The sequence below is a fragment of the Ailuropoda melanoleuca genome, chromosome 6 (genome assembly GCF_002007445.2).
Source record: "Ailuropoda melanoleuca isolate Jingjing chromosome 6, ASM200744v2, whole genome shotgun sequence".
In the NCBI taxonomy this organism is placed as follows: Eukaryota; Metazoa; Chordata; class Mammalia; order Carnivora; family Ursidae; genus Ailuropoda; species Ailuropoda melanoleuca.
Genome location: NC_048223.1, coordinates 119,820,344 through 119,962,044, shown reverse-complemented (window position 1 = coordinate 119,962,044; position 141,701 = coordinate 119,820,344). Strand labels below are relative to the sequence as shown.

The following is a 141,701-nucleotide window of genomic DNA, read 5'->3' as shown; positions in this document are numbered from 1 at the left end:
CAGCGATTCTCCAGCATTTAGGAGAGAGATGGACGTGTGTGTGAGGGGGGACCCGGCTGAGGAGACTCCCTGGCTGAGATCTAGGCTCAGTTATTTAGGGGAGGGCTGGCACCCGTCGCTTTTCACTAGAGGTAGGACATGTCAGCAGGGATGCTTGGGGCCCATTCCTGAGAGTTTTCATGTCTCGACTGGGGAAAGTTGGATCACTGCACGTGCGTATCAGATTGTCGGCAACGAGACTGATAGAAGAGCAATGACATTCAGCAAACTTCTAAGCGAGAGGCAGCAAGACCACCGTTGTGCCAGGCGTAGCCTCTCCCTCTGCAGAGTTCAGACTCCAGAAAGAGATGTATAGTTATACTAACTATGCTATGCTATGGATAGGTATGGCAGCAAGGGGAAGGAGCGGGGACTTCTGACCAATGTCTGCACCGTGCACCAACGATCATGACAAATCTGTAAGCTCTGAAACACGCACGCCGAAAGATGCAAGAAGTTCTTGGAATTGCAACCGACATCAGCATGCCAACCACCCTTTGAGCTGTTAGAAGCCACGCAGTGACATCCCATACTTCAGTGGAAGGGAGTCCGGGAGACTGCCTGCCCTTACTGCTGTGTGGCCTTAGGTAAGTTTCTTAACTTCTCTGAGGTTCACGGTCATGCTTTGCAGAATGGGACCTTGCAGAACCGCAGGGACAGAGACCACCTCCTCAGAGTGGCGCTCAGCTGTGCTCATGTTCTTGAGGGCAAGGAGCTTAGCACCTGCAGCGTGACCCTGAACCCTCATTCTGCTAATAGGCATTGCGGCTTCAGTTCACTCTTTACCTCCCCCAGAATCACTAACTTTATGTGTTAAATAAATTGGTTAGATCTAATCATCTCTAAGGACCTCTTGTATGAAACAGTGACAGCTGGGGTAACCACATGCCCTCACTTACTTGGGACAGTCCTGGTTGACACCTGCTGTTCTGGCATAATTATTAAATTGCCCTATTTGCTACCCAAAGTGTCCCTGTTTGACCAATAGCGTATATGGTCACCTTTGACAGCTGACATTTTGCAGGTACTTACTACTTGCCAGATAATGTGCTTAATAAATTTGATTTCATTTAATGATTTCACTTTCATTTAATCATCTTTTAAAAAGATTTTATTTATTTGACAGAGACACAGCAAGAGAGGGAACACAAGCAGGGGGAGTGGGAGAGGGAGAAGCAGGCTCCCCGCTGAGCAGGGAGCCCGATGCGGGGCCCGATCCCAGGACCCTGGGACCATGACCTGAGCTGAAGGCAGACGCTGAATGACTGAGCCACTCAGGTGCCCCTTTCATTTAATCATTTAAATTTATGAATACATAAGCTTAGAGGATGTAAGTTCACTCAAATAGTGACAAGCATCACTGAGATGCACACCCAGATCCTTCCGTCTGAAGCCAACATCTCAATCCCTTTCAGCCATTGTGCTTCATGCCTCAATGTTGTTCAGTCACTCGACAAATATTTATAGAATGCCTGTTATTCTATTCTAGTCCTGTGGTTCAGAAGAGGTTTCCAGAGGGGCGCCTGGGTGGCGCAGTCGTTAAGCATCTGCCTCCGGCTCAGGGCGTGATCCCGGCGTTATGGGATGGAGCCCCACATCAGGCTCCTCCGCTGGGAGCCTGCTTCTTCCTCTCCCACTCCCCTTGCTTGTGTTCCCTCTCCCGCTGGCTGTCTCTATCTCTGTCAAATAAATAAATAAAATCTTAAAAAAAAAAAAGAGGTTTCCAGAAACAAGTTCAAAAGGCTGTGCATGTGAAGTTGGTTATTGCTAATAAGTGAAAGCATCATTCGTTAGCCTGTGCCCACAGCACGTGCTGGAGGCTTTCGTGCATGTGTGGTGCATACACGCAGCACATCTAGGCTTCAAGGAATCTTGCAGGAAACGAGCTTTGCCTTTTCAACCTGATGCTTGGGGAGGCCAAAATAATGTGAAACATTAGCTAAAGTAAAGCATCAATTAAGTAGGTGTGTTTGGTGCAAGGCGTGTTTCTGCTTGATAATTGTTCTTTATCATACGCAGATGTGGGTCAGATTCCCAGAGATGCCCAACCCCGATGCCAAAGAAAATCGGGGAGACCTAGCAGGGGCTTAAAGAGACAGTATAGCCTTTTCAGGTACGACTGGTTTTGGGTGATGTTTTTACAAGGCTTCTCTGTGACTCCCGATGGCTGTCTTTTTCTCTAACGACCGCCGATCCGTTTATGCTGTGCTGAATCCCTACAGCCATATGCCCAGGCTGACTCTCACCTGCTTCCTTCCATCCCCAACTAAGGAGCCCCATCTGTTTGTTTCAAGGCTGGGTAAACTCCAGGCTTCGAGATCTGACTTCTCGTTATATTAATGTCTGTTTCCTCTGATCACACCATATACTGCAAGGAAAGCAGGGCTGCATTATTGGCCCCGTGCACAGATGGGCCTCCAGGGCCAGGAGGTTAAATGCTTATTAGTGATGTCACTGGGGTTTGAGTGCCATCAAGCCCAACCCGCTGCTCTTTTCACAGCACTCAGGGCACCTTAGGACCCAGGATAGCTCTCAGAGGCTCAGTAATGAAAAGAGGCAGGTCTAAGCAGAGTTCAATGGCTGGGTGCTGAGACGCGTGTTAGAGAGGATGCGAAGGGCAAGCCACTTGGTCTGGGTTTGCAGTGTGTCCCGTGGTCTGCGGTCCCTGGACCAACAGCGTCGGCATCATCTGAAGGCCGGTGAGACAGGAAGCATCTCCAGCCCCAGCCCAGAAGCAGGGCGTGAGACTGCATTTTTTTAGTAGGATCTGCGGCTACTTCCCGTGCACACTGAAGTTTGAGACCCTCTTTAGACAGAGGCTGCCCACCTGCGGGGGGGAGGGGGGTTTCCAAACACAAGGATGAGGCCCCTCGGGTGCTCTGGACTTTCATTTTATTTTCTTGTTCACTCTTGGTGTGATCTGTATTGTCTTGTTTATTTATCACTTGATTATTGTCTGTCCCCTCCAGAACATAGATTTTGTGGGGGGGCAGCGAAGACATTGTCTTACTCAATGTCGAATTCCTAGTGCCTCACAAGGCAGGTGTGCAAAAAAGTATCAGTAGGTTGGCTGGTTGGTTGGGTGAGAATGAATGAATGAATGAATGAATATGGTGAGAGGGGGTAAGGAAGGAAGGAGCGAGGTGGATTGGCTGACAAGTGGCCATCGTTTTCTCAAAGCCCCTAAAGGCAGCTCTCGTTGCTTGTGAACTCTTTGTCACTATTTGTCACAAAGCTGCATTTATAGATGGATTGTAAGAGACACAGAGCTGTGAGTAGGATCCTTCAGTCACCTAGCACTGTGGCTGTCACATTTATTTTAGCAGGGAAACTCCGTTGCAAATGAAATCTGATGCAAGAAACCCAACTTAGATGACATACATGACCAGGGGCAATGGGGTTCCAGATCAGGGACCCTGGCATGCCAGCCGAGGCCTACCAGGTGCCCTGCATGGGGGCAGGCCTGGGTACCTCCTCACTTCCATCCCTCTTGTTGTTCTGTCCTTCTTCAGACTGCAGCACAGAGCACTCCTGCTTCCCCCTCTTTCACGATGGGGCTCGATGGTCAGCGGAGTGATGGTAAAGCTGTTGGTGCTTCTCAGCACAGAACAGTGGGGGCCGCAGCCAGGAGCTCCCCAGAGCCAGCAGCATTCCCTGGCCTGCACAGTGGGCCTCACCCTGCTAGACAGGTAACAGCACACAGGTCCCCTGATAACAGCGGGGTTGGGGACTAGCCCCTGCACGCCAGGGGAAGCCTCCCCCCAGGTTGCCTCCCTGTTGCTCAGTGAAAGAGCATGGCCAACTGACCCTTTCCACCCATGTTTGCAGTTAAGAAAACAAAGCCAGAGAAGGGCAGCGGTCTGCCTTTGGCCTCTAGTGACTGAGCTGGGTTGAGAACCTCCATCCCCTGGGACAGGCCCAGTTCGTCCTCTATCTCCCCAGGGTGCGCCTGCCTTTTGGAAAGAGAGAAAGAAAAGTAGAGAGGAAGAGAGGAAAAGAGGAAGTGAGAAAGAGAGAAAGGAAGGGAGAAAGGTAGAAAGAGAAAAGAGAGGAAGAAAGAAAGAGAGAAAGAAAGAAAGAAAGAAAGAAAGAAAGAAAGAAAGAAAGAAAGAAAGAAAGGAAGGGAGGGAGAGAGGGAGGGAAGAAGGGAGGAAGAAAGGGGAGGGAAAGAGAGAGGGAGGAAAACATTTGTGAATGCTGTGGACAGGAGGTTTGAATTCCCACCCCCCACCCCTGCCCCTAAATTCATATATTGAAACTGAATCCCCAGTGTGATGAGATCTGGAGGTGGGGCTTTTGGAAGGCAATCGGGTCATGAGGGTGGAGCCCTCATGAATGGGATTAGTGCCCTGATAACAGAGGCCTGAGAGCTCCCTCCTCCCTCTACCACATGAGAACACAGCCAGAAGATGGTCTTTCATGAACCAGAAGGCAGGCTCTCACCAGACCTCCAATCTGCCAGCACCTTGATCTTGGACTTTCCAGCATCCGGAACTGTGAGAAATTAACTATTTGATATTTAAGGACCCAATCTAGGTGTTTCTGTTCTAGCAGCCGGAACAGACTCAGTGAGTCACCAGAATGATGGGCTGTAGGGGTGAGTGATGGAGAAGGAGCTTGTTTTTCTCCATGGTGAAGTGTCCATTTCCCGGTGTGAACTTTAGACAAATCTTCATATGATATTTGGTGCCGTGGTCACTGTATTGTGTGCAGGACTGTGCCAATCAAACGCGGCAGCAGACAGCATTCATTCCCAAATCATTTGTTCATAATGTATTACTTTTTCAGACAGGACTTGGGCTGAGAGCTGCAGAACCAAATCTGTGGTCACTTTGGAGACACAGGACTAACAACATGATTCGCATTTGCAGCAAGAAGCCGTTCTATGGCGCTCTTCCCACTTGGAATTATTTATTGAACACCTGCATTCCCACCTGACCACAAGCTCCAGGATGACGGGCTCTAGCAGCCCAGCTGCTCAGTAAATTGTGATTGAATGACTGAATAAACAAATCAGCGTCAGTAGAAGTTGTCTGGAGTTTCTTGGTTATTCATTGCGAGGTTGTCCGTGCGTTTTATCAAATGTTCCAATTACCTCCCCGATAAGCCTTGATGTGGAGACCGACTTTTTTGTTTCATTTTTGTTTCATTTTAAATTGGCTTTGGGAACACCTCAAAAAGTAGGAGAATGTGTTGAAACAGCTGACCGGCGACACCATTTGTCACCGTGGAAAGCGGGGACACCGGCGTGCGGTGACTGTCCCTGCACCTCCGGGCTGCAGTCTGCAGTTCTGTCTTTATGCGCTCTGGAATTGCCTTGTGGATGAGAAATCGCTTTCTGGAAATCTCGTGTGGTTTTCGCATGACCGTTTGGGAGTCCTTTAAAGCAATTTCTGATACCCACACCCATCCCCCCCCTGCTTTTCCCAGGAATTGATTGGATTGGCCTTGGGTCTGCAGGGGTCCTCAGGGGCCCAGCTCAGAGATCCCCGCTGAGCTAAAGTAATATCTGTAGTCTGTGTACATGGAATCAGGCAGGCATGGGAGAAAGGAGGGAAAAAAAAAAGTAAAGTAAGTGTGTGTCTCTTTCCTGAGTGTGCTCTCTCTCTATCGATTTAAATACACTACACGTGAATTCAACCCTAGCCTCAAGCTTTAGTTGATTTAGATCACAGCACCGTCACATAGAAAACGTCTATTGGAAAATGTGTTTGGAGTTTGGGATTGAAAAGTGCGGAGTGCAGTGGGTCTTGCGGTCACCAGTAGACTCGAGTGGGCATTTACAATCAGTGAGTGTTCCCTGTTGCTTTGCTTCAGGAATGTCCAAACCCAAAGGAGGAGAGAAACAGTGGCTGGGCCAGCACAGTGGGGCTTCAAAGCCAAGCCGTGCTCCCCCTGCCATCTCTCACCCATTGAGGAAAGGTGGAAAGTTTCCTCATTTCCGGGACTTCGTGTCTCCAGCCGTTGGTCCCCCTGCCACTTCAATGTCAAGCCAGGACAGCTGTGTGACTGATCCCTCTGCCCAGGCTGCTGTGAGTCCTTGGCCCCAGCGTGTCTTTAGCAGCATCAAGGTGGAGTCCTTCTCCATCCCCCAAGAGTGGCGTCCAGCGGTAGATTAAACATGGCCGCAAATTCTCTGCCGCTCCTCCCGTCGAGGGGTGAAGTCTCTTCCCACTCCCCTTGGATTTGGGCTGGCCTGACTTGCTTGGATGGAAGGGATGTGATGAAACCTCTGGGGCTGGGCTTCCACAGGTCTGCAGGTCCTGCTCGGAACCCAGCGCTATGCCACGAGAGGCTCAAGCCCTGTGGAGTGACCGTAGAGAGGGAAACTGAGGCTCCCTGTTGACAGCCCCCGTGAGCTCCCAGATGACAGCCTATACACATTGCTGGCTATGTGAGTGAGTGAGAGAGTGGGTGTTCCAGCCCAGTGAAGCTTCCAGAAGAGTGTACCCCCGGTGACACCACTGGAGAGCCCAAGACCCCCCCAGCTGAGCCCAGCCAACACGTACAACGGTGAGGATAGCAACCAGCTGCTGTTTGAGTCCCCACGTGTTGGGAGGGTTTGCTGTGCAACAACGGATCGCTGAGAAACCCAAAGATGGGCTTGCTAAGGTTTCTGAAGGCTGGCAAAGGGTTTCCCCATTTCTTACAAAGTGCAGTGTGTGCCAGGATATACATTTCCAGTGAAAACCACACCTGGTTGGTGAATTTCAAAGTCAGAGCCAAGGGGACCCTTATAGACCTCGTCGTCCATCTTTGATTTCACAGGCAGTGACATTCTTGGTCCCAGTGCCTCTGGGCAACCTCTGTCCCCAGTTGGGCATCAAGAAGCCTTTCTTTTACTTGGTTATCTTCTCTAGCTGTTTTTGTGATATGCATTGCATGATATTTTCCTATCTTCCTCGCCCCTACCTCCAACCAGCGAACAACATCTGGATGCTTTTGGCAGCTGAGCCTTGGTGTCTATGGCCACAAAATGTCAGATGTTGTCTTTATTCATCTTCCACATAAGGGAAAGTTGGGGGAGGTTCAGGGAACCGAGGACCTCAATGCTGTCTCCTCTCGGTCTCATGTCTTGAGGTCCTTTTTTAGCAACAGCCCAGATGTCTCTGCCAATTCAGGGATGCCATAGAGTCCTCAGAGCTAAATGGACATTAACCTACTTTCATATCGAATAAGCCTGCATGGGAGGCACAGAGGGAATGGTGCGTGAGAAGGGGAACAGCCTGGGAATCTTGCCTTCCTCCTTGCGCCCTGAGTGAGCCTCCCTGCGATGTCTGTCGTATGACCTTGATGAACCCTGTGCTGCCAGACCGACATACAGCTCTTGCTATTGTCTTAGGTTGGGTTCCTGGTGAGACAGACTCAGAGGTGCACAGGAAGTTTACTTCGGGGTGTCCTCGGGACCCACCTCCATGGAGGAGTGAAGGACGTAGGGCCAGGAAAGTCAACTGTGATGTGGTCACGGCCAAGCCCTCAGCCAGCGGCACAGGTGCCCCTGGAGCTAGGGTAGATCCTCAGAGTTGTCTCTCACTGCACGAGGGGCCGGGCCTTTCTGGGTCCCCACCCCAACAACTGGGGCAGCCAACTGTCATGGGACCGAGGGGCTGCCAGCATGAGGGCCTTTCAGTCCCCTAAGGAGTTGTTCACCCTGCCGAGGACCAGCCGTTAGATAAGGACGGCCTGGGAGGTGCCATGGGTTCGGGAGGCGGAGGAATTTGTCTTCAGTGCCATGAGGCGCCTGGCTGAACCTGGCTGAGGGTCATGGCTGCCAGCACTCCCAGCAGCTGAGGGAACCAACTCCGTCCTGAGGGAGGACCTAGGCGCCCCTGCAGTGCCCCCCACGGCCGTTTGCTACCTCGCTGCGCTCCTGGCTGTGTGTGAGGAGCAGGGGGAGGTCAAGGGAGAGCTGCAGCAGCTTCTCTCCGGGAATTGGGGGTAGTGGCCCTTCGGTGGGTGTGTGTGGAGACGTGGGAGTCAGGTCTAGGTTAGCACAAACGTGAAAATCTCTGTCAAAATCACCCTTGGAGATCTCTGGAGAAGGGTTTCTCCGTCAGTCTTCCAGCACCAGGCTTTCCTGTGGCTGGAGCCGACCTCCAGTTCTTTGAACCCCAGAGGCAGTGGTCAGTTTACATTTTGGAGCCATACGGTCAAAAAAGAAAGAAAGGAACGTGAAGCTCTTCTCAGGACCCTGAGGTACTGTGATGGCGCTCGGGAGCCTGGGGGAGTGCTTCCCGTCTCCCACCTTTTGGCCCATCGCCTAGAAGAGTGGGGAATAGGGCCTGCATTATTTAAACCCTCTCCCCCTCCCTCCCGCTTTCTTTTCTCTCTCCTTTCTTTCCCCCAACACCCTTTCCCAACACAAAACCCTGAACTCTAAGTTAATGGGTGGGTAGGACACAACTTCACTGAACAGTGGGAAGACCCTCCGTCCCGGTGTCAGACCCAGACTCAGAGGCTCTCTCTGCCACCGGCTAGGTGAGACCTTAGCCGAATGCCCCAAGACTTCTCTGGTCTGGGTTTCTGCTTCCTGAAAGCTGGAGTCTCTACCAGTTGAAGGCAGCCATGGTCTTCAGCCAAGAGCAGCGAAGAGCAGGGCCAGGTCCCACACTGGTCCCCAGTAACCTGATGGACCCGTGAATGAATGAACGAACGAACAGTTCCTGTATAGGGCTCCCAGGGGCTCCCTACGGGAACTCTGTGTGGAGGTCCCACAAGGCGCAGAGGCAGGGGAGGCAGGCAGATGTGGTCGAAGATGCCTCAGAGTTGCCGTAAAAAGGAGATCCCGGCTCAAAAGCCCCAGGTGTCCTCTCACCTGGTCTACCCGACCTCACCTGTTCTAGAATGATCGGAGGCTGTCAGCAGAGATGCTGGTGGTCACCTCCTGGACCATTTGAAGAGTCACCTGGCTCGTGCCGTGGGCCTGACTGGATTGCGCCTGGAGATGTACCAGACGGATCTGCGGCTTGGGCTCTCCCTCCCCCACAAGCTAACAGGGAGCATTTCCTCTGAGCGGAACTTCCACACAGGCCCCTAGGAGGGGATCCATAAACTAGGTTTATTAACCAGCTGAAAGGCGAGGAGCTCAGGACCCTGGGCTTTGACGCTAGGAAGATTCAAACATCACTGCATTTGTTTATTTTTTTTACGTTTCTGAGCGAATGTATATTTCTTCATGTTTAGAGATTGGCAGCCCTGGAAAATGAAGCTTATTTATCTACCAGATACACATCATATAAACAGCTGCAAACGGCTTCCCCCCACCCCGCGCGGCCGCGGCTCTCAGCTCTGACCTGTGGGACCGCACGCTCTGCAGCGAGCCTGCATTCTGGGACCCAGGGAGGGGCCAGGCCAAGTCTCGGCTGCAAGTGGGGGCGGCTTCCAGAATCTGACCTGGTTGCCTCAGATCACTTCCTGGTCCACCCTTACTTGTTCATTCCACAAACCGATATCCATCTTTCCTTGGGCCCTGTGTGAGCCCCTGGTGATGCAGAGATGATCAGCCAGCGCCCCCCCGCCCCCCGCGGGAACCCTAACCTTGAAGGTGAGAGTCTTGACAAGCAGTGTCTTGGAGGAAATGGTGACTTTCCTCTGGGGCTTCTTTCAACCCCAACTGAGCCCACCCGCCCCTTTTATTTCTCAGGCAGTGACAGCTGTCCCTCGTCCTCCCAGCGCCGTTCCCATCTGTGCTGGGGCGGGGGCGGGGGGGGGTGAGCTTAAGGACGTTTCCGGAAATGAGGAGAGGTCAGGATGCTAAAGTGTTTGGAAGTCATTCTGGAGGACGCCCGCTGAGGCCCTCGCTCTCCACTAAACTCCACTTGTGGGACTGCTCTGGCTTTGCACGTGTTCCAACTTATTAAATGTGGAGACGCTCGACTTCGGGGTGAGATCCCCGGGCTGCCGATGGGATCCATCAAACCTTTCCTCCGTTGCGTTTCGAAGGCGGGCGGAAGGAAGAAATGTGCGAGGGCGGTAATCAGCCAATACCCAGAGCCTTGCATGTAACGCGGATCCCCGAAGAATTATGGCTCTGGGAGGCTCACTTGGCAAGAGGGTTTGGATGTTACTGTTTTTCTTTCTAGGAAGAGCAGCGCACGTTTACAAGATGGATGATTATCGGGCCGGGAGCGCAGAGGGTGCAATTTCTTGCCTGAAAATTACTCGTCTTCTGAACATTTCAGCCACTGAGTCAGCACCTTGCTTTGTCTTCACTTCTCCCTGGCGGGGCTGGGTTTTTCCTAATAGAAAGGCTCTCTTTTCCAGCCAGCTGAGCAGCAGGATTTCCAGGCTGGTACGGCCTCTCTGGTCCCCCTCTTGAATCAGCTCAACCTGCCAATGGGCGGGGCACCTGAGGGGTGGCCTTCCAGAACAGGTGGGACTTGAACAGCGGCCAAGATGTGGATTTGGACAGGCCCAGGAGAAGGGAGGGGGCGTCGCAGGCACAGGGACAGTTAGGAAGGCAGGACGGAAGGAGGCTCCATGTCTCAGGCTCTTGCTACCTGTGCACCAGCCAGCCCGATCCATGCCCACCAGGACCCAGCGTGCATGACTGTAGAGTGGCCTTCTGCCAACAACCCGAACACGTCCAGAGCTGCTTCCTCCCCTAGAGTCTCCAGAAAAGGACACAGCTCCACCAATGCCTTGATTTCAGCTGAGCCCCCCTTGACCTCTGACCTCACAGAACTGTGACCTGAGAAATGTGTGTTGTTTCAAGCCACTAAGTCTGTGGTCATGTGTCCCGGCAGCCCTAGGCCACCCATGCACCATGTATAAAATAGAGGGAGCACGGAGAGGTTAGTCACCTTGCCCAAGTTCAGTTGAAGGCTCCGTGGAGAAGCAGGCATGGGGACCCAGCTCTGACTGAAACCAATGTCCACGACTTACCTGTTGCAAGCCGAAGAAATTTGCGACAAAGGTGGATGACAGGTAAAGTGAGACAGAGAGCATCACCCGATGTGACATGACAGGGGCTGGCGGGGGGCAGGGGGTGGGTAGGCAGGGGATTCGCGATCCCCAGGCTGATAGGGGGGTGGTACCCACAGCAGATGGCTGACACGGACCGGGTCAGGAGAAATTGCTGGGAGCCCCACAGGCTGGAGCAGAGAGCCGGCCCTGACCACCAGAACCAGGTAGGGTGGCAGGGGCTGCTGCTGGAATGCAGCCAGAAAAATGGGCCAAGGGTGTGAGGGTGCAATTGTAGCAGGAGGGCTGTCTGCCTCCATCTTGGACCGAAGTTCCATCTTCCCCGTAAACTAACTCCCCATAGGATGCTGAGACCAGGTGAGAAACCACAGTGGTGGGAGGGCCATCATCCCAGGCTTTGTGGCCAAGTCTTCCTGGATCCACACTAGCCCTGAGCAGGAAGGCAGGACCCAGGATGGCCAGTGAGGGACCATTCCTTGGTGACATGGTCACTGGGTTCTGAGAAATGGATGGTGGCCAGGATTTCTCCAGAGGGCAGGCACCAGAGGCTGGCTGCTGAGGACCTGCCAGTAATGGCCACTCTCTCTGGCTCATGGTGAAACTGGCACCTTATATGTCTGGGTTCTCACGGAGATTGTTCACTGTGGCAAGACTCTGACCTGGGGAATGGACCACAGCCACAAATTTCGTATACACACTCGATGACCAAACACCATAGCACCCTCATATCACAGTCAACAGTCTGGTTTCTACTTCATTCGAGAGGAAACACGGCGGGGTGTCTGGCAGCTCAGCTGGGAGAGCACACGACTCTTGATCTCAGGGTTGTGAGTTTGAGCCCCATGTTGGGTGTAGAGATTACTTAAAAATAAAACCTTAAAAAAGATTTCTTTAATTTAAAAAAAAAAGAGGAAACAGGGCTTTCTATAAGATTATTGTCACGAACACCAAATATACAAATAGCTCTGTCAACACATAAATTAATCACTTCAAAATAGGCCCAAGTCTTGCCATATGGTAGCCCCAGAAACCAAGCCCAGGGAAAGCATTACAGAGTTTCTGATCAGGCCTGACCCCCTTTTATTTAATGGGGACTTTTCCAGGATGGAAGGAAAAGGCAGGTAATTCCCAGTGGTCTCTGGGAAGAAGGCCCACTTCTCTTGGACTTGTTCCAGTCAGTCAACCTCTGTGAGTGGCTTCTACCAAGTATCGGGTTGCCATAGAAGATATAAAACACAAAATTCAATCTGAATTTCAGGAAAGCAGTAATTTTTTTTTTAAAGATTTTATTTATTTATTCAACAGAGATAGAGACAGCCAGTGAGAGAGGGAACACAAGCAGGGGGAGTGGGAGAGGAAGAAGCAGGCTCATAGCAGAGGAGCCTGATGTGGCTCGATCCTGTAACGCCGGGATCACGCCCTGAGCCGAAGGCAGACGCTTAACCGCTGTGCCACCCAGGCGCCCCAGAAAAGCAATAATTTTTAATGTAAGTATGTCCCATGGAATATTTGTTCACACGATATTGAGGAACGCTTCTACTAAAAAAAAAAAAAAAAAAAAAAAAAGCGCTCGTGTTTATCCGAAATTCTAATTTAACTGGGTATCCTGCATTTTTATTAGCTGAATTTGGTGCCCCAAACCAGCGGTGTTCTGAAGTGGTATCTTGTCTTATTTGGAGGAGACAAGGCGAACAGATGTCTTGGTTCCTATTTTGAAGCACACAGAGGATTTCTCACAAAGAAAATGTCCTTGTCCCCAGAGGATGGAACAAAACAATGCTTCAGGAGGAGAAATGCAGAGTCTGCCCATCGGCTCGACGAGCTGACACCAGCGATATTGGGAAGACCTTCCGAAGAAAGTGAGCAAGCACTCTGCCCTCGACAGCTCCAGCTTCTGCCGGAATCAAGACTCTTAGAGGTGAGTCTGGAATATGATTACATCCAATATTTACAATCTATGAATCAGGACACAGAGAGTCAGAAAGGCTGAGTAACTTGCCCAGGTTCACACAGCAAAGATAAACAGGGGGGAGGTAAGACCAGGGTTAGGACACGGCTACAAAGAGGGAGGTCTGAATGCCTCCAGTCTGGAAATAGTAACATCAGCTAACACGCGCTGATCATTTGCCGTGAACCGAGCACCTTACATGGAGCTTCCCATTCAATCCACAAAAACTCCGGTAAGCACGTTAAGCGGTTATCACACCAATTTACAGAGGAAGATGTGGTAAGAAGGGGAAGACATGAGGCCCTTGGCAGGCAGAACTGGCCTATAGATCCCATGTTCTGAGCCACTTCAGGAGAGCAAAGGATATGACCTGCAGACCACAGGCCAACCCAACAAAGGAGCTAATGTCTAAAAACTGGGACAATGAGGGGCGCCTGGGTGGTTCCGTTGGTGAAGCGTCTGCCTTTGGCCCAGGTCAGGATCCCAGGGTTCCGGGGTGGAGCGCCACACTGGGCTCCCTGCTCAGCGGAGAGCCTGCTTCTCCCTCTCCCTCTGCCTCTCCTGCAGCTTGTGCTCTCAATCTCTCTCAGGCTTCTCTCCCAAATAAATAAAATCTTAAAAAAAAATAAAAATTGAGACAATTGCCATAATCTGGATGGGATGGCCAACTTCTCTGGAAGGATCAGAAGAATGGGTCCCAGTGGTCTACATTCCCAGTCCTCAGCCGCGCACCCTGTGTGCAGGGCCACCCTGGACCTTCCTCTGCCCCGCCCACATCACCTGCTCACGGGATACCAGCTCCCTCCCTCAATGACCCTATGACCTTGGGCAAGCTCTCAGTGTTTCCACTGCGCAATTTGTAAAATTGGGGTCATAGTGGTATCCACCTCACAGGCTCCTTGTAATCAATATGTGATAATTCATTAAAGGCCACGGTCACAGTTGTTTGGAACATAATAAGAACCCAATAAATGTCAGCCACCAGGTACCCACTCTGTGCCAAGACAGCAGTTGCCATGGTTCTTGCAAATGGGAAGCCACCAAGGCTCTGAGTGACCTCATGGAAGAGCAGGGCAGTGGTCCCCACCTCTGGGCAGAGTGGCCAGCAACGAAGAGATTAGAGACAGAAGCTGCCCGAGGATCCTGAATGACCGTCCCCAGGGAGCCGGGACAACTTCAGTGATACTAGGGAAAAAACCAAAAAGGATGGGGGTGCGTGGCTTTCAAAAGACAACCCAGATCTAGGCATGGACAGGCCTTGGTGGGAGGGGAGCTGGCAACCCCAGATCTGGAGGGTGGCGGCCCAGGTGGAGACTGGGGCCAGAAGTTGAAGCCGGTAAAGGTAGCTCTCTGGCTCGAGGATCCAGGTGGAGATGCAGCCCCAAGCCGTGGACAGAGAGGAAGCCGAAGATAGCTTCAGGCCCGGCCAGGCCCCGGGTGGAGACGCCTGCCATCCCCTGTCCCTGCAGGATCCCCTCCCAGCTGTGCTTCAGCAAGCACCAGGATTCCTGCCGCAGACACGCCTCGGCGTTGATCGCTCATCACCTGCACAGCCCGAACGAGTTGGGGGGGGGGGCCGGGGCGAGGGGAAGCCTGCTGCTGACGGATCGCCCCTCCTCCGCGCCGGGCCTCCCGGCCGCCTCACTCACCCAGCCCTGCAGCTCCTTCACCCGGGCGCCGGCCGCCCCCTCATCCACCCTGCGCCTCTCCCGGCGCCCGCGGCCACACGGGGGCGCTGGCGCCCGCCGCGCGGGTACCTGCACAGAGCCCAGAGAACAAAGGGAGCCCTGGGGACCTTGGCCTCCTTCACCTGCGGCCACCTGCTCCCCAGGCTGCGGGCCCCGAGCGCCAAGCCGGCATCTGGCCCCCGCGAAGGAGTTAATTTTTGCTCAACGCTGCTCTTAGAAATCTGTTAAAGAAATCGCTCCTCCCCTGATGGCCTTTCTCCCCAGCTTGGGGACAAAATATAAGAGCTCTGGGACTCTAAAAGGGTTACTGGTTTTGTGGTTTTACGATGCGTCCTGCTCTGTATTCTCCGTCTCCTTCCCGGAGTTTACCAGGATCCTGGCAGCATCATTTTTCTCCCCTTTGGTTTATTAAAGTGAACTTCTTTTCACGTTTGGACGAAGTAGACACACACTCTGGGGAAATGGTGTAACAAACTAAACACAGAAATCAAGGGGAAGGAGGGAGGAAGGCACCGTGGAAATCGGGTCATCGCAAGGAAGGGAAACTTGCACCGCACAGCTGGGCCGGCCTTGCCCTAACATGGCTTTTATTCTCTAATTTCGAAGTATACCTCGGCGACTAGGTGCAAAACCCTGTGCTAATGTACCCGGATGCCTTAATTGGGAAACCCCAAAAGAGGCTAAGTTACAATCACCATCAATCAAGTATCTATTGAGGGCCTGGGAGCACAAAGGGCCTGTAACAGACTGCCAGAGGCTAGCCAGGCAGCACGCCCAGCCCTGCAACTGCAAGATGGGGGAGGCAGCCGAAGCCTTCTGGGTGTTCTAATTTAGTGGTCCCCGATTAACCCCTCTCCCCCAAATTGATGCCCACCGTCACATTCGACGCAGCATTTTCTTTTTTTTTTTAATTTTTTTTTATTTTATTTATTTGACAGAGACAGAGACAGCCAGCGAGAGAGGGAACACAAGCAGGGGAGTGGGAGAGGAAGAAGCAGGCTCATAAGCGGAAGAGCCTGATGTGGGGCTCGATCCCATAACGCTGGGATCACGCCCTGAGCCGAAGGCAGACGCTTAACCGCTGTGCCACTCAGGCGCCCCTCGACGCAGCATTTTCTAAGGGCATCACCATCTTGGTTCAGCCACCCCTTCTCCCTCTGGGTTCACAGCTCTGAGCGCATACCTGTGAGCTCCTGAGGACTAGGGGGAACAGGAGGCCTCCCAGAGAGGAACTGAGGGCCTGGACAGAAAACTGGGGCTGCTTTGAGTGGGCCCCAGAATCAGGAGTGATGCTACATACACCATATCACCTACATTCAGTCAATAGTAATGTTGCCGTTGTCCACCAAAGACCTTTCCTGGGAATCTCCAGCACTCTTCCCATGCTGAGGAGTGGAGTTCCCACCCCTAAACTCCTCGGGTAGCAAGACAGCAGCGAGACCACATGGGAGTTGGGGTGGGGGGAGGCAGAAGCAGTTCCTGGGGACTCCCCTGGCTAAGGAGATCTCGGAGGGAAAGAGGAAGACAGGGACACTCTCCAGTGACCATTTCCTAGAATACCGGCACCACCTAATTTGGTGGCCAGAGCAACAGGTGGCTATTGAGCTCATGAAATGTGGTTGGCCCTCCTGAAGGGCTGATGTGTAAGTTTCATTTAGTTTTTTTTTTTTTAAAGATTTTATTTATTTATTCGACAGAGATAGAGACAGCCAGCGAGAGAGGGAACAAGCAGGGGGAGTGGGAGAGGAAGAAGCAGGCTCCCAGCGGAGGAGCCTGATGTGGGGCTCGATCCCATAACGCCAGGATCCATAACGCCCTGAGCCAAAGGCAGACGCTTAACCGCTGTGCCACCCAGGCGCCCCAAGTTTCATTTAGTTTTAATTCATTTAACTTGAAATAATCACACTGGCTAGTGGCTACTGTATCAGAAGTGCCAGCACAGCTCTAGGCAGTGATGGTGGCGGGGGGGTGGAGCCAAAGTTGGCAATAGGACATCACTGTTAATCTCTTCCTAATTGCCCCACCTGGGCTAAAAGCACCTGCATATCTTCTTCCAGTCTGCTGGGAGCCGTTGTTGTGGCCGAGGTGGTGGCTTGAGTGCAGGCTGAGGGTGTCGGAAAGTCATGGAGTCTTGCAGCCAAGCAATGACATGCCATAAATTGTCCTTAAGCAGCAATGGGCCAGGGATTAGAGGACTTTCCCAGCAGACAGGGGTCAACAGCAGGGTTCCTACACTGAGGTTTCAAAATACTTCAAAGAGGATGTTGACTTCCTCTAACTGGTTGGTCTTTGGTGATGGGTCAACGACAACTTTTAGTGTCTCTGGAGGCAGCGAATGTTCCATGATTGGAGGAGCTGGAGGTCTGAGGCAATTGTATTTTTTAAGGGGAGACCTTATTATGCAAAAGAGGGGGAGGCCAAGGAGTGGGGGGGGTATGTTAAATGATTTTCCCAGAATCATATGGTTCTTGGCAATGTTGGGATAGAAACCCAGGTCTTGAATGCCCTGGCCTGGCATTGTTTCTACTGCACAATGTGGCTGGTCAAATACCTTGTGACTTCGGGCAGTGTAGACGTTACCTCTGGCTGGCTTGGCCAACCAGCGAACTGACCAATCAGTTTTCCTTCACAGATGGGCAGGTGCCTGGTAGGACCTTGTAGCACTGGGCAGGGGGTTGGGGGTGGGTAGTGTTGAGGCCAGAGTAAAAGTTCCCAATTATTCCCCCTCCCACTACTCTTATAGCAAGTTTTGCTTTTCTTGAACCAGAATGTTGTCAGGGTTCCTGAATTGCCGATTCATTGCCTTTTGAGTAGCAGACCTGGTTACCCAGTTTTAAATAGCAAATGCGTGGCAGATTTTTAAGCCTTAATTCCTCACTGATAAGAGTCATTTTACGCACCACAAACGTCGGCCCTTACCTCTTCCCCTATTTTGAAGACTGCAAATTCAGCTGATGAACTGTAGGTGTGTGAAAGAGGTCTCACAATCTTATGTACCTGAACTTGAAGGTTCTTGGAAACATTCACAGCAACAGTGACCCTCACCAAATTCTTGGAGCACTTGAAGAAGTAGGATGAACCCATGGCGAGTGGGTAACCGTTCTTTTCAAATATTAACGTTGGCGGAGGCAATGAATTCTACTCAACGTACGTCAACTCTGCACTGAGTTGAACCACCTGGAAGGAGCCATCACATGGCACGGATGGGTGAAAATGGTTGACTTTCTCTGGTGGCCACCAGAATGAATCCCAGCCCCATCGGGAGACCAGACTTTTGGTTTCCCTGCCCTTAACCAGTGGTGTGACCTTGAGCCTACCGCTTCCCCTGTGTTCCCCTCCCCTCCCCTGTCAAATGTGGGGAGTATGTATGATTCCGGCAGTCTGCGCAGGCGGCATTCCGTCTCAGGTGGGCTTTGGGTTGGCATCACCAGGTCCTTCAGTTGGGGCAGAGGGTGGGCAGAGGGTGGGCATGGGGAATTCAGAAGTCATGGCTCCAGACTCTGTGAAAACCAGGCTGTAATACTATCCGGGTGGTGCCAGTGGGTTCTAGGCTCTTCACTGAAACACTCAAATCCTTCTAATAGACCCAGGGGGTAGGACTATTAAGAATGGCTAATAATAATCATAGGAGACACATTGCATTTCCAGAGCCATGAGGAGTATCTGAATAAAAACAGGTTTTGTCACCCTTTCATTCACTTAATCTTCTTAGTGACCCTATTAATTAACTACAAGATAGGTATCACTATTGTCCTCATTTTACCTGAGAAAATGAAAAACTCAGAGAATTTAAGTAACCTGCGCAAGGTCACACAGCCATTGATTGAAGAGTGCCTGTTGGAACCAGAGCCCCTTCGCCTCAAAGTGAGGCAGGGATTCTGGAAGGACTTTGTCCCCAGGGACGTCTTGGCTTTGCGATTCCGTTCTAAGTTTAGAATCATTGCCGATGTTTGACGTTCGATGTGCGGTGCTGGGATTTACGATGTCGCTTCAGTTAAGTGCCGTAAGTCCCTGAAGATGGGACCAAGCTGTCAGGGATCAGGTCCCTCCCCTCATCCCAGGAGTTAACCAGGCTAACCACAGTCCTTGGACTATTCTATATTTCTCCTTTCAAAAGCTTCTTTTATGCTCCAGACATTATTGAGATGTAGCCTAAAGAATGAAATTCAGTTTTGCAGGGAGCTCAGAACGACATTAGAAGGGCTCATTAGCACTTAACGCCAGCGGCCTTTATTCATCGAACTTTTCTATAGGGTGAAGAACAGCCACCCATTAAAAAACAAATTATTAAAAAAAAATTCTGAATCTTTACAGGAGAATGGCCCGTGGCTGCGAGGGCTCCCCCCCCCATAACCGATGGGCCAGCGACACAATTTGTTTCTTGAAAGTCATGGGGCATTGGAGTTCTGGTGTCCTCATTTTTCTTCCTTCCATTGATGTATCATTACTAGAGTGAAAGAAAGGAGGGCGTCTCGAGGGCTTTTGAAAAAAAAAAAAAGGTGGCTACTCAAGACATTTTGTAAAGGGGGGAAAATTGTGAAGAAAAGGGCCCCCAGTGGGGGGCGAAGGGGTGGTGAATGTGGCCTTGTCTGGCGGTTCTTTCAGCAGAAACCTGGTGCTTGCATTGGCCGTTCAGTGCAAACTGTCACCTTTAGTTCTTGCTGGCTTTTCTGCCCTCGGCCCTGAACCTCAACAGATTGGGGCTTATTTACCTATTCACCCTCGGCCGGGAAGCTCATTAATAGGCTTATTAGCAACACCATTCACGGGAGGCCATTGACAAAAGGGGTTCCAGCCACTTGAAGAGGGAAGAGAAAAAAAAAACTGTCCAGAGATTATTTTCTCATTCAGAAGCCTCACTGGTGTGAAAACTTTCCTAGACCCACTGAGGTCACTTGAAGCCTAAATATGATGACAGAATTGGGTTTTGTAAAAAAAAAAAAAAAAAAAATTCCAAACATGCTTTTGCTTCTCTCAAAACTGGAGAAGTTTGCTGCTGTGGGCCTGTGGGCTTCGCTGCCTTAAAAACGAACGCTTTTCGGGGAATAAGGGTCTTGTGATGGATGGGTGTCTTTTCATCCCTATAAAGAATAAATTCTGCGAACTGCATCTGGACATGAAAGTAGGTGTTCTGATTTGTCATTTTCAGCGGAAGCCGGCCTTTTATTCAGTGTACATAAAGCTGTCGATGAATGGGGTTAGGGGCGATGGCTGCCTGCACCAGTAATTTATGTGAGAATGTGTTAACAGCATTTTCAATGGCTGACGAGTATGTCGCAGGATGGGAAGGGAATCTGTCCTGAGACACTTGAGTTTCCCATTGGTGGGGAATATAAAGATGTTAAGTGCCAGGGCCCGAGCAGGCAGACATTCAGCCACCTCTCTTTTTGGACCACAGAGCCGAGGACATGAAAAAGGTATTGGTGTGTTCCGAACCATCCAGGTGTGAGTGGACAGCTGAGATGTCGGTTCATGAAAAAGGTGTTAGGACTGATCCAGGTGAAAAGACTGGACCAAACACATACCCAAGCGTAGGGACCGATAATTTTGCTTGAGAATCTATTCTTTTTGCTGTCGAATTTCCAAAATAGAATTCCACAGCCATTTGCCTGAAGCATTTCAATGGATTTGATACTCTCAGCATGTAAGTCATTTACATAAAAGTTTTCTGTTATGGATTGAGAAGAAAAATGATTTTCTCATAATGTGCGGCACCTTCAAAAATTTTTTTTTCATAAATGTTATTGAAGTGTGCTATGTCGGTGACCCAGGAGCAACTGCATTTCTAAATGCTGGAAAAGTCGATTTTCCAGGTCAGTTTTGTACTCACTGCTCCATCTATCTTCAGGCCTCAAAAGCATTCTGGAGCACTTCTGGGTTTAATGAACTTTTCTAAGGAAAAATAATTAAGGTTTTTATCTGTATTGTCTCGGACTTAAGCACAAAAGCTTAGGAGCTGGATCAGTGAGGAGGAGAGAAAGTATATTAAAAAATAAATTATCCTGTAGACAGCCTCCCAAGAAAGGTAAATGGAAAATATGAACTTTAACCAGTTGCAGCCTGGCATTCAGTTGAAGAATCTAAGATTCGGGAGGAACTGCTTCGCTCAAGGCCACACAGCTATGTATAGCGTAATTTCTTTAGAATCTTTCCAATTTCTTTTTATTACTCCAGATACATATTACTAAACACTTTTTTTTTTTTTTTTGTCGTTGCCGTTTTTGACTTTCTCTATGAGAGGCCAGATTCAAAATCAGGCTCTGCCAATAACCGGCTGTGTGGCCCTGGACAAATTACTTCACCTCTCTCCTGGTTTCCTTATCAGAAACTGGGAATATTATTCTGCAGGGTGCAGGGCGGTGGTTCGGTGTGCCCTCCCAGAGTAGGACCTCCGTAAATACTGGGTTCTCCTCTCACTGCTACTGTTTTGCAGGACAGAAAAGTGCAATGTCCTGCAGACATTCTCCTCCAAAAGTTTCAGTTGCATTAAATTCCCCCTCCCGCCCCCCCCCCCCATGCAGTCGTTCCAGGGGTAGGGCAGGCAGTCCGTCATTTGTTTTCTGCCTTGAACTAAAACAACGCAAGGCGATCAGCGGGCGAGCCGTCGGTCTAAGTCCCCAGGGAAGAAAGGGGGCGGTGGCGCGGGGCGAGACCGTCACCGCACCTCTCGGGGCCCGCGGTGGCCGGGGTCTCGGGCTGCTCGCGGGCATCGGGAGCCGCGCGGAGCCGGGGCGGCCGGGCGCGCGGCGCTGATTGGCAGAGCGGGAGCCGCCGTCCAGGAAACGGGGTGCGGAGCGGGCGAGCGAGTGAGCGAGCGCGGCCGCCACAAAGCTCGGGCGCCGCGGGGTCTGCGGGCGGCGTAGCTGGCCCGGCGCGGCGACTGCTTTCCGGGCTGGCGGGGCCCGGGCGCCCCGAGGCCGCGGCGTTCCAGGGCGCCCTGAGCGTTCGCAAGTTGCGAGCAAAGTTTGGTGGAGGAGACGCCGAGCCTGAGTCCTTTCTTCCTCTCGCTCCCCAAACCCGAGGGCAGCCGGCGGGCGTCATGCCCGCGCTCCTCCGCAGCCTGGGCTGCGCCTGAAGCCTCGGACCTTGGCGCAGGCGGGACCCGAGGACCACTCTGTTTCGGAGTTTCCCCCGAGTGCGTCCCTTGCTCCATCCCGACTCACGCCGGGCGCGGGGACAGACCGGCGGCCGAGGAGCGTTGCCATTCAAGGTAATCGCCGTGTCGGGTGCCTCCGGGAGCCTCGCCCGCCGGGGAAGCTGGCGCCGCGGGAGTTCGGGACGCCGGGTGCACCATCCCCCGAGCGGAGGGCGCGGGGGACTGGCACGGTGCAGCCTGTTCCCTGTCCTCCCTCTTTGGCTGCATAGGTGATGGGGGAGCGGGGTGCGTGCTGCCGGCGGTCGCTTGGGAAGGTCTGCCTTTACTTATCACCCCCATCCAGATGCTGACATCTGCCTCTGGCACTGACACCCCCTCCCTGTCAAACTCCGGCCGGCTCCGTCCCACCGGCCGGCGAGGTCCTCCGCCCCCAGGGCGGTCAGGCGAGTGGCGGGGGTGCCTCTTTGGTGGTTCGGCCCCGCAGGTCCGGGGTTCGGAGGGGCATCTTCGGGGTGCCTCATTCTGGATGCGGCGGGCGCCCGCCCCGTCCCATCCAGGCCGGGCGGGGTGTGTGTGTGGAGACGCTTCCCCGGGAGGGAGCCGCCGGATGGGCCGGGCGACTTCTCCGTAGGGCTGGCTGTGCTCGGGGGCGGCACCTTTGAGGAAGAGGCCGCTCGGGTTCCCCGATTTCAGTAACCGGTGCCCCTCTCCCGCTGCCGCTGTCGGTGCTGGAGGGAGCACAGCGCGCCTGGGGCTAGGGGGCGAACTGGACCGACTTTTTCTAGCTCGCCGCCTGCTCTGCCGGCAGCAGCTCGGGGATGTCGAAAGCGCAGGCGAGTTCTAACTTGCGCGCTCATTCTTTCAGCGCCGGGGCCGCGCCGGGGAGTCAGCCGAGGGCCCTGCGAGGCGCTGGCTCCCACCCTCGCGGCCACAGGGCCAGACTCAGGGGTCCCGGGCTGGCGCGCCGAGTCGCCGCCGCTCCCCTCGAAGCCCGCTCTTGCCAGAGCCTTCTCCGGGTCTGTCTTCCTCCGGCCCAATTCAATAAAACCTACCCTTAAAAGCAAACCTGCTTTCACACTCGGGGCACCCATTATGTGTTTGGTGTGAAACGCTATCAACATTTAAAACCCCATTGTCCCCCTGGTCCCAAATCCCTGTAAATCTTCCACTGGCCGCGACTCATTTTCATCTGAAAAGCCTGTTTAGTTTGAATAGAAAAGCAATCAGGCGCCCCTCTCCCTCTCCCTGGAATGTCAATTAAAATGCAGATTTCTCTGAGCTCTTTAGCGCCCCAAGAAGGGGGAGAAAACAGGATATTCCAGGCAAACAAATGAAAGAAATGCTACAATGAAACAGGGCTGCTGGTGGTTAGGAGTTCCCCAAAGCTGCTGCAAGTTCTCACTGGCTTGCTAGCGTTAACCACGGAGTGGATTGTCGTCCTAGGTCGGCCTGTATTTTGTGTTTTTTGAGATTTCAGTACATTGAGGAACCTCCTCTCCATCCCCCCCCCCGCCCCGCCCAGATTTGACCCCTGATAGCTCCCTCCATTACTCAGCTCGGAAGACAAGGGGAACAGTAGGGAGGCTTTGAGCTCAGAGATAGGTCTGCCTCCTGGGGGGACCCAGGCATCCCAACCTTGCCTGGGACTGTTGACTTTCCTGATGTAAAAATCTACCAGAAACAAAGTGCCCAAGTGCTCAGCATGGATGAGCCGGCAGAAGCCAGATAACCACTCAGTGGGAGAAGCTCAGTGAGGTAGGCACTGTGTGGGTTTGCCCTCTTGGAGCGTTGGGGGGGCGGTTGGAAATATTTTGGTTACTCGAGGAGCCCAGCACGAACCTGGCATAGGGACCACTTGCCAGCCAGGCTCTCTTGCTTGTCACTTTGCCTGTCTTTGAGGGCAGTTTTGTGCCCAGGTGAAAACAGACTGGGGAGCGGGTGCCCACGAAGAGCCGTCCATCATAGGGAGGGTGACAACTCCTCCCGCAGCCCAGGCAGAGAAGAGAGTTCCCTTTCAAGGGGAAAAATAAACACGCTGGGGCTTTCACTGAGGCTCAGACTCCAGGAAGGATTATGGTATTGAAGGCAGGAAGCCGGGATTGTGGCCGCCAGCAGCCTGCTGGGCCTGTGTTCCCAACACCGAGCCTCGGGATCTAATTATCCTGCCTAGGAGGTCCCTCCACGCTTGTGTCCACTCTGGTGAGGAGTCGTGCAGACCTGCTGCCTTAGGCCTCCGCCTTCCAGAGATTTGGGCAGGGGGCGGCCTGGGGCCTAGACCTGGTAATGGCTAAAATTCAAGTTACTTGTGCAAGCTGATGGGATGAATGAATGGTCTGAGATTTAGCTGATTTAGGTCACTGGACAGCTTTCTCTGCTTGGAGCAAAGGAAGACCCTTTGGGCTAGGACACGTGGGTGATGTGGCCAGGGAAGCAGCCTTGGATGAAATCTGCTAGGATTTGAGATTGTTCATGAAGTTGTGTCAGAGGCAGAACATTCCCATGCATTCTGGAAATGCTTAGTAAATCAATGAGAATGCTTGTGTACTTTCCTCCCACACGTATGTAGAAATAGATAGGGAGTTATCGAGGCTCTAACTTCAAGAGGAAAGAAAATTTAGGGGAAAAAAACATCCTTCAAGCAACCTGAAAATAGAGGGTGTGCTCACAGGCACACACTTTTCTTGATTTTGCTGTGAATCACACCCTTTCGTAAGTGCTTTCTTTTCTTTTCTTTTCCCAGTTTAATCCTCAGTCAGGGCTAACAGGAACAGTTTTTCTGATGTAGCTTTGGAGAGGCTCAGGCAATGTTGAAATCTTATGGCAGAATTTGAAACATCAAGTTGGCATGCCAAAAGCCCAGACTTAAGAGATTTTTATATTCAAGGTCTCACCCTCACCCTCAGTCCTTAAAGTATGGTTCATTTATTTGGTTCACTGAATCTGTGATTGTTTCAAATTTTCTCAAGTTGGTGCATTTCTGTTCTGTACTTGGTCATTGAGGATAATGAATACATTTAAAGTTATTTGGAATAGTTAAGCTTGGACAATTCTCTTTGCCTTGGGGTCATATGGGTGAACAGGTTTTAGCCAATAGATTAACAAATTGAAATTTACTTGCCCAATCACTTACCATGACAGTAATTTACATATCACCATTGTCCCTTAATAATCACCTGCGTTATTTCTCAGAGCTTGCATCCACTCCCCTCGGTCGCCCACCCTGTGTGGGCTGAAGACACTTAGGAGGCAGGAGGCGGGGGCTGCCCGTAGCCGCAGTGGAAGGGGATTCAGGCTTTGAGCCTCTTTTTGGATCCGCGGCTTTGAATGTGTTTGCATTTCCTTCACTCTCTATAAGTGGCTGCTTGGCGGAAGATCCGAAATACATTTCCATATTGGAAAATGAATCCTGACAAGTGTAAACTGGTGGGGCTTTTTGGTAGCCTTCCTGGGGTTCCTTTTATTTTGCTGGTCTCCTTTCATGCCGAGTACTACAGTAAGGGCGGAGCCAGCCGTTCAGCGGCAGCCCCAGAAATAAGTCCTCACGCAGACGCCTCCACCATCCAGCTGTCTAAAGCCTCGTTGGCCTAAGAGAAGTTAACGAGGTCGGTTCTGCCAACCCGAGCATTGTTAACTTGCTTTTGTAGTTGCCCTTGAAACTAAGGTCACGTTGCTTCTGCGTGTTGTGGGCTGTGGAGGTGACAGTGGATGGCAGAAGAGAGTGCGCCTTGCCTCACTGGCGTGGCTGCACGGAGTCCTGTCCTGTAGACTCTTTCTTAAAAGTATGCTTGCTCACAATCAGCCCAGCGCGGCTTGTGGTGGACCCGTCTGGCAGGAACACCTGGGACCCTGAGGCGCACGTGCCAGGTTTGCAGATAATGCAGAGGCTGAGAAACGGTGGTAGCCCACTTGGGTTTCCACGAACTGGCATCGGGGAGGATTTCACTGACTCGCCGGATCTGTCTCCCCTAGAGGCTGCAGCACCGCGGGAGCAGCGGCCAGACCGGCACCTCGGCTCCGGAGCCCACCGCAGGCTGGAGGCATTGCTGGCAGTCCATGCTCGCAGACCAGGTGTGCAGATGGGAGTGACGTCCACGTGGAGATATGGAAGAGGACGGGGGATTGGCACCGCCGCAGCCATGGTCAGCTGGGCCCGCTTCGTCTGCCTGGTCGTGGTCACCATGGCAACCTTGTCCCTGGCCCGGCCCTCCTTCAATTTAGTGGAGGATACCACTTTAGAGCCGGAGGGTAAGTGGTTTCGTCTCACCTTTCAGGGCACCAAGTTTGTTTGGGGATGTGTCTGGGGAAGTGGCACTGAGGTCAAGGCCTGTTTTCCAGTGAGCGGCCCTTGCATTGTAAGTGAGTCTTTAAGAGCAAGGAGTGGGCTCTCTGCTCCCCCCGGGTCAGAGATCGGCACCCCTCCCCCCCAAGTCAGAGATGGCTAGAGAAGGTTCCTTGCTGTGACACTGCAGGCAGAACGGTATAGTTTGCTGGTTTCTTGGTGTGTGCGTTTCTCTGCGCTGGGTAAGGGAGGCAGCAGGCCCTTCACCTTTTCCACTGCCCAGGAGCGCTGTGGGAGGAGAGCCTGTAGGTGAATGCCATCTAGAACCTTCCTAGCAGGAGCATTCTGACTGAAGGGGGTCTTGCTTATGATGTAAAGAATTGCTGTTTTCTGACAAAAGGAGCCATGAAGGGAAATTGCCAACATCGAAAATGCTGACATTTTATTTTCATTGTCTAAGGAGAAAAAGAAGCTTCTGAAGTTCACAGAGATGCTTGACATTTTACTTTTTTTTTTTTTTTTAAGCCATTGTAATTCCTACTACCTAAGCAGTACGTCACAGATACTGCAAATTCTATTTTAGGTAAATTTGAAAGTGAAGGTACCTGGGTGTCTCCCATTATCTATGAGAACTTCCAGGTCGAACAGGCCACACACTGGTGTTTCAGCTTTGGAAATTTAATTTTAAAGGCAGAAAGCCAGTTGTGAACACTACATTGGGCTGAATTACTCAGCCAGGCAGGTCTGGAACCTCCTTCCCGGGTCCTCCCGAGACGACAGTAGCCAAGCCTCCACTTGGGGTGGCATTGAAATCTGTCATCAGCCGGGAATATTGGTAGCTGAGTTATTTTTCGAGTGGTAATCCGAGAATAAAATGGCAGATCCCAGCACTCATCGCCACTTAATGAACCTGTTTGCTGAGAGCCCACCTGGTGCTTGCTTAGCTTTGGGGGCCTGCCGTGGTCCTGAGTGGTCTGGGGTCAGCTCAGCTGTTCTGGAAAAGCACCCGGCGCCACAGGCTGGCAAAGGACAGAGGGTGGGTCAGGACAACATGGGAAGGAGGGCTGCGTTCCCGCCTGAGATGACCGCGCTGAGAGAGGGGCTCCCAGTGGGACCCCGTGTGCGGGTCATGAAAGGATAGGTAAGGGCAACAGTTTTTCTAAAACGACCCTGATTTTACCCAAAGCAGTCAAGCACTGGCCAGAGTGAGGCCGGTGCCCTGTCTCAAGCAGAGGCATGAAGGCCTCATGTGAACAGGTGCGGTGACGTCACAGTGGCTTCCCCGTCTCTGGGAGAGGGAATCTGGCGAGAGTTTGCCTCTGTGGCACTTAACAGGCTCTATCTAGCTGCTGTGATGAGGGTACAGCCTCCTTGTGACTTGTGCTGTATTGTAAGCACGTGAGTGATTTGCAAAGGCGATGCCTTTCTGAGGGACTTAACGGAAGAGAAAAGAGTCCTGGTTTCTGAAAGTCGGGCCTGTACCTCCTTAATTTTGCTAATAATTAAAATAGATGTGTTTCCTAATTGCTGGTTTTCCCTTGAGTGCGTGGCCCAGATGCGTGCTGAGCCAGGATTTCCTTACCGGGTGAGCCCTGGAATGGCCCAGGGTAGGAAGAAACTGTCATTTTTCATTTTGACTTTCAGGGCAGCATTCTTGGGAGTTTATCTCAACAGAAAGTGTAAAACGGTCCTGGAGGACTTCTTTTCTTGTCCTTAATTACTGAAGAAAGTTTAAAATATGCAGGAAGAAAGAGGTGGGGCATTGAGGGGGAAGAAACCATGGACAGCGATAAAGTGCCCCCAGTGGTTCTTTGTGTAAAACTTTGTATCCAACAATGGGAGTATTGTTGAAAGCAGGTCTTCCCAACCTGGGATCTGGGGGCACTCTTGGGGCTTGGGGGTGGGGTGGTTCACGAATTCCCCAAAATTATAGGAAATACTTCGCCAAAGTTATTTCATGCATTTTTCTGGGCTCACAGCTTCTGTGAGGTTTGTGTCCAGGGCTGGCGAGACGTTTCAGGTAAGAGACCCGCAGAGGCGTGGCTTTGGAAGAGCGTGCGAAGCCCTGTCCCTCTGTTTCCCTTTCTGTGGCCCGATGGTTTGATAAGATGATCTTGAAGGTCTTCATTCATGTTAAGTGTATATTAACGTCCTCAGGAGGCTTCTGGTTCCTTACATCAAAAGGTCGTTGGGAGATTTCAGTGTCCCTGGGAGCAGAGAGTGGTCAGCTCATGGCCTGGCGTCTCCTGAGCACCCAGGACATGCTGGCCTCCCCGTTGCCCATGAGGTGGGCACACGTGTCTGCTCTGTCCCATGTGGGCTGGCCCTGCCAGGTGCCACAATGTCAGGAAACGTGGAGGCTTTTGGGGACAGTTGAGAAGAAAGTCGCTCTGTCATGGAGAAAGCCCTTTGTGATTCCAGACAGCTTTCTGGAGCGCCTGGGCTGCCCTGGTCTGTCAGTACCATATTGGCAACCTATCTGAGTTCTCATTGTGGGTAGTTTTGTTTTGGTGTCGGGGGCTATTAGGAAGGTTGTCTAATTCTTGATGGGAAAGGAGTTAACTGGAAGCCAACTGACTGGGACAGCTCTAGTTTAGGCCATGGTCCTGCCGAATTGGGGGGAAAGATGGAGGGACGATGGATGGATGAGTGTGTGCCAGTCCCAGGCTGTCCTCTGTGGTGAGTGTAACTATAGCTTTTGTTAACATAAGTTCAACCATAACCTTTTATTGCACCAGGCCCCATCTTGGAAGACTTTCTGGTTTGTTAATTTGAAGGCTCAGATTAGATGAGGTCTCTTGGGCTGGAAAAATGCGAGTAAGTTCCGGGAAGGAGCCTGAGCCCTAAGACTGGAGGATCCTTTTTCAGTCTTCTAAGCTTTGTACGGTATTATCCTATATCATCCTCTCATATCATCTATCACATGCCATTTGTCTTCTGGACACAACGAAGTGGTAACAAACAGTAGGGTTGGATGTACTCAGCTGACTTGAGAAGCAAATAATCTCTAGGAGATTTTCATTAATATCCCAGATTAAAAAAGAATATTTCCAGTTGGTCATTCATTGTTGTAGAGGAATGGCTGAAGGCTGTAAATTCAGTTATTGACTCGTGGCGGGGGGCAGTCCTCAATGCCAAGTACTGTTCTGTTGATTAATATTCTCATCATTTAAAGTATGGTCAGGCTTGATTATCCTGGGGAGGAGGTGACGCTTTCAAGTTCTCGTCACCTACTCTGGTTAATTAAGTCATTGTTGACATTAATGATATCTTTGTTTACACCAGCCCAGTAGGAGCTAAAATAAAAGGGCTTTTCCAACCCTAAACCCCTAATTACTTTCCCACCCTCCAGAAAGTGTGATTCTGGAAAGCAGCAACCTGGGAAGAAAGTAGTTTGCCTTTTTCTTCTTTTTTTTTAAACCAGTTTTTTGGGCAACCTTCTAAGAGGTGATGCTCTCCTGGACAGATGTGAGTTGGTCCAAAACTCAGTAGCAGAGCGGGTGAGTGAAAGACGCACATGGAGAGCTTTCGAAGTCAGATTTTTCCAGCATGGTTGAAGTCCTTTGTTAGAAGTATTATAAAGGCCACAACATCAGCCATACGCATTTAATTGCAAGTTAAAAGGAAAGAAAAAAAAAAGAATACATCCGCATACCAAGAGCAAATGATTTAAAATAATCTTCTGTTTTGTATTATCTGCATCTTTGTTCCTCAATACGAGTGTTAATATTTAAGAGTTGACTGGAACTCGAGAGTTCGCTTAGGAACAAGGACTTACTCTTGGTCAATTAAACCAAATGCGGGCTCATGCAGTTAAATACACAATGAAGTACACATTCTTTATTAGTATATAAAGTATTTCACAATTCAGAGACAAAGAACTGTGCTTAATACTACTTTGAGAGCGACAATTTGGCAGGCTGAAAGTTGACGTTTGTGTAGTTTCTATACTCGCTCCCTCTGATCCGAATTCAGTGAGTGTGGTGTTCTGCCTCTTTACTTTAACCAGTCAGAACACTGAGTACCTGCTATGGGCTTGACCCTCCCCACCTCTCCACGAGGAACCAGAAGGGGTTCTTTCCAAGTCCTTCTGGCCCAGCTGAGGGTGAGAGTTCAGATAACCAGAGCAATCCAACAGGAGATGTTTCCAGTATGGGACTGAATGAGGAATTACCTGGTTTATGCAATACCAGGGTCGTGTTGAGACAGGAAGAGTTTAGTGCTCACATTCTCCGTAAAATGTATCCAGTAGCCTTGCAGTCTGAAGTCTGTTGTTTGGGTGTTGACTTATCTAGAGGAATTGTTAAAAGGCTACCACCCTTTCTCCCCAGAGTCTGGCCTCATTTTCCATTTCCATGGAAGCTGTCTGATTAAGTCTTTCAAGGCGAACGTGGGAAATTGGTTTTGGGGCACCACGTAGGAAGTAAGGTGGTGTGCTGCTTTCCACGGCCCTGATTGGATTCTTAGCGTGGTGGCTTGTCTGGGTAGGCAACTCCGAAATTATTTAGGGGAAGTTTTTCAGGCAGTCCCATAAGTGATTCCGATCCAATGGGTTTCCTGAAGCTGCTGTGCAGAAATGCCCATGATCTTTATTATTTGTTTTCCTTGAGGAGGGGTGACTTCAGCCTTACGTTTTGTATTCTTTTTTATCCATTTGTTGTGTCCACTTAGAGATGGCTCTGCTTTTTCAGCTTTAATGGCATGGAAATGCTCCATGCTGCTCAGCGGGCCACACCTTTGCCTCACGGCCTTTTCTCTGACCGGCCTTTTTACTGTGCTTTCTTTTAAGTGATGGTGACCGTGTTCAGGGCTGTATGTGGCTGAACAGTGAACCTGATGTAGGGGCTGAACCGTTGGCCTTAGCTGAAGTGGGGGGTGGGGTCTGAGCAGTTACGTTTCAGCATCATTGTATCCAAGATGAGCAGATTCCTAAGAACACAGCTTGGATTTGTTAGAGGCTTTTGGACTTGAGATTTATTTATTTTTATTTATTTTATTATTTTTTTAATGTAAGGTCTGTGCCCAGTGTGGGGCTTGAACTCATGACCCTGAGGTCAAGAGTCACATGCTCTACAGACTGAGACAGCTAAGGGTCCCAGATGTGAAATTTTATTTTATTTATTTATTTTTGAAGATTTTATTTATTTATTTTTGAGAGAAAGAGCGTGCAAGCACACAAGGGGGGGTGGGGCAGAGGGAGGAGCAGACTTCCTGCTAAGCAGGGAACCCCAAAGGGGCCTCATCCCAGGACCCTTGGATCCTGACCTGAGCGGAAGGCAGATGCTTAACCGACTGAGCCACCCAGGCGCCTGGACATGAGATTCTAAATGTATGTATAACTCATGTTCCATTTTGGGGAAAATGTTTTATCTTCATGAGAAGCCTTGAGGCTTTCTGGGAGCCGTAGAGTCTCCACAAAACGGCCACTTTCTTTTAATTACCCAGGTAGACCCAGCTGGTTCAGCTCTGGCCTTCTTGAATTAGGGAATGTAGAGAAGGAGGTAGGGAAGCGAGCCTGAGGCCAGGCTCTTTAATGAGTCTGGTTGAACAAGCTGTTGGCCACTTTACCGTAAGGATCCTGTGTGTCTTGGAGATGGCTCCTTCTGAAATTAACAAAGGTGACGTTTTTCCCAAGTGTTTTTTTTTTTTTCTTTTTGCCTTCCTTGCTCTGATCTGTAACTACCCCTTTTTAAAAGGGCATGATAGAAAACCCAAAATAGTAGCTTTCACTGGACTTCATTTATGTAACTTCAAGCTTTTACCACTTCTGTATTCATGCAAAAGTATATTTAATTCTCAGGACAGACTGTGGCTGTCCTTGAAGAGTGTATGTTATGTAAAATGGGCATGCTTTAGGTTTTTAGTAATTTTGGTTTTGGGAAACTTGCACCATGACGGAGTTGTAAGATGCTGGGCGTGAGCTGTTGTCATTTATTCCACTTTGGAATACATACGTAATTACGCCTCATTCTGGATTTTTGCCACTTCATGTGAATATTGTAAATTTCAGATTCTTTTTGTACTGAATCAGGGAGCCAAGCTGTGGCATATTCTTTCCTTTAACCCCTTGTCCAGCTGAAGAATGGTAAATTCCAAGTCCTGTACGAATGGAATGCACATATATGGAATTTCAGGTTATAGTGAATATGTTTTATGAGGAGGTCAAAAACCAGCTTATAAGGAAAATTCTGATATATTCAGGAATGAGGACAAGGGACGTATTTATTTATATGATTTATATATCACCTTTCCTGGAAAGAAAGGAACTCAGTCCTCAGCTCTGACTCGGAGAAACTCTACATGAATTGTCATGTTAATTTTCTAACATGAGAACTCCTTTGTGATTCTATGTGGTCTCTCTTTACACATGACTCTTTACTGTTAAGGTTTTCCATACATGACCAGCTGTAATGTTTTAAGAATATGTAGACATCATAAAGGCCATCTTGGCCTGTTGGGTGGGGAGTGGGGTGGGGAGGGGCCTTAGAGTGAAAATAAGGATCTTTGCAGTGACAAGTTTTGGGTTTAAACTTTTTGGAAAACACTCTAACTTCAGATTCTCAGTGGATGGTGAGATTGCCCCGTAGGAGTGTGGCTGGCTGCCTTTAAGGGGCGCCTCCTTGTCCGCCAAAGCCTCCTGGGTTTCCACCAAAACACGTGCATTCTTAGCTGATGGGAGGTAGGTTCCCAATTGAATATGGACTCTAAATGTTCTAAATGTTTCAAATTTAATATCACTCAAATTTAAAAGACCGAAAAGCCCCTATAAAATTAGCTTAAATTTTTTATCTGACATTTTTTTTTCTCCTTAAAAATGAATAAACTACTTTTGAATGATGCGTGTTGTGTTTTTTGGACACAGACAGAAGGAACTTAGCCTTGGGAGTTAGGCAAGTCGGGCTTGAATCACTCTCCTGTCTCCTGGTGCTGTGGCCTTGGATGAGATAGATAATCTCTCTGAGCGTCCCTTTATCTAAAATGGGGCTGATAATATCTATGTAAAGAGGGAGAATATGAAGATTAAATGCAAGTGGCTGTGGAGCCCTTCCTTAACCGTAGTTCTTGGCCTAGAAGAGGTGCTCGATAAATGCTGCTTTTCTCTCTACTCATCCCTGCTTCTTGTCTATGTAAAAAAACCTGATAAAGGGTTTAAAATTTTTTTTTAATTTTTAATTTTTTAAAGTAGGCAGGAGGGAGGAAGAGGGAGAGAATCTTAAGCTGCGGTGGAGTCTGGTGATGAGGGGCTTGATCTCACGACCCTGAGATCATGACCCTGAAATCATGACCTGAGCTGAGACCAAGAGTCGGGATGGTTAACTGACTGAGCCACCCAGGTGCCCCGATAGAGGATTTAAAACCAGTATTTCAGGTGTATTTACCCTACAACGTACAATGATAAATTCTCTGATGGGAGTTCATTTACATTAACAGGGTGCTCAAGGCCCTGGTTTATCCAGCCCTTTTTATTATCTTGGGTCTTTATAAGTCTGGACTTCAGAAACGTGCTCTGATCTCCTTGCTGGCTGCAGTCCAGATGGTTCTGGGTTGACCTGATTTTTCCCCATTGAGAAAATGCGGTTGCAGCTCTGTCGTCATGGTGGGACACACACTTCGTGGAGAGCAGTATATTTTGGCAAGGAAAGAGTTTTCTGTTTGAGGTTTCCAAAGGATTGAAGAATGATGGAGACTGGGTTTGTGGGGGCGGGGGTTAGGGTGTAGTGGGCTCTGCTTTTGCCCGGGCCAGTGAGGCGAGCGCTCGCAGCACGTTATGGACATCCCGGCCAAGTTTGTCCATAGTGACTTTCCCTGGGCAGCCTGCTGGGCTTCCAGAATTTAGGGAAGGGAAGGAAATTGTGAGGGGACCCACATGACTGAGGGCGAGGAGCTGAGCAATACTTTGCCTGCTATAACCTTGCGGGGTCACTTGATAGGATCGGCCAGGGTGTGAGGGGGAATGGTCAGAATGGATGGATGGGCCATTTCTTTAGCCCATTCCTTGAGAGGATGAGGATGAAGATGAATGCCTGCCATGTGTCAGACACGGTGCTGGGTACCTTGACCTGTACTATCGCTAATCTTTTTCTCCCCTGTTTAATTGAGATACGTAGACACAGCACTGCATAAGTGTAGGGCATACAGCATGATGATTTGACTTATTTATGTTATGAAATGATTATCACAGTAACTTTGATATCCATTATCTCCTATAGATGCAAAAAAAATACATAGTTTTTCTTGTGATGAGAGCTCTTAAGATCTGTTCCCTGAAAAAATGTCACTCCCCGACACAGCCATGGTGATGACAGCCATCATGCCTAGTCCTTGTTCATGTTACAGCTGGAAGTTTGTACCTTGTGACCACCTTCCTCCGGTTCCGCTCTCCCCCCAGCTCTAATCTGAACACTCCAGCTGACCCCAGGCATTCATAGTCCCGTTTTGTGCAGGAGACTCTTGACCGAGATTCTTAGAGATGAAATGTTTCCTCCACGGCCCCACAGTTAGCATGGGCCCAGGCGTTTGGGTGAATTTATTGGTAGGACAAAGATTTATTGGTTGATTCCTTGTCTTTCCTGAGTAGGAGGGTATTTTGTGGAATACTGTGGTGGCCCCCTCATTCTTTCCTAAATCTGTCATTTGACTCTTAAACGTGCAAGGACGCTGCGGGGTGACTCTGTCTCTTCCCTACACATCCACACCTATTTTCCTAAAGCGATTTGAAGGAGAGTCACGGGCAATAAAACCATTCCAAGAATTACCCCTTTGCGATTCTTCTAGATGGCCTCCGGTGGTATGTAGCTTATTAGAAAGAAGCTAATCCTTCTCCCGCCCAGTAGACGGGAGGGAGATGCTGTGAGTCCCAGGTGGTGATCCATGCTGAGTCCCGCTACAGGACTTGGGGCAGGTCAGGCTGGCTGGTCTAGGTACTTGCCCATTTTCTGGGAGTTTGCTCTGGCACTACGAAACGTTTGCCTTGTTGGTTGGCACTCTGGTAGTGTGTCAAGCTGTTCTTCAGCATGTCTGATTTTCCGTGGGGTCAAGACCCACCTGTGCAGACTGGTGTACCTGGGGCTCCTACCACCTACAGTCATGGCAATGACAAATGCCATGGAAATGAGAAACACCTGGCCCTTATGATGTCGGAGGCTAGGAAAGAAAAAAAAAAACAAAACAGTGGGGAAAGAAAAGAAAATACCCAGTCAGAAGGAACAATAGGTACATGCCTTGGCTAGGAGGGGCCTCCCAAGGGGAGGAAGAGGCTGGGGAGTAGAGCATTTTGAAAGCAAACAAAGCTCATTTTGGATGGTTAAAAGTAATTTCTGAGCGGAGCTGTCTGGACATGGAGGTGAATCGGGGCTGGTTTAGTCCTCTGGACTCTGCTGAACTTGGACAGTGACTGCAGAACACCCAGGGGTCGCGGGTATTGAGAAGGGGGTGCACAGTGTTGGACAGAAGGAGTTGAATGCTTGGCCGGAGGAGGCCCTGCAGCTTTCCCTGTGTGCCTCGTAGCCCTGGCGGCGTGATAACTTGCAGAGCTCGGCAGAGACAGCAGATCATCGACACACTTTTCCCACTGCAGCGTCATTGACCTTGGCTTTGTTCCCCCAGGTATATTTTTTGAAACCCTACTATGTGCTGGGTTCTGTGGGGATAGCACGGCAAGCCAAAAACAGCCGCAGGTGCTGTTGAGTGGGTGGCCATCTACCTTTGTCATAGAGCTACAGAAATGAGGCGCCACTTCCCATGCAGGGTGCAGGTGCTCTGAAGAAGCGTGATGGCGAGGCTTACAGGGAGGCAGGAGCCCTGAGGGTTTTTCTGGGTACTCCAACTATGCAGCTTCCCGAGGCCGCTCTTGGCAGGGAGGTAGGCACCCACCTTGATGGGTCAGCTGGACCCCCTGCCTCGGCCCTAGTTAGTACCAGCCAGATGGGCCCGCCAGGTGGCTTCCTTGGCTGCTTGGCCCCTCTGCTGGCCTCTGTGTGCGTTCACTTGTTGCCCCGAGGTGCCCACCCTTACAGGTGTGGCCTGTGGACAGGTGGTCAAGGGGTAGCTCTCAGCCTCTTCCCCGGCTGTCTCTTTTCCGGAGCTACAGTTGTTTACCAGGCTGCCGTGGAGGCAGGGGGATGGTGCAGGGCAGGGGAGCCCGGTGGACCTGGCCTGGGTAGTGAACGCTGATTGTGGGACCTCACCCGGGGACCTGGGGGTTCAAGTAAGGCTCCCTCCTTTCCCTGGAGTGGGGTGGGGCACAGTCTTGGGTTAAAAAGGGCAGGTATGTCCTCCACAGCAAGCCAAGATGCTTGGGGGCCCAGCACAGCCCCTTCCAAGGTGAGGTGCTCTGGTGGGTTTTGCAAGGGGCTCTGCCTGGAGAAGTGAGATCTCTTCAGAGATTGTTTTCGAGAAGGTTTTCTTCCTATGCAAATGCGCGGCTTAGGGCCTAGGAGAAAGGTTAGGGTTTAACCCTGGTGGCACCTTTCTTAATTCGGAATTTCCTGAATGAATGTGGTTTCAGTCCTGGGGCACAGGATCACCCAAGAGGAAAATTTCCTTTTCTCTGTAAATCACTGGAGAAAAGGGATCCCCGGGGCTTGGGGCTTGGACCTGCCTTTCTCTGTCCTGCCTTTCTTGGTCTTGGGGGGCAAAGCCAGCTGGGGACGCGCCCCACCCACCGCAGAGGCTCCCTGCCCCCTCCCACTTTAGGAAACTTCTCCAAGAGGTCATTCCGACCCAGCCGCTTGCTAAAGACCCCTCGGGCTATGAATCTGTGCCCTCAGCCTGAACGTGATTTCTGGCCCGGCCAGGCCCGAACTTGCTGAGGCCTGCGTTGCCAGATCAAACCCATTCAAATGAGGAGGGCCATCTGTTTCCCAGTGTCCAGCTGCTGTCCCTTCATTTGTAAATGGCCGGGATGCTGCTGGGTGAAGGGGGGGGGGACCAGTCCTGGGACACAGCTGCAGACTCTGAGCAAGTGTTGGAGCTGGGGTCCTGCTGAGAGAAGGTAGGTCCAGCCCTTTAAGTAAACTTGCAGATCGGTACGGGCAAAGGGCCCCAAGTTGAAGCACAGGAGGTGGCCATGCCCTCATGGAGGAACTCTTACCCCGCCCCCTTTCCCTTTTCTTTTGTCCCTGGGGGCACTGTATTCCTGTGCTCGGAAAGTACTGACTGAGGGGAGGGCTGGGGGAAAATGTCACCGAGGATCTGGACACGATCTAACCTTTCGGGGACTTGCAGGGCGAACGTCCCCACTTGAGTGTGCAGCGTGGACTATTTCTGTCCATGTCAGGGGGTGAGCTGGGCCCGGAGCAGCTTCGAGGAGCCAGGGGTAACACTAAGTGTGGAAGAGTGACTTGCCGCCCCTGAAAGCTTGCTTCTGGAATATAGTCAGAGCCTCTGACTACACGGGATATGGACTCCGGAAAGCAGGCCAGTTACCGCACTTGGTGTAACTTGGCTCCTCAAGCTTGGGAGCTGTGCAGGGCACAGGCTGGGCCCCTTGCCCGAGGGGTTTGGTGTTCAGGGTTACTCCCGGCATGCTGTGGGGTTGTGGTAAGGCGTCCTGTCAAGGGAACTCTGCTGGGCTTTCTGTGCCCCATATACATATCAGGTATCCCTGATTTGTTGGACGGATGAACAGTAAATGCTATTTTAATAAGCCCCAGGCCTCTTCCCTCCCTAAAGTCATCAAACAGGTGTCATCGGTGTTGGTAACAACTTTTGCAAGATCCTTGGATGTTTAGTTCCATTTGTGAACATTCCAGAAATCCCCACTTAGGTAACTTACATAGATATGATGTGACAGATTTGCACATTTGAAAGAAAACCCTGTCTTAAAGTCAGAGGAATGCAAATCGAGGTTCCCACGTGGTTGGGGAAAAAAAAATGCTCAGTTAGGATCAAGCTATAACCCACACATAGGAACCCAGGCCCACCCTGGCCGGAGCTGGGGTGAGGGGTGTTTTTTCTCGGATGTGCCCCCCACTTCAGGGTTTACAAAGGCCTTCCTAGGCAGCCTCTTGGTTTGTCCTCATAATGACCTTGACCAGCAGCAGGCTAGCCCGGAGGTGTTTTTCCTATTCTGTAAACCCGGGCTCAGGCTCAGCAATGGGAAGGGGCTGAGGGGTCATCACTGCAAAACCAGGTCTCAGACTCTTGCCCTTGGACACTGGCGCTGAACTTCTCCCAATGTGGGCTCTGGACCAGCACCGTGACTGTTATCTGGGAGCTTGTGGGAAATTCAGACTCTCAGACCCCACTCGACATCTACTGATGCAGAAACTTTGGAAGTGGGACCCAAAGAGCTGTGTTTTAATGAACTCTCCAGGAGGCCTTTATGCAAAATAAAGTTTGAGAAGCACTGTGCTGGTCCCCTCCTCAAGCAGCTCAGTTGGAGAGGGGGGGGTGGGGGGGAGGCAGACTGTGTTTGGCTGTGTATGTACTGGATGCATAAACAAAGGCTCTAGTGTCTTGGAGGTGAGAGCACTGTGAGCCATGTTAATTAGAATCAGGAATTTTCATGGAGGAGATGCTATTTGAGCTGGGCTTTGAAGGCTGAATAGGAGTTTGCCAGGCAGAGTAGTGGGACAGGGTTTCCGGGTAGAGGAAAGCGTGCTCATGAGAACAGACAAGTCTAGGGTATGAGGGAGCAGGTGGAGAGGGATCTGGGGCCTGGAGCAACCAAGGCCTTAATGTGGGTGATGTTCTTTGGGTTTTAACCTGTCAGAGTGGGGAGTGGTCTCTGCCTTTTTTTTTTTTTTTTTTTAAGGTAAGTTCAGCTTTGCTTTTCAGAAGCTTCCTGTGGTGGTCCGTGGTGGATACATAGGGAGGACTGTGATGGTGGGTTGGGGGCATCGTAGAGGTCTTTTGGAGAAAAGATAGGGGCTCGGAGTGAGCCTGCACCAGTGAGGTCTTGCCCTTGCCCTCTTCCCAGAGCTGTTTCATTTCTTTTTTTTTTTTTTTTTAAGATTTTATTTATTTATTTGACAGAGATAGAGACAGCCAGTGAGAGAGGGAACACAAGCAGGGGGAGTGGGAGAGGAAGAAGCAGGCTCACAGCAGAGGAGCCTGACGTGGGGCTCGATCCCATAACACCGGGATCACGCCCTGAGCCGAAGGCAGACGCTTAACCGCTGTGCCACCCAGGCGCCCCCCAGAGCTGTTTCAGAGAGAATTCACAGGGGTGCAGATGCAGGGCCTGATCGCATGGGAGGCAGGAGGGAGAAGCGGGGCTTTTGTGAGGACTTAGAGCTTGAGTCGTGTTGCGTGTTGATGCCAGTCAGCAAGAGGCTCAGGCAGGGAAGACGTGGAAGGAAGGGCACGTGCTGGTTTGGGGTAGCACCCCTGTAGCTGGGCAGTTAGAACAGGGAGCCTGTGAGCGGGGACTTGAGCCGCGCTGACCTGGAGTGGGTGGGAAGAGCTGCCGAGATGGAGGGGAACAGAGTGCAGGGAAGGGACCCCCAGAGCCGGGGGTGGGATTCAATACCTGTTTGAAGGTACAGGGGGTGTGGAGGGAGGAGGAGGTCCCAGGAAGCCAGGAACTCCACCACAGGGCTCTGTAGTTAGGAACTCACACAGGCACACAAGCAGAAAACAAAATGACACTGTAGATGATTAACGGTAAACTGTGCTGGGGGCGCCAGGAATATACTAGAAGGGTCCCCTCTGTTCTGTTACATCCCCATCCTTCCATGTTGAGAACACCTGGTTAGGGGGCTTTTCTTTTCTTTCATGCTTCGTCTGGTGTCGCTGAGGAGCATGATTTCGGCTGGAAGGTCTTCCTGCTGGCAGGTACACTCGTGTTTCCGTGCCGGGCCCCAAGCTGGATGCTTGTTGCCCGCTCTCTCTTTTATTACGTTCCTGGTTTGCGGGTGAAGAAACAGGAAGTGATGACAAAAGCTGAGAAGCTTGTTTCCAGTGGCACAGTTTATAAGTGGCAGATTGGGACTGAGGTCTGTTCTCAGTGTGTTAACGTCTCCAGCGTGTCCTTTTCCCAAGAGTCACCAGGGCAGGGACAGAGCTGGGACCAGAGCCTTAACCCCATAGATAGACCTAAATTTTATGGGGGTGTGCCTAAGAGGAAGGGCTCAGGACCAGCTATGGGAATTGAAGGAGCATCCGATTAGGAAGGGGGCTTAACTCCTTTATACGAGGAAGAGGGCTGTGCTGTTGTCAGAACTCGGGGAGCTGAAGACATGTTGGGGGCAGATGAGGTTTTTAGAACCGGAGGTGATATGTTCATTTTAGAGGCAACACCTTTGCCAGGCCACTCCTGATCTTAAAGATCGGGTTGGTCAAGGTCAGGCAAATCCCATTCATTCATTCCTTTACCTCCTCATGAAGCCCTGTCCCTGCCCCGCCTGTTCCTTTCCTGATACAGGGAGTACCTTCCTGCTGGGAGAGATGTCCCAGGAAGTCTGGGTTAGTCGGTGGGGCCACCAACAGTGTGCCCAAGGAAGCCCCGAAGAGCTTGAGAAGCGCCAGCTTCCTCCGCATCTGGCAAGTGTTTCCAGAAGGCAGGAGGCTCAGGCCTGGGTGACCAGCCAGTCAAGCGCATAGACTCCTCGTTGTATATCCGACTGGCGGTGCGGGCTACTGGGACATGACCTGTAGTGCTAGTTTCTGCTTCAGATCATCTAATGGCATGTTTGGGAATTGCTTTTTGAACAGAGGACTCACTTCTGAGGTTTCAGCTCAAGCAGAGCTGTGGGGACTTGAGGCAGACAAGGCTGTTCGGTACCTGCGTCTTGGTGGTGTGATGGAAATTCTGCTCTCCTGAACATAAGAATTTGATGCAGGTGTCGTGACCAGGGAGAAAACCTTCCTTCTGGTGTCCCCCTCTCTCCCTTTTGGAGAACGTGATAATTAACAGCCTGGAACATCAGGATCGAAAGGAGGGGAGATGTTGACAGCAAGACCGGGAGTGACTATTCCCACTCCGGGTCTGCATCTTGGGTGATAGTCATGAGTCCTTAAGTGAACGTTCCTAGGCACTTGGCTGTTTCGGCAGTTTGATTTTCTCATGGGCAACAGCATCATTTCTTTTCAGACTTGGAAAGCTGTTTGCCATGTATCTCAACGATAGACCTCAGTTATGTGAGGGGTGTGCCTAAATATATAATTTTTAATGGTGACCATATTGGAACCATATGCCATTATCCCATCTGATCATGAGGAATGTGAGCCAGTCCAGAATTTCTGGAACAGGCAAGCTACTGTGGCAGAGGTAGCTATTAGTGGTTGTTACGGCCCCCGAGGAACCGACAAGGAGAGTTTTAAGTGCTGACGTGTGTCTATAAGACACCCCGATGATGGGTCGGAAAGCGGAATCTGCAGCCTTTCAGACCGTTGACGTATCTGCGATCCATTGCTTGGACTTTGTTGTGTCCCCCGTTTTTATGTTGGCAGTATTTCTTAAGGTAGGGAGCTTTCGTTATTTATATTGTGCAGCGATTTGTCTCTCCCTCCTGCCTCTTAAAGAACGAGGAGTACCCATGCCTTATAAGGTCTCCGTTTGATGTCAGGATTTTTGTCTCCTGCAAGTCTGCTCTTGCAGAGGGGAAGCTCGGAGGAAGTCTGAGCTCGAGCAGCTCTGCGCCCCTGCGTTCACCGGCTGTGTGTCTGCAGAGCCCCCGTGCTAGGGCCCACAGGGGCGGGCATTTCTGATGTCACGGTGGGGGGGACCCCACTAGCCTTTGTGTGTTTCCATCGGTGAGTTTCGGGGCCAGGCAGGCCGATGGGGTGGCATCCGCCTCTGCGGGTTACGGAGAAGCTGGGCCGTCATGCCCAGGGTCTTGACTGTCCAGACTCCCTCCATTCACGCTCATAAAAATACTTCAGGAGGCCTGTGTGAGATGAAGGAAGGGTTTTGTATTCCATCCCCATGGACAGAAAGTTGGGTGTCAGCCAGTTAAAACTTCGTACCCGGACTGTGGCGTGGCCGCTTCAGGCCATCCTGAAGACCCGGAGGGTGAGGCGAGGCTAACCGGAACAGACGGGATCAGCCGCCGCCGACTTCCATGTGTCGCAGGCACTGTGACATTGCAGTGACATTTGCAGCTTCGTTCTAGGGCTGCTTCTGTTGAGACGTTGGCAGCCCCGCAGCGGTGATATTTATTTCTCTTGTGCGGGGCGGTGCAGTAGCAGGGAGGGCACCAGGAAGCCCGGGCTGTCGTGCTCCTCTTGCCCCAGGGCTGGTGCCACAGTTCCCGTGGGAGCCCCGAGCTGTGCCGAGGGACGCAGGTTTGTCCCCGCCTCCCCCCCTCACCCCCCACCTGGCCTCTGCTCCAGGTCCACACCTTGGGGGGCGCGATCTATCCATCCCGTCCCCCCCTTCTCCCTTTTTAACCCTTTCTGGAGGAACGTGTTTGGGGCTTGGATGGAGGAGCATCGGGGTGCCTTCCAGTGGCCACCCCACCACAACCTCGAAGCCGGGGTTCCTGTTCCTTAGCCACGGGGATCGCGACACGTGAAGAGCCACCGTCCCGAGGAAACCCCAGAAAAGGCTTAATCCGTGCCCTGTGACGTCGTCGTCGTCCCGCTGGCAAAAGCTGCTTTGTTCGCCCGGCACAGTTGAAATCTGTCGTCCAGCCTCCGCAGGCGATGGGCCGGGGCGCGCCGCGGGCTTCCCATCTGTTCTCTGTTTGCATGTGGGCGCCATTTCAACAACCACACGGGAAAGTTTATAGGCAAACGTTATAAAAAGTGACAATCTGAAGTGCTCCTATGGCTGGTTTGGCAACATAAAGCGTTACCTGAAATAGCTTACTGTTCAAACGCCCTCCCCGCGTCAGCTGTCCCCACGCAGTCCTGCTGCTGACACTGGCGAGGGAGCCAGGGACGGGCACGGTGAAGGTGCGTAAGTCACGGCCCTTCGCTGACTTTCACAGGATGGCCCCCCCAGCCCGCGCTCCCCTGGACTCTGGGCACCGTCAGCCAGGATTTGCTTCCCTGGGCTTGTTTACCCGGAGGTCAACACCTGTGGCCTGAGGCCAGTGACATCAGTGCCGTGTCACTCCAACAGTTCATGGCTGTCCTGCCTCAGTTTCCTTGTCTGCCCAGATGAGGCCCCTCCGTTCCCCAGGAGTGAGGGCCCGAGGCCTTCCCGAGGGGAGGGAAGGGTGGCCCACAGCGGGGACGGCACAGATGGCATTTGGGGGACAGCGCTGCGGGCGTGCCCACGGTTTCAGTTACTAACCTCCCACTTGATTGAGAAGCAAAAGCGAGACCTCCTGCTGCTGGCACGTCTCAGGGTTTGAAACTGCTGGGGAGAAAGCTGAAATCCATGCACCCACTGTGTGCGTGTGGTGTGTAGAAACCAGCACCACGAGCCCTCCCTGGACGTCAGCTCACCCGCTTGCCCGCTTGGCCGTTCTAGGTCACAGCAACGGTGTCCTGCGCCAGCGAGCGTCTGTGCTAGCTTTCTCACTTCTCTGTGAACTTACATTAGGAAAGATAGGTGGGAACACTCTGTGTCTGTCTGGGAACGTCCCTGAGAAAGAGTATTTGGCGTGGAGCAGAGTGGCTGCTGGAACCTTCCCCCTGTTGTGTTTTGGCGAGATCAGATGAGGGACAGTGTGGGACTGTGCGCTCCACGTGGATTTCGCCCCTGCTCTGCGCAAGAAAGGTTAAAAGTAAGCTGTAGCACCAAGGGGGGAAAAAACAAATCCAGAAAATGTTAATATGACTATAAAAGGTATTGTTTAAATCTCCCGGGGAATACTTTGCCCCGTGTCAACTGTTGTGTGTTACAGAGCAGGCCGAGCAGCTTGTTGGGAGTCGGGGAGGCACTGGCCCTGTCCGTGGAGGTGGACCGACCTCAGGGAGGCCGCTGGGACATCGCAGATGCACCGTCACTGGTGTCCGAGGACTTGGCCGATCTTTTTGGCTCCGCACAGAACAGTGTGAGGGAGATACCTGTGCAGGTGTAGGCAGAGCCCTCGGGGAGTGTGTTTGCAGGGCACGGGCAAGAAAGCCACCTGTAGGATTCGGGCATAGAAGAGAAAGCCAAGCCCGGAGTGGCCTCTTAGGGATGGGTGGGGACAGAGTGGCCTCCACGGAGCCAGCTGTTGGGGTTCCAGGCAAAGCACCCATGCCCTTGGCACCTTGTCCCGAGGTGTCTGATGCTGGAACCCAGAAGCTGGGCGGGGGTGCTCCTGGGTGGTGTGGCAGTGGGCTGGTGTGGTGTCCCTTTCCTGCCTCACTCACCCCCCTACTCATTCCCGGCCCCCCCCCCCACTGTCCTCCTTCTCTTGGTATTGTTTTTACCCAGACTCTTCCTCCGCCCTCCCCTTCTTTTTATTCACCTGTGCGCCCTTCTCCCTGAACCACGCCTGCAGTCCTCCTGGCGTGCACCCCGGTCTTGGGGGGCTTCACACACCCCCAGTGAGCTCTCTGTGGACTGATGATGGCTCAGGTGTGAGGGCGGAGCACGAGCTTTCTGAATTTCCGGTGCGGTAGTTACGGGTTCAGACTTGGAGTCGGGAGGCTTCATATTGTGGATGAAGCTTATCATCTAACTGGAAAACTGGGTGACAGTTTTGACCTGGTTTTACTAGAAATAAAAACCGCTTTTAGTATGTCATCTTCCACTGAGATGGGAGCCCGTCGGTAAAACTGTCCTGTGTCCTGCAGAGATCCATCAATCCGGATTTTCTCTGTGTGTTCTCTGGAAAGAGTGGTGCTTGAGTCACTGCGAGCGTCTTCAGCCTTGAAGAATGACAGCAGGACGGCCTGTCATGGGCCCAGCAAGCACGAGATTGGACAATGAGGTTCCTGTTGGTTGGCTCATTGGGTCCTCACAAGGGACACCGTGTTATTTGGGCCTCTTGCTCTTCAGTGGATGAGGGACCAGGGGTGGAGAGATCCAGCAGGACCGGAGTGGAATTGGGCCTCAGGGCTCTGTCCTCTTCTCGTGCAGGATGGCACCCATTTATCAAGCAGCCCCTGTGTGTCCAGCCCCAAACAGGACTCGGCCCTTGCCCTTGCGACCTCAGTGTGCCCTGTTCCTCTTCCTACAACCTGCAGGTGGTGGTGTCTTTGGTGACGTGGGTCCAGGCACCTCTGGTGTCAGCGAGACTTAGTGCTTTACCTGTCTCAGGTGAGGCACAGGATTCTCAGTGAAAATGCGTTCCTTTAAAAACAGGGAAATCATAGCTCTACCTTGGTCAGGGGAGAGATTTTCTGCATCATAAAGGCAAGTATCCTGCTCGTTTTTTTTTGTTGTTGTTTTTTTTTTTTTAAAGCAGTGTCAGCATATCCCACTGCTGCGCGAACTAGGGACATGGTTCTCCTGACCTGGGGGCCAGGTGGAGGCAGGCTGGCTGCGTGGGTCCCAGTTTCTCCTGAAGAGAGGAGGGAGCATTGTGCTTTGGGTCCAGTCACCCCTGCTCGGTCATCTCGTGAGGACCACCTCTGGCTCAGAGGAAAGCCAGTTTTGTAATACTCTTTGTGATGGGCTGATGATGCCATGTGGTCCTCATACTTACTGATTATTTTATGACCCAGGCTAATCCAGTGTAAATTCATTCTAACATTGCGGCTGCTGTGTCAGTAATTGTCGGTTATGCCTCCGATCCTTGCTTTAATCAGCTGTGAAAGGGGTTGGGCCAGGTGTCCTTTGGGGGCAGCATCCCTTCTGAGGTGACTCCAGGCTGCTGGAAGTGGGGCAAAGTCTGAGATTCGGGGCCAAACTGAATTCCTTTTTCTTCTCCTCTTCCTTCCCCTCTCGGCCACATTTTTCCTCCTTTCCCTTTTCTGCCCAGGCTTCGGAGTTCACGATCCTTCTGTTAGTCCCGCAGTTCAGTTGCCTTAGGACCTGAACCGAGCAACCTCGGAAAGCGTGGCCAGAGGACCTTCCAGCTAAGTTCCCAGCAGCATCTTTCAAACGTTACTGTGCCCTTCACTCCCTAGAGAAACCTTCCCTGAACAGCCCGTTCAACGGGGGCTGGCAAACTGCTCGTACAGGGAGGGCAAAGCTTTGCGGGACATAGGGCATCGGTTAGAACTAATCAGCTCTGCCATTGTAACAACAGCCGCCCCAGACAATACTTGAGGAATGAGCGTGGCTGCGAGCCAGCAGAACTCTGTTTACAAAAACAGGCGATGGCTGGTTTGGCCTGGGGGCTGTCGTTTGCCAGCTCCCGCTCTAGAACGAGTCCTCCCCCACGGCCTATGCGGGTGCTGCCGTGCTGCCGTCTCGCTGTGTTTGGCTTCCTGACACTTAAGACCACCTCCCGTACTTCATATTTTTGGCTGATTTTTTATTTATGGTCGGTCGCCTCCACTGTAATTAAAGTCCCACCGGTGTTGCAAGGATTTTATTGTGCCCTGTCGCTTCCTGAGCGTCCAGAGTAAAGCGTGGGCCGGAGTAGGCGTTCAGTAGGTGTTGAATGAGAAAAACAAACGTACTCGGGAAATGGAACCTGCCTCTGAGTTGGAGTTTCCTGCCCTTGTTCCCAGGGCATGTTCGTCCACGTCAAATTTGACCTTCATTTTCTTACTTTTTGTTGTGGTTATCCCTTTATGTCCGCGTCTGGGCCCGTCTCTCCCATGTTGGCTGTTGATGGCGGTGCGCTGCGGAGGGTTTCTAGAACCAGAGGCTCACGGTGCTCCCTGTTCCTTCAACAGTGGGACTAAGGCACGGAGTGACTTTATTCCATTGTTACATGGGGGATTTGTCCCGACTGCGCTCAAAAGGGCAAAACAGTTGAGTTGTGATGCTGCCCAGATTTGGAGCCATCCCAGAGCTGGGAAACTTGATGTTTCCCGGGCCTGGGAATCTGGGTACCATTCACAGTTACCATTGTGAGGGATGAAAGCCCACTCCTGGGTCCTCGCGGGTCCCATCTCCGGCTGCTCTCCTTACAGGCCTGTGGCTCCCTTCACCTCTGCTTGCACGTGTTGCACAGGTCCCCTCTTGCCCTGCCTGTCTGGGGACTGTAGTCCTGTTCATCCCGGGCCCCTTCTGTGTGTATGCCTGGGGGTGGGGAGGGACACTCAAGGAGGCTTGAGCCCTCGTCGAGACCTCGCTAGACAGGACATGGCCATGGGACCCGTGGTGCTTCCCCTGAAGTGGGCAAAGTGGCAGGTGAACGAGGAGGGGAGATCCACGTCACCCCAGGCCTGGGGGACGGATGGCAAGCTCACATCTAGCAGGATAATTTGGGCCTTGAAGGATGAGTTCGGTAAATGGGGAGGTGAGGGAGGAAAGAGTACCCCTAAAAGGACATAGAGGCAGAAGTGGGGGGAGGGTGGGGGCTGGAACCCAGGATGTGTGGTGGGGGCCGGTGGGCAGGGCAGGACCCGGCTAGGACTGTGTCAGAGGGTCAGGTGTGCAGTGCTCAGTGGCTTTGTTTCCAGATCCATTTCAGTGCAATGTGGAGACCTCCTCTCGGCACCTTGTTCTTTTTGGTGTGAAGAAAAACAGTGTGTTCCAGCTTACCCAGCACAGAATTAGGTCTCCAGACCAGCAAAGCGATCTGAGCCTGAGAGTTCTGTAGAAGGACTCATTAGTTTCCCTTGAGTTTGAGGCATTTCATTTTAAGAAGCTCAGCTTTGTGACACCAAAGTCTCGCAAAAATAAACAGGTGTGTGTGTGTGTGTGTGTGTGTGTAGACACACAACCATGCATTTGCATTGAATAAAAAAAATGATAAAACACACGTCCTTGCAAATAAAAAAGTGCCACAAGAATAGAATTACCTGGATGTGACAGTGGCAAGCAGGCTTTGGATCGGCAATTGACCGAAAAGTTTTCTTGTACGATATTGTTCCATGCTGGGTTTCGGGTGTGTGTTTACAGCCCTCTAGCTTGTGCAGACGCAGCGGGGCAGCTTCTGCTGGGCGCTTCCTCTGGTCCACGTCTCGGACACTCAGTCTGCTCTGTGCACGAGGCTGCTTCCTGGGTTCCCGGGCGCGGGCAGAGGCGAACGCCTGCCAGGGCCATTTGCAAACTGACCACTGCCTCTCCCAGGAATAAACGGGACGCCACTGACCTTTGTTGGACGTTCTCTCCTTTTCCTCCTTCCCATCTGTCTCCATCTTCTCTCTCCTACCTTTCTGCAGAGCCGCCAACCAAATACCAAATCTCCCAACCTGAAGTTTACGTGGCCGCGCCCGGGGAGTCGCTAGAGTTGCGCTGTCTGTTGAGAGATGCCGCCACGATCAGTTGGACTAAGGATGGGGTACACTTGGGGCCCAACAATAGGACAGTGCTTATTGGGGAATACTTGCAGATAAAAGGTGCCACGCCTAGAGACTCCGGCCTCTATGCTTGCACGGCGGCTAGGCCGGTAGACAGCGAGGCTGTCTACTTCATGGTGAATGTCACAGGTGAGTTGGCCTGCGAGCCCTCCGCTCTCTCTCCTCTGTAGCCGTTTTCTGGGTCAAACTGTATTGGACGATTGGACAGGCGAAATCATAGTGGGAGCTGCTAATTGGATGCCATGCACAGAGCTTCCTAGTTGGTTATTGATCTGTTTTTCAAGTTCTTCCACGGGACCAGCTCAGCCACAGAGGCTGGTCGTTAAAAATGACAGGATTCTCACGTGCAAAGTAACATTTTCCTTTTAAGACAGTCCGCTTCTCTAGGAGTAAAAGCACATCTTCAACCCCCCACCCCCAAACTGCTGGCATCCTTGGTATTTAGATTGCAGGATTGAAATCTGATGTGGAAGATTTCTGATTCCTTTTATTCAAATTTGAATTTCTCTCCTTGATTTTCCTTCCATGCAGTTAGGGGGAACTGCACAGACCCCCTTTGTGGCCGAGTTTAAAGCAGAAGTTAGTGAACGGATGGAAGGCCACACAGGGGCTAAGTTTGGCTAGGGACTAATTCCCTTCTTGAAGGGGATCCTGAGAACTGAAAGGCGTTGGGAAGAATCTTTGGATGGATCCTAACACAATCAGTAAACCTGTTGGGGACTTGAATGCTGTTTGAAGCTTAAAATCCAGTTTCACTATATCCAACTTGACAGCATGTTTAAATAACGTGAAAGCAGAAAGCTTTGCGAATCATAATACAGACCCACTGTCATCACGGAGAGAAAATTTAAGCCATTAAAACCACCTTCGCTGAACATGGTCTTGGCCTTTTTGCGTGGGCTCCTGGGTTGTGGAAGGCCCTCTCTCCAGAAGGACTAAGTTGTACGTGATTGTAGCCTTTTGCTTTTGCACAAACACAACCATGGCTATATTCTTTTGAATACAGATGCCATCTCATCCGGAGATGACGAGGACGACACAGATGGCTCCGAGGATTTTGTCAGTGAGAACAGTAACAACAAGAGTAAGTAGTGGCCGTCTCAGAAGGTTCCCCGAGTGAGCAGAGCCTGGTGGGAAGTCCATACTCTTAACCTGTCATCTCGTCCGCTCTTCCGGATGCTGTGTCCGACAGCCCTTGCCTGTCTCCACTGTCTACTCTCTTGACTTTCTAATCTGATAATAAACCAGTGTTCCTGTACACCCTTCTCTTCTGTTTGTCCTTTCTTATTGTGTCAGAAGCCACTGTCTCTGGAAAGCAGTCATGATTTCCCTTTCCTTGATGTTCTATTTCTCTTTGGTTTCTCATGGTTCAGAGACATCACCCGAGTAGAACCACATACCATCTCCTGGTTTGCTTTGACAGTGCGGGGCTTAACTCGGGGGTTCTCCGCTGGGGGGATTCTCCTCCTTCTCCCTCCTCTGGGGGACACTGGGCAATGTTGGGTTGTCTCAGCAGGGGGAGGGGGGATGCCAGTGGGAGGAAGCCAGGGGTACTACTAATAAAACGTCTGCATTGTACAGGACAGCCCATAACAAAGACGGTTCTGGTCCAAAATGTCAGTAGCGCTGAGGTTGAGAAAAATGGGGCCTTTTTAAACATTACCGCATGCCGAGAGGAAATAAGGGGAATAATGTGCCTTACTTAGCAGACTGAGATAGAGAAGGGACCAGCAGGTGCTGTTTGCTTTATAAAGGCAATGAATGCTGAGTGGTGACACAAGGGCGGCCTTGGTACAGAAGAAGCAAGCACGTGGCCTCTCTCTCACTTCTGAGTTGGGTGGCCTTGGGCAAGTAATTTAACTTCTGTGCCACAGTTTCTTCAACTATAAAATGGGAATAGTAACAGTGTCCACTGGAGTTGTTACGAGGATTGGATGAGTTTGTATTCGTACAGCACTCAGAAGAGTGTGTGTGTTTGTTCAATAAAGAAGGTAAAATAGAGCCTTTGTTGTCTTTCCAGTAACATGGCTTGCGTGTTCCCAAATGATTTTAGACTGGTCACCGGCATTCTTTTCTCACGTGTTCTATTCCACATTTTCTTTCAAAAGGATTTTCGTCAGTTTAATAAATTTAAACAAGGCCTAAATAATAAGGCAATTAGTTATTAAAATAGGCCGAGGGCTGTTTAAGGGAAGATGAGAAAATCGATACTGTTAGGGACCTGGAATAGCGTGTTAAGCGGGGAATTGCATTTGTCCCTGAGTCTCCTAGCAGCCTAGGCAAGAAGGGAAATATTTTGGTTTGTAGTTTTCACTGTTTCGGCCAGAGAAAGCTTAGGACCTGGACCACTAGCATCAGCATCATCTCTAAGAGCTCACTAGAAATGAACATGCCACCCCCCCACCCCCCGCCCCAGACACACTGAATTAGAAACTCTGGGGGTGATTCTCCTTTACAGTGAAGAATGAGGAGGTCTGATTTTGGGATTCACACAGGTTGATGTACCTTGAGCGGGAGTTTACTATTAGAGCTCTTGTTTATAAAACACTGGGTGAGTGAAACTGTCTTCTGCTGTAATTCATACCCACCTTCTAACAAAGTTATTATTACTATTTAATAGTGAAACCCTGGTATATCAGAAGACATCACTCATTCCCTATTATTAGTTCCTTGGCTCTGGCAGGGGAGGCAATGAAAGACCCTGCTTTGGAGGTCCTGCTTTGGGCAGGCTCCGTGCTGGTTGCTGGCTCAGTCAGTACCCCTCCCAAACCCCATAAGGTAGAGAGAGGTACTATTCCCCTATTATTGATTGGAAATTCATGAATCAGTGAGCAAAAGGCAAAGCTGCCGTTCGCTTGTAGGCCTGTTGCATGTTGAATCACAGCGCCCCTCTCCCAGTCGCTGGGGTGACGGAGGGGGTGCAGTGAGGAGGCCTGCCCTGTTGTTTACAGCCCTCAAGTGGTGCCCACACATGAGATGTCAGAATCCAGCAGCAGCTGGGCTGTGTTGGCATGTCTGCGAGCTGCATTGTCCTGCTGAACCAAGTCTGATAGCATGTTACCAGGAATACTTGGGAAGCAATACAATGTAACAGCAAGGTATAGGTTACGTAACAAGTAGGCTAACTGCGCTGAACCACTTTCTGATGATTGGGAAGGATTACCTGCCATGGACCTCCAGGTTTTCCTCCTGAACACTAGTCCCATCTGCCTAGTGGCTGTGCAGATGGGCCAGGGAGTGGAGCGCTCTTAATGAATGCCATGCCTTCACCCTGGGACCAGGGTTCTTTGTAATTAGCTCTCGAATGACACCAAGTCTGCCCCGCGATGGGTGCTCTGCAGTGATTAAGGGCTGGTGTTAGCTGTACCAGGGAGATACTGCTGTCAGGAACTGCCTCTGTTTGGTGCCTGTGAAACATTAGATGCGATTTAAAGTGATAGCAGTTCTTAGCTGGCTACTTGGCCTCTGCCATCTGTTAGTGTGATTAGGCTGGTCTGATTCACAGGTGCAGCCTGGGGCAGTGGAGATTAAGCAGCTGTGGCCTGTGTGGACAGAGGAACGCCACGGCCAGGGTAATTGGCAAGGCGGGGAAGGGGATGTTGCCATTAAAACAATTTTTTGCCACCTCGTGTCAAATGCCTGACCTGATTAATAGGGAAAATTGTAGAAGCCCTGAATTCCGTGCATTTTCAGCCACCTGGAAAACACCCGTGTGTCCAGATTGATTCTTCTGGTGCCTTCTGATTGTCTGGAAATGCCACTGGGGTGTGTTTGAAAGTTCCTCTTCAGTGAAGTTAACAAATAATGCTCCTGTGACCCTGTGCTGACAGTGACATTTCTGGGCTTCTCTGAAGTTTTTTTTTTTCCTCTTTTTGGGTTGGTAGATGTTAGTTCTGCAGCCGATGGCGTGAAAAATATATTGCAGATCATTCCCTCTGCTGGTATGCTAGATTTTTGGTTAACTAATTTGGGTGGTTAGCTGTAAGAAGGCAAGCTTATCTGCCTGGTAGAGTTCTTAAATTTCATACAGAGTACAAAAAGCCTGGTAGTCAAATACAGGGGCAAAAATAAGTCCACAATTAAGGCAAGGTTGTTGAATTTTGGCCATGAGAGTAGGTCTGATCTGATTTTTTTTATAGGGATGTTTTGCAGTATTCAGGTTGACTTAACTCTCAACACCATCATACAAGAGCCAGCTCAGCTCAGAAGTGGGCTCCCCTGTATAGATTTTGTTGCTTACACAAGCAGATTGAGTGGCTCGATTTTGAAAGTTCATGTGTTCTGTTCTCTGGCATCACCGGCCATATCGCATCGTATCTCAGACCCGCCTCTCCTGGTAGACTACTCTGGGAGTCAAGGACTAGCCTGGATGTTGAGGGAATGTTTTGTGAAATTATAGTCCTCATGTACATCTTTTATGGGTCTCATTACAAGAGGTAATGCTCAGGTCTGGTCTGTGCCTTAAGAGAATAAGCTGGTGTTTCCCAAAGTATATCCCTTAGGAACCCTAGTTGAAAATAATTCTGTGCCAAGAAGGAGTTGTATTTTGAAATGAAGTTGAAAAATACCTCCTACTACGACCCTTTCTCAGAGACTTACAGTGTCCATCAGTCAGCGTAATACAAACTCTGCAGTCTTCGATGGTAAAACATCTGTTTAATTTTGGGCTTTCCCAGGGTTTTCCAAACTTATTGACCATAAGATCCTTTTTAAAATACAGCATTTATTCACATCCTCTTGCACATGCTTTGAAAATCCCTGCAATGGGCTGATTTGATTGACCTGACTTTTCTCTTGCCTTTTAAGTCGAGTCCTTCCATCACAGATGTGAAGGGCATTCTTAGGTCATATTTTAGCAGCTGACTAGCTGATGACCTCACACTTTACCAGTGCTAGACTTTTCCCTGAGCAGAACAATCCTGTGATGTCATTACAAGCCTAGCTGCCAGGAAATAATGCTGCTTACATATGCCCTTTAGTGAAACAGACTTTCTCGGACAGAAAGTCGCGATTTCAAATGCTAATTTTTGAAATGCATCCAGGTTGAGGGTTTTGAAAGGTTCAGAGTTTCTATTTCAGCAGGGAAAGCATAACTTAATTAGTCCTTGCCTCCCCTCGGTACAGGTATCTTAATGGGTTATCTGGCAGCCAATAAGTAGACATGCATGTCCTTTTTTTTTTTTTCCCCAGTGATTTTTATTACCTCAAGCTTGTGTTTAAGTGATGAATGTTTCTGAAGAGCTTGAGACTTCTTTCTTGGGAAGTTCACGATTGACAGAGTTAGGTCAACTCCTGAACTAGAGGGAATTGATAGCGAGGCAGCTTTATCAAGATTTTTGCTCCTGGAGTGGTTCTTTCTCTTGAGTGAAGAGAGAGACAAGGCAGTTTTCTATTTTGGTTTCATTCCTGTTGAGACCTGCTGGTACCTATACTCTGTGTCAGGGAGAAAGGCAATTTTTGTGGAACTAGCTGGGAAAAAATGAAGTAACTTGGCCTGAGATTCCGTATTCCTTTTGTTGATTAACCTGCTGATAATAACAGTTTACCATCACCTTTGGTCTAATTGGGATTTTTACTTGGTAGAGGTCGTATCTAAGTTGGTAAACATTGTGCTACAGTTTCCAGGAATTGAAAATGATAGTAATAATAATAATAATAATAATAATAATAATAATAATAAATGCAAAGCACACAGGCTTCCTGAATTTTTTGACATTCCTCCGTAATGAAAACCTCATTCTAAATTGGTTTGGGTGTTTTATCACAAAAGCCAGGGATGGTGTTCTATCCGGAAGGTTGGATTGAATTATCTCTTTCTTGGCCTCCCCTATGGTCAGCCAGCATGACCAATAAGTGGAGGGTTTTCTTTTGAAGGCAGATGCTAGGAACTCCCACGGGGCAGCTGGTCTCCCAGTGGACTCAGGCATTTCAAAGGAGGGTCACTTGCCGGGTTTGTTTGAATGTGTTTCTTATCAAATGCCTCACTGGTCAGCAAGTTGTTGTTTTTAATACGATTCTCAAATAAAGCCCGCCACCCCCATAATCACGCACTCACTCACATCTCTGTATTTTGTTAGATTTGTTTTCTCCTAGTTTATGCAAAACTGAAAACAGATGAACCTCCATCTACTGGAAGGATGGGGGTGGAGCTCAGAGACATCCTCCCATCCCCACCCCAGTCAGGGTCAAAGCATTCAAATGTCCTGATTAGTGATATTTTTAAAGGCCCTAATTATAGACTTAAGACAGAGGCCTTAGTGGGGCTTTAGGGAGTTTGTGAGACTTAATCTAGGAGCTGAAACAGGCTGTGTTTTTTTATTTTTGCATCAATAAAAATACAGTTGGCAGTCATCAGCGTCCACAGCTCACATAAATCTTGAACTTTTGACTTAATTACCATGGGAGAGTTCAGAGGGCAGCCTGGAGTGGTTGAAAGAGCATTGCCCAGGGAGCTGGAGGCCTGGGTCTTGCCTCAGCCTGGCCTTGGCCATGCAGCCTTGATCAGATCACTTGACCTTTCTGGGTGACATTGATCACATCAGCCGTTGGACCAGATGGTCACTGGGGCCTATTGGTACAGTGGTAATATGATTCCATGTTTTTCCTTTAAACCGCTGGGCTCTGTTCTCTTTTTGATTTCAGAAAGAGAGGCGACCATAGACCTTAGATGTCCATGTTGGGATACATACTGGAGCATATAAGGGCTTCTGTGGGGGCAGCCCATGTTTCCAGTTGCACGATCAAAAAAACTCCTCTAATCCTACCATGTATTGGCACAGTCAGTATCTGCCTAGAGTACCTGGACAGAATGTTAGGATGGGGAGGGACCTTGTTAGAACATTCAGTCAACTCCCTCATCTTATAGCTCAAGCTTTTAGCAGTTGTCCATCTGGTACATTTGTCCATCTGTCTGTCCATCCATCCATCCATCCATTCCATGAACACTTCAGTGCCTAGTCCATGGGCTGAAGACTACTCAGGCTGCACTTTCTGGATGTTCTACTTTGAGTGGTCAGCAGACATGGAAAGGGGTGCATTTCAGTATGGAGCCACCGTGATGATGGAAACATGTAAATGACAAAGAGGAGGCCCAGTGAAGGAGTGTGATGAATCTTCACTGTGGGATGGAGGTGGTGGGTTGAGGGAACGTTGAGGGAAGTTTTTGTGGGGTTATACATCTCTGTTTAACCAGCACATCTTCAGAGAACACTGTTACTGTAAAGTAACATTTTATTAGCGTTTTCACTAATATACAATAACTGTTTCAGTGTTAAAAATGATACTGAGTAGATACAGCATTCCTTGATGAGATTTTACTTATTTATTTTTTGCCTGGGTTTTACCATTCCTTTAAGCTCATTGTTAGTATTTAATGACTAAGCATCATTCTTTTGCTACCTGTTATATCAGAAGATCTGAGAATGTCAGAGCAGAAGGGACCGCCCTAGCCTATAGGTCAACTTATTTACCTCTGATTTAGTAGAATTCGTTTCTTTATGCCATCTGAGGTTCTTATCACTATTCCTTTTCTATGGATTGACTTTAAACTCACTTCTCCTATATCCGTAAGATTATGCCAGGGAGGTTCCATGAAGTGGATGCTCAGAGACTTCTTTGAAATGTGACTTAGCCTCAGCTTGCAAGTTTCATCTTTTATAAAGTTGTTGTGGAAATGTTTGTACTGAACACCTACTGTGTGCAAGGGTCATCTCGCTTTTGTAAATCATTAATTTGTTAAGGGAGTTCCTTCTCCAAGTGAAAGTTAAAACACTGTTCACCAGCCACAGTATGAAAAGAGGAATTTCTTTAGGAGCCTGGTCCTGGTCTCTCACCAGCTGCATTGTTGTTCTTAGGGGGTGCGTGCCTCTGTGTGTGTGTGTGTATGTGTTGGGGATGGGGTGGAGGTGGTGGTGGCTGGCATATCCATGTGTCCAGACTGCAAAAATGGCAGGAAACATTGAATACAAAGTTTGCAGAAGACATGACGCCACTGATGAAGAAAGTGCAGCTGGGGCTGGTCCTACAGTCATTATTTTTCTAAACCTTCCAGGTTCTTCTGGATCCACATAGAACTAGTTTATTTCAGGAGGAGCTGTTATAAAAAAATAATTCCTCCCCTCCAGCATCATGCTTATTAAAAAAATTCGTGAGCTCAAAATCTTAAAGGAAAGCCTGGTCACCGAAGTGTGTTGTCCTGTGTGATGTGAGTGGGACTGGGCAGAGCGCTGGGGGGGCCCACCACTGCCACACAGAGAACCTGGAAAATGTGGCTTGACAACTTTCCTGTCGAGTTACTATTTACAGGTATTCAGGAGAAGAGTGTTGGGGGATGTAGGTTTCAGGGGGTAGCCGTGTAGGCGATCGGTTCCTACTCTGCTGATTAGACTTTACGGTGCCCCGCCCACCTGGCATCTCTGTGACTTTAGATGATGAGCTGGGTGCCCGTACCCTGCTTTGTGGCTGTGCGTCTATTTTGCATGAGCAGATTTTATAGGTGCAGTTTTGACGATTGAATTTTTACCCCAGGGAAGTGGCGTCCTGCCAGAAATTCCAGCAAAATTCTTTTCACCCTTGTCCTTAAATCATTCCTTAGGTGCCAAGACAAAGGTGCCAGCTGCCAGTGTGATGTTGCCACAGGCCATGACCGTACGGGCTCATGTGGTCTGGGGTGAGCCCCGTGTGGGTCACAGCCTCCCTGACAGCTTCACTCGGCGAGAGAGGAACACAGCAACATTCCTAGTTCCTTCCAACTAAATCCTACTTTTTAACATTTTGGGGAACGTAAAAAATCATGCCTTGTGGAATGTAAGCACGTATCTGTTGATTCCTTTTATATGAAAAAGAAAAGACATTCCAGAGGATCAGCTCAGCCGTAATTGATGCTATCTCAAAGAGTTACTACGTTAATATTTAGCTAATTCATATGAATAGGCCATTGTGTTTACTTAAACAAATGACATGAGTACAGACACCTGACAGCATGAGGTATGCTTTTCATTTAGGTCAGATTTATAAAAGTCTTTGTGTAGCAACAAAGCTCATTATTTATTTTGTGCCCTTAATGGTTTCTTTTTAGTGGCTGTGGCTGTGGATGGATTTTTCTAAGTAGAAGCTTTTAAAATGAAAGATTATTGAAATTGTTCCAGTATATGCCAGGCCCTGGGAGTCTTGTGATGAATAACGATCAAGTACTCCCTGGTGAACCCTCAAAAGAATGGGTGTGTTTATGGGCATTTGACACCCAAAGCCAAATGGCTACCAAGTTGCCTCCTCGTTGCAGATACAACTAGATTCAGAGGGAAGCGTGCAGCCCTGTTCGTACTTCCTTGGCTCTCCTCCTGCCCCTGCTCTGGCCTTTTTTTCTCTGCTACACATGACTGACCACCTCAGTTTTGCCTTGCTTGCACGGTCTTGGCATTGTGTAGATACCATCTACATACACATTGATACTTAGATAAACAAGGATAAAGAAGATTCAGCATGCCCTTGTTAAGAAATCTCAGCTCCACCTTTTATAGTCAGGTTTCAAGAGCAAGGGTGAGGCAAACAGGGGTAGGTGTTTTGAACGCGGTTTTTCCAATTCCCAATTCTGCCATGAGAGTCTGGCTGTTAAGTGAAGGGGATTGTTACCCACCCCTCCCCGGGAGTGGGCTGTGTCATCCACAGAGTAGAGGAGGAGACTTGTAAATCCACATCAGAGACAAAACCCTTGCCTGGACCCCTTGGTCTCTGGTTTGTGAAATGTGTGTGCTGCTGCTCAGTCTAAACACAGTTATGAATCAGTCTTCTAGAATTTCAATGTTATAGAATGTTCTAGAAGGTGCAAGCCCCTTTTGATGGATGCTTTAGGGAAATTTTGGCTACCAGTTTGCTAAGACAAACATACATGTGAAAAGTTAAATAGCTATATGAGATTTTAGTGGAACTTTTGGGCAGTGATTGAGAAGGCAGTGTGCCTTAGGCGAGGGCTGGCTCTCCTGGACTCTGGTCTTTAACATCAGAGTGGTTGAAGGTATGGATTCCGACCCCTTGGAGAAGCTGGTTCTTACCAGGCATGGAGAGCAGGGGCAAAGACAGAGGGCTCTGGAATCAGACTGCCTTGGCTCAAATCTGCCTGCACCTCTTCTAGCTTTGTAACTTCTCTGTGCCTCAGTTTCCTGGGCTGTGAACAAGGATTATAATGATGCCTTTCTCATTCGATTCGTGTCAGGATTGATATGCTAAACATGGAAGAGTTTTTAGATCTCTGTTTGGCAAATAAAAAGCACTCAGTCAGTAGTGCTCATTACCTGCTCTTGGCAGGCATGAAGAATTCACGGTGGTATTCTGGATCGATGCTGTGGTTCTTACTTAAATAAAATGACCTTCGTTTGGCAATTTAAAAAGTTATCTCTTCTCTTGAGTTTAAAAAAATCACTTGTATCCATGACTTGGTGGGTCATTTAGAGGGCTCCACTTCATGTAACATGTAATCGATAGCCTCCTGTTAAGTTTTACCTGTTTAGACACGGTGGTGGAATTATGGCATTCACAACCACTGAAAAATTTTCTCTCCATTTTAAAAATTAACACATAGTTAGTAATAGGGCTTTTTGGTTTGTCATATAAAGTGCTGGGAAATTAGTGACGCCTCCCTGAACAGTTTATCGTATTAGGATGGTAAGTTACATTATTGATCGTCCTTTACAGTGTCATTGACTAAACGGACTTGGCATCGAGCGCACCTTGTGTGTATATGTGATCCTTTGCTCAGGGTGGTGATCTAAAATGATACATTTCGGAGGACTCAGCTGTTGTTAGTTACTTAAACGTTGTCACTGTCTGTAGAAAGTAGCTTTTGAAAACATGATTTGCCATGAATTTATATTCTGGCACTAGGAACAAGGGAGAGAAGGTACCTCAAACACTTTTTCCCCCGTTAAGAGACACAAACTAACAAGCAGTCCATCTCCAGGGACCTTCTGCTAGGCCATCTGCTAGACTTCAGAAAATTTTTTTCCTAATGTAAATATTACCCAAAGATTTTTGAAAATGTCAGCTCACTCACATACAAAGTAACAGTATCTTCCTGTTATGGAAATGAAGCTCTCCTCCTCTGTACATTGTAACCTTGTTTTCCACCCCAGGAGCGCCGTACTGGACCAACACAGAAAAGATGGAAAAGCGACTTCATGCTGTCCCTGCAGCCAATACTGTCAAGTTTCGCTGCCCAGCTGGGGGGAATCCAACACCAACTATGCGATGGCTGAAGAATGGAAAGGAGTTTAAGCAGGAACATCGCATTGGAGGCTATAAGGTAGAATGAAGTTTTCCAAAATGTTCTGTTTCTTACATTTTTATAAATCTCTTTTCTAAGTAGTTGAAAGGTAGCAGAAACTGGAAGGAATATAAATGTAAATATCTCTCTCTCTCTATCTATCTGTATTTTTTTAAATCAGTAGATATCCTCATCGGTCATTTCCGTGGTTATTTTTTTTTTTTAAGATTTTATTTATTTATTCAACAGAGATAGAGACAGCCAGTGAGAGAGGGAACACAAGCAGGAGGAGTGAGAGAGGAAGAAGCAGGCTCATAGCAGAGGAGCCTGATGTGGGGCTCGATCCCATAACGCTGGGATCACGCCCTGAGCCGAAGGCAGATGCTTAACCGCTGTGCCACCCAGGCGCCCCCGTGGTTGATATTTTAAAACAGTTTTCCTGGACTTGCATGTACTTTAAAAGCATAATCCCCATTTGCTTTGTTCTTTTTTTTTTTTTTTTTAAGATTTTATTTATTATTTGACAGAGAGAGACAGCCTGCAAGAGAGGGAACACAAGCAGGGGGAGTGGGAGAGGAAGAAGCAGGCTCCCAGCCCTGGGCCGAAGGCAAATGCTTAACGACTGAGCCACCCAGGCGCCCCTGCTTTGTTCTTTATTCTAGAAGAGTTTAATGACAGAAGGGTACAAAGTTGAGAGTCTGTTTTCTATATGCTTTATAGTCCGTAAAATGAAAACTGAAGCAGAATCAGAGAAGTGTCCGCATACGTGCCCTGTCTGAGCAGGGTTGTGTGAGTATGGATGGCCTTGGCTTAGACACTGGGTATGAAATCGTACTTAGGAAGAGAGGATGCTTTCATGGTGACAGGCGATCTCTGTCCTCCGTCTGCAAGGCTCTGGAGAGCCCGTCACAGAAGGGGGTGAAGTGTAGTCTCACTCTAGGGCAGGTGGCCCTTGACAACCATGTATGGAAGGAGGTCTGTAAATGCCCATTCAGGCTCTTGTTCCTCTGGTCAGCGGACACTGATGAGCGTCCTCGGGGACAGGCACCATCTGAGGCGCTGGACAGAGCACAGCCCCAGTTCACAGGGGTTCCTCGTCCAGTAGGGAAGGCAGACCAGAAAGTCGTGATCTGAGTGGGCCGAAGTCAGAAGAGCACGTTGTCCTTGGGCTGCGGGGAGAGAGGATGTTGGCTCTTCGGAGGCTAAGGATAACAGAGGTCAGGGAGGGATCCTGGGCTCAGTTTGAAGGAAGGGTGTCTCAGAAAGAGAGATATGGAGTCCACATTATTTAGTATGGAAGGGGAGGCCCTGAGGAATTGAGCATATGAGGAAGGCTGGAGGAATTTGACGAGGACATTCTGTGGTGTGTGTGGAAAGCATGAGTTGGTGCGTTAGTTATCTGTTGCTGTGTGACAAATTCCCCCAAGGTGCAGTAGCCTTAAACAGCAGTTACTATCTCACAGTTTCCGGGTGTGGCTTAGTTAGGTCTTCCACGGCGAGGTCTCTTATAGGACTAAGATTTCAGTTAGTCTGGAGTCTCATTTGTAGGCTCGATTGGGGGGAAGGACCTGCTCCCAGTCTCATTCCCACGGTTGTCGGACTCACTTCTTTGCAGGTTGTTGGGCCGAGGGCCTCAGTTCCTCACTGGCTGTGGGCTGGAGGCTGCCCTCACTCAGTTCCTTGCCCCGTGGGCCTCTTCGTGTGGTAGCTGGCCCCCCTCAGGGAGGGCAGACAAGCAGAGGTAGCCTGTGAAGAAGACAGGAGTCACGGCCTCTGGTAACCTAATCATGGAAGTGACCTCCGAGCCCTTTGGCTGTTTTCTGTTATGCAGCCGATCATTAGGGGAGGAGATGAATTCCCCAAGGACGTGGACATCAGGAGACCTGGGATCAGCGGGAGCCACTGGGCAAGCTGCAGGGGGTAAACTAGAGGTGGCTCTAGCCCGGACCCCTGGTTCCAAAGAACGAGGTTGGAGAGGATTTCTTGGTGGGTGGCCTTTGCTGCTACAGCTGTGTCCACGACACCGACGTCACTTGAGAGGGCACGTGAGCCCTGACCTCATCACTACGGTGGTGTGATGGGCCGCCTCTCCACGAAAAAAGTGCCCCAGGGCCCTTTTCTGAAATACCATACCCAATTCTCATCTTTAAAGGGATGTTCTCTTCTTCAAAAGTGGTATTTTGTTTTTGTTTTAACATTTAAACGTATTTAGAAGCCAAAACCCAGTGGACAACGGGGAAAGCCTATGAGTAAATTTCTAAGGTGGGACGTGGGGCAGTTTGTGTGTGCGACAGGTGTGAGGTCTGTCTGCTGCGAGGTCGGTGCCTTGGAAGCTGTGCAAGTAGACACACTTGGTCTGTCTTCCACGACTCCTGCTTGGTGGTGGGAGCAGGAGGCGGGCGGGTGCTTCGTCTCTTCGCTCTGAGGTTGGTACTTACACCAGGCACCCTGAGATCGGGAGGTTGGCTGGCTTTCTTTGTAAAGGACGATAAGACAAAGATTTCCTTAGGTGCGTGCTGGTTGGAAAAGAGTTAAAACCACTACACTTGTGGCCCTGGGGATTGGTGTAACCACCAAATGCTCTCCGGGAACATAGTGGATGTAGCTCCAATGATTTCATTTCAGTACAACCGAGGTATAAGAGTGGTGGTCGAAATCCTGGTGGGTAACGAGTTTCCTCACTGAAGACAGCCTTGGAAAAAAGTAGAAAAGAATTGATGAGCCTCCAGAAACTCTTGGTGTCAAAATAAATAGGCCCAACATCATTATGATGGGTAAGGAGCTTTTTGCAAATCGGAATTAGTGATTATAAATGCGCCAGAAGACTAAGGGTGCCTGATGAGGAAATGCTGCTTGATTTTTAGCAGGTGCAGTTCAGTTTTAATTATCGAGGGCAACATTGCGCTAACCGGAGAGCGCCTGTGTTCTAAAAGCGAAGTTGGGGGGGGGGCGCGCCTGGGTGGCTCAGTTGTTAAGCGTCTGCCTTCGGCTCAGGGCGTGATCCCAGCGTCCTGGGATCAAGCCCCACATCAGGCTCCTCTGCTGGGAGCCTGCTTCTTCCTCTCCCACTCCCCCTGCTTGTGTTCCTTCTCTCGCTGGCTGCCTCTCTCTCTGNAAAAAAAAAAATTTTTAAAAAAAAAAAAAAAAAAAAGCAAAGTGGGGAACCTTGTGCAGAGTACCTTTTGCCTGTTCGCATTGAGGCACAGATGACCGAAGGATTTTTGTTGTTCCACGTTGAAGCCGTTTCTGGAGTGAAAGAGAATGGGAATTTGAGTGCATGGGAACAAAAATCTAAAGTATATTTTGCTGTAGGGGTGCCTGGCTGGCTCAGTCGGTAGAGTATGTAACTCTTGATCTCAGGGGTGTGGGTTTGAGTCCCACGTTGAGTGTAGCGATTACTTAAAAAATAAGGTCTTAAGAAAAGATAAAGTAGGGGCGCCTGGGTGGCACAGCGGTTAAGCGTCTGCCTTTGGCTCAGGGCGTGATCCCGGCGTTATGGGATCGAGCCCCACATCAGGCTCCTCCGCTGTGAGCCTGCTTCTTCTTCTCCCACTCCCCCTGCTTGTGTTCCCTCTCTCGCTGGCTGTCTCTATCTCTGTCGAGTAAATAAATAAAATCTTTAAAAAAAAAGAAAAGATAAAGTATATTTTGCAGTTGAAAAAAAGAGCAAGGAGGAGAGAGTATTGGAACCTTTGGAACGTGGTGTGCTGTCTGGCGGTGATGAGTGCACATTTCTGGTCCTGTTGGACTTCCTCCGGGGAAGAGTCTGTGGCCATGCCTGAGGACCCTGGGGTGTGGTGCGGGTGTCACTCCATCAAAAGCAGAGGTAGTCAACCTGGGTTTAGTAAGGAGTTTTCACAGCAGTTGTGGCATTAGATGTTGATTTGGGGGTACCGGTTACCTCAGAAATTCCATCGAGCCCCAGGGACCTTCTGGGACTTGAAAGAGATCTCTAATCTCCTGGGAAAACATAGTTACTTAAAGCATAACCCTTGCTAATGATGTGTTAGACTCACCCTAAGCCCCCAGGTCATGAAGTCCTGGGTGGTCACACAGGCCGGCAGCCTCGCCCCTACCATGAGTCCGAGCTCTCTGGCTGGTGCAGGCCTCCGAAGGGCCCCGAACAGGGCACGGTCGGGAGCATGGTTGCTGCAGGGGGGCTTTCTTTGTTACCTGCAGAGACTTTTAAAGAATTCTGTTTCTCCAACATTCGGCCTGAGGAAATCCCCCAAAGCAGAGACCCCATTGACAAGCGGACAGCTCGATGCCCAGATGTCCCTCTCCCCTGACTCCTATCCCTTTGCCATTTTATTTAACGAAGAAGCGAAGTGTCAGGTTTTCCAAGATGTATTTTTCCAGAAAGCAAAACCTGAAAGTTTCCACAAACAAATGTGTGTTATTTCTGTGATTTTCTTTTTTTTTTTTTTTCCTACATAAATCTCATTCCATAAACCACGGTCGCTCTGTCTGCCCAGCTCAGCTGTCGGTCTAGCTCTTTCTACCTGTTTATGGATCAGGCACCTTGGCCCTCGTCCACAGTGTTACAGCCTGTTTTGAAATGGTGTGCGTCTGTGGCCAGGGAAGGGAGAAGGAAACCCCAAAAAACCCAAAACAAAATCAAAGAGAATTATGAAATTGGACAGAAAGCTCCTTTTAATTAAAATGACCAAGAGAACGATTTGGTATTCTGTAGTTCAGTCTTATTTCTCAAAGAACTCACACTGAGCCTTCCTTAGGTGATTTAAGAGTCACGTTATTGTTTTTCTTAGTATGTGGGCAAAGGCTGAGTAGCTGTTATTATTTATGGTGATAAAGGTTGACCTGAAGCATAACTGTATCTCCCTAATTGTACTCCTGCCTGGGCTCTTTCATCAGTCTTGACTGTGGGCAAATTGTTGAAGCTCTTCTCTTAGGCCACCCATCCTTAAAGTGAAGTTTGGATAGATAGTTTCGAACATCTGATCCCTTCCAACTGTGACTTAGTAGCATAACCACCCACCACTTTTTATCATAAAAAATAGCATGGAGTGTTTTTTGTTTGTTTGTTTGTTTTTAGAACCAGGTTACCAAAAGGCTAGATATTTCAAAGGGCTCTGAACAGTAATTACCATTTAATGCAGAAAAGCAAGGAGACCGAGGTAATTAATAGACCACCTCAGTTCCCGACTCTTTCCTAGATAATGACTCAAGCATAGAGGGGAAGAGTATTCTTAAAAACTGCCTTTCATGCCATTTAATAACTGCCTGAGAACCAAGAGAGATCACAGGATACAGCACTCGCCTCAGTCTGGCTGTGGGACGGGCACAAGAGGGCATGGCGTCAGGCATCCTGGAGGTGAGAACTCCCGTGGACCCCTGAGCCGGGTGAAGCATCCCGGTCTGGATTGTCAGTTTCCTGGTGGGTTTCAGGTCCAAGAAAGGATGAGGCAAAACCCATTTTCTCATAATCACAACTAAACTGGTGGTTTTGCTGGGTAGCTTCATGAGATTGACATTTTCCAGGTTGCTTAGATGTCATATTAGAGACTTTTGATTAAATGTTTCTTTGGAAAAATCACGACTGATGTCCTTATTCATATACTTATATTTTGTTGAGCTCTTTCTCAGCCAAGGCATTTCAGCTTTCATCCGGGAGCAGGCCATCGTGATGAGGAAGCAGGTGTATGTTGCTATCAGCCAGCACACACGGACTGCTCACCTGTGTCGTGCCTGCACGGGGCACCTCCCGTCCGCCATGGCACTGGGTCCCCTGCACAGCCCAAAGCGGGGGGGGGGCACTGTTACTTTGCCCCTTTTACAGATGAGGCTTGTCACGTGGCTCCTTGGTGGCGGAGCTGCCATTTGGACCCAGGTGGTTTTCCTCCAAAGTTCATGCTCTTACTAAACTGCTTTCTTCAAACGTGGTTCCATGTTTTTATAAAAAACACTGTGATAAATAAGAACCATGGAGGTAGTAAGGGCATCCTAAGAACGTGCTAAGTATCTGTCAGCCCAAGGTATACTGTTGAGAGCAAAGTTGGGCATATAATCTGTGATCTGCTTGGGATTTTTTCAAATTGTGGTAAAATACACAGAATATAAAATTTGTCATTCATTTTTCATCACCCCAAACAGAAACTCTGTATTCGTTAAGAAATAATTCTCTATTCCTCTTCCCTGCCCACCCCCCCCGCCGCCCTGCAGGCTCTGGTAACGTCTAATTTTTTTGTCTCTGAATTTGCCTGTTGCAGGTATTTTGTGGAAGTGGAATCATAGGATATTTTTCCTTCTGTCTGGGTTCAGATGTGTTGTAGCAAGAATCAGACTTTTATTGCTTTTTAGGGCTGGATAACATTCCATTATATGGCTGGCCCTATTTTGTGTATCCATCCATCTGTCCATGGGCCCTTGGGATGTTTCCACCTTTTGGCTCCTGTGAAAGAAGCAGCTTTGAACATGCGTGTACAAATATCTGTTTGAGTCCTTGCTTGCAGTTCCTTTGCGTTCTACCTAGCAGTGTGATTGCTGGGTCATCTGACGATTCTTCATTCAGCTTTTTGAGGAAGGTCATGAGATTTTTAAAGAGTGAAATTTGAAAGGCAGTGACCCTGCTGGCAGTCTGCCCCCACAGCGCCTTTCTGAGCCCCTCCAGGCATCTAAGGACAGCCTTTCCTTTCGTAATTCTCTCCTCATTGCCCTGGGAGATGCATGCATTGTTCACGGGGTGGACTGTACGGAAGGGTTGCTGCAGTTGCCTGCTAGATGGGATCAGAGCTCACCTCGCCCTGTTCTCTGGACGCCTCCTGAAAAGCAAACTTCAGGAGTTTAAGCATTAATCAGGCATTTGCCTCCACATCTGCGTGGAGATAAGCAGCAGTGAGTGCCACAGCCCTTGTCACGTGTAAGCTCAGTTTGCATACCTCCAGAAGCCTGGCTTAGAGACCCTAGGAACTTGCTGGAAAATGGGGTCTGGCACGGGATAGTGATGCTCTGGGCATCTAATGACAACCGGCTTATGGTGAGCTGTAGTTCACGGCTGCCTTTATGAAGGCCAGGGTTCAAAGGGATTGCTGCCTTTCTCCATAAACTGGGCCCTGATACTGGTGGAAGGAAGTGTTGGGGGTATTTGCCATCACATGGACACAGTATTCATTGACTTGGCATAGAGCAAAACTTTCCGTCCAGCTTCTGGATGTTTATTCTGCTTGTTATCGAACACCTAGCTATTTGGAAATGTCCATTTTTTTTTTTTTTTTTTTTTTGCAATGTGGAAACCAAACATCCAGGTGACAGCCTGGGTCTTTGGCCTTTGACTTTTCCCCTAGGTGTTTTGGTATCGTAACAAACTAAAGCTACATTCCCAGTTGTCACCTGAAGATAGCTGAGGGTTTAAACATGCACCTTGGAAGACTTAGGTAGCAGAGGAATTCTGAAAAAACCTGTCTGGGCCACCTTTTGTCTTTGTGACCACTGGTGTGGAATGTTTGTGGAATCCACTTTTTTGTATTAGGAGTAAAAGAGCTTAGGCCATTAGCTTCAATCTGCTTTGTTTCAGTATTGAAATGTTATTTTTACACGTCTTTAGTGAACATAGTTTTGAAGCCTCATGCTCTCTAATTCTGTTCCTTGGCAGATGAAAAATAATGATGAATTCCACAAAGATTTGGCCACGGGCAGGAATGAGAAGAAAGGATTGTGCGTGTGTCTGCCGGTGCAGGATTTCTGTCCTCCCCGGCCCTCTCGCTCAGTCTGCCAGAGACTTACAGCCAAGCTGGTTCCATAGCACCGCAGTTACTCCTGATGGGGGAGGCAGGGGGCGCGGTTTTATTTCACTTTTTTTGGTCAGATGTGATTTCTTTTTTTTTTTTTAATTTTTTTTCTTTTTAAAGATTTTATTTATTTTTTCGACAGAGATAGAGACAGCCAGCGAGAGAGGGAACACAAGCAGGGGGAGTGGGAGAGGAAGAAGCAGGCTCATAGCAGAGGAGCCTGATGTGGGGCTCGATCCCAGAACGCTGGGATCACGCCCTGAGCTGAAGGCAGAAGCTTAACCACTGTGCCACCCAGGCGACCCCTGGTCAGATGTGATTTCTGTTTGAATTTGAAAAGTGAAAATGAGAAAAAAAGTCAGCAACATGCATAACCCCACCAGTTAATTATAGAAAATGTACTGCTAACAATGTATGTAGTACGTTTTCGTTCTGATTTCAGCTGTGTTTATACAGTCATGCTTACAGACTCAGGGCTATACTACAGGCACCTGTAGGGGTGTGTGTGTGTGTGTGTGTGCGCGCACGTGCACGCATGCGTGTGTATTTCTGTACGATGGAATCCTAAATATACATATTTTTATACCACCTACTTCCCCCCCATCCATAACTATTCACGGTATCTTACCAGGTCTGAACTTACGAATACCTCATTCTTTTTAATGACCGTATGCTATTTTGTTGGAATGAATTAACTATACATCAGTTCATGTAGGATGAACTATATATTATTAATGACTCTCTTTCCTGATGGATTCATTTTTGCTGTTACAAACGGTTCTCGAAGCAACAGTCTTGTTCATGGGACTTGAAGTCATCCTGCTGTTTTCTGTGTAGGCTAGATTTCTAGAAGTGGAATTAGCTGGGTAAAAAGAAAAAAAAATGTGTTGCTAATTTTAATAGGCCTGGCCAAATTATTTTACTGAAAGGTTTTTCTCTGTGTTCCTGTTCTCAATTTGAGCCTCTTTCCCTCCACCCTCACTTAAGTACTCAGTAGTGACGTGGCTCTTCCTAATTTTTGTTAATCAGCTGGTGAATAACAGTGTCTCATTATTGTTTTAATTTGCATTTCCTTGATTGTTAATGAGGTTAAGCATCTTTTCATATGTTTATTGGGTATTTACATTCCCTCTTCTGTGAAAGCAGAGAAGTGCATTTGCTCTAAGGGGCAGAAGAATGGTAGCTCTAAAAAGATGAGGAATATATAAAAACACGTAGAAGAGAACATCTGACATTTTTGTTGGAAGGATCATGTCTTTAGGTTGACCCTGAATCGGGGTATGGAAGTGTAGGGCTTAGAAAAGAAACACAAAAGTCTTTGTGCCTTTGCTCCCCATCTTGATAGAGTTACCGTTTGTCCTCTCTTAGCTTGTCATTAAGCAACCACTAATTAATGGTAGGATATCCCCCATGGAAGTGTCAAACGTCCCACTGTTGGCAGCTTCTAAGGGTGTCCATTTGGAAAATGCCACAGCTCATAAAATTTGGGATTGGTGGTATGTCAAAGAATCAAATACTGCAGCAGTGGTGTAAGAAAATAAATATTAACAGCACTGCATGGGGCAGTATTGATTGAGTACCAAGGTCTCGGAAAGGGCAGAAGCACCTTGTTTGGTAAATGTGTTTCTCATTGTGAAAGCATTTTATAAATGTTAACTTGTTCATATTTGCAGTGCATCTGCAGGAAGTAAATATTCAGGGAGCACATGCTGTCGACGAGAGATCTGACGTGGAATGCCATAGCCCCGACGAGAGACTGGATCTGACCATATGCCCTGGGGTTAAAAACGGCAGTGGTATGCCGAGCTGTGTATGCCAAGATGTAATGTCTTGGGCAGAGGCAGACGATGCCCTCCCTGTGTCGTACGGCTTCAGCTCCATTTGGAGTGTGCCGTGTGCCAAATCTGGATCCAGGCGCAAGAAAGACATTGACAGCTTGGACGGGGTCCAGAGACAGGCACTAGTCATGATTAAGGGCTTATGGGCATGACATTTGAGCGGGGGCTCAAAGAACTGAATATTTACAGCAGGGCTAAATGCTGGATTACGTGGCTTGGTGACGTTAGGGCCTATGGCTTCATCCCCAGGTTAGCCTCCGTGTGATTAGCCCTCCAGAGTCCAGGAAAGTCCCATTTCTGATACGCTTGAGAGCTTGGAGAGAGGGAGGGTCTCCGTGTGGGCCCACCTGCCTCAAGTGAAATTAAGGAGTTAGTACCTGAGTCTTTTATGCTCTTCAGCACACAGCTCCAGGGTAACACCCAGGGGGCACGGATTTCAGGAGAGAATTCTTATTGCCCTGGACAACTTAGCAGTCCCCTCTCCTCCTTCATGGCGTTCCCTCTATACACCGTGCATGGAACGCTTGTCCCTCCTAAGAGGAGACCTAGCCTCTTGCTTGGGTTCTCCTCCAAGTCTGTGGCCCAGCCAAGAGCAGAAGGCAGGTCTTCTCCATTGGAGGGGACAGACTCTCCCCATTGGGGTGTGATGCTTTCAGATTCATTTTACCGCCACACTCTTCGCCTGTGACTGTGAGAATGACTGTCCCCGAGTCAGCTCCATGACAGTAGATTGAAGCAGTCTTCAGGGTTATACAGGGGAGCTGGTGCGAGGACAGCAGCTAGAACAAAGGGACTGTCTGCCCAGAGCTCACTCACTCTTCATGCTTGTGCTCGGTGAAGAAGAGTCCAGCCCTCACCCCCGGGGTCCTGCAGAGGACTGTCCGTGATGAGCAGTGGTCTCGTTTTTAAACTCAGCATCAGTGGCTGCTCCCTGTGAGAGTGGCTCGAAGCAGAACTGAACATCTGACGTGACACACGCGTTGGGTGGTAGCAGGCTGTGATAACCTCTTACCTCTGTTGGCGCTGCTTTTCAAAGTGGACAGCTGCTCTGCCCTCCCGCTCTTATAATGGAGCATTCATGAGATGATTCTCTTTACTGTAGTTCCTTGACTCACTCGTGTGCTTGCAGAGGCTCTGATGGTATTATCGGTTTTTATGTGATTAAGGCAGAAAACACTTGCAATGCTCAGGGAATCATTCAGAAGGTCAGTTGAAATTCCTGAAATCATAGTTAAGACTGGTAGGGNTGGTTTTTTTTTTTTTTTTTTTTTTTTTTTCCCTCTCCATGTCTTTAGAGTGCCTTGCCCGAAATACCTTTAAAACATGACTTGGATTTGGAGAAAATGTTAAAGCCTTGAACCTGCAAGATAAAAATCTGCATTTTGGTCTTCGTGAGGAAAAGTCATGCTTGCTTGAAAGTTTAAGTTGATGAAAATATTTTCAAAGCAAGGTGGGAATGTTGGAGTCTAGTCTGTTTGCATGTTGACAGACCTGTGGGTGGGAATCACTAACCTATTTTCACATGTGCTGCTTATCTTTGAAAAGTCTCAAGGAGTTTGTAAGCAGACAGATATACAACTTAGGTTTCCTGAGGATTCATTGCTCCCATATTTGGAATTCTGAGTATATCTCTCAGAAATATGTAGCATCTCATCGGCCACTGCCAGAGACGGGAGGGGCAGACCTGTGTTCCCAGTTGAAACTTCTAGAGACTTCCAGATGGCATCTGAGGACCATGGGGAAAGAAACTGGAAGACTCCAGGAACAATACAGAATCTAGCTTGTGGGCTTCTTGGGAGAATCACATTAGCTAAGGCCGGATGGAGTGCTCAGAGTAGTGCCTGGCATACAGTAAGTGCTCGTGGGGGTTGGCGATAAATAGTCCATGGGTGCCGTGGGGCCTCAGGGTTCCTAGTAGGTGAGAACCTTCAGCCTGTCTGCTCTGAGGCACTGATAGGGTCGTAGGCTAACGTGCAAGTTCCCCTGGCCATTTGGCAGCTCCTGGAGGAACCCTCAAACCATGACTGTGAGAGACCCACTCCGCACACTTGCATATCTGAACACGTCTGTATCCCAGTGCTAGACATTCACCTTGATGATAATGATTGTTTTCATTTGTCTCCATTCTGCGTCCTTAGTATGAGGAAAATGGAGAAGTCAGGTGATTCTTCTCTACCTTCCTTGTCTCCCTCAACTTCTCTTTAAATCAAGAAAGCAAATACCTGGTGTTCTTCGCTAAGATTGTTAAGTAAGCACCTTTACTTTGATCTTTCCAGGTGCGAAACCAGCATTGGAGCCTTATTATGGAGAGCGTGGTCCCGTCCGACAAAGGAAATTACACCTGTGTGGTAGAGAACGAGTACGGCTCCATCAATCACACGTACCACCTCGATGTCGTTGGTGAGTGTACTTCTCCCAGAGGGGCAGCTGTCCACCAGCTTGACTCCTGTGACCTTGCGAAAGTGAGTCTTGTTTCTCGCCGTGGTTTAAGGAGAGTTGGTCCATTCTCCTTTCTAAATATGCGCTGTTGTTGGAGGATTTTTTTGTTATTTGACGGTGTTCTCTTTTCCAGTGAGCCACGTTTGATGTATTTTGTGTGATCTTCCTGGTTCTCTCATGTCTTGTGCAAAATGGACATGGTATGAAAGGTGCTGACATACTGGAAGCTGAGATTACTCTGAAGAATGTTAGTGTGTTTGGGGAAAGGGTGCAGGAGGTGGGGGGCAGAGGGAGAGGGAGAGAGAGAATCTTGAGCAGACTCCACACTGAGCATGGAGCCCAACACGGTGCTCGATCCCAAGACCCTGAGATCATGACCTGAGCTGAAACCAAGAGTTGGATGTTTAATCAACTGAGCCTTCCAGGAGCCCCTAGAAGTTTGTTTTTAAAAGAGAGGCAACATGTTCTAAGGCAATTGTATTATGCTGGCTGAAGAGTAAAGGAAAAGGTATCACAGTGACTGAGCTGATAGCTGGCTAGAGGCAGATCAGGGTCAAGGCACCCTTCACTTCCATCAGGAGAAAGTCATTCGCTACTGTATGTTCAGCGTTTGTTCCTAGAAACAATTTCTTCTCTGAAAAGGGAACTGTGTATATGGGCTTGTAAACAAATATCTAAGTGCTCAGATTGCCAGGCTATTAATTAAATATCTTAAGACCATGAGCCTGTTGTCCCAGAACTCAGATTTCTTCCCATCTTGCATGTTGCATTGTAAATGATAAGGAAAGAGGGTTTCTCTGTCTTTTTGGAGGATTGGCAATGCTGAGGATGTCTCGTTGCTGCAGGGCTGGTGGGCTAAAATCTTTTCTTTGTACAGTCCATCTTTTCTCTGTCTTGTCATCTACCTGGACTCTCAGGATCACCACCTGACCTTGAGTCCTGGATGGGGGTCAGCCAACCGGATTGCCAGCTCCTGCTAAAGGTCTCAACTCTGGGCTCTCCCTGATGGATTTAGCCTTAATGTGACCCTATGTAACTCCACAGACTCATGCCTGCCCCCACGTCTATGAGCAAAAAGGCTTTCCTCCATCATTTCCTGTGCGTGTGTCCCTGGTATTATTTCATATGTGGGCATTTCTTCTCCTTCAAGAAACTAGAAACTCTTTGAAGAGAGGCTCCATAGCGATTTGATTTGCCCAGAGAACCATGAGAACACCTCCCGAAAGCTTGATTAACCAAATTACATAGATTTTGGTTAATTGAAGTTTGAGGTTAACTGAAAATTAAATGGAAAACTATTTGGATTTTCTATCAAGTTAAATTAGATCCATAAGAAACTCTGCCTTAGCGTGAGATAGTGTTTATTTCCACGTGTATGTTAGAATTCAGTGAAAAACGTGTTTGTGACATTTTATTTTTGTTACCCAGAAGCCTTAATGTGAAATTTGGTAGCTTTTACATAATGTATTTATAAGAGACTAAGTTTCAGAACCCTCTTTCCTCACAGATATTTGGGGAAGGTTTCTTAGTGGGAATTACTATGTACAGATATTTTACAGATCAAACAGAAAGAAGTGACACTCAAATATGAGAAGAGAATGGTGAACATTTATTTTGGCAAGGAGGTGCCATAAATCTATTGATTCAGCACGCAACGTGGAGTTCACATTGGGCCTCCCATCTCCTGTATTTGACTTGAGAGTGTTTCTATTTAAGGAAAGAAAGATTTGGGGCTAAAAGTTCTTAAATACTTAATTTTGAAACCAAGCAATTGAGGGTGCGAATAAAATAATCGTGTTGTAGCAGTCCGTGGGGATTCTGACTTTGCCTGGGGGAGCGCTGGGGACCGGTCCAGGAATCGGGAGTCAGCTTGGCCACCTCAGCCAATGGGCTCTGGCTCCTAGCAGGTTTTAGGTTGAGTTGTTACGTAAAACATTCAAAAGCCCCTCACCCCACCGCTCCTTTGAGCTCTCTGGCAGCTCATCTCTGTGAAGCCCTGCAATGTCTCTTACAGTTTAGGGCTGGATTTGAATTAGGCTGCTGAATAATGGAATTGTGCTGTCTAATGTTAATCCCCTGGCAATCAGTCTTGTTGAAAAGAGCGTATGATTCAGTGTTGTAATGTAGAGGGAGCATAGAGCGTATGGAGTAATGCAGAGAAAGGCCTGATTATGTCACAAATTTGGGAGATTGCCCAGCCAGACGTGGGCCAATAATGACACAATGCTGGTTGGGAATATCCATTAAAGCTCAACCCCTAATAATTTTCCAAGCCTTGAACCTTCTTTATAAATAGAAGCCAAAAGTCAGTGGAGTAGAATACATTTTCAGGAAAGATGGAGGTGTGAGATACTCTCATCTTTGCTCAAAACCCCAGTAATTGCTTTGAGAAGCACTAATAAAATTAGAATTGAGTCAGCTCGAGAGTCTCATGTAGACTACGGCGTTGGCAGGCGGGCGTTCTGAACATCTCAGCAAGTGGCAACAAAAGGGATTCAGGCTTGAACAACGATTTTCTGGTGGCCCACAGTCCAAGTGTAATATACCGCCACGTGATAACAGGCTTCCCAGCTACAGCTGCGTCTCACGGAACAGCAGAGACTCTTTCCCAGCAAAAGTGAAGCCCTGTCCTCGTTCACATTCTTCGAGGGTTTATTTTTGTTGCTGTGATACGTAGGTGTTTGCGGTTCAGATATTACGGAGCATCAAAAATGGGCGAGATCTTTTTACCGAGATTCTTCCTTGGAAAGGCATTCCCATAAGCACTTTAATGTAAAAGCCGTGTAATTTAAGTGACATTCTTGTGTGCTGGAATTAAACAGCCAGCCATTGTTGTGTGTGAGGGAAATGCTCTCGTTTATAGGAGCCCTTTTAGGAGCCTTGCTTGATCCTCATTAAAATTGACACCATTACTTTTCAGCCATTTACGTGCAAGGGAAAATTAGTGTGAAACTCCACATCTCGGTACTTGTGACTCTCATAAACCAGGCTCCCCTCGCAGAGCTGGCTCCGGGAGGTGGCGGGTCTTGGCCCTGGTTCATCAGTGAAAGGAGGCCGAAGTGTGGGGCTCTGGCGGCTCTGCCGTCAAGAAGCCGCAACCTGGGACACATCCCGTAACTGTGGGTTTCACAGCCCTCGTGTCTGCGAATGAAGGAGCCGAGACTGGTTTACGTCCGCAAAAGGCAGCCCGGCGGCGCGGAGAGAGCAGCAGGGCCACAGGGCCGCCGCAGGGGCGCCGAGCGAATTGCAGCAAGTCCGAATTGCAGCAAGTCCGTTAGCCTTTCCTGAGCCTCTCCGGCCTCATCGGGACGTTGGAACGATGGGACTGAGCTCATTCCTGTGATGGTTGTGTCTGTTTCCTAGGGGCTGCTGTGACAAGTGAGCACAGACTGAATGGCTTAGGACAGCGGACGTTGATTCTGTCTCCGTTTTGGAAGCCAGACATTGGAAGTCAGGGTGCCAGCGAGGCTGGTTCCTTCTGGAGACTCTCAGGGGGGCGTCTGTTTCACGCCTCTCCCCAGTTTCTGGTGGCTGGTGGCCGATGGCCGCCGTCGGCTTGTGGACATGTCATTCCAGTCTCTGCCTCTGTCTTCCGGTGGCCTTCCTCTCTGCGTCTCAGATCTCCCCCGTGTGTCTCCTACAGGGATACCTGTCATTGGATTGAGGGCCCGCCCTCCATCCAGGATGGTCTCATCTCAAGATCCTTAACTACAAAGACCTTGTTTCCAAATAGGGTCACATTCACAGGTTCTAGGGGTGAGGACATCTTTTTTTGGGGGGAGGTCACAGTTCAACCCACTATAATGGTTATGAGGAATCTGTTTGGGTTAACAGATTAAAAAAAAAAAAATACCCCCGAATTGGCATCAGGTGGCCAGCAACAAATTCTGGTTTCTCCCTTCAAACCTGGACTCTCTGGAGAGTTAGAAGGCATTTTTATTTATTTATTTTTTTTGTTTTTTAAAAAAGATTTTACTTATTTGTTTGAGAGAGAGAGCGAGCACAGAGGGAGAGGGAGAAGCAGGCTGAGTGGGGGAGCCCGATGTAGGGCTCGATTCCAGGACTCTGCGATCATGACCTGAGCTGAAGGCAGATGCTTAACCGACTGAGCCACCCAGGCACTTTCCTAAAATGCATTTTTAATAGCTTTCCTTAGACTCCATCAGAAGTTTTGTTAAATAAACTGAATGCCATGTTGAGACCGACAGAAAGGGCCAGTGGCTGCCGTTCACGTGTCCTGCTGGTTTTACACCTTTGGTTGACGCAGGCGTCATGGCCGTCCCAGGACTCATCCAGTCGCAGGAGAGGATCGTGTCGTTTGAGAGCTCTGGGTTCCTGAAGCTGGCCTCCACCCTCACCTCTCACCCCACTGATAGTTGAGGAACATCAGGTTTGGGGTGGGGGGCGGGCGGATGAGGAATTTACTTGCCAAAGACCTAAAGAAAACCTCCGAGCCCCGGCCTCCACCCAAATGTTCTGGAAACTAGTGCTCCAGGTGCTGCACACGGAAATCTCGGTTTAGGTGTCCCATAGTGTGGACCCGCAGGTCCCGCTGCTAAACTCTGAGAAGGTGCTGCTGTTATCCCCACCGCATGTTCAAAACAAGGAAGAGAGAGAGAGAGATTAAAGTATTGAACGGACCAGGACCAGTCAGTCCTCCTCACTCATAGAGACCCTTCATCTTTGATTTATGAACTTTTTCTCCCTTTGGCTGTCCCAATTCTGCAATCCTGGAGACCATGAGATAAATGGTGAGCTTTTCACCTGGCGTTGGATACTTGCGGGCAGAGTGCAGGGGAGGGTGGAAGCAGTGCTTCTGGATTTGCTGCGGCCAGCCATGCCTCGTCCGGCTTTCTAGAGTTTTGTCCTCCCCTGGGACAAGAGCTGTAAGCGCCAGACAGGGTCTCAGTGGATGGCTGGGAGCCAGTCAGCGGCCACGCACACCTCCGGCCGGTTGGGGGCCCCTCAGGCCTCCTCACCAGCCCTCACCTGCTCGGCGGCAGAGCAGAAACGTGCTGTCGACTAGTCCTTGACATAAATTTGCTCTACCTGGGCTCCGGACATGATGGGACGGAGCCCGAAAGCACGAAGGAATCTGTGCTGGGGCTAACCCCCCCTCCGGTGTGTGTTCAGGAGGAGTGAAGAGTCTTTTATTCCAGGCACTGACTGATAAGCCTGGCTGTGGGGTTGACACCTGGGACTGAGCTTTTGGCAGCCCGTCCCCAGTGGGAGAAGGAGAAATTGCATAAATTGTTTACCGCTTGGAGTAGCCTCTGTCCTGGGAAGACAAAGCCTCCAGTGTGATCCCTGAGCAGAAGAGGGGCTGAGGCAGGCCACACTTCTCCAGGGTGGATTTTGGACCTTTTTTTGTTTTTTTGTTTTTTTTTTTTGTCTTTTTTTGGGTTTGGAACAAAGTAGCATTTAACTAAATGAAGAAGTGGTGGCCTCCTTGATTAACTGGTTGGTTTCTTAATGAAACTGTCAGAATTGGGGTCGTTCCTGCTCCCTTGCTCCTCGTGGAAGACCCCTCTCTGTCCTCGTTTCTATCACTCCAGCGCTTCTAGACAAAGCTTTTGTTTCTCTGATGAGGGGTGGCTGTCGTGGAAGGTAGCGTTAAACATGAAACCGTTCACCCAGAGACTTGAACGCCTTGAACACTTGCATTTCATGTTCAAGAGTTGCTACACTTGTGCATTTCCCTGGCATCTACTGGCCTCAGCTCCACAGAGCCCCTGGCGGTTCTTAACTTGGAGCATCTTGACCTAGAGGCTTCCTGGCGGGCCCCATTTGATTTTCTGTTTTCATCTTCTTGCTGCCAACGAAGCCTTTCCTTTTCTTGCTCTGGGTTTAAGATGTGGTGTGTTTACCCTGATGTTGGTCCTGCATGCCAGCTCTGGAGTGGTGAAATCTCGTCTCGGGGAGATAGAAAGCCCCCTGTTGTCAGTGGGTTGGGGTGCCATGCTCGGTAATAGGGCACAGCGAGTGCCTTAATAAGTAGGCTTGTTTAGTTACCATAGAATCATGGAACTGGGCAGGTTGAGGATGAAGCAAAGTCCTGCTGCTGCTTCTGTGTCTCCAGAGCCATTTCCCCCTTGTCTTCCCACCCCGTGCTACTGTGTCCGCCCCCGTGGGACTCCACCCCTTCCTGGAAGCGGGTCTGGAGGCTCTTGTGTGAATTACAGGATGGAGGGGTTCACGTTCCACTTCCAGCTTGGGTAGCTCTATGGCCATGGAAGGCGTGGAACCTCTGAGCCTCAGTTCCCTCGTCTGTAGCAGGGGGGCAAAGACCGCCTCCTGTTCTTGGGGGGGTGGTGGTGAGGTAGTAGGGGGCGGTGCTTTTAAATAATAGCACCATGGACTTGACTGTTAGTCATTGTCATTAGGGGTCCCACGCCTCCTAATCGAGAGGCTGAGGCACGTTGCGCAGCCCTGGTTAAAGGAGTGGTCCGTCCTCTTCTCTCCTCCAGGACCGAGATTTCAAAACTTCCTTTGAGCGACCGTTTAATGAGCTTTGGGTTACTACAGAGCAGATTTTTATACCTGTTTCACAACAGGGATTCCAGGGGGCAGAAGCTGGTCAGTGGGTAGCTATGTCACTCCAAAGGCACTGACCGGCAGGTAAGTGCTTTCCTGCAGGAGCGAGACCCGCCGGAAGTCAGTCCTTCCCGGCACTGTGAGCAGGGGGTGTCTTGCGTGCTGGGTCCCGAGGTTGGCACGCCGGCATGGACGGGGCGTGTCAGGGCTTCACAGTGTCAGCACTTTGCCATGTTCTCTGCAGGCCATCAATTGCCCTCTGCCCCATAGTTGAAGAAGGAAGCCTTATTGATTGCTTTGGATTCTGGCAGGGGTCCCGGCCGAGGTGGCTGCGGAGAAGGCTAGGCTAATATTTGATCTCCTGTCTCCTCTTTGGCATCGCGTCTATGGTGTGGGCAGAGAGGATGTGGAAGTGTCACAGACAAGTGGCGCTCTTACAGCTTTTTGTAAGAAGACGGTCTCTTCGCCATACTTGGTGGTAGGGTCGGTCAGGGCCGGGGCGGGGAGAAGGCCGCGGCTGTCCGAGTGTGGGCGAGTAGGGTTGGCATGGGGATCTGAGTGCACTGCTGGCAGTCACAGTGCCCAGGAATGGGCTAGAACTTCGTAAGAGCTCCATCAGTGCGCGCTGAATTGGACAATAGAAGAAAAGCAGTTTAATGCGTGACTTTCTTTTTTTTTTTTTTTAAAGGTTTTATTTATTTATTTGAGAGAGAGCAGAGTGCAAGCACAAGTGGGGGAGGAGCAGAGGCAGAGGGAGAAGCAGACTCCCCACTGAGCAGGGAGCCCGATGCAGGACTCAATCCCAGGACCCCGGGGTCATGACCTGAGCCGAAGGCAGACGCCCACCCAGGCGCCCCTAACGCCTTACTTGTATCTGGAGTTTGGTTCTTCACACGGCGAGTTCTGAAGCGAGTCCACTTCGAGCTCCTCTCCAAACACTCCAGTCACCTTTATAAAGCAAAGGACCCGGGTTGGGAAGGATTAGGTCAACTGTCATTAAAATGTCAATATAGAAATGCCAAGAGCTTTCTTCCCATGATGCCTCCACCAGAGCGCCTTTATGGATGCCTCCTCCCTTAGAACGGGGTGGCAGTCAGTTGCCTGAGACATCCTGTTGGCGTTCTCGTGTCACAGCACAGAAGACCCCAAAACTGCCACAGCAAGATGATGATAGATAGGGGTGGAGATTTCTGGTTCTTGATAAAACTACTTTTTCTGTCTTTCTTCCAGAGCCTCCCCCTCAGAGGGTTCTCTCACACAAGGATTCCCATAATCCTTTCCATCACAAATAAGTATACAAGTCAACAGGTCAGACTGTGCACCAGACCTGTTTCCCCCCGTATCAGGTTGAAAGTGATATTTTGCAAGGCAGGTATTGGATATTATTCCAGAAGGATCATTTGGCAGTTGTGCTTTCTTTGAAATAGGAAGTCTCTCCTTTTTTTTTTTTTTTTTTTTTTTTTGAGAGAGAGTGCCCTGGAGCTGGTTGGGGCTGGGGGGAGGGGCAGAGGAAGAGGGAAGGAGACTCGTAAGTAGGCTCCACGCCCAGCATGGAGCCCAAAATGGGGCCCGATCTCCCGATCCTGAGATCACGACCTGAGCCGAAATCGAGAGTCGGACACTTAACTGACTGAGCCACCCAAGTGCCCCGAGGAAGTCCTCATTTTATTGGGTTCAATGTATACTCTGGACTGGGGCTGAAAAGTAAAAGGATTCAGTCCTTTGCATTTCACGTTTTGGCCAATAGAAACAAAACCATTCTGGGTGTGAAAGGGGCAGTAGGGAGTGGGCTGGGTTGCAGGCTGGCTTGAGGCATCCCAGCAGGCTCAGACAGTGAGAAGTGGAGCCTCTCGTGGGCTTGGTGACTATTTGGATGCTTCTCTGTAGGTGACGCTGACAGCAAGGAGTATCGAGAATCACTTCTATGTTCTATGTTCAGTGTCTGAGTTTGCCTCTAAGAAAACAAAATAAGGTTTTATCATTTAACTTCTCATGTCAAGTTTGTACCAAAGGGAGGCATTTCTTGTTTGCTCAGATGGGCTGAAAACTTTTACTTCTGCTTGAACCACCCCAGGAACAAAATAAAGCATTGAAGAGATTAGTGTGATAGATTTTTCTAGACTTCCTCTAGAATGAAGCCCTTTTCATGGTGGAAGTTGATGGACCTGTGAACGTTATTTTTGTAGACTTCTTTCCATGTCTGATTTCATTCTTACTCGTGACCCGTATGCTCTTGTGTCATGGATGTAGTGTGATTTGTTCAATCATTTCTCCCCTGGGTGGGTGTTCAGGTTGTTCTCCAGTTACAAAAGAGGCAAGCTTTGCACCCATCTTCGGTGGCCACCTGGGTGACTCTCTTTCTGGGATCGATTTCTAGAGCTGGGCTAACTGGATCCTCTTTGATGTCAGTGAAACATTTGCAACCTGAAGAGCTTCATTTTGAGTGCTGCTGTCTTAGGGGCCTCCCCAGTGACTTGATTTTTAGCTTCTCTGAAAATCATTTGAGAGAAGACGTTCTGATTTGGAGTTCAGCAGAAAGGTATGTTTCATTCCAGGACTTTGAAGAAACATTTCCAGCATGCTCTTCCCATGGAGGAAACCCAGCTATGCAGACACCAGCTGATAGTCTTAGATTCCTGAAAGATGTTGCACCCCCTATGATGAGTGGCGGGGTGCTGAGGCTCTGTGATGTGGCTCCCAGCGTGACCGCGCTCAGCTGTGTTTACCCCAGCGCCACTGGAGCAAGCCTGGGGACACTGACGTCTGAGCTTTACGTCAGTGTGAAAACCAAGCACAAGACAGGGAGGGCCCTTGTGCGGAGTCTTTGTGTCAGAACAGAGAAAAGCCCTCGGCAAACTGGACAAGGTCAATACACTTAACTAATTGAGAAGACAGGTTTTCCATGACCCTAGAAATAGGTCTTGTTCACCCTGTGATGATGTCCCCTTTGCCGCGTCTCCCTTTAAAAAAAAATGGTGGCAAGGCATATGTAACAGAATATACCATGTGAGTCAATTTTGAACGTGCAGTTTAGTGGCATGAAATATACATTCTCGTGGTTATGCAACGATCACCAGCACCTATGCCCAGGACATTCCATCGCCCAGAAGCCACGTCTCTCTTTAGCTAAAGGAAAGGCATTTTTGAACCTCACTTGGACATAACTTTGTGGTCATCGAAGAGTCTTCCGTTTCCGGTTTAGCTTTTGAAGGCACAGAGCTCAGGGTATCATAAACATTTGGGGTGTAAATAACACACAGCCCGGCTCTGGTAATTTGCCCAAGAAGACCTAAATTGACACCCAGCTGGTAGGAGCCACTCAGCCCCCAGCCACATAATACAGTCGATGACATTAATTAGGGAAGGCACTTTGCCTCCACCTGCTTTGGTCTTCTCAGGCCGCCCGGCTGCGGCCAGCACTTCACTCCGCTCTCCACCTCATCGAGCAAGCACAAAGGAATTAGTGGTGTTTTCCTTCTAGCATTTCACATGGTGCAGCCTCCATAAGTCACCAAGGGACTTCAGCGCCGGAGGGAAGACGCCGTGGCTTTCCCCAAACAGGCCTGGTCTGAGACTTTTTTGCTCTCTCCATAGGAAAAATATGGATGTTTTGGAGGAAGCTGGATCCCCGTCCAGCCCAGTTCCGCAAGACATTCGGGGTCAGATGTCCAGGCAGGAGGAAAATGAGGCGCAGCTAAGCTTGGGACAGAGAGAGCACAACATACTGTGACCTTCTACAAAAAGGCATTTTTTCCTTTTTTTTTAAAGTTATTCTGGGTGCTCAGTATCCCAGGCCACTCCACCTGTTCTAGAAGATGACAAGTCAGAATACCAGCTACTGGTACTTGGACTCTTTCTAAAAGAGTCCAATCTCTAAAAGCAATCAGTCCTACTGATCGTTTTTAGCTCTGATCGTCTTTTGTGCCGATTTCTTGAGGCTGGAGAAAACGTAGGGAAAACAAAACTCAGAACCCAGCTCGATCTCTCCTGACTGTTGAGTGCATTACGTAGAGTCTTGACAAGGCAATGAACTCATTCTACTAATTGCAATTAGTGTGAGGTCTCTGGCAGGTTATTGGGCTCCTCCGACTTCAGAGGGCTTTGATCCCCTCTCGCTGACTGGTTTAGTGAGTTTTTTTATGCAACAAAAGCAACCAACTACCTACTCTTTAGAAAACAAGCGAGGCCAGGCTTTTAGAAAAAGAATTCTCCGTTGTTTTCACTTGTCCTCCAAATCGCGTAGAACGTTCTTTCCCTATTCAGCCCCTTGGAGTTGCCCCTTGGAAAGGAAGGGTAATTAAATTCTGATTTCAATTTAAGGACAGAGCAGGCAAGGTTCTCTACACTCCTTACATGAATGAGTGCCCCAGAGCAGGAGACGTGCTGTTTCCAGATCAATACTTGGCACTCCGCGTGATTTGAGTCTCTGGGTGTTTTGCTGCCGAGAGAACAGCTTTGAAATGGTTCTTTGTGGCAAGCACTGCTGAACTTTTGGGGAGAAATACTCAGGAGACCAATGTGTGCTGGGAAACCAGCAACTCTGGGCTTGATTAATTTATGGGTGTAATTTAAGAACCTGGTCTCCTTCTGATCCCCGGGATGCGTATTTACCGAGCCTGTAGACATGAGGCCTCTCTGCTCTGTGGACGTTTTTTATGGCCTTTGCTATGTCAGAGCAAAAGTCGTAGATCTCTTATGAGCCAAGCATATTATTATGTCCAGAGGAGGACTGGCATGTTATAAAGTTTCAGTGGTCAATTAACAAAGATTTATTCTTTGTCACTCAGGTATTTTCTCTTTCTCAATAATTACCTCTTGGAACGGAGCAGGCTGTTTTCCGCCTGTTCTTTCTGGTTGTGGCTCCCAGCGTCAGAGTAGGACTTGAGAGGGTCAGTCTCGAAATTCAGACTTGTAGCAGCTGGGCCTTCTGCTTTAAGAAAGTGGACTCGCTTGGCACTCTTGACAAAAGGGAGTGAGAGAGAGAGAACTCGCGGGGGAGAGAATGTGTTTTTTAAAGCACTTCAGTCTGTGTTTACTACGCATCGATTTGGTGGAACCTCATTCCAGCCGGGCAGCCAACTGCCCCATCGGCAGCAACCGCGCCCTCTGGGCTTCGTTCCCTTCTGTCTCAAGTTGGAATTTGCACAGGGGCCCCGAGAGCCGCTCCTTTAAAGGTGCTCGATCTGGTTCGGGTCTGCGCACTGTCTGCAACTTGTTGCTCTCAGAAAGTGTATTTTCAGAATCTCAGGAAGGATGCAGGGGTTGAGCCGCTCGTCAGCTTTTCTGTTTTCCTTACATTTATTTTACTGCCTCTGGAAAGAGAAAAATCTGTTTTCTGTAAGATCTGAGAGTTAAATGTGCTGTAAGAGAACCTTGCCTGAAACCGTAAAACCTTCCTGGTAGAGAAGCTATGATTTCTGTTATCACATAGAAGACTGAGAGATGGGCCAGCTCTTGAGTTTTCGTCCGTCACCCAGAGATAATTCACTGACTTCTTTTTATATTGGCCTGTTGCCCAAAGCGTTGGGAACCTGAGGGGTTTGCTCTGCCCAGGGCCTGGTGAGGTTCCAGGGAGAAGCACTTTAGCTATTGGGGAAGGGGGTTCTCCTGCCCACCGTCACTTCCCTGTTCCTGGGGAGCTGGCCATGGGGGTCCCATCTCTCTGGGAGCTGCTGCCCACACCCTGCCCCCCCCTCCTTTCGGAAGTTAGAACGGGAGTTCTAATTTCTGTCATCCCCTTCCTGCTGATCACTGTTCTTTTGGATCTGACAGACACCAGGGAGGAGTGATCGCTGAAGGATCTGAGAAGAGGCACAGCTCTGCAGATGTTGGCATCCCGGGACCTTTTCCAAGATGTTTGGGGCCTGGTCTCTGACTTGTTTAAGGGCAGAGAATAAGGTTGCAAAGGAAATCAAAGCCTGATGTGGAGAAACGAAACATGAGGCCTACTGACTTTTTAAAAACATTTTAAATAACATTCTCTAAGGTTTCATTTTATACTGAAGGCAGCTGTAATAAGTTTTGGAAGATGGTGTAAGGTTTCGATTACAGAGCGATGCCGACTTGCAGTTTTTGTACCAAAAGTGAGAAAGGGCGGAGGGACGTGGGGGTGGTTAAGAGGTTATATTGTATAAGGTGAGAAAATTTGAAAGGATACATTCAGGACGGCAAGCGGTAACATTTGGTACGCTGTAATTTGCAAATGCAATAACATTAAACCATTGCAGGGGCTTCCCCTCCCCCCTTGGTGAAAATAGTCCGGATAGCAATGGAATAACTTAATAACTGGAACGCAGCAGCATGTTGACCACAAGTAAAACAAGGCTGCAGCTCGGGAATGGGCCCTGCCAGTGTTGCCCCAGTGACTACATTCCCTGTTGAAGGCTGGCGCAGGCCAGCGATGTCGGCCTTATGAAAGCACTCATTGTTCCCAGGGCATCATTATTTGGTATTACATGCACAATGTTTGCTTGTGAAACGATTTATTGGAAACAAGTATGTTTAAGAAGGAGAACTTGGTTTGAAATTCAGTTGATCTGGCTTATGACATTTAAGATTTTATAGGACCTTTGTTTCTAAGAATAAATATTTAGGTCCACTGTAAATATTTATCTTAAAACACACAAACACACGCACACAAAACTGGAAAACTGAGCCAGGGAATGAACTGATACCTAAAATTCACTTCTCTGCGGGAAAGAGTAGACCGCCTCCATATGAGGTATGTGAAAAGGAGCGGATTTTGTGAGCTTGGCTGGCAGTATCCAGCCCAGAGGACCGCTTCCCCTCCCACGGAGCGTTGTGGGAGGAGGCCTGATGAGGACAGTGTGTGTGTATGTGTATATAGCTCTGTTCTTCTCCCGTGGATGGGGCTAGCCGGGATTAAACCAGCCCTGCCCCTGCCAGCTTCATGCCGGGTGTCCCTCGCATCCAGCTGGCAGCCACACCTGACCAGGAGGCTCGCCGTGTGGCCCATCGCAGGGATGGCATGTCAGCCGAAGGGTGAGGCTCTCTGGTCATGTTTGGAGGTGTCCTAGCTTTGAGATTTTCTGTCCACAAAAGTAGGACTTCTGGGTTCTTTGCTCAGCCTACAGAGCATAATGTCCAGTAAATGAATGACTTCTTTGGAGGCTCTGAAATCCTTATCCTTTTAATGTGAAAGCTTAGGTGTCTACGAAGTGATGGGAGATTCTGGAATGAAATGTGCTGAGAGTAACCCGCTAGCATTTCTTTTCTTTCTTTCCTTTCCTTTCCTTTTTTTTTTCTTAAAGTTTTTAAAGACCAGCAGACGTGTGCATTAAAATCAATTTGCACATGGTTTGGCTTGTGTCCAGCAAATTCCGCCGAATGATATTTTAATCTGAAAGGCCCAAATAGAGAAGGGTTTAGATATCTATCATTCTAATTTGCTATTTCCAGTCCACTGCACGGGGATACTCAGGTGCAGGGTGGAGGCATCTTTGGTGTGCTGGGTTGACTGGGGTCTCCTTCTTTCCCTTGGCCATTTTTTAAATTGGGGGTTAAAGGCGGTGATATCTGCACTGTGGGGAGACCGATAGGGTGGCTTGTATGTGCAGGTATGTGGGGTGGGATAGTACGTTTGTGGCTGGCTGGCTGGGTATGTATGGCTCCTGACCAAACTGCCATGTAACAAGATGGCAGCCAGCTTGTGATTCTAGTGCCTTTGTGGACAGGCTCATGCAACAGGCTGGTCTGTTAACCAGATTCTTGAGGGCTCTTGCCTGCAGTTTCTCATGTACCTTGACCTGGTTGCCTCTACAAGATTTCTGTAAAGACCCCCTCTAAACTGAAGAGCAACTTTTGCAGGTGTAAGATGATGGGTGTCCTCTGTCTCCGATATTTTCCCAAGTGGGACAAGTGAAGAGGCCCCCATTCCCCCACCGTGTGTCCTTTCCATTGTTAAAATAAAATCTTTCCCCTTGTTCGGTAGGTGGCCACGGACAACCAATAACTCGAGATATCAGAAGTTCTTCTCTCTGTTTTCTAAATAAGTATTCTTTTTACAAGGGTCGCGCTCCAGCAGTCTCCTTTGAAGTCGGTTTTGTTATGCATTGGGCCGCGGTGTTATTTCAAAGGAGTCAGCCAGCAGACTTGAGGCCTTTTTGGCTTGTGTTCACGAACAGCCTTCTGGACAACACAACTTATTTATTCGTCTTCCCCCCCTTTCCCATGCCCTTCCCTTCAGAGCGATCGCCACACCGGCCCATCCTCCAAGCGGGACTGCCGGCCAATGCTTCCACCGTGGTCGGGGGCGACGTGGAGTTCGTCTGCAAAGTGTACAGCGATGCCCAGCCCCACATTCAGTGGATCAAACATGTAGAAAAGAACGGCAGCAAATACGGGCCCGACGGGCTGCCTTACCTCAAGGTGCTGAAGGTGAGGACTTTCTGAATCCGAAGGGACCCACCCCGGGGTCTCTGTCGCGGACGTGGGGACAGGTTCTTTGATTTCCCGTTGGATCTGTGAGAAGAGGATTCTCTTCTGTGACCGGCCAGTAGAGAGTGTGGTAGGGAATTAGCAGATGATGAGGCTCCCTGGCAAAATTGCAGGGGGGAGGTTGGGAGGGGAGCAGGCCAGTGGAAGGGCTATTTAAGGGGGAGTCCAAATAATTCAGCTGTTTATCGGCCCTGAGATCTCAGACGAGACATTAAGGCTTAGCTGCACGTCCATAAAAGTGGGGATCGTGGTGCCGTCTCCCCGACGGGGTGGCTGTGCCGAATCCATGTGATGGCGTGCACTGAAAGAGCTTTGTAAGCTCGAGGCGTGGTACCGGTGTTTACGGTTACGCCGATGTTGACTTCTCTTAATACGACGTTAGGATCAAATTGGAGTAGCCATCTGTGAGAAGCAATTTACGTTTTACTTTTAAAAGAAGGCGTTTAGCCTTTGAAATTCATTCACATGTGGTGTAGGCAATGAACTTGTAGAAAATGTTTTCGCACCAGTGAAATGTTGAACAAGGAAACTCTTTCTCCTTGTATTTCGTATTTGGTCCCATGCAAGTCTCTACTGAAGAGGGGACATGGTGATGGCATCAGCCTCTTCAAGTTTTAGATCTGTCTCGCTCTTCAGGGTGGTGACAGGAAGCGGCAGCTAAGTCTGTACAGCCTCTCCTTAGCCACCACCTGCCGCGTCTCCGCATTTATGTGCTCATGGAGAACGAACGTCCTTAAACAGAACAGTCTTCCCATAGAATAGCTTCCCATAGGTAGCTCCGGAAAGGACTCTCAGCCGATGAGGTGTTCTCCCCAGCTGAGAATCCCAGTGATCACAAGAGCTGGAAAAAGATCACCAGTCTGGGGAACCATGGTCCTTTTTGCTAGGCATTGACCACGCCCTTCCGTCCCTCTCCACCGGGTCACTTCCGTTGCCCACCAGTTGGCTTATTTTGTTCTGTCTAAGCCCACAACCCTTTAAGGCAGCTGCTTAGACCTAATGGAGTTTGGGTTTTTTTTGTTTTTGGTTTTTTTTTTTTGGTGGTGTGTTGGTGGTGGGACCCTAGACAGCGCACAGTCCTTCCTGGTTGGCCGTTATATTGTTCTCCTGTGTCTGTTCCAGCACTCGGGGATAAATAGTTCCAATGCAGAAGTGCTGGCTCTGTTCAATGTGACTGAGGCGGATGCTGGGGAGTATATATGTAAGGTCTCCAATTATATAGGGCAGGCCAACCAGTCTGCCTGGCTCACTGTCCTGCCAAAACAGCAAGGTAACAATGTTTTGTGTTTTTTGTTTTTGTTTTTGTTTTTTTAAAAGAAGGCTGGATATAGAAGCTGAAAAGACTTGGTGCTTTGGGAGACTGCAGGCAGCTTAGACGATGACTCTGTGGCCTTGGTGTACTCGTAATAATCTTTCTTCGGTGATGCCGCTGGTAGGATGCCAGCAGCCATGGAAAAATGCCCACGATGTTCAAAGTGCTTGCTCTCATTTCTTCTAAAGATTACCCTCCACTCCCCGCCCCCACCCAGTTTTTAAGTCGTTCCTTCTGGTGTATCTTGTTTGGGCTGCACATTCCCCATCATGACTGCACATCATCAGCATTTTAAATGCACACAGGCGTGCCTGTTGAATTTGTGACATTTGCCTATCAGCAGAATTCATAGCTGCTTCTGCCCCAAATTGGTAGAGAAATATTGGCATGCGATCATTTTTCCAGCAGAATGTCATTTCGTTGGTTACGTAATGGGTGCTTAGGAGATACTGTCCTTGACCTTGCTCTCCCGAATCAGAGCATAAGCCATTTAATGGATGTGGACGCTCTTGAAGGCACCAGCTGATGTTCTTCGTTCGTCAGGACTCACACTCAAATGTTTATATCGAAGGGAAAAAAAAACCCAGTTTTTTTGCTACCAAGATCGTATTTTCTTCTGTTTTCTTTCGTGCCATGTGAGTCAAAATGGTTAAATGTGAAAATCAGAGTCCAGTAACCAACACCATATTCCACCCTGGTTGGTTCCCACAGGGCTGGAAGGACGTGCCGGGCGTCCCCTTGGGCATGTCTCCAGGGTTTCGCTCTATATGCAATAATTCAGCACCATCCTTTTCTCAAGGTGGGAGTCTGCAGCCAACAGGACCAGAATCCAGCTGGGACTTTTGGGTGCTATTCTTTTGGAAAACCATTCCTAAACCCAAAGCAACACAAAGGCCAAGAGAACGGATCTCTGTGGGTTGATTTTTCCATGCGTCTGATTGCATGCATGTCTAGGTGGTGAAGCCGGTGTGGTGACGGGCCTGTGGAGGCGAGCTGCTCAGTGTCGCTCAGTGTCTCTCGGTTGTGGGCTTTGTGGACGGGCTGCGATCGGAATCTTCTGGTGGCCAGCACCTGCCGGAGCCCCCGGCGCGATGCCTCATGGTTCCACGGCTCCCTCCACGATCATCCCTGTGTTGTCTAGCCTTTTCTCTTGCTTCCCTGTTTTCTAGGCCGCCGGTGTTAATACCACGGACAGAGAGATTGAGGTTCTCTATATTCGGAATGTAACTTTTGAGGATGCTGGGGAATATACGTGCTTGGCGGGTAATTCTATTGGGATATCCTTTCACTCTGCATGGTTGACAGTCCTGCCAGGTATATACTGCTCTTTCTCTCCATGGTTTTTCCCCCTTTTCTCGGTTGATTGCTATAAAATTAACACAGCTTCTGTTCTCAGAAATGGCCTCTTTTATCCTGGCGTAAAGATTTTTTAAAATGTTGAAAATTATCCCCCGGGGATAAGAAAGTTGCCTTTGGAAAGTCACTTACAATGAGATCCCACACTCACATTTATGATCAAGTGAAATTTCATCCTTAAAACCCAAAGGGATCTTATATTTTCAGTGAGTCACTGAGTCAATGTATAAATTCACCCATCCGCGTTTCTCTTAAGGAAGAAGTGGAAATTACTTTGTAAAATTCAAAGTAATTTTTTCTCATTTCAAATTCCATTTCACTAAAATCCCATATGTACTTTGATTACGTTGTTCCACTCTCTCTTTTTAATGATATGCAGCTAGATGGATGTATGTTGAGATGCCTGGGGAGAAACCCCTTGGCACACAGGGCGTACAGAAGCAGTGTGTTACCTACCTCGGGGATTGGTGGCTTGCCGCATGTTGCAACCAAATAGACCCTCCGTTTGCTTTTCCTGCAAAGCATGCTCTTGCCAGCTCGGGCTTGATGTTATTTCCGCCCTGTGGAGAAATCAACATCAACAAAGCCCTGTTGCCTAAATACTGTTGCTGTCTGGATCTTTAACCGACATCTCTGTCCTAGTTGAGCTTTTCCTGATAATCACAATCTTGATGCGTCTGTCCCTTTGTCATTTCCTTTGTGAAGCTGCATAGACTGGTTTGCTAGCCCATGATGTTCCACTCCAGTTATTAATTCCTTATTTTTAGAGTATGGTGCCTACCTGCATGCTTGTTTTTGTATCTAGTCAAAAGAAATTGATCATTATGTGCTGTGCTGCTGAGAGTTTTGACTGTCTTGCAAGTATTTTTCTGATTAAAATGTATAAGCTTTAAATAATACCATTGCATCCGTTTCCCCTTTTGTTGTGAATCTGCTCTGTGAATATTTGCTTTGAAACAATGAGATGCCTCTTACGTTGAGCTTGCTTTTACTCGTAGTACTGCATTCTGCGGGGGCCCAATTGGCGTCTCTTAACCAGTTTGCCTGACAGTACTAGCACATTAACTAAGAATACAGTTTGAAAAAAATACCCTTTGGAAATACACTGCTTGTAGCTCGATGACCATTGAGGACTGAGAAGGGAGCAGATATTATTGGAAGTTGACCTAAGAACGTGCTACCTTAAGGCATTAGATGGATACTCACACGGAATACCGTTTCTATCTTTTCTTTAAGAGAAAAGTTGTAGTGATCTCAGTAGAACCGTTGGAAAACACGAATCTTAAATGGTAATTGATTAGGGGATGTTGGAAACGTCCCATGGTATGGACATCGTGATTCTATATTAAAGACAATTTGGTCTTTAAATTCAGTGCGTTTGTTTATTTAGCTGAATAATTTGCTGGACTGTATTAAGAAATTTGAAACCTTTCCGGACCAGCCTACTAGATGAATATATATTTCATTTCATATGGAAGTGTGTTCCTCTGGGGTGAATCACCCCATCACATCTTCCTTTGGAAGAGCTTACCCAGATAAGAGTGAGGCACCTACCATCTCTTCAGATGCAAAAGTGGGCATTGTTTATATTTATGAATTTTTTAATTTGGTTTGCATCAGAGACCACCATGGAAGNACAGCCCCCCCCCCCCCCCCCGTAGGTGTGGTTAACTGCCCTACCCTGCCCAAATATCTGACACAATGTGGCCCTGTAGCCTGCCCTTTGTGTCTTGGCAACCAGTCCATCATGATCACTGGATTGCAGAGGCCCATTGAGGCTAGAGATAGTGGCCGCTTGGGCCCTTTTGGTCAAGCGGGGAGCCTTTGGTTACTCACATTCATTTGGGAGAGGTGCATGGCAGGCCTGTAGCCCATGCCATTCTGCAGCATTGAGTCATTGGGAAGCCTGTGCTTGGGGATGGTCATCACCTTGTGATTCGTTTAGCTATGCCAGGATGCATCAACCCCGTGTAACTCTGTGGCCTGCTTATTTGTTCCTCCCCTGTGGTCTACACTCTAGCTCCTGTAAGAGAAAAGGAGATTACGGCTTCCCCAGACTACCTGGAGATAGCCATTTACTGCATAGGGGTCTTCCTGATTGCCTGTATGGTGGTGACGGTCATCCTGTGCCGAATGAAGACCACGACCAAGAAGCCAGACTTCAGCAGCCAGCCAGCTGTGCACAAGCTGACCAAGCGCATCCCCTTGCGGAGACAGGTAACAGAAAGTAGATAAAGAGTTTGAAGAAACTTACTCCTCCCCCGCGCCCCAGCCAGCCCTCGGGTCTTTTTCTTGGCCACGATACCATCTACTTCTGCGAGCTTCGCTCTGAGAGCTGTCCCAACATGCCTCTCGGTGGCTCTCCAGTTAGTGTCTGGGGCTCGGAGAGTCAGGTCCTGGGGCATCCGTGGGGTCAACTGAGTCAAGTTCCAAAGGCAAGAAAGCATGACGGTGTGAGACTCTGGGAGCTCATCAGTAGGACTGGAAATAACACGGGGAGGCAATGCCCTTGTGTGTTGGAGGCTCAAGTGTAGCGGTCTTTTTGAATCATAGGCCACTTTTGTCCCCTGTGATCTAATGCTGTTTTTGAGACAGGCTTATGCCACTAGTTGGAAAGGGAGGGACTCTAGTTCTCTTTGACTTATTTTTTTAAGTCAAGGTCAGAAACTTATGCCCTAGAGATGAAACTGAACTACAGCTTGATTTAAACTAGACTATGATGTCTTTCTTCACTGGGTTTTGGCTCGACCTCTCTGATTCTTAAAATAGAAATGTATGCATATAATACGTTATTGTTAATCGTTCACAAGTGTGGCTGTGGATTTGGTGGTAGAAAGATTTTTATATTGAACGAGCAACAGATTGTTCTTCACCCCGTGTCTGGTCTTCGGTGGTTACGTTTTGCTTGTGTCATTTTGCTTTGGGGAGACAGGGCAAGATCGAGCCTCCACACCTCTGCATTAACCAAAGCTGAGTGGAACAGGACATGCTTTGACTCTTTCCTCTGTTCCTGGAGATGGGAGGGGAAGGCAGATGTGAATGGAAAGTGTTCACAAGTAAAGGGTTGGGAACTGTGTTCCGTTCGAGGAATTTCTTTTGAGGCAAGTAAAATGGCGAACTCACTGGCTCTGTTGCAGTGCCTGCTTTAGTAGAATTACAAGGTGTTTGTTAAAATTGCAGATTCCTTAGTCTTAGCCCCCGAGATTCTCATTCCGTAGATCTTGAATGGGGCCAGGAATCTGTATTTTAAGCAGGTCCTTAGGTGATTCTGCAATGTACTCCGAGAAACCCTGGGTTAATCCCAGCCCTGCCCCTCCTGGGACTTCAGGTGGCGATGACATTTTCTGGATCAAGCCTTAGCACGGATTAGGAACCAGTTGGCCAGCCGCGGTTTTGGCATGGCTCTGGCTGTTCTCAACCCAGCTCCAAGCTCCGGGCTGAATGGGTCCTTGTTGACTCCTCTGAAGCCATGTATCAAGCGGCCCTTTATTCTTCTTAAAGGCTGAGGGTAGCGTTTGGAGTGTGTGTGAAGTGCAAGTGATTGCCCAAATTGTGTTAGAGCAAGGGGAATAAAGGTGCCCACTGGGTGACTCCTGCCACGAAGAATGCCGTTGTTATTAAAATGACACCACTGTCATTCTTGCGGCCTTCTAGAGAAGCAATGATGGGGCCACTTGCCTGACTCTTCTTAACATGGCCAGATGGTGCCTTCAGTGACCTTTAGGTGGTCTGGCCACCCCTCCCCTCCCCCTCCTTTCCAGTTACCTCTGGGCCATTCTTCCAGCCACCATCTTGAGAACCTGCCTCAGGGAGTTGGAAAAGGGAGTGGTGTTCCCATCTCTATTATTTTTTTTTTAACAGGGGAAAATGCTACCTTCTGGAGGTAACCTGCAATTTGGTGTAACTAGATCATTGGCCCATAATGATTTCATCTTTTTTTCTGCAACTGTTACAATGCTCTTCTTTTTACTTAAATATAAAAGATACAGCTGCCCTTGACATCGCCTTGACTCAACCCTACCTAGTCGTTGTATTTGCATGTCTCTTTGGCTGACTGGCCTTTCTTCTTTGTCTCTGCCCCGGTTGGCCATTCTTCCTGTACTCTCCCCCGGGGTAACCAAAGGGAACATTAGGTTTTCTCCTTTTCTCTCCCTCCTTTTCTTCCTTCCCTTATCATAATTTCCCAAGGGCTTGGTCTAACCCAACTTCCATGCAAGATACGGCCTCTCACGTTCACCAGTGTTTCCAAGGTTATCTGGGGGTCATCATTTGGAATGTCTTTGTCTTGGGTTTTAGTAGAGTCAAGTAGAATAAGAGAAGCAGAGGGAGGTGGACAATTACCAGTGCCCTGGAAAAAGGATCTCTGGGAGATTAATTTATTTGGGGGAATGCTCACACACCTCACCTCCTCTTATATGTTAAAATGGATGTTCTTTACGAAGAGCACCCCGACCATAAGCACGGCCCCTTGGTGGAGAAGGAGATGCCTGTCAGGTATCTGGATGAAAGAGGGTTATTGGACTGTAGCTGGAATGAAAAGCCCCATAAAGGCCAGCAGATATGTTGATGACAGAGAAAATACCACAGGGATGCCAGGCATGCCTTTACCTGGCGACAGGTGAGCCTGTAATCAAATGTCTTGAGGATGGATTCTCCCTAGTTATTTGCAGTGCTGTATTTGCCCAATCTCCTCCACCACACAGGTAACACTGAGCGTTATCTCCTTGGCCCTGACCCTTGCCCCCCCCCCCCAGCACACATACACACATCTCACTCAACTCAATCCATCATTGTTCTCTGTTTAGAACAAGAGTTGTGTTTTTTTTTTTCTTTCTTTCTTTCTTTTTTTTTATCCTGTGAGTTTTTCCTTCTTGACATTTACTAATTTGTCCTGGACTTAACTGTTACAAGACAGATAGTTGAGTTTGTTATTTTTTTGAGTCAAAAATACTCTTCTCGCGTAGCTAAGAAGACATTCCTTGTGTTCAGGTCCCAATAAGCTGGAGTTTTTTGAGGGTCTTTATGCATTTTGATGCTTGAGGAAAGAGACGAGAACTTTTCAGTCGGGCGAGGAAGGTGGCACGCTGCGTCTCCCTGGGTCCCGTGATGGCGGTTCGTCCCGCTTTCAGTGCTGGGGCTCAGATACCGTGCCAGCCGCTGGCTCGCCTGCTCCTGCTCCTTTGGAATCAGCGTGATCAAGAGGGCCAGCCCAGGGAGGGTGTCCTCGTGAGCTCATCAGCTCTTGTGCAGGTCTCTGGGGCTGTGCGTGGACAGCCGTAGTCATTGGGAGGCAGCCTTTGCACATCCCTGAGTTCAAGAGAGGGTTTCACTTTCCCTGGACTGCACACATCAGTTGGGCACTGGTGGGGAGGAGGGTGCAAAGGAAACTGAGGGTGTTTATTCAGGGGGCACGTGTTGTTGCTGGGTTGGGTGGGTCAGTTTTTCAGTGAGTACGTCGTCTTCCTTCTCTGGAGCCAGAAGTCTCCATAGGGCAGGATGGAAATTTCACTTTTGCCATAAACAGGTAAACTCATCTCCTGGGTTGGGACACACGTGCATGCAACACACACTCCCACCACCACTGGCCTCAGAGAAGGGCCCACAGGGTAATTTTTTTCTGAGACTTTAGTTTCACCCTTTGGGTTGCTGATATGGATAGATCAAGGTCATCTTTTATAAGGTATCTTTGAGGTGAGTGGCATGTTCCCAGAGACCTGAACAGGTCAGAAGATGTGGAGGGACTGGCTGGGTGCAGGCGACTTACGAGCCAGTTCTTGGGGCTGTGCATTAATGGTTGTTAAACACACTGAATCCCGTGAAGGAGGGTTCCACTCCTAGAAGCTCATTCATTGTTTAGCAGCCCTGACCTGGGAATACTCTCCATGTTTTGGTCAGTCATCTGGTCTAATGAGACCTCTGTGGTTCCAGAACACACTTGGGTAATGAGGATGGCCGTGGATGGCTAACAGGACTCTGCCCTTCCTGCGGGTGCCTCAGTCTCCGTGGCCCCCATTGGGCTGTTCTCCCGTCTCAGCCTTCCGAAAACAAGGCAGTGTGAGATCTGATTTGGATTTTGGCTCCTGGGATCTTCTAGGAAGAACCAGCCTGCCCAGGACCGGTGAGCCATTGCTCTGATAGGTTGACTCGGGGAGTCCAGGGAACAGCATGGGGGAGGCAGAGACTTGGCAAAGGAGAAGAGTGATAAACCACTTCGTCTGATGACTTAAATTTGGTTTTGGAGGGAAACAGAATCCACCCCCGAAAGCCCTTGAACCTGTAGCCCTGCCACCTGGTTCGAGGTGGTGAAAGCATTTTGTTTGGACATCAGGGAATGGTGGGCAGGGCTTAGAGCAAATTGTATGTTAAACTCAGGGCCTTCTGTTCTGGGTTGGGAACGTAGAGCCCCAGCTTCAGAGTCAGGAATTAGCATGAACATTCATCACCCCTCCCCTCTTTGCCTCTGCCTGCCTTGTTCTCTGTGAGGTCCCCTGCCTTGGTTCTAATCTAGTCTAATCTAGTGCGTAGAGATAACCCTGTTTCTTGGTGGCCCTTTAAAAAGAAAAGAAAAAAATCACTTCCTTGCTTAATCTCCCATACAGACTGTAGAAATATACAAAAGGCACATTTCGTTAAAAGCTTGATTTATGGCACGTGTTAAAGAGATTCCGGAAAGTGGGGAGTTAGATACTGAAAATACATGCTAGAAATGTGCCTGTGGGGATTGAGGACTGGGAAGGCGTTTTATTTTAGGGTGTTCCCATTTATTGTTTGTCATCAACTTAATGATTGCCACCCATGGAATATTTTTAAATTAGATAGGCTATCCAATAAGGGAAGATCGTGATTTTGTGCAAAAAACAAAAAAACAAAAAGCAGGGATAATTTAATAGTGTTGCGTTCGTCAAGGGATTCACAGGTGGGCAGTGGAATTACTTGAGGCACATGTTCGGAAGGAAAGAAGTTCCAGCAGGATGCAGTGGGAGGATTGCGCCAAGCCCCGGACCCACATTGGCTCGCAGCAGAAACGGCGTGAAGAGAAAGCCAGCCATGGTTTACAATCCTAGAGGGGGATTTTAAAAGCTCAATAAAAATGCATGGAGGTAAAATGAAGATAACACCTCCATGGACAGAGTGACCAAATTCTGGTCTCTCATACTTCTGATATTGTCTTACCTTTTTTTCCCCTTTGTGCTTTTTTACAAAAGTATTTTCCAGATTTATACATTGAACCTAAACCTCCATTCGTAATCTGGACAGAACTTTCCTAAGTAATCCTTTTTGTAAACATGATTTTCAAGTTTTAATAGTAATGATAACAAGTGTGTCAGGGGGGTTTCCGTTTTAAAAGCTTTCACATGAAAACCTCGTTTGAGATTGGAGGAAGATGTGTATGTATGTGAACTTTTCGCCGTGGGTTTGTGGGCAGAGAATCTTCTCGGGTCACAGGTTAGCCGCAGAGCAGTTAACGTCTGACTGGATGTTAGGTTTTTCTGTTCGTAAGCAGTGTCTGAGCCATATTTGTCATGAGGACGTTCTTACACTCCAGCTTTCCTCCTGACTCCCCGATCCTTTGTTTCTTGGGTTTGCTCCTTGCTGGAGCGCCAGCCCATCCTGGCTGTGAGCAGAGGGTCTCATCTTCCAAACCAGTAAGGCAGTCAGCCCTTAATGCCAGCGGGGTTTGGTTCTTTGCGGAGCACACAGTATGCCAGCATCTCCACACCCAACAGCCACGGGGTCCAGATCATCCGGGTTCCCCGGAAGAAGGTGCCAGTCGTAAGCCCCTCTGGATCTAGGCAGCACAGGATTCTGCAAAGGCGTTGGGAAAAGCAGTTATGGTGCTGGTAGCAAATATTAACTGAGCTCTTCGCAAGTGCCAGGCTCAGCACTAAATGCCTGAATGGGTGTGACCTCATTTTACCCTCATGGTAACTCTGCGGGGTGGGAACTTTTCTGGTTTCCTTTTAACAGGTAGGAAAGTCTAGTTTAGGATGGATAAATGACTTCCCCAAGCTCTCACAGTTGGCCAGCATGGGAACTGGGACGTGGCCCCCACCTGACCGGGCCCCCATGTCATAACAGTTAGCAGGGGGAAGGGTACCAGCTAGGGTTGGCTGCTTGGCTAGGGCCGGTCAGTGGGGTGTCTGCATGGGGGGGTGCGGAGATCACAGAACCCAGCACGGGAGCACAGGGGAAGAAGGGCAGTGTTCTTGTCATTTCGAACTCATTTTAGAAGTCAAGTCACTGTGTTTCAAGCATATGTGCTCTGCATTTTTTTTTCCTTCCTGTGACAGTTTTGACTTCCTCAGTTCATATCTTTGCTATTATAAGAAATATTCTTACTGTTAAAGAAGGTGCTTTTTCTTTCTTTTTTTTTTTTTTTAAATATTTTATTTATTTATTTGACAGAGATAGAGACAGCCAGTGAGAGAGGGAACACAAGCAGGGGGAGTGGGAGAGGAAGAAGCAGGCTCATAGCGGAGGAGCCTGACGTGGGGCCCGATCCCCTAACGTCGGGATCACGCCCTGAGCCGAAGGCAGATGCTTAACCGCTGTGCCACCCAGGCGCCCCAGAAGGTGCTTTTTCTAAAACATAAGAGAAATACGTAGGCAGGGCAATAAAATTCAAGTGGCTTGGAAAGTTCTGAGATGAGACAAATTCTGCCCCATCCCTCAACTGTTTTGTCTCTCTCTCTGAAGGTGGACACTATTAAATCTCTTCTGTATCCTTCCTGAAAGTTTAAAAGCAATGCTGTGTTCTCACATGCCATGTGGGAGGGCTGTTTTCTTCCATCATACTCTACATCTTGCCACTAAGAGCAGAGATTTTTGAGGACCTGCCTTTTCCCCCAGAACCGTGCCCCCCTGTTATTTCCCCATTGGGTTCCCCCTCCTCTCCACCGACCGCAGCACCCCGGGCACCGATAATGGAATTCTGGAAATCCTGCAGGGCTGGTGGCGCGAGGCTCCCCTGCTGGCCTTGCAGAGAGTCGTGGCCGCAGAATCTGTTAGGCCGCGGCCATTTGGGGCCTGTCTTGTCTCATCGCGAGGCTGACTTTCACTAGTGTGGCTGGTACTTGTTGCCTGTGATCCTCAAGTGCAAGTTCCCGTTGCAGCCAGTGGTGATTTTTGCCTCTTCACGGGGGAGAATTTCCAGAAGACCTTGTTGTCTCTGCAAATACCAGCCTCCTTTTGTATCCACAGCACATGGCCTTGAGTCAGTGTAGAGCGGTGTGTGGGGCCCCACGTGGAGTTTGGAGGGGTGTTCCAAGTTGTCTCTTTGGCCAGGGTGGGGTCTCTGCCTGGTCCCCGGATTAGTGGGGAGCAGGAGTGGGTTCCATGGGAGTCCACACAGTTAACCTTTTGTGCTTTCTTCCTTGCTTCTGCCATTGGAGTGTGTGGACACCTGGGTGTGAGGCCTCAGCCTCTTGGAGCCCAGTCTCTTCACGAGGCTCTCTCAGTTCTAAAATGAATGACTCTTCAGCTCCTTTTTAAAGAAAAAATTATTTACGGTGTTCACAAAAACACTGCTCATACTGTCTGCATAGTAAAATTCAGGAGTGAGTCCCCCTGTCAGAAGATTGCTCAGAAGGCTCAGAAATGTTCTCTTGTGTTTTATTTTTATTTTTTAAAGATTTATGTATTTAGAGAGAGAGAGCGAGTGGCGGGGGGGGCAGAGGGAAAGGGAGAGTCCTCAAGCAGACTGTGCTGAGTGGGGAACCCAACGTGGTGCTCGATCCCACGGCCGCTGAGATCATGACCCGAGCTGAAATCAAGAGTCAGATGCTCAACTGACTGAGTCCCCCAGGGGCCCGTTCTCTTGTACATTTTAAAAGGTAATAGAAATTCTGGGTTAAGGGGCGCCTGGGTGGCTCAGCGGTTAAGCGTCTGCGTTCGGCTCAGGGCATGATCCCGGTGTTCTGGGATCGAGCCCCACATCAGGCTCCTCTGCTGAGAGCCTGCTTCTTCCTCTCCCACTCCCCCTGCTTGTGTTCCCTCTCTCCCTGGCTGTCTCTCTCTGTCAAATAAATAAAATCTTAAAAAAAAAAAAAAAAGAAAGAAAGAAAAAGAAAAAAAAATTCTGGGTTAAAAATCACATACAACTTGATTTTCATACTGAAACCAACTTCTTATTCCTAAAATGATCCCCCTCCCCCAGTCCATTCTTGGGCCATGTTAAACCTCATGTTCCAACTTTCTTGAGCCCCAAGTCTCGCTCATAGTTTAGAATAAGGGGGTGGTCAAGCAGCCCACAATCCTACCAGCATTGTGTAGTAATTCAAAAAATTGGCCTTAAGTGGGCTCTGCTGCGTTTTCCTTTATAGAAACCAGCACAGGGAAGATGCCATGTTTAAGGAGTAACCCTTTTATCAGACTCAGACTGAAATGGGTGAGGGTGAATGAGAAAACCTGGGGAAGCCCTTGCATGCCAAAGCGGGGAGAGGAGCTTTCCCATGTGATTATGAATCAAGGATGTAGTTTTTTGCATTTTGACTCTTCGTCCCATGTGTTCAATCCACTAGTTTCTGAAAGTGAAGTTGACCAGAGTCCGTTGATTTTCACTGAACGGCCTGGACATCAGCCAGTTCCCAGAAGGACTGGGGAGAAGCAGAGAACGGCCCCAGTGCCTGGGCCTCAGGTTACCTGGACTTAGGGCACTTGGAGCTACTAGGAATGCCCTTCACATTCGAATCCTAGAGCTAATTCCTTGAGACATTTCACCTTTTCATTCCAAAAGGCAAACGAAATACCGAAGAGCTGATTTTCTAAGAAGTTTTCTTGGAGTGTCATAGATACAGAACTGATTCATGATCTGAGCTGTTCTGCAGGGAGATTGATCATGAGGGGCTCTGAGACAGGCCTAGGCAAAAAGGCAGTCATGAAGCCCATGGGGTTGTTGTCCTGTCCTCAGGTGTGTGTTTTGAGGAATTAGATCAGAAAGCTGACTTACATGTTAACTCAGGTGCTGTCTAAAAATGTTTGCAAACCTGGTCTTAGGGAATGTAGGATATGGGTGAAATCTGGTACTGCATAGATGGGAGGACAGAGGAGCTGGAATCCAGTGGTTTTGGTCCCAAATTCTTGACTTTGGCCAGCTCTTCCACTTGTCTTCCTTTCTGAGACTCGAACATCTGGCTGGGCTCTGGCTGGGCTCTGGCTGGCCGCCAGGCTTCTCAGGTGGAGCCAGGATTACATCTGTCTTTGCATTTTGTATCCAGGTTTCTGCCGAGTCCAGTTCCTCCATGAACTCCAACACCCCGCTGGTCAGGATAACCACGCGCCTCTCCTCAACGGCAGACACCCCCATGCTGGCAGGGGTCTCCGAGTATGAATTGCCAGAAGATCCAAAGTGGGAGTTCCCAAGAGATAAGTGAGTACTTCTATTGGACACATCCCCGAATGGAATCGTAGGTATAAATGGGGATGTTGGGTCGACATGTTCTTTTTCTGATCCTTAACTGCAAAGGCCACGTCTGATGGTGTCAACTGGAGCGCGTGAGATTGTATTTCTAAATAACCAACTCCCAAAAAAGAAAAGAATGGATTTTTCTCTCTCTCTCTCTTTTACTGGTCCTTTTAAAACAGCTGCTTGGCATGGCTGGTCCCCAACCAAGATAGTTATCTTGCGAGCACTTACTTTACATTTTAGATGATTCAGACCCAGTCCCACGGACTAAATGTAGGACTGTATCCCATTTGTAAAACAGATACGACCTTCCACCTTCTGGTTATTAGAACATGACTGTTCCGTAGTTCATTTCTTTGGGGAAATTAGGTGTAAAATACAAATTGTCTTAGGAATCTTCAGTCAGTGTTGCTCTTTTTAAGGGTTTTTTGTGTTTTTTTTAAGATTTTATTTATTTATTTGACAGAGAGAGAGACAGCCAGTGAGAGCGGGAACACAAGCAGGGGGAGTGGGAGAGGGAGAAGCAGGCTCCCAGTGGAGGAACCCGATGTGGGGCTTGATCCCAGGACTCTGGGATCACGCCCTGAGCCGAAGGCAGATGCTTAATGACTGAGCCACCCAGGCGCCCTCTTTTTAAGGGTTGTTAATGTCATACGGGGCTGTAGAGTTTTTAATATGGTACCTGACATTGAATTTCCCATGGTCCATAATATTTTCTTTCTTGGATGTTGTGGAGGTGTTCCAGTCAGACGTTCAGTCAGAGCACGGCCCCCGGGCTCTGTTGAAGGCATTACGGGGAGCTGTTCATCTCTCTGTTTGGCTTCAGGTCCATGTATTTGGGCTGTCCTGGGCGGAATTTGAATCCTGGCTCAGCTAGTTGGTGGCTGGGCGGCCTTGATACTCTGAACTTCATGTTTATAAAATGATGACCATGGTCTAGACGTCCCAGGACTGAGTGCAGTGCTTGGCTCACGAGCTTCCCCATCTTGCACTTCCCTTCACGTAGTGCTAAGCTGGGAGCTCTGAACTGCAGACCCCAACGACGTGGCAGTGCCAGGCAGAGAGTGTGTGGGTCCGATCCTGTGCTCCCAGCCCCCTGTCTTCCGGGCAGGACCAGCACCCAGACCCACCTTCTGAATTAAAGTAGGATGGTCCTTGACGGCCAGCAGCTTGCGTCTGGGGTACCGCTTGTAGTCCCTCAAATCTGAGCCTTGGTAGTAGCAGAAGGTGGAAATGACAGACTGTTCATCTGTACCCCATCAACTGGAGTAGCTCTTGCCTTGCTTCTCTACAGCTCCCGCTCCCTGTTCGTCTTGACATCAGCAGCATCTCCCTGCGATTAGGTCAGAGAGGTGTTTAATTAAATAGAAGAAACGCATCCACAAATGTGGAGGCACCAAGATAAGCTTTTCTAGAGCCTGGGTCTGACGAGCTCTCTTGGGAAAGAGGTAGCTTACAGGGCACCGTGATTGTGAGTCCCACCACTCCACGCCCGTCTAGTTTCCCAGGAGCCAGTTTGGAGATACTAATGTGCGTCCTACACTAGGCCCAAAGAACTGCACAGGTATCGCCCTGTCAAGAGAGTTAATGGCGGTAATTTCCAGAGTATTCGTGTACCATCGCAGAGAGACTTGTTTATTGAACAACAGCTGGGAGGCAGCAGAGAAAAACACAAAGAATGGTTCCTTTACCTGAAGAGTGTGGAAAGAGGACAGGATTGTTTCTCACGAAGCCACCTCGCTCCCTCCTCTGGGGGTACAAGTAGGAGGGCTCGTGCGCACGGTTCTCTGCGTGTAGGACCGACCTAGGCGGCTGTGATCGCACGTGAAGAAGTTACGGCTCTCAGGTTCGGGCCCCAGGGTTTGCGGCTGGGACCCTGCCGTCAACAGTGGAAGTCTGTGTGTGCCTGACCATCAGCTCCCACCTGGGGGGGACCCTGAGTGCGGAAAATCTGAGTGCTGAGCGTTTCGGAACGGAGTTGAGCACAGACGTGGGGGGAGCAACTTTGCAGTGAATGAAGGCTCTTTAGAAGCAGTTTATTAGATTGGAGGCGAAGGTGGCACAAAGAAAGGATTGTTGTGCTTGTAGTAGCAGGGCAAGAGGACATAAATTAGCCATTTTTCTAATGCAAATGTTTATTTTCTGCCAAGATATTCAGTTTAATTTTAGTTCAGGAGAGAAACGGAATGACCTCAGCCCAGCATACACGGCCCTCAGTCTTTGCTTAGCATTTGTAAACCATTGTGTACTTACCGTAAATACGGAATATTTACTAAGGGCTGTGAAATACTTTGCTGTGTTGTGCTTAAGTGAAAAAACCACATTCATGAGTATTCCAAAGATTTCTCCATTCTGTCGGCTTCCAGAAGTTCCAGAGACAATACATGGCTATTAGCAGGACGTGCACCGAGCTTCTGAGCTTAGAAATACGGTTGATCGTGTTCACTCTGGGTCTTCTTCATTATTAATTTTGGGTAGTTAAGGATTTCTAAACTGTTAGGTCAAAAAAGATGCCCCTCAATTTCTAGAATTTTCTTTGTCCTTTAGGGAAAAATTAGAGATTCCTTAAAATGTGTTTAAGATTCATATCATGTAACTTGGCCAGGAATGTGACTGTAAAATCCACTGGTATTTGAATAATAGTGATTTTAAAGACATCGCTTCACAGAGACCAAGAAATAAGAACAGCTTTAATGTTTTTTTTTTTTTTGAGACTTTCTAAATTACGAATATTCAACTGGCTCGAGATGAAAAGCTCCTCATGGTTAGCACTTAGGAAAGCTGACCACCTCACTAGCAAGGGTACCTTCGACAAAGTAAATAAATCGTGAACACAAATGTGAAATTTAATAGCTGTCCCGCCTGTAATTGGCATTCTCTACAACGTCACTAAGAAAATACTCGAGCGCGTGTATACCCCGGGTCTCATTAGTTCCATATGATAAATGCTCCATGCTTTTGCAAGCCGCTGAAAGATTTTTATATTTAGTTCTGGAATTTCCCCTTCACCAGATGCTGTGCACTAATCCCCTATTTACACATTTAGGGTGGGAAGGAGGGGGAAGTCTTATCAAGAATGTTCCTTTTGTGGCATGTGAACTCTATCATGGCAGGGGGTCAGAGAGCACATAGTTGACCTAGGGGTTGAGAAGTTTTCAGTATAAATCAGCGTCCTGGACAGACGATTTATCTTGCACTGTGTGCACTTACAAGAAAGAAAAGCCAGTTTTGTTAGAAAGTGGTAGCCTCCCAGATTGTTCGTCAGCTCCTTGTTGATGACTGGGTTTTTTTTTTATTCCCTCTATATTTGTATGTGCTTCGAAATATCAACTCACATGTAATTGGTTAATTTAGGTGAGTCTTGGTATGCTGAATTCGGGACGCAAACCTTAACTTACAAATAAAGGAAGGTTGGTCTTTGGGAGGGAGGGAGGAAGGAGTCGTGGGGAGAGGAGGACACACCTTCTCTTTTGTAAGAGGAACAAAGCAGAATTGACACTGGTCTGGGAGAAGCCCTTAGAAAACTAAAAGGGAAGGAGCAGGAATGGTTGCCAGGCGGAACCTTCTGGAATATGGGAACAGTTACCCTGGGATGTGAATGTTGCATGGCGTTCGTGGGATGGCTGCCCAGCCCTGCTTCATGCTCGTGTCCAAGGAGCTTATAGCACTTCAACCGTCACCTTCCTCCTCTGCACTGTTCTTTTAGGAGAGGAGTTCTAGGGAATGGTTCCGTTGTGAATCCTATTATAGGGAGCTGAGAAAGGACGGAGTTTTTCCCATGTGTCCGGGCAGAGACGCCTGTTCTTGGATGCGGGTGCCTGACCCATTATGGTTGCTCCTGGAGTTAGGCTTTTTCTTTCGTGGCCTGTCGTGCGAAGGTCTTCATATTCCTTCCTAAGTGGGTATAAGTAGCCAAAAAAATGAATTTTTTTAAGCTGCTGATTTGAATGGCTGCTAAGGAAAACTTGAGCGTTTTGAACTCCTCACCTTGGGATTTGATGCGAGGGAGGCCTGCTCGGCTGCCCCACGTGTCTCAGCTCAGCTCCACCCACAGAGGTGGCCCTCTGGCATTTGTCCTGTGTGGCCAGGGTCTGCCCGTGTGCCCTCGGCCCCCTGTGTGGCAGGTGGAGGGTGCTGCGTGCCTCACAATAGCCAGCCTCAGCAGCCCCTGGCCACGGCCCGGGGCACACGTGGGGAAGGCCCAGGCTTCCAGCCTCTTGGCAGAGCTTTTGTTTGGTTTTTGGAGCTCAGAATTAGAGGTCTGGGCGTTTATTTCTCTAGATATACTTAGGCTGGCCTTCCCTTTCAGGATAAAGAAGGACATTAGCCCCATAGCCCGGTGGGGGCCCTGGCGATTTTTATAGCCGGTGGGAGGCTCACCGCCAGCCCTCCCCATGCTGTGTGTGTATCTTACCTCGCAGCCATGGCATTGATCTTCCTTTTGTGAAGTTAAAAAGCTTTTTGGCACATGGCTCCTATACATGTCCTTATTTCATTTTCTTAGTAAATGCAGAATTTTCTGTATCGAATTAACTCAAAGAGAGGCACATGGGAAGAGTCTTGCCACTTTCCAGAAGCGATGAGCCATGAATGTGGGACCTAAACTGTTCTTGAAATGAGAGAGCAGAGGTTTAGAAAAATTTTATTTTTTTTTTAGGTTGGGAGTCACAGCCCCCCTTTGAGAAGCCCACAGTCGAAGGCAGGAAACTTTGCCCACTCAGAATCACGTGCACACACGCACTTTTGTAAACACTTACGAGGTGCCCCCGAACGTGTCTCTGAATTCTGTAAGGGCTCGGATTAGCAGGATTTGGTCTGGAGAAAGTCTAGTGGTTGGAGATGCCCCATCGTCCTCCTCCTCTTTCTTTCTGTTGTACCCTCAGTTGCTCTCAGGCCCCTTGAAGTTCGATCGGGTTTTTTTGAGGCCCCGTAGCTCGACCAGAGGATGGACTTACTTCACGATAAGGTTAAAGCCCCCCACACTGGTGGGGGTTACTGGAAAAGAATTGGCCTTAGCATCAGAAGCCTATATTCTCGTCCTGACCTTTGACCCCATTGACCCCAAATTAGCTATTTGACACGGATCAGGGCAGTTCCCCATCTGGGCCTTTGCCCCCTTACCAATAAAATGCGGGAGATGATTTGGAAAGTCTTTTCTGGTTCTAAAATTCAATTTCATGCTGTTTCCACTAAATTGTTGACAAGTAGCACCAGCCGCCGATGGGGGAGAGAAAACTAACTGGTTTTTAATTTACCTAATGTTTGTAGATGATGCCACCGAGAAGGATCTTTCTGATCTGGTGTCAGAGATGGAGATGATGAAGATGATTGGAAAACACAAAAATATCATAAATCTCCTTGGAGCCTGTACTCAGGATGGTGAGTCGGAGGGAAAAATGCTTTCATCCAAATAATTTATGCTTCGATGTTAACATCATCTTAGAAACAGTGGGACTTTTGGATCTTGCTACTAGGGCACCTCAAGTGCATGTTTAAAGTTCCCTTTAAAATCCCCGCAGGAAGATGTTCCTGGCCATGAGCACAAAGGGGACTTTGTGACATACTGGGGGGCTGGGGAAAGGTAGGCGTTGGGTGGCTTTGGATGGGAGGGCCTTCTAGAGTCCTGCTGTTTTTAGGGCATAACCTGGAGGGTGTTTAGAAAAGACAGTGTCATTATGTTTGTGTTCTGTAGTGCTAAGAGGGACTTCTCAAAATAAGACCCTATGTGGGGGCGTCTGGGTGGCTCAGTCGCTTAAGTGTCTGCCTCCGGCTCAGGTCATGGTCCTGGGGTCCTGGGATCGAGCCCTGCATCGGGCTCCCTGCTCAGTGGGGCGTCTGCTGGTCCCTCTCCCACTGTCTCTCCTCCTGTTCATGCTCTCTCTCTCTCTCTCTCAAATACACAAAATCTTAGAAAGAGAAAAGACCCCATATTTTGGTTGACAAATCCCTTAAAATGGGAATGGAAGAAGCCGTGTCTTGCTATGGGCAGTGATGGCTGAACTCCCAGGAATAGTGCAGGAGAGGGAGGGAGTGGAATGAAGGGACACATTATCTTCCTTAGGGGAGAGAGAGCGCTGACTTCTCTCACTGGAGAGCTAACACTTCGGGAATCAGTTCGATGATAATAAACTTGATGCCTATCTTTGCGTCAGCCATTTCTCTTTCAGGTCTGTACCAGCAGTCGGGAGACTTTCTGTGAAGGATGATTGTAAATAATTTTGGTTTTGTGGCCTTTAGGGTCTCTGTGGCAACTACTCATTTTGCCATTGTAGCGAGAAAGCCACAGACAATACAGAAATGAATGGGCCTGGCTGTGTGCCAGTGCAATTTAATTACAAAAACAGGCAGTGGGCAGGATTTGGCCTGCGGGCTGTAGTTTGCCAACCTCTGGTCTACGCCACGGAGAAAGGATTGCACGTGTGTGTAAGGAGGCATACACAGAAATGTTCGCTGTGTACTCTTTGTTACAGCCCAAACCCGGAAGCAATGTAAATGCCCCTAAGTATAGGGAAATAAGTAAATAAAGTGTGGTATGTTTGTATGATGGAATATTGATAGCTGTTAAAAGGAATGATCTAGATTTATTTTTATCTGCCCGACTGGGTTCCACGAGGATGTGTAGGGGAAAATGTTGCAAAATTGTAGCTTTATTATTCATAGATGCGATTAAAATAATGTTTATTGATACATATGTGTATGTAAAATGGCTAAAATGGACTGGAAAAGGCAAATTTATGATACCCATTGCTCCGCAGGAGGGCACAGGGGAGCATGGGAGTGACAGGGGAAGGACACTGACTATATCTCTGTCTATTCCTCTAAGACTTTGGAGGCTATCTTGACCCAAGTGTCCATGATCATTTTGGGGGAGATGAGAATGCAGGTGTTCTATTTTTCTGTATGTTTCAATGAATTAAAAAAAAAAAAAAAGTAGTGGGTTATAAGAAACAAACCTGGGCTGAGCTTCCCAAGGTTGGATCTGGGTGCGTCGTCTCAGCGAGCTTGCCCTCTCCTTCCACAGGGCCTCTCTACGTCATCGTGGAGTATGCCTCGAAAGGCAACCTCCGCGAATACCTCCGAGCGCGCAGGCCGCCGGGGATGGAGTACTCCTATGACATTAACCGCGTTCCCGAGGAGCAGATGACCTTCAAGGACTTGGTGTCTTGCACCTACCAGCTGGCAAGAGGCATGGAGTACTTGGCTTCCCAGAAAGTGAGTCCTTCACATTCTCCTCAGTTGGGTGGATTCCAGTTAAAAAGGTCTATGAAGAAAACAGGCAATTTGGACGTGCTCATTTGCTAAATCAAGCCCTCGCACGTCTTGTACAACCCGGAAAATATTTATTGCGTTATTCACATTGGGGTTTGGTGGACATTTAAAAGCCAGAGCGGCCTCAGAAGCCTATAGTGACACTGCAGAGAAGAGCAGAGAAGATGTCTCTTCTCCTGGGATTCTGCTCCCGGTAGAGGACGGCTAGGTTAGGTCATTCTGATGAGTTTTTTGGGCTTTATTTGTTTTGGGATGAGTTTTTGGACATAGACTTTGGTTGTTGCATTTATGGTTTTAAGCTTGAAAGGCCATTAAATATACTACGAATAAAGATCAAGCGAAGGGATATTTTAGTAACACTGAGTCCTGGGTGTCATCCGGGTTTATTTTGTCTTACTTAGCGGGGTGACCCTCTGGTTTGAAGTTGGCCAGGTCCCCTGAGGTGAACCGTCTGCATTCCAAGCATGCCACTTGCAATGGAACTTTAAACATCTGAGTTATTCTGAAAGCAGTTAGACAGGTGCCCCTATGTCCTCTGGGGCATTTTGGATGACCTGAGACACCCTCCCTTAGCTCACACTTCAGGGGGGAGGCTTGCAGGACTTCCTCCTTGGGCAGAGGTGGGGTCCCTTCCTACCTGTGGTGGAGCTTGATGCCAATTTGACTCCCCAAAGGAGCGAGATTCTCTTGTGGGCGTGGATCCCTTGTCACCGGGGAGCCCGGGCTGGGTCATGGCTCTGCCCAGTCACAGGAGTGAGGGATCCGACCCCAGGGCGTCGGGGATTCAGGAAGGGGGCGGCAGCACCTTAGCCCCTGCTTCTGTGGCCGTGTTGGAACATGGCCAGAGCTCCCACACGTTCTGTTTTTTGTTCTTTATTTTCTTTTTTGTTTGTTTTTTTATTTTCAAGAGAGCCCAGAATCGAAGACTTTCTCAGATTTTTTTTTTTTTTCCCTGTAAAAGCTCTTAACCTATAGATTTTAGGAAACAAACAGCTTTTGTGCCTGTGATGGTATTGCCTGTGCAGAACACAGGGGAGTCTGCCAACTGAAAAGTCTTTGACACGAGGAAATGGATCAGATCCAGAATGTGGGACATTTGACAAGACGTCGCTTCAGAATGTCCACATCACGAGAGACAAAAACCACTGGGGAGACAGTTCCAGATTAAGGGAGGCTTAAGAGACAGGACAGCCAGGTGTGCACGTGTGGCCCCGGACTGGGCCTCGTTCCGGGTGGGAGGCGGCTGCTCTTATAAAGAACTTGTAGGAACAACTGAAACCTGACTAGGGTCTACTTGAGCTCGTAGGACTGGATCGATGGTGATAGTGGTCCTGTGTTGAGGCAGGAGATGTTCGCTCGTGTGTGGAGGTGTGGGGCGTGCAGTCACTTCTAAGCGGTTCAGGCATACAAAGTATTTGTGTTGGGGGGGGGTGTGAAGAGAAAGAACCAGCAGGACAGGCGATCCCAGCCCCCCGTGGACCACCGTTGTTCTATTTCGCCTTCGCTGCAGCTTTCAGATGTTCCTCACTAAACCTTGAGGAGCGGGCCTGCCTGCAGGCTGCCTGCGGTGACCCCCAGGGCCTGGCCACTCTGCACCCTTCCCTGTGTGGGAGGCGGGGAAGCGTGTTTCGGACGCAGCATGGCTCTGCTATTAATACAAAAGCAGTAGGAGGGCTGGCTGGCTTGGTCATTTTATTAATCCTTCCAGCGGGTATTCCCAAGCACTCCTGACTCTGGTGCCTCGTGCCCTAGGTCAGGCTCCCGTGGTGGGTGGCCGCAAGAGACAGAGTCCTTGGACCTCTTGGAACAGGAACCTCAGGCGACGGCAGGAGAGGTCAACAATAAGTGTGGGAATAAAAATAAGGATGGGAAAGGTTGAGAGGCGTGCTGTGCAGGAAACAAATGTGGGAGGTCAGTGGGAGGTTTGGGGGGGAAGGTGGCTGGTGGGCACCCTGCTGGGGGACAGCTGTGTGCAGCTTCTTAGGGAGGGACGCGGGGTGTGGAGAGCAGCGTGTGAGATGTGGCTGGAGATGGGCAGGCCCAGCTCATTCAGGGCCTCACGGAGCCGGGCCAGGCCTCCAGATTGCGCTCTCGGCACGTGGTGGGCCACCGAGGGGTGGGTAATTGGGTCGGTCTGAGCCATAAAGCTCCCTTGCCGTTAGGCTGCTCACAGCTGGTGGGTTGCAGGCTTGGGGCTGGTGTTTGGGGCTAGGGTTTACTGGCTCCCACAGGCGCTGGAGAAGACTGATTTTGGATAGATTTTGCTCTTGGGATAGTTAGTGGTGTCCAGCATGAGAGATCGGATGGTAGCACAGCCGATCAGGACGAGGAAGACTCCGGGGTGGAAGGTGCGGGGAGAGGTGGTGGGAAGAGATTCTGGTGTGCAATTCAGGATGCATTTTGATCACATATGAGAGCCATTCCAGGGCAGGAAGGTGCAGGCCAGAGCTCAGCTCCGGGGGCGGGGCTCAGACCTTGGGAGCCAGCAAAGGAAGTGTAGTTCCAAGGCATGGGAGGTCATCTGTGGAGGGGGGTGGGCAGAGAACAGGGGGAGTAGAAAAAGCTCTCGATATCTGGAGCTTGGCTCAAAGCGCCTGATGGCAGTGGAGGCTGGCGGGACACAGAGGTAGGAGGAAAGGCAGGATGTGGGTTACAGAGGCCACAGGACGGGTTTCAGGAAGGCGGAGTGTCCTGCTCAGAATGGGAGAGAAGGATGTGCCTTGCATCTGGCTCAAATGGAGCCCGTGCGGACCCCCGCATTGCTCCCCAGCCCTGAGGACTCTGAGATCCCTCCCCTTTTGGACCTGTTCAGTATAGTGAAGAGGGAACTTTGTGAAAGGAAGCAATTCTTGATATTAATCAATACTAGTTTTTGAGAACTCAACATCTGCCAGGCATAGGATGAGCGTTTTACGTACAGTATCCTCCATAACCTCAGAACATGTCTGAAGTATGTGCGATTTTAGGATAAGGATGCTGAGGAGCGTTGGGAGGTGCCAGGACACCTTTGAGTCAGGTGGACCTTAGTCATTGTCCTGTATTCCAAGATGGGGACTCCTAGGTCCACAGAGAAAAGTCGCTGGTCCCGGACCTGGCCCTTCTTCAGTTCTCCACTAACCCACTCTGCTCCCCAGCCTCCCCGCTGCTCTCAGGTAATCCCTGCCTCACTCTGGATGGCGGGGAGGACTGATAAGATGCCCTGTGCCCAGGCTTTGATCACTGACACACAGTGGGCTGGAAGGGTCAGAGCTGTATGTCGTTAGGGCCTTGAAGGGTTCCGAAGCCCTTTGCAGAAGATCGCCTACAGGTAAAGACCTGGTGGATGAAGAACTTAAGAATGGTCCCCACTACTCGGGGGCGCCTGGGTGGCACAGTGGTTAAGCGTCTGCCTTTGGCTCAGGGCGTGATCCCGGCGTTATGGGATCGAGCCCCACATCAGGCTCCTCCGTTATGAGCCTGCTTCTTCCTCTCCCACTCCCCGCTTGTATTCCCTCTCTCGCTGGCTGTCTCTATCTCTGTCAAATAAATAAATAAAATCTTTAAAAAAAAAAAAATGGTCCCCACGAGTAGAGCGTGCTTCCAAAGGTGGGGGGCTTAGTGCCGACCGTGGAGGATGAAGAAGCAGGGAAAGGGCCAGATTCTGGCCTGCTCACACTCCCGCCTCACAGCCGCCCGCCATGAGCCACTTAAAGAGCTGTTGAGCGAGCTCTCTGGCTCATTGCTGATGGCATGCAGTAACGAATTTGGCTCAGTAAACATTTACTGGGTCAGGCTCTGTGCGCAGTGCTGGGAATATAGAGATGAACGTGCAGGGCCTGTCCTTGAGCCGCTTAAAAATGCGCGCGTGCACGCACGTGTGTGCGTGTGTTTGTGGGGAACTAGGGGGCAGGCAAGGAAAGAAACACTGGATGTATACGGAATGCAACAAGGTAATATGGGGTATTTGAACCTTATACAAATTATGAAAGCTTTGCTGTTTTTAGTTCAAAGTACACTAATAATTCTTTTTACCAAATCCCAAACCAGTTCAATTTACTCCAAGGTGTTAAACCTGAGTGGGTGCTGTTTTTGCTATTTAAAGCAGGCGCCAGCTTTCCCATCTGTAAAATGGGTGCAGTCATACCCATCTCATGGGTTGCCATGGGAATTTAATTCGATCAGCCATGCAGAGGCACCCATCACGGTGTCTGGGCCATTGGGGTGTCAGTCTTCCTTTCCTTAGTGACCCGTGTATCTCTGCTCACTTAAGAAATGGAAACCAAATGGTCTGAGGGCCCTAGTTACGTAAATGGTCAGCTCTGCCCTGGAAAACAGCTCCCTTTTCTGCAGATGATGGGAATTTGGCTTGATGTTAATTATTTTCTTTTTCTTGCGTGGTGGTTCCAAGTCTCTTACCGTCCAGCCCAGAGGGTGGGCGTTCGTGTCTGCTAGCGTCGCGGGATGTGGGAGGATGGTGCTCGACCCTGGCTGTTGCCAACATGATGATGGAGGTCACCGTCCTGGTATCTCTTGAGTGGAGCCCTCGTGTGTGGTGGGAGCCCAGCGTGTGGGAATCCAGATTCTTCTGACCACACAGCTGGCCAAATGCACAGAGCTCGTGTCGGCAGGGAGCGCGCCGCCGGGAGAGTTTGGCCGAGGGCTTGGAAGTTCAATTTGAAGAGGCCTCCAAACTCGGAACACGGCTCCCGCCCCGGCCGGATCCCCAGGCGGCTTCTGGGAGCACTCACATTTCCTGCTTCCGTTTTGGCCGGTCACAGGCCTACTTACTTGTGGGGTTTTCCTGCTCTCCCTTTCCTGGTCCTCGCCCATCCAGGGGGCCACAGAAGCATCTAAAAACAAGGAATCGTGGGGCGGTGGGCAGGAAAAAATAATTGCTCATTTATTCTGCAGAGAGAGTGTGGCTTGCTCGTGGAGTCCCTAACTGCCACCAGCCCCATTTCACCCTTGTCACGGGGCTTGATAAGCCTCTCCTTCATCCAGTAGTTCACTTTGCCAGGAGTCTGTGGCAAATCATTTGGTAGAGAAGTTCGCTTCCTTAGACCTTGCCTTTTCCAAAAATAGGGGATGATGATTGGGGATTCTCATTACCATGTGTCATGATGAAACCTTGTGATGATGAAGTGTAACACTTTACAAGAGTGTGTCATTTGTAGAGAGGACAGATGGGGTTTATAATGACTAGACCTTTCTGAGACTGAAGAGCATCAGAACTTTAAATTAGCTGCCCTGTAGGGAGCGTGTCTGCATCCCGCCCCCACCCCCCGCCCCCAGGTATTTTGCACACCTAGGTGGGGCCCTTTGTGTGGGCCGGTGTCCTACGGGCCTGGGCATGGACAGACAGGCGTTGGTCTTGATATAAGCCTCTTGATATAAGCCGGGAAAGGACGTGGTCAGTTCTTTGAGAAACATAACTTGTGGGAAGCATAGCAGGTGCGGTAGGGCTGAGTTTGGAGGCGTGGAGACCGGTCAGGCAGGCAGTGTGGCTCTCTGTGGGGGTGAGGGTGGGCAGTGGTGATGTCCTAGGCTAAGTGTGGTTAGTGGTGGTGACTGAGTGGGGTGGACAAATCGTAGAGGCAGGTGGGAATCTGCTGACCACAGAACTTGAGAGGAGTGTGCACAGAATTCTGTTGTATACTTGGACTGAGAGAGAGACTGAAGAAGGTAAGAATTAGGGGAGCAGAGACCTTGAACTTGAGGTGCCAAAGGGATATCACAGTGGAAATGTCCCATAGCCTGTGGAAGATGACGATGAGGGTGCCAGGAGAGAGGTTAGGAGAGAGATAGGAATTTGCAAATCTTTTGTGTGTATCTAAGAATAGAAGCCCTAGGGATATGTGTAAATATACAGAATTAATGGGACATTTCTCCTATTTTGAGGGACAGGGGAAGAGAGGAATTAGATTGAGAGGGTGAGCCAAGAGAAGGGATGGGATAGAACTCAAGGCGGGTGGTGGGGACCGTTTTTTAAAAGGAGCATGAAATCAGCAGTGTCCAGAGCTGCAGAGGGAAAGATTGAGAACGAGCTCACTTGGGTCTGACAAGAGGTTCCTCATACACTTGTGGGAGGGGCAGGGATGGAAACAGAATGTTTGCAGACGGACCAGGAGGTAAAGACTAGATAGGACCAGGAGGTAAAGACTAGATAGGACCAGGAGGTAAAGACTAGATAGGACCAGGAGGTAAAGACTAGATATGGTGTTGGAGTTTAACCAGTTCTTCTGAAAGTCTGGCTGTAAAGGGCGGGAGAGTAAGTGTCGAGATAAGATAATCTAGTACGTGTCTCCTAGGAAGGACGCCAGTGGTGTTGGTCATTTGCAGGTAAAAGAGAATTAGCTGCTTGGTGCGTCTTTGCTCTTTGAAATGACTGGGGCCTTGGTTTTTTAGTTACTTTTAATTAGAAAAATACCAATTTTTGACTTAAGATATATTTTCTGTCTGTGTCATAAGATGTATGTTTTCTCTTTATTCTGGAAACATTTTGAAATGAGTTCTTTCTTGATTTCAGTGTATTCATCGGGATTTAGCAGCCAGAAATGTTTTGGTCACAGAAAACAATGTCATGAAAATAGCAGACTTTGGACTGGCCAGGGATATCAACAATATAGATTATTACAAAAAGACCACAAACGTAAGTCTATGGCAGTGCTGTGGTGGAAGGTGGGGGTGGTGGCACGGAATGTTCCAGATGAAAGATAATGGGTGTTCATTCCTCTGCCCTTTATCCCTGTTCTTTTGCCATACTCTTTTTTTTTTTTTTTTTAAGATTTTATTTATTTTTTCAACAGAGATAGAGACAGCCAGCGAGAGAGGGAACACAAGCAGGGGGAGTGGGAGAGGAAGAAGCAGGCTCATAGCGGAGGAGCCTGATGTGGGGCTGGATCCCATAATGCCAGGATCACGCCCTGAGCCGAAGGCAGACGCTCAACCGCTGTGCCACCCAGGCGCCCCTGCCATACTCTTGACAGACTTCTCAAGAAGCAAATTTCAGCTGTATTTAAGATACTTTGAGTAAATGCGAAACAGCCTTGTAGAGAGAATGATCAGCAGCCTCTCGGGTCTTCATTAGGCCCTTTGTCAAGAACTTCTCCAGCCAAAACTAGAGCTGGGGAGTTTCTGGATTAAGTTTTGCCCAGAAGGTTGGCAGGGTGCATCTGTGTGCGAGGGAGATCGAGGATAATGAGAGTCCAAAGAAAGGGCATTTTCCTCATGTGCCCAAACGTGCCTCGTGCCCAGTTAAGTGTAGTCCCTGCTGGAACTTACTTCTGCTCTGATGACTGACCAGTGAAAATCATTCGTTCAGCTCTCAAATAGGGCACAGCCTGTCGAGCCAGCTAAAGTAAACTGGTTTTAATTTGTGGGTTTTTTTTACCTTTCTTCCCCACACTTGCAGGGGCGACTTCCAGTCAAGTGGATGGCCCCAGAAGCCCTTTTTGACCGGGTGTACACCCATCAGAGTGACGTGTAAGTAACTCCCTTCTCTCTGGCTTCTCCCTTGGGTTGAGCTGCAAAAATACTACTGTATGCACCTTTCTTCATGCTTTGGTGCCCGCTGTATTTCACACGTTTCTAGAAGGTGCAGGAGCTGGCCTTAGAAAGGACGGATTTTATGGTAGGCTGGTAACCAATGCGTTGTTGCTTATCTGCCCAGCTTCAAAGTGCACGGGAGGCGTAACCTCAAACCTCCTCCTGCCAGGGCGGAAGTGCCCCCCCCTCACTTACTCATGGATCTACGACTACAAAGCTGCTCTCTCATTTGCTAGGCCGTTGGCATGTTCTCTGCTCCCTGAAACAAGGAATTTTGAAGCTTTTCCTACGCCCCCCCCCCATCCTAGGTTTGTCCTTGCAGGCAGAAGCTGAGCAGGGCCGAGTCTGCTCAGGTGATTTCCATGGGGCCCCCTTGTTCTGCTTATCCTTTGAAAAAATCCGATCTCATCCTGGCACCCTTGATGACATTAGAGAAATAGAGTGCAAATTCTAGAATAATTTCCATTAGGAGACACTTAAAAATACCATCAGGGGCAGGCTCCAAGTGAGATTTTAGAATTTTAGGTTTGGAAATTAGGTTGGAAGGAATTACCCTGGTGGGAAACGGGGCGGAAGGCGCAGAGCATCTCTCCGCACTGTGTTTCTCCGAGTTCCTACGAGTCTATAATTAGTCCAAAATAAAAAGTTAAAAAAAAAATCGGTGGAGTTATTTTTATTTACGTGAACAGGAGGCCCCCTTGGGGTAGGCCTGGATTCCATTCTGTCGCAGCTGCCCCCCTTTAGCGGTCCTAGAGGGGAGGCGTGGCGAGGCCTGTTTTTGTAGTGCGTCAGCTGCCTGCATTGTGCTGCCATTTTTTGCTCTACACAAAACTGGGGAGAGTTTCACTTCTCAGCCCAAAGCTGGAGAGAGTCAGGAAGGGCGTGTGTCCAGAGCCACAGTGACATAGGGTAAATGCGGGAGTCTTGGCTCAGTTATCCCAGGAATTGTGAGTATCCGGAACGAGGCTCAGAAAGTCCCGCTGTGGGTCTCCACGAGGTCAGGTACCCACGGTGCCCTCGAGACGTTTTCAGTTTCCGTTGTAGGAAACTCATCCGGGGCACAGGGTTCCTTCATCTCATCCCAGCCTGATGCCCGCTCTCTTCATGACCTTAGTGAGTCATGAACCGTTCGTGCTCTCAGATGCTCCAACGGGCCACACCGGGCAGCTGTTTACCTGGCAGGATTGGCTTGCTGGCCTTATTCGGTCAACAGCCCATCCTGGTGGGTCACAGCCCCGGGGCTGAGGCCCAGAGGCCGGTGGACAAGCTTGACGGGAGCCCGGAGAGGTTCGCAATTAGGAGCTGAGCTCCTCACAGGGCTGACACTGCATTTCAGGACCAGTAACTTCATTTGAGAGGGTCAGAATGAAAAAGCAACCACCCCAAATCTCCACCAAAACAAAAAAGAGAGGGATGGTTTCCCACCCTTACTCTGTTGTCTGTTGATGGAAAATTCCATGGGAACATCCCTCACTTTGTCCTCGTTTGGGGAGGGTGCTCCTTTGGGGCAGGGAGGGGCCTTGGGATGAACTTCAGGAGGGTTCAGGCCGCTGGTCTTTGAACATGAGAAGTGAGTGGGTAAATTACTTTATTCACTGGGCACATTTGGGGTTTTGGGATTCAGGTGGGTTTAGTAACACTGTTTTCTCTCTTCCTTGCAGGTGGTCCTTCGGGGTGTTAATGTGGGAGATCTTCACGTTAGGGGGCTCCCCCTACCCAGGGATTCCGGTGGAGGAACTTTTTAAGCTGCTTAAGGAAGGACACAGGATGGATAAGCCGGCCAACTGCACCAATGAGCTGTAAGGACCGTTGTCCCCCCTGATACCGAGCGGACCTGCTGTGCCATTAACTCTTCTCCTGACTGACTTTGGCTTTCCCAAGGCCCCTGGCTTTTCGTACAGGCCCTAAGAAGACTTACTGCTGAAGCTTTCTGGGCTCAATCCCCGGGCTGGGGTGGATGGCCACACTGACGGCCATAACTGTCCAAAAGCGAGAACATCATTCCGAGATATATGGAGGGAGCTTTAAATCAGGGCATTGGGCTTCCCAGCCGAGGGCTTCTGACTTTAGAGAGTGAGCCGCAGTGATCTTCCTGGGCCACCGTGCTGTGCTTTGCTATTTTCTGTCCTCAGAGGGACAGGGAAGTAGATCTGGCCTTTGCTCACACACAAGCTAGAAAGCCATGGACCTGCCCCCACGGAGCGTGGGATTAAAGAACCACCACGGCCTTTCCTCACGGCTCGTGCCTGCCCCCAGCATAGCCAGTGGGCATGGGTGACACTGAAAATTGCTCTTACAGATTGACATTGACCCCATTTCTTCAGAGCAAACTGGTGTCTAGTTACCTCTATTTTAGCCATAGTTGAGCACAGACAATTAAGAATGTGTCCAGGTGCCATCCTTAGGGTCCCAGGTCTGACTATAAAACCGTGAGTTGGCTCGAGAAAAACCTACCCCACGCTTCAAGTGGGATTATGTTGTGCTTGTGGACATGCGTCTTGTGCAGTAGAATCAGTGCTTTGAAAAAGAGTCTCTCTTCCCAACCCCCCCCCCCCAGGATTAACTAAGAAGAGATTGTCCTGGAGACTGTGGTCTATTGTGTATCGTTTCATGGGGATTTTATATCCGTAATCCCATGAGTGCTTTTCCCTGTACAGTGGACATCTGATGAATGGCCACATTTTATAGTATATTATATAAAGGTATTTATTGTGCTGCCTGTCATTCCTATTGCTTTTTCTAATATAGAGGGTCTGTCGAAACCCATAATCAAGATAAGGCCTGGGACCCTAGGCCTATCCAAGAGTTAATCAGGAAGTTAATGTGCAGCCCAGGGATGGCAGATTAATTCATAAAAACCTTACCTTAAAGTTGTGGTTTTCAGACTTCATTTTTTTTTTTTAAACTGAGGAACCTTTGTCCTCTGCAATCATTAAAATAAAACCCAAAGTGTCAGAAGAATGTGTAGTTGCTTTTGTCTGGAGCAAGACCAGGGGGTGGGAGGGCGGGGTGTGCTGGGGAGAGACTGGAGACCTGGTTGCTCTAAGAAGGCTTTTCCCGCAGCGTCTGAAAATGCTAGAAAGGTGTGATACTGCTGTGCTGTGTCACCGTCACGGAAACACACAGTCAGCAGCAGAAACGTAGAAAAAAATCTTTCTGATGGCATAGACACTGTCCTAAAACACTGGGGTAAAGTGACGTTTTGTAGCTCAAAGTGCCTTTCAGAGGAACCAAGCAGTGAATTTTGAGGGAAAGCAAATAACTGCCTCCTAACTTGGGAAGTTCTGATACATTTTCATAATTTAGGATGTATCTCCCTGGGACCTGTTAACACTGATAGCCATGCCCCTAGTACTTACAAAATTAGTTCACCAGGAAATCCATTTCCCCAGGTATATGATGATGAGGGACTGCTGGCATGCGGTGCCCTCCCAGAGGCCGACGTTCAAACAGCTGGTAGAAGACTTGGACCGGATTCTCACTCTCACAACCAATGAGGTAAGAACCCTCTTCCAGAACCCTGTGGTCCTGTCTTGGGAGGCTGGTGTGGCTTTTTCAATGCAACCTCCCCTGTCGGAGTCTGGGGTAGAGATTAGGGTCAAGCAGTTAAAATATGTGTTCCTCCTAAACCCTGATTTTTCTCAGAACTGCGTTTTGAGAGCTCTGACTCATGAAACCAGACCAAGGGCCCGGCTTGAGGCCGCCCCTCTCTGCGGCCTTTGGGTGGTGGGTCCAGGCTGTGGTGTGCTGGACGGTGTGGAGACGGAAGAAGTGGCCAACAGCAGCATTTGGGTTTGTGCGCGAGGGGCTTGGGTTTCTGTGCTGGGTGGATTCTGTGCCTTAGTCATTAACGTAGGAGCCACTGACGTTCCGTTCCTGGTGGGTTCCATTGGAAGCAGTGAAGTTCTGCCATTCTAGCACAGTCTGCCATGACCCTGTCTGCCGTGATGGCACATGGCATGTGGTCTCCATCTACGTGTATATGAATGTACACACAGTTTCATGTAATGAGGGATTTGTGATTTTTTTTTTTAAAGATTTATTTATTTGAGAGAGAAAGAGCGAGAGCGCCAGCAGCGGGAAAGGGCAGAGGGAGAGGGGGAGAGAGAATCCCCAGCAGACTCCCTGTTGAGCCCAGAGCCTGACGTGGGGTTTGATCTCACCACCCTGAGATCACGTCCTAAGTCAAAATCGAGTCAGACGGTTGACCCACCCAGGCACCTTGGGACTTGTGATTTTTAAGTGAAAACTTAACACCTTTTGTTAAAATATTTTCTATAAAATATTTATAATCTGTACCAATGAAAGAAATGCTCTTCTGTCCCTCACTTTCTGATTTTACTCACGGTAGTGCTTGCTTCAGCATGCAGATAGAGTGATCTCTGTGGTTGTAGAGTGTGTATGATCTGAGCAGGAAAGATGATAAGCGCATCAAGGTCGGAAAAATCCCATGAAAAATTTGTTAATGAACGATTTTGAGTTTTTTAATGAGTGTGCAGCGAGTAGTCTTCCTTCAAACAGGAAAAAAACTCCCCCAAACCCAGTTATCTTAACAACCACAAAAAGAGGTTAAAATTGCTGGAATAAAAATTATACATTTAATGTATTTTTAAATACATTTAGTAGTTTTAGAATGATTTAAAAAAATAATCAAATTTTGTGATATGAAGCCTTAAGCCAGCAACATTATCTTGTGTGTCTGACTCTAGCTGGTAAAGGGAGAGATTGCGTTTAAATGAGTACAGCTGACCTTCAGAAGTTGAAAGGAAAGGAACAGTTCAAGGGGAAAAAAAGCAGCTTTCTTCTGCTGCCAAAATTGTTGTTTCTAGTGTGAGTTCCTTTAACCCTAGACTTGGAATCCACCAATACCCCTCTTCTTCCCCTATCAGATCTGAACATTTATGGCTGCATTTAGAAACTGCACTATTGTGCAGTTAGAAAATGCATTAGAAAATGCACTGATGTTCCATTTTAATGGTCCTAAGTCCGTGCTCAATGCTCTTTATGTATTTATATTTAAAGTGGGCCCATTCATACTGAAATTTACATCTAGCATCCTAACATAAAAAAGCAGAATGCCATATTGTCTAACGGATATAAAAATCGAAGTTCCTTTCCTTCTGAAAATCATTACCATATGCTTGAGAAAAATGGTTCCATTTAGGACAAAATTTCATTTTTATCATTGTAAGCAAAAAGTTCTCTTTTGATGTGGTGGGCGTGTTTGTTTCCAGTTGTGCGGTTAATGCTGATGTTGTTGGAACTGACACATCCCCCCGTTCTCGGATGGGGACTCTTTCCCTTGCCAACCCTGGTGATGAATTATAGTGGTTTTTTTTTTTTTAATTTTTTTCAGGGGGGGGTCTTTTAACATGTAGAGTTGCCAACATTCTGCGGGCTCTTTTCTGATAACACTGGGACTGGTTGTGCTGTGGTCTGCACTTTTTGCCTCCCCTCTCAGCAAAACCACACATCCTGGAATGTCACTGGCCTCAGGGTGTGGGAGCAGAACCACCCCAGTGTGTGAGCCTGGTGGTGACAGTGAGACCCAGAAGTTCCTCAGTTTAGAAATCTTTCCATAGTTTCAGAGCATCTGTGAATCTCTTTGGTAAAGGGTCAGATAGTAAACATTTTTTATCGTTGTGAGCCAAACTATTCAGTTCTGCCATCAAGGCGAGGAAGCAGTTACGGACAATATGTCAAGAGTGTGTCTGTGCTCTGGGTAAAACTTGATGGACCCTAGCATTTAAATTTTATATGAATTTTATGTCCTTTTTCGCTTATTTTAATGCTACGAGATATCATTCTTCTTTTGATTCCCCATCCCACCCCACCCCTTGAAAAATGTTAAAAAACATTTTAGCTCATGTTTCACAACGTGTTTTAACTCAGGGGCCACACAAGACCAGGCAGTGGGCTCTCATCTTGCCCTAAGTTGGAGGAAATGTTATCCTGGGTCCTCCAGTCAGCTCTCTTCCGCAGCGACCCCAGCAGAGGCTGTAGGGAACACAAGAGCCCCTTTTTGAATTTCAAACTTTTCTTTAACAGTCCATTATGGATTTAAGATACACGAGTACATCCGAGCCTTTTCTGAACCTGTTTACATTTTCAACTCGGAGAGCTTCTGAGAGTAATGAATTACATCTGTGAAATTACCCGCTGAATGGAGACAGATTCCCCCTAAATTATCCTAGAAACTGCAATAGTAAAATGTAATTCGTAAAATAAATATTCACGGTCTCAACTATTTAAAGGGGTCCCCGGAATCTATAACACCTTACGGTTTTTGTTTTTGTTTTTGTTTTTGTTTTTTCATTGTGCGGGGACTCGGGTTTGAACCGTGTGCTCTCTCTCTCGAGGAGGCCGTAGCAAGCCGCTTGTTTGGGTCTGTGCGAGTGGACTGGAGTGCTCGGCATTTTCCCATTCCCTCCTTGCCGCTTGTTTATTCATGATGGATTGAAGAGTTAAGGGCAGCCTAGGGTCAATAAAAGCGGGGTCTCGAGGAGGTCTTTGCGGAGAGCCTAGGATGGGTGGGGGGGGGTGCTGGATCTCTGAGTCGTCAAGGGGTGCCCCGTCCTGTCTCAACTCCAATAGAGCGTCTCGGGAACGTGCATTTGAAATAAAAGTTTTCTCTTCCCTTCTTTCAGGAATACTTGGACCTCAGTCAACCTCTCGAACCGTATTCACCTTGTTATCCTGACCCGAGATGAAATAAAACGTCTCTCTTCCCTTCTTTCAGGAATACTTGGACCTCAGTCAGCCTCTCGAACAGTATTCACCTAGTTATCCTGACACAAGGAGTTCTTGTTCTTCAGGAGACGATTCTGTTTTCTCTCCGGACCCCATGCCTTACGAACCCTGCCTTCCTCAGTATCCACATGTGAACGGCAGTGTTAAAACATGAATGAACTTGTCCTTCTGTCCCCACACAGGACAGCACCAGGAACCTAGCCACACTGAGCAGGGAGGCCACGCCTCCAGGAGCTTGTGGGCTCTGCTTGTATATATGGATCAGAGGAGTAAATAATTGGAAAAGTAATCGGCACACGTGTAAAGAATTTATACAGTTGGAAACTTGTAATCTTCACCAGGAGAAGAAGAATGTTTCTGGGGCCATGGACTGCCATGGGCCACCACGCGCCCGTGACCCGCTGTGGGTACTGGCTGCGGACCAGCTGGACTCAAGGCAAACTTACGTTCTGCCTTCCTTGTGAATTTTGTAATAATTGGAGAAAATATATGTCAGCACACACTTACAGAGCACAATTGCAGTATATAGGTGCTGGATGTATGTAAATATATTCAAATTATGTATAAATATATATTATATATTTACAAGGAATTATTTTTTGTATTGATTTTAAATGGATGTCCCAATGCACCTAGAAAATTGGTCTCTCTTTTTTTAATAGCTATTTGCTAAATGCTGTTCTTACACAGAATTTCTTAATTTTCACCGAGCAGAGGTGGAAGATTACTCTTGCTTTCAGGGAAAATGGTATAACATTAATTTATTAACGAATTGGTAATATACAAAACAATTAATCATTTATAGTTTTGTGTTTTTTTTGTTTGTTTTTGTTTTGTAATTTAAGCGGCATATCTATTGCAGGCAGCACATCGGACTAGTTAATCTACTGCTTGGACTTAACTAGTTATCAGAGTCTTTGAAAAGAGAAATATTTACAGAATATGACTAATTTGGGGAAAATGAAGTTTTGATTTATTTGTTTAAACTCTGCTGTCAAATGATTGTTCTTAACACCACCAAAATGCCAATAGGAAACAAACCCATTCATGAGAGAGTATTTTGTTTTGCTGTGCAGCTCTGTCATTGGGCCCATGGAACATTTAACTGGACTTCCCAAGACAAATGGTACCAGCGTTCTCTTAAAAAGATGCCTTAATCCATTCCTCGAGGATGGACCCTTAGTTGAGATGATAGCAGACTGCACTCCTCTCTGGCAGCTGGCCTTCTGCCCTGAGTTGCACGTTAATCAGATTAGCCTGTATTCTCTTCAGTGGATTTTGATAATGGCTTCCAGATTCATTGGCGGTAGAGACGCCTTTTAGAATCTTCACGTCTCATCGTAGAAATTGAAACACTGAGTTGTTCTGCTGATAGTTTGTGGAGATACTTCCATCTTTTTAAGGGATTGCTTCTAATTCTGGCAGGACCTCACCAAAAGATGGGGCCTCATACCAACGTCAGACACAATGTTGCCATGTTGTGCGTTCTATATGAAAGTATCGTGTTTTGCTTTGGCAACACTTACTCACTTGGCTATAGCCATGCAACATGAATGCAGATTACACTGATTCTACTTGTTACGAAATTGGAGAAAGTATTTAATGAAACCTGTTAATTTTTATACTGACAATAAAAATGTTTCTACAGATATTAATGTTAACAAGACAAAATAAATGTCACGGAGCTTATTTTTTTAAGACTCGTGTCTCACCAAATGGTTTCCTGTGCTTGGAAGTGTTGACTTGGTGCTGTTCGGTGTGATCGCCTGAAAGGCGGAGCTGGGAAGGTTCGTTGGCTGCAAACCGGTGACTTGCCGCTGGGATTGGCCAGGACCAGAGGGACCTGGGACAGGTGGATCTGGTAGAAAATCAGGGGAGGTTGGGTTAAGCTCGGGCTCTGTTGCTTCCTGGGGCCCCTGAAGATATCATTGTGTCTTTCTGGGCTTTAACTCGTAGAAAAGGAAATGGGGATGGCGTGGGCGAAGCCTTGTGGACGGGGAGGTATGTGGAGGATGGCAGCTGCTGTGAGAGGAGAGGTTCAGACGATCGGGAGACTAGGGAGGGATCTTGAAGCCTTGTCAGGCTGGCTGCTTCGTGATGTACAGAGGGTAGAACTGGCCTCAGCGTTTCAGAAAGAAAGCTTGAACACATTTTAAAATAATTTGACCTATTTCCAGGCCAGCAAGGAGCTGAAGAGGGAAATGGTGTTTTGTCTGCTAACAATGTGAATTTATGATTCAAGGTCCCCTTATATCTGTTTGCCAGCCTCCGTATCAGAAAACGGAGACAGAAATAGCCTGAGTTTGTCCAAACTTCAGCCGGGCTCTCAGAACTGTATGGTTAACAAGTGCCGTGTTGAAGCTTTTCATTGGGTTTGAGGCCATTAGTCGTGGGACGAGGGTCTGGCCAGCCATCTGGAGGGTGGCACACTGTCCTGGGGGTGCAGTGTTTGCCAACCTCCCACGCTACCCACCATTTATTATCGGTAGAGCAGAGTTAGAATCCCACTCGAGATAATGTGACTTTAGAAAATAATTGGAAGCCGCTTTTAATCACCTGCGTGCAGGATGCGGATTCTGCAGCCCGCTGGGCATTTTCCCTGGTGGGAGGGCTTGCTGGTGCTGCGGGTGCGTTTGAAGCCAGGCTCCACATCTGTGCGCGGCTTCTCGGGGGAGATCACTGGGGCGCATTTTATGCTTTTGAGACTGAAGGGGCAGTTGATGGCTTTCTAGGAGACTATGTAGATTAGAAGCGTGTGCGGGCTGTTGGCCATTTGGCTTTGGAATTATTTTGAAAGATTTGACATCCAGGGGAAGAAGGCAGTATGGTGCGTGAGAAGAATGAGAAATACTTCTTTTTGGAGTCCTGCCCCCAAATAAATAGATGGAAGCAGAGTGTGATAGGCTCCTGGAGCTTATGGCTTCCCTACCAGCCCCCCGACCGGACCTGAGAAAATTAGCTGGACCACAGTGAGTGATTGGCTCTGTGATGTGAGATCAGTGCGTTTACAAAGAACCTAGAGTCTCAGGCATCTCCGTGAGAAGTGGGTGGTGCTGCCTGGCTCTTCGGTCTCCAGCAGGGAAGGGTGTAGTCAAGAGGCTACCTCAGAAAGTAGCTGGTGATGGGCTCCGGTGGGCCGGGGAGGATAGAGGAGCCGGGCAGAGAAGTGGGGCCTTCTAGAGAGTTCTCTGGATTCCTTTGGGACTGGGTACCCTTCTCCACTGCTCAGCCTCTCCATCCCTCTTTACCTCAGGAAACTTCCCTCCATCGGGTCTTGTGGAAGGTTCCTTGATCCCACACACGGGAAAGTAAAACATGCGGTTACAAACATCTGGCAGACTTGAACGGCCGCGGCTTGAGGACCCAATCGCCGATCTGGAAACAAGAACTTGGTCTGCGAGCTTGTAATGTAGTTGAGGCTCAGGAAGGGTGGAGGACTGAGATCTCCGCTCTTCCGGATCAGGAACGAGAGGTTCCCGGGGTCACGTGGCTGGCAATGGTCCAAATAAGGCTGCAGCCTTATGCAGTAGGGGAGGAAGACACCGGATGGTGGGTTGAGACAGATTTGGATTGGTTTATTTCCTAAAGTTGGGCCATGTTGGGCAAGTCCCGGATTCTATCTGGACTGTCCTTTCTTCAGTTGCAAAACTAGTTTATCACCAGCCTTGTGCTCGTAACAGTGAGGGCTACCTATAGGAGCTTAGCTCAGCTCTGGCAGACGGTACTCCAACAGTGTTCTAAGAATTGGTTTTTGTACACTTGTGATTTTTTTTTTAAGTATATTCACAAGGTTAGACAACCATCACCACCATCTAATTCCAGAACATTTTCATTACTCCAAAAGGAAGCCCTGTACCAATTAGCAATCACTTCCCAGTTTCCTTTTCCCCTAGAGCCCTGACAACCATCGATCTGCTTCCTGTCTATGGATTTGCCTATTTTAGCCGTTCTAGAGAAATGGAATGGTACCCTGTATGGTCTTTCGTGTTTGGCCATTCTGTCACTTACCCTAATGTTTTCAAGATTCCCCCATTTTATAGTATTTATTAGTACTTCATTCTCTTTTTAAAAAAGATGTTATTCACTTATTTGAGAGAGAGAGAGCACGAGCGGGGCGGTGGGGGCAGAGGGAGAGGGAGAAGCAGCTCCCCACTGAGCAGGGAGCCTGACATAGGGCTCGATCCCAGGACCCTGAGATCATGACCTGAACCGAAGGCAGAATCTTAACCGACCGAGCCACCCAGGTGCCCACTTCATTCCTTTTTTGCCAAATTATATTCTATTGTGTGGAAATAGACAAATTTTGTCTTTCTGTTCATTGGTTGATGGCCATTTGGGTCTCTACTTTGTGGCTGTTAGGAATAGTGCTGCTGTGCACATTCCTGTACCAGTTTTTGTGTGGACACACGTTTTCATTTCCCTGGGGTGCACGCCTGGCAGTGGAATTGCTGGGTCATACGGTCACTCTGTGTTTAACCTTCTGAGGAGCGGCCAGAGTGTTTCCAAAGTGGTTGCACTGTTGTACATTCTCGCTAGTAACGTAGGAGCGTTCCAATTTCTACATGCCCTTGCCAACATGTGTTATTGTCCATATTTTTTACTATAGCTATCTTAGTGGGTGTGAAGTGTCTTCCTAACAATTTAATAGCTGGAGAGATAACATTCCGATCATGAATCAAAGTTATAGAAGACCTTACTGGGTTTTCTAGAACAGAATACTTCACTTCAAATAATCGGTAGGCTTTTGCGCTTAGAAAATGGCCAAGATAGCTGAGGGGGCTTCCAGGGAGCCTTATGGAGTGGAGGGGCTGAGAAGTTGATCATTCTCGTTTTCCTCTCGGCCGAGAAAGGAAGGAAGCTCTAGCATGTGATGGCCAAGGAATGGCCTTGCTTTCCAGCTGGAATTCTTGAGTATGTCTCTGTCCCGCGTCCCCAGTTTTACGAAGTCCGGTGAGCTTGAGCAATCCACTGGGACTGATGAATGCACCCCTACTTACGTATGCGCGTCGGAGCCCTCCTCATCCAGCCTGCGTTTTGATGTTATTTATTTTTTGATGTTTTTAAAGATGAAAGCCAAGTTTATCTTCTCTCACATTTCATCCCCAGGAAGCCTTGAAATGACTTGGCGGGGCACAGACGGCAGAAACCTTCCACGGCTTAAGTGACATTCTGGAAAGGGGCCCCTCTTGTGTCCTTTCTCCCTCAGGGTTCCGGGAGGTTTTGAATGGCTGCTCAAAATTGCCTCTAAGTCCGGCTCAGGGGTCACACGAGGTGCTGTAGAACGAAGACAGTGGCTATGAGAACGATCAATGTTGACCACCTTGCCATTATCTAGGGATGTTGGAAATAAAAGGTTGTGGATTTCTTCTAATTTGCAAAGCTGGGTCCTAGCGTATATAGCAGCTGAGTGACGGAATTGGGCTTAAATACATATGCAGGTAAGTGATCTTTCCTCCTATGGCTCGGGACACTGCTTCCTTCTGGGCCCTGTCTTTTTAGAGTCTTTCTGTTCTAATTCCCTAGTTGAGGGCACTTAACCAAACCTTGCCTGAGTCCCTTTCAAGTCAAAGTCCGCAGCAGCCCCGTGTATTTGGAAAGGGACAGAGAACACCTACGGATTTGTAAATTAAGAATAGAGGAGGAAACGTATTATTATTCTGTAAATGGATGACAGATTATCTCTTTCTCAAATGATTGTTGAATTAAACGAGATTTTACCTGGGAAGCACTGAACACAGTGCCTGCTACGTAGCCCTCAAATATTAACAGCTGTTTATTTAATTTTTTTTTTTTAAAGATTTTATTATTTATTCAACAGAGATAGAGACAGCCAGCGAGAGAGGGAACACAAGCAGGGGGAGTGGGGAGAGGAAGAAGCAGGCTCATAGCAGAGGAGCCTGACGTGGGGCTCGATCCCACAACGCTGGGATCACGCCCTGAGCCGAAGGCAGACGCTTAACCGCTGTGCCACCCAGGCGCCCCATGTTTATTTAATTTTTTAAAAGATTTATTTATTAGGAGAAAGAGAATCTCAAGCAGACCCCCCACTAAGCATGGAGCCTGACACGCGGCTAGATCCCACAACCCTGAGATCATGATCTGAGCTTAAACCAAGGGGGGTTTACCAAGCAAACAAAAATCATGTAAGTTTTAATTCAAGGAAAATGATCAAAAAATTTTAAAATGAAATCATGCTTACAACATTCAACCTGTTATGTTGCCCCTTTAAACAAGAATTTGCTTTGTAAACACTGCCAGGCAATGCCCTGTCTGGGCTTTAAGGGACAACTCACCAAGTTAAGAACTGTATGGACCAGGCTGCTGAATGGTTGGAGTACCACGGTCTGAAAAGCAGACCAGAACAGATGTAAAAGTCCAGGAGGGTTTTTGCAAGGGAGGCTCCTTTCCAGCTCTGCACGTGATGTTGTTACAAGCAAATCCAAATGGGTTCTGTGACAAAAGGAAATATCACATGGAAAAAACAGAGGAGGCCTGATGCAGTCTTCTCCCGGGATTGGGGTTGTGTATTGTTTAGGGGCGGTCCCACTGAATCTTTGGGAATTGTGAGATGAACGTAAGTTACCCAACAGGATTGGAGAGGCTGAAAGATGCTCTGTTCCGTGGGGGAAGTTCGTTAAGCGTTCTGGTCGACTATGGGCATATCTTGTTCCCGCAGCAAACACCAGGAGAGTAGAAATGTGAGAAGATGGCTGGATACTTGATGCAGACTGAGAGCTGCCCTTTCAAAATATGCTGTGACTTGATTGGCTGCCTCTTTTGGAAAAAGGCTAAGTGTGCACACACTCGCCCAGTGGGAGAGGAAGTCAGCACCTAGTTTCCTTCCTGGGATGGTCGTTACTCCCCGCGAGACTGGCTAGCCCTTTGGTTGCTTTGTATTGGATTTAGATTTAATCAAAATGCAGAAGTTCCTGGTTTATGGCTGGCCATTAGCCAGTAGCTGCTAGGGCTGTGAAGAAAAAAGGCAAAGTGAAAATGTTAAATCACAAAATGGGCAGTGATATCCCTGGGTTTGTAGGTGTGGCTAGTGGGAGAGCTTTCCTGCTCTTGAGTAGATCGGGATGGACAAACGGTGGCCCACAGACCAAATCCGGCCGACCATCTGCTTTTGTACTGCTTGTGAGCTGTAAGAAATCTTTTTCCATTTTTATTTGTTCTTTTATTTATTTATTTTTAAAGATTTATTTATTTTAGACAGAGAGAGAGAGAGCTGGAAGGGTGGAGAGAGAGGGAGGGAGAGAATCTCAAGCAGACTCCCCATTGAGCAGGGAGCCTGACATGGGGCTCGATCCCACCACCCATGAGATTGTGACCTGAGCCGAAACCAAGAGTCAGATGCTTAGCCGACTGAGCCACTCAGGCGCCCCTGATTTTTACATTTTTAAATGGTTGAAAGAAAATAAAGATATCTTGTGACATATGAAAATTACATAAAACTTAAATTTCAGTGTCCACACATAAAGTTTTATTGGAACACCGCCATGCACGTTCATTTATGCATCGTGCACTATGGTAGTGCGGTAACAGCAATTGAAGAGTTTCAACGGAAGCTGCGTGGCCCAACAAGGCCGAACATATTTACTATCTGTGACCCTTTACTAAAAGTTTGCTGACCCCTGGTTTGGATAATGACTCACCAGTTAGAGGGTTGGCTTCATGCAGGTGGCTTGTGGGCAAGGACAGCCACAGATAACGAGGTCCCGAAAATGGGTAACGCATTTGAGAATGGGGTCTATTTGAAAGAGAGGCCTGGGGGTGTGGATGAAAGTCATGAACAACACCCTTTGGCCAAGCTGGGTGTTTTAAGATCCTTTGGAGGCGGTGAGTGGCCAATGTGATGTGCCTAAACCAGCCTTCCTGGCGCCGTTTCTCCTCTGGAGCATCATGTAGCAACACGCCCAGCGTTCCTCCAGACAAGGTTGATCCAGAGACCCGCAAACCAGAGGCTGAATAAATAGTGTGGCTCTTCCAGAAGGAGGGAAAGGGAGAGCTTGACATTCGGATTTGAATGATGTTCCTTTGGCAGGAAGTAAATCTGATCTCTTCCAGCGAAGGAACACCTTTGTGCTGTCACACTGTATTCCTCGGCGGGGCTGGGAACACCAAGTCCAGGGGCAGGATGACCCCTCATCTCGCTAGCCGGGTTTTATTTTCCATCACCCTGGTGTTCTTGTGTGCAGTAGGATTTTCATGGATGAGATGGGAGGCACACATCCTTGTCCAAACTCTTCTCTGAACACAAAGGCCCGTCGCTGCACGGATCATGTTGGGGCTGCCTTAGTTTACCTGCCCACACCCCCGAGTATGACTTCTATTTGCTTCCCAAGAGCTGGAGCTCAGAACATTTCTAAAGGTCAGGCTTGACCTGATGACAGGGCCACTCGCCTCATACATCAGCACTCAACTCCCCCACGTAAGCAGATCCGGGAAAAATCTANCCCGAGTATGACTTCTATTTGCTTCCCAAGAGCTGGAGCTCAGAACATTTCTAAAGGTCAGGCTTGACCTGACAGGGCCACTCGCCTCATACATCAGCACTCAACTCCCCCACGTAAGCAGATCCGGGAAAAATCTACATATGCGATCCATGCATACAGGTAATGGAGACTTGTAATAAAAATGCGTGGACCTGGTTTCAGCTTTTCCCTTGTCTTCTGAATGAGAGGTAAAGCAAATCAAACACTAAACCATTATTTTTCTGACCCGAAAGCAGGTGAGTTTAGTCAAGTGCAGGAGACGGAGATGAGGGGGGAAGGCAGTGTGGGTGTGCGTAGCAGCTTGGGGTCAAGCCGAGCCTCCAGCAGATCCCCAGGGTGAAAGCCTAGACCCCTTGCAAACACTGGGACAAGTGTGAGGGAGAAGGCAAGAGTGTAAGTGGTGTTCCTTGAAAGGTACACATTGTTGGCCTGGCCTGATTTACATGGCACCTGTGGACCCAAGGAGAACCTGAGAAGGGGCCCCCGGGCAACGGTGTGTGTACAGGGACCCCTGTAGACTCGGCTTTCACAGCTTTTCAGGGCAGTAAGAACATTCAGATGCCCCTGGTGATTTAGGATCTCCAACGCGACTCAAGCGCGTCTTCGGAGAGCTCCGATCAGCCCCTCACCTACAGGAGAGCGAGCCAGCTATTAAGACAGGAGGGGCCGGTCTGGATGGCTCCAGAATTTCTTCATCATTGGATGAGCTGAGGGTCTGGCGTTGGCATGGAAGGGGGCCTGGCGACTTGGGGAAGTGACTTGATGCTGCTCTTGCCTAGCAAGTATCTTGCTTTTATGCAAATCCTGTGGTTTGGTTGTTTTTGCTGAGTTTGAAGGGTGGGGGGTTGGCAGGGAGTGTCCCAAACTCCCAAGCCCCCCCCCCCGCCGCCCCCCTCCAAGAGTTCTATTAGCCTGAGCAGTTTCCTTCCCAAGCCCTTCTCCCCAGCAGTCCACCGGACCCCCGTCCTGGCCACCCCGCCTCCCCCACCCTCGCAGGTAGGACGGAACATGGATTATCTTTCCCCCTCCCTTAAGAAGTCTGCCTTCCTTGCTGCCTGGAGCTGTGGCTGCTGGATACAGCTCCAGAGATCAGCACAGGGCACTGTCTGTCCCGCAGGCTCAACGGCTCTCAGAGTTTGTGCAGAGGGAGGCTCTGGCGGAGTGTTTCACTTAGTTCCCGTGAGGCAGGTGTTCTGACATTTGGCAGAGTCAAGGGTCACGGTGCCTTCTGGAAGTGTGTAGTCAAACCCTGCATCTGGGGGAGGAAAGACCGTTTGGGTAGAGTTGGCATTGGGTGAGGAGATAGGGGGCGAGGAACTTCAGAAATGGCTCTGTAAGCCACTTGTGAAGTCACTTTGTCTGGGACAATTTCTAGGCTCAGTCTTCCAATCTCGACTGAACCAGCCAGCCCCAAGTTATGTGCTATGGGCCCGGCCCTGCACTAGGGATGGAAGGTGTATTAGTTATTAGTCATTGTTGAAATAGGTCTATGGGTGTTTTATTTTCCTGTGGCTGCTGTAAGAAATGGCCACAAGCTTGATGGCTTCATGCAACAGAAGCCTGTTCTGTCGCCCTTCTGAAGACCGGAGTCCCACAGCAAGGTCTCAGCAAGGCAAGAATCTATTTTTGCTTCTTCTAGCTTCTGGTAGCCCCAGGAATTCCTTAGCTGGTGGCTTGTCACTCTGTCTCCGTCCTCACGTGGCCTCTTCTCCTCTGCGTGTCTCTGATAAGGACACTTGTCATCAGACTCAGCAACCACCGCTTGATTCAGGAGGATCTCGACTTGAGACCCTTAATTGAATGATATCTGCAAAAGCCCTGTGTCCCCCAAAATTCACATTCACAGGTTTCAGGGGTTAGGACATGGACCTACTTTTGTGGGGGGCTCTGCTCAACCTGTTACGTAAGTGGAGGGTGGGATATCGGAGCCTTGCTGGCCCTCTCACATAATGTTACGATCAAGTCCGCAGAGAACAAGGCTGGAACTCATGAAATAATTTGCTGGGCGCTTCCATTTTATTCAAGAGCTTTCTGGTGTGCCAGGTACTGGCTTGATGAGAGCAGTAAGACCCATTCCCTCCCTGACCCTGACGAGAAGGGAACTCAGCTGCTGGGGGCGGGGGAAGGGTGGCTTCGAGCATCTTCTCACACTTCACCTTCACCACACTCCCTGAGGCATGGGGTCACTCAGCGTGTTCACAATCACGCAGTTGCCACAGGGCGAGCCGGGATCCATACCCTGCCGGCTGGATTCTAGATCTGGAAGCCTTCTCCATACCTGCTTCTCTGGGAACTGCCCCACAGTCAGGCCCTCCCTGATGGGGTGACCCACACCCAACTTTCTCAAAGGATAGAACCTGCTGAGGAAAGGGACCTCAGGTCAGAGGAACACCCGAGGGTCATTCTCCAGAGGGCAACANACCCCCCCCCCCCCCGCAGGAGGGAAACAGCGAATCTGCCCATGTGAAGGTTAGTTTTTAAGGATGAATGGGCCCCTGAGCTGACTGGGGCAGACCTCAGCCCAGGTCTCCGTGGAATGGGAATGGGATCCCTTGTGCTCCCCTGAAGGTGGAAGAGATTTTGCGGGGAGGGTGTTAGGCATGAAAACTGAGGGTTGAGGGCAATGTCATGTATGCTGGGTGGTGACCACAGCGAGGCTGTTCTTTCTCCCTCTTCTCCTGAGTTTGTGCTTGTCTTAGCTCAGCAGCCGAGACAAAGCACCACGGACTGGGCGGCTTAAACAACAGAAATTTCCCGCTGTTCTGGAGGCTGGGACTGCAACATCAGGGCTTCCGCTGATTCGGTTTCTGGTAAGAGCTCCCTTGCTGGCTTGTCCATGGGTGCCTTCTCACTATGTTCTTCTGTGACCTTTTCTTAGTGCCTGTGCAGAGACTGGGGAGAGGGAGGAGGGAGACGGGAGGAGGGAGAGACAGAGGGAGAGAGGGGGGGTGCACTCTCTTCCTCTTCATCTGAGCCCACCAATCCTATAGGATGAGGTCCTTACCCTCGTTTACCTTTAATTATCTCCCTAGAGGTCCCATTTCCAAATACAGTCACATGAGGGAACAGGGCATCAACACGCGAGTTTGGGAGGGACACAGTCCAGTCCATAGCAGCTCTTGTCTCTCCCTTCCTCTCCTTGTCTTCCTGGCCTCACGTCCAGCCCTCAGACGTTGTCCAGCAGAGATACGAGGGGTGGATTTCTCCTCAGACCACCGCCAACGTTGTCCGTCCAAGCTGGCGGGGTGGCCTCGGAGTGGCCAGGGCTGGCATCTCCCGTCCACCCTCCCTGTCCAGAAGACAGGGAGGCCCCCTGGCCTTCAAAGGGGTGAGAAGAGGTCACAGTGTGGCCATGCAGCCTGTTCAGTGGAGATCGGAAGCCAGACTTCAAAGCCAGCTTAGCCCTTCCCAGCCAGATGGCCCCGGACAAGTTGCTCGGTCCCTTTGAGCCTCAGGTTGTCCTCTCCAGCATCAGGGCAGTAGTCTAACCCTGGCCCTGCCTCCCTGGCACAAGAGTTGTCAGGTAACTTTGGGAAAGCCTTGGAAAGGGGCAAAACCCAGTACAGGTCTAAAGGGTAACTGTGAGCCTGTGTGTAAATAATTAAGAAACCCCTGGATCTGGGCCACAGAGAAGGTGGCTCCGCCCAGACCCAGGCTCACAGCTGGGCTTCCGGCCCAAGGGAGCCGAGTCTTGGGGTGCGGTCAGGGCACAGGCCATGGGCCGTGGCTCTCTGCGGCAGAGGCGGCATTGGCAGCCCCTCCAGCTCCTTCTGGTTGTTCGAGGCACGTGGTTCTGGAGAAGAAGCCCAGTTATCGCAGAGCACGGGGGACTTGAGTTTCCCCTGGAGACACAGGCCGCTTGCTCTGTCTTCTCTGATCCCAGGGCGCTGCAGGGATGAGGGGGGCCCTGTAGGCGTCACACAGACACAGAAGGTATTCTGTCTTCTCCCACATCTGGGCTTATGAAAGAAAATGCCATCAAAGAGAAAGGAGAAAAACTCACTTTCTCTTCCAGGTAATGAGTCTGATTTGTATTTATGGGGAGTTACGTCGGAGAGTGGGCTACTTGGCTGAAGAAAGTCCTTCAAAGCTACAGGATGTGGTCCCGGATTGGGTTGACCTCCCACTACGGTCTTTCTGTGCCGGGGCAGGCGTAGAAGGCACGGACGATGACGATGGCCCGGGGTTTTTTTTTGGTTTAATTTTTATTTAATTTTTTATTATGTTATGTTAGTTGCTGTTTTTTATTTTGTTTTTTGTTTTTTTTTTTAACATAGACGCTATGCCTCCTGTCGATTTGGGTCCCTAATGCCTAGAAAATGGTAGCGTTTCCTTACAGACACCAGCCTTAGTTGACCCTGACCTCCTACTTGCTGTGTGACCTTGGGTAAGATGCTTAACACTGCTGCACCTCTCTCTCCTCATCTTCAAATGTAGGCAAAGACCTGGACTTTGTCCCAGGGCTTACTGTGAGGACGAGGCGCGGTGGTGGAGCAGAGATGCCTCCAGAAACCTTTGTGGGGACCATGAGGTGGAAAAGCAGGTCACCGTATCCCTGACACCTCAATGTGACTTCAGCACGTCAGCGTCTTCCTTCCTCACAAGAAACCAGAGGAAACCTGAGGGTAGTACAGAGGGCCTCATCTACCCGAATTCGCTGTTAGCTCAAGGTTGCCTCTATGTTCCAGAAAATACCTCTTACTCATTGAATGGTTTCTTTCAGCCGAGGCCTCAGAATCATAGGCTGTAACAGGACGAGCCCTGGGAGCGCACGTTGTCCGACTATCTCATTTCAGAGAAGGGGGAGTGAAGGCCCAGAGAAGGCAGGCGGCTGGCCCCATGACACACAGCGGAGTTGGTCAAAGACCTAAGACAGGAACCCACGTTTCCTGACTTCGGGTATCAAGATAGTGAATAACAAATATGTCCTCTCTTCTCTTTCCTTCTCGTGATGTTGAAATTCTGCCATGAGAGTGGCCAGGCACAGCCGAGCACAGGTCTCACACAGAGCTGTGCAGTGTTTGGCCTAGGCTGGGTTTAAACAAGTTTTTGGAATTGATTTTCAACGTGGCAATTCAGAAGATTTCATATAAACATGCATATTTCAAGCTTCTCTTAGAAGGTCAGAGACGGGTGACATTAGCACCGCGTGGTCACAGCCCTGCAGGCGGATATGCATTCGCTGCCTTCAGACCAGGCCCATGAGCTCCACCTGGTCGGCCTCTTCCTGGCCGGCCTCGCTGCTGGACGCACCTGCTGAGGCTCAGAGGGGCTCAGAGGGGACCTGAGGCTGTGACATCTGCATAGAAGTTGCTGATCCAGCATCGTCAATTCTCCCAGCTCCTCAGACATGGAGTCCGGACAACAGGTGGTTCCTATATTCTGCCTCTGTAATCTCGACCTGTTAACCTGACTGCAGGTAAAAGCAAAGGCAGTAAGACGTCCCATTCCGTAATGGAGTTATTTCTCTAATGTCCGTTTGCAAACTGCAAACTTTCCAGAAGAAATTCTTGCTTTCTCTCCCAGCTGACCTAGTTGTAAAGGAAAGTCTTATTTTCTCAAGGAGCCGAGATCTTGCTGGGACGGCGGTGGGCGGACAGGCCGGTCAGTGTTTCCATTAGGAACACTTTCCTGGGCTTTAAAACCCAGCCATAAAGATGTGTTTTGGACAAAATGGGCCCTTCCCCAGTGGAACCTGGGAATCTTTATTTCAAGGACACTTTCAAAAGATCTTTCACTCTTCAAGTGCAAATATGTGTGGTTTGCGGCTCGCTCGGTCGCGTTTGGGGTTTGGATTTTGCTGGATGACATTTTTCCAACCTTTAAGTTTCAAGCCATCCTGTCCTATATTTATTTCCATGGTTAAAGTTGGTATTTTCTCTCTCTTTTTTTTTTCTAGTGGAGGAGGGTTACATAAAAGGGGACTTTGTCTCTCATTCCCAGTCGGGGTGCACCCTGCCACGAGGCCTTGGCAGAGTCCGAGGGCGGATGTCTCCTAAGTGTGCTAATTTACGTTAACCGACAAAAGTAAGTGGACATGATGCAATTAGGAATGAAGAGGAGGGTGGCATTCCCAGCAGGGCCTTGCTTGTTGCTCTCGTTTCGGTGCCTGCCCAACCTCGTGCAGACACTGACGATTCTCTTGTTTTAATTATCAAGAAATAGGGCTTCAGTCTCCATAGCATTGTTCTCGGGCAAATTTTGCAACTCTACTCTGTATCGCCAGGTCATTTTCTTTTTTCAAGGATTACTTGACATTTTAAGTACGGAGAGGAGGCCTACGTATGTAACTCACCCCATGTGTATCCATTTGCTCCACTCATGCCGACCTACTCAAGCCTGCTCCTCTTCTTGGTTCCCTGCCTTGGTCCAGACCATCCACCCAGTTTCCCAAGCTGGACTCTAGATGCTGCCTTGATTTCTCCCACTTTTCCCTCCCAACATCCAAGTAGCCACTGCTTCCTCTCCCGTGTCCCCATGAAAATACCCCGACTTTGTCTTCCTCCTTCCCACTTCTGTGCCACCCCATTATTCTCATCCTCACCATCTCTTGCCTGGGCTCAGCCTCCTGAGAGCCTGGCTGTGCCAGTCTCTCGCCAGGCAGGCCAACCTCCACTCCGCTACCAGCTTTAGTCCTAAAAAAAGTCACATCTCATCCATTCCATTCTCTTGCTTAAAAAGTTTTGTTGGCTCCTGCTGTCTCAGGATAAAGTCCAAACTGCAGCATGACGTACTAACCAACTTTCCAGGCCTGTCATGCCCGACTCCCTTCTTAGGAACCTTATGTTCCTACCACTCTGAACCCATCATTCCATGGACAGCCAGGCCCTTTGCTAAAATCAGCATTCTGTGCTCTGTATCTAGAACGGCTTCCCCCCCACACCTTTCCTTGGCAGATTCTTTCAAGGCCCAGGTCAAACGTCACATCCCTTGGAAATCTCTCTGGTCTTTTCCAGGTGGAGTTAGTACTTTATTCAATGCTCAACAACAGCATTTGTCGTAATGCATTGTGGTTTATCTTTCTTTGGGTCTTACCTTCCCCTAGACTGTGAGCACTTGGAAGCCAATGTTCCGGGTCTTTATGGATCTCTGAATTTCGGTCACTTAATACAGTGTCTGGCCTGTAGGAGGTAAATCCATCAGTGTCTTGTGAACGGAATAATCAGAGCTAATATTTATAAAGGGCTCAGCACGCACCAGGTACCATTTCAGGTACTTTACACATTTGAATTTTCACAACCAACTTTGAGGTATAGGTGCTTTTTGAATTCTGTCTGCTGATGAGAAGCCTGGGGCACAGAGAGGTTATGGGAGTTACCCAAGTCACACAGCCTGTATTGAATTCAGGCTCATCTGCACACAGAGCCTGCCTGCTGCTGAATCTCGACGTTATTCTGTTTTCTAGTAAATGAGTGCCAAGTCAAGTGCCGTGATCAACCCCTGGGTAGATTTGAGGTGAAGGTCATAGTCGGCACTCAAACCCAGGAGCCACTCCTGGCCCTGAGATTTAATCTCTATGGTCTTTATCCCCTCAGCCAGTAGACGGGGGTGGGCTGCAGGGCCTCAGGAGGCTTGGGTAGGAAGGGTGATAAGTTGATGGCCGCCTGAAATCCTGATCTGAACCACTGTCCCCTCGGGAGTGTCAGAGCCTCAGGAACAAAGGCAGAGACACTCTGAGCCCTTCCATCATCTTCATCATCACCCTCATTATTTGGGAGTCTTTGTGAGGTCAGCAAATAGGCTCGGGGCAAGTCTGCCAGCCCAAGTGTGAATGACAGTTTTCTGTACGTGTGTCCGGGACACAGGCTCGTACGTGAATGACTCAGCGTGACTGTGTGCTGTGGTTGGAGTTTCCCTAGGAACACCGGTCAGGAGAACCAAGGTAATTGCCTCCTTCCCAGAAAGATCTGGATGGGATTCATCTGTCTGGAATGTTTAGGTACAGTTTTCCCTGGAGGTGGGGACCTGAACTTGGACTCTTCCCAGATTGATTTCACCTGGCCACAGAAAGCCGGATCCGGCAAAGCGTTGGCCTCTTAAATAGAGGGCCTAGCAGTAAATAACCAGGTGTGCTGGAAAGAACAGAGACACAGGAGCAGGCCTCCCCTGGGCTGCAGTAGTGGCTCCGGTACCAAGGAAGGCCTCTCTCCAGCATAATTCCCACTTTTGATCCCTCTCCACGATCCCTACCTTCTGTTCTGATGATCTGCGTGATTCTGGGAAAATGCATTCACCTCTTGGAGCCAACGATGGAGGCCATGGTCTAGGCAGGCCAGTCAGCACCTTCTGGCTCCCCCAGCTGCAATCACTGGTTGACTTGTTGGACGTGAGTCTTCACTAAGTCCGACTGGAGCGCTTTTGCTGGGAATGCAGGGCAATGGGACTCCCTTTTCCCTCTGAATATACTTGAGGAATCCTGTAACCCTGGGGGCTTGCTAGAAGTGCAAATTCTTAGACCCTACCCCTGACCTGAGCCAGAGCCCGGGAAACAAGGCTTCCAGATCATTCTGATGAGCATTCCTGTGGCAGGACCACTTCTCTACTTCATTCCATGTACAGATGATTAAAAAAGAAAAGACAAACAACAAAACCAGGTTCAAAGAGGCAAGGTGACTTGCCCCAAGTCCTCGCTAGTGAGGATACGAGGCTGGGATGGGAATTTGGGCTTTGCTTCCACCCCCGCCACGTAAGAGACATTTATGTTTTTATTTCACTGTGAAGCTATTGGAGCACCAGAAAGCACTCCTCACCTTTGGAAGGTCCTCCCTTACCCGGTCCCTTTCTCCAGAGATGAAAATAAATATCATGCAGTCTGAGGTCACGTGGGGTGAAGCCTTCCTATTACTCCCACGTTTATGTGCCATATCGCAGACTTGATGTTGGCTGCACTCAGGAGACATTAGAGCCGGCAAGGACCACGTCCTGCCCAAAGAGACAGGCCCACCTTTGGCCAGAGACCGAGGGCGTGCTGGGAGAGAGGCAGTTGCTGGCATTTCTGGGGTCAAGCTGCTGGTTTCTTGGCTGGCTTCTTCCGGCTTGATCTGGCCTCCCCCTGCCGCTTTGCCACCCAAGGCTCTGCTCCATGTGTGTGTGAGGGTAGGTGGGGGCGGGGGCACGGCTGGTCCCAGGCCAGCGTCGCGGCTCCGGTCTGAAAGTCCAGGCATACCTAAGGCGTCTCTCATGGCTCCCCAATGCCATATTAGGCTGCCCCCTCTGAAGGGTGGAATCTCTGACTCATCCTCCCCTTCCCCCACACCCCCTCACTCTTGCCACTTTTGGCCAAGATTAGAATTCACTCAAATCTGTGGGTTCTAAGGTTTATGTGCTATTTCAGTTTGGCAAATGACTCTTTTTTTTTGTTTCGAGTCAGAAAAAGAAGCGCTTGCCCGAAAGGGCCTTGGGAGGCTTTTCTTTGGGCCCCGCTGTTTGGTGCAACCAAAAATGGGATGATTTCAGTGCATGTGTGCTAGAGAGAAACTGACCCTATTTACATCCTGGGGTTAACGGATGAGTAGCAAGGAGACTTGGTCATCAGAGTGACAGTGATGACAACAATCCCCTCTCTCTGAGTGTCCTGCTGGTCTCCAGTCCCCAACTAGGCACTCGGAGCGTTTTACAAACCCATGCCCCGGTCCCACCAGGGAGGCAAACTTCCCCAGTTTAGGGATGAGGAAACTGAGCTTCGGAGAAGTCCAGCCTGGAGCTCGAGGCCACCCAACGGAGAGGCGGAAGCAGGACTGCAGCTCTGATCTGACTGGTGCTTTTGCCGCACTGCTGGTCCTGGTTCCCAGAAGAGGCAGGGGTCTTGCTCCATGGCCCCGAGATAAGTGGGGTGTGTGGCCTCTGTCCCTTTACCTTAGGATCCGCAGGGTGAACTATGTGGGGCTGTTTGAACAGAGGCATCGGAAGAGGACATTGAGAATGAGGGGCTAGAACCAGACAGAAGATTCAGGAGTTAGGGCAAAGGACTGGATCCTGGGCTGCCCCAAGAGTCTTGGTGGAAGCCAGTAGAAGATCGGTCTTGGTGCTGCACTGTACCAAGGGCACCACTACGTTCCGCTTTGTGTCTCTCTGCCCATGATTCGGATCCCAAGGAACACTTGTCGGTGGGCTCTGCTGGGCGCTTGGCTTGGGCAGGGCAGGCCATCTTGAGCGAGATCTCATCAGACTGCCTCCAAGTTTCCAAAAGAAAGTCAGGACCCTGCCACTGGAGGAAAGGGGAGGGAGTGGGTGTTGGGCTGGATGTCAGAAAGGCAGAAACGCACACAGCTTCGGGCTTTGGGAGACCCGCAGGCCTCCGAGCCCCTGGCTTTGGGGGTGAGTCTTTCTCTTCCTCCCCTGGGGGGGCCCACATGCATTTTTAAGTAGGCAGACCTGAAGACCTGGGTCTGCGGCAGGCTGCCCGGTCACCCTGGAAGGTGGCATGGAGAAACGGGCCAGTGGTGGTGACAGGGCTGAGAGATGACAGCCTCGCAGAGCTCAGGACCCCCCGCTTCAGTGCAGAGCCCCTGTCCTGCTGAGCCACAGCCTGTGGGGGCTGTGGGGTTGTCACTCATGCCAATTCTGACGGTCCCCTGCTCACTGTCCAAACTTTGGAGCTCTGGGGCAGAAAAGGCCAGGAGATGATGAGTTGGAGTTGAACAAAACTACTCTCCCCCAGCCCGCCAAGAAACAGTCCTGGGGTGAAGAGGGTCTTCAGAAGGCACCTGACGGGTCTCAGGGGCCTGAGCTGAGCTGGGTCTTAGAAGTGACCCAAGCCACATTTTTATTTTAAGAGGGAAATCGAGGTCAGAAGGGGAAGGCAGCACCCAAGGTGGTCCTGTCAACTGACTCGCGGTGTCCTCCCAGCTGCTGCTCTGGCCACCCTGCCGCTCAGCTGCCCGCCCTCGCCCCCCAGCCTCCGTTTGTGAAGTGCTTACTCTATGGCAGCTCTGCGGACATGAATTCATGACGCTGCTCCCCGTACCAGGGAGTTTACAGCAAACAGGGAGGAGTCAAGGAGTCAAAATAGCACAATAGAGGGCTGTGGGTGAAGGGATTCAGGTGGGCACCTCTCGGACCTCCAATGCACTCAAGGCCTTGCATCTTTGTCTGAAGGTAAACAGTTAAGCCAGAATATTCGAAGGAGGCAGACCTGCAGAAGAGGCTGAGGGA

General features: G+C 49.1%; 1 protein-coding gene and 1 long non-coding RNA gene across 2 annotated transcripts in view; both read left to right on the top strand.

Annotated features, from left to right (window-relative positions):
* LOC117802601 overlaps window positions 1–4,985 on the top strand; it is a 39,982-nt gene extending 34,997 nt beyond the window's left edge. The window contains exons 3-4 of the long non-coding RNA XR_004625960.1: window positions 385–626; window positions 4,828–4,985. This is a non-coding gene — a long non-coding RNA (uncharacterized LOC117802601). The remainder of the gene's footprint in view (window positions 1–384; window positions 627–4,827) is intronic.
* A 16,404-nt stretch (window positions 4,986–21,389) lies between these two features.
* FGFR2 (fibroblast growth factor receptor 2) lies at window positions 21,390–123,752 on the top strand. Its single transcript, XM_034663629.1, has 18 exons — window positions 21,390–21,808; window positions 25,664–25,939; window positions 48,027–48,293; window positions 49,171–49,248; window positions 59,291–59,460; window positions 71,284–71,407; window positions 86,187–86,377; window positions 88,919–89,063; window positions 91,126–91,322; window positions 100,322–100,473; window positions 102,056–102,102; window positions 105,718–105,888; window positions 107,531–107,721; window positions 114,284–114,406; window positions 115,169–115,239; window positions 116,964–117,101; window positions 118,695–118,800; window positions 122,042–123,752. The coding sequence occupies exons 2-18, from the start codon at window positions 25,771–25,773 to the stop codon at window positions 122,204–122,206; spliced, it is 2,505 nt and encodes an 834-aa protein (XP_034519520.1). The 5' UTR covers window positions 21,390–21,808; window positions 25,664–25,770; the 3' UTR covers window positions 122,207–123,752.
* Window positions 123,753–141,701: the final 17,949 nt, after the last annotated feature.

Coding starts and splice junctions, on each gene's coding strand:
- FGFR2 (XM_034663629.1), top strand. CDS start 25,771: ATGGGAGTGACGTCCACGTGGAGATATGGAAGAGGACGGGGGATTGGC. Junction 59,461..71,283: donor ATCGCATTGGAGGCTATAAG/GTAGAATGAAGT, acceptor TGATCTTTCCAG/GTGCGAAACCAGCATTGGAG. Junction 100,474..102,055: donor TGGGAGTTCCCAAGAGATAA/GTGAGTACTTCT, acceptor GTCCTACACTAG/GCCCAAAGAACTGCACAGGT.